The sequence below is a fragment of the Balaenoptera musculus genome, chromosome 10 (assembly GCF_009873245.2).
Source record: "Balaenoptera musculus isolate JJ_BM4_2016_0621 chromosome 10, mBalMus1.pri.v3, whole genome shotgun sequence".
Taxonomy (NCBI): domain Eukaryota; kingdom Metazoa; phylum Chordata; class Mammalia; order Artiodactyla; family Balaenopteridae; genus Balaenoptera; species Balaenoptera musculus.
In genome coordinates, this window is record NC_045794.1 from 104,489,442 (window position 1) to 104,625,191 (window position 135,750).

At 51.3% G+C, this 135,750-nt stretch overlaps 10 protein-coding genes, 1 non-coding gene and 1 pseudogene across 28 annotated transcripts; 4 read left to right on the forward strand and 8 right to left on the reverse strand.

Moving 5' to 3' along the window:
- Positions 1-2,383: 2,383 nt before the first annotated feature.
- Positions 2,384-7,308, reverse strand: LMF2 (lipase maturation factor 2). Of its 2 annotated transcripts, XM_036867231.1 has the most exons (14): positions 7,160-7,308; positions 6,288-6,541; positions 6,106-6,134; positions 5,750-5,964; positions 5,496-5,674; positions 4,891-5,023; positions 4,592-4,726; positions 4,418-4,523; positions 4,248-4,344; positions 3,983-4,165; positions 3,678-3,846; positions 3,377-3,488; positions 3,209-3,305; positions 2,384-3,128 (listed from the first exon to the last, which is right to left on the reverse strand). In XM_036867231.1, the coding sequence occupies exons 1-14, from the start codon at positions 7,251-7,253 to the stop codon at positions 2,838-2,840; spliced, it is 2,094 nt and encodes a 697-aa protein (XP_036723126.1). In that variant the 5' UTR covers positions 7,254-7,308; the 3' UTR covers positions 2,384-2,837. The 2 variants fall into 2 exon arrangements, with proteins under 2 accessions (XP_036723126.1, XP_036723127.1); XM_036867232.1 differs by lacking the exon at positions 3,209-3,305 and having other exon boundaries at positions 2,725-3,128.
- Positions 7,309-7,463: 155 nt separating this feature from the next.
- Positions 7,464-18,253, forward strand: NCAPH2 (non-SMC condensin II complex subunit H2). 7 transcript variants are annotated; one of them, XM_036866047.1, is made up of 20 exons: positions 7,465-7,692; positions 11,309-11,410; positions 13,743-13,798; positions 13,881-13,965; positions 14,041-14,109; positions 14,209-14,288; positions 14,370-14,503; positions 14,589-14,672; positions 15,120-15,250; positions 15,968-16,039; positions 16,241-16,307; positions 16,450-16,557; positions 16,657-16,710; positions 16,843-16,913; positions 16,993-17,086; positions 17,158-17,244; positions 17,342-17,397; positions 17,476-17,577; positions 17,672-17,821; positions 17,888-18,173. In XM_036866047.1, exons 1-20 carry the CDS (start codon positions 7,585-7,587, stop codon positions 18,026-18,028), a joined length of 1,851 nt encoding a protein of 616 aa, XP_036721942.1. In that variant the 5' UTR covers positions 7,465-7,584; the 3' UTR covers positions 18,029-18,173. The 7 variants fall into 7 exon arrangements, with proteins under 7 accessions (XP_036721938.1, XP_036721940.1, XP_036721945.1 ...); XM_036866048.1 differs by having other exon boundaries at positions 17,173-17,244; positions 17,888-18,172; XM_036866049.1 differs by having other exon boundaries at positions 17,176-17,244; positions 17,888-18,172.
- Positions 18,254-18,303: 50 nt separating this feature from the next.
- LOC118902101 (protein SCO2 homolog, mitochondrial) lies at positions 18,304-20,339 on the reverse strand. Of its 2 annotated transcripts, none has more exons than XM_036866055.1 (2): positions 19,928-20,339; positions 18,304-19,138 (listed from the first exon to the last, which is right to left on the reverse strand). In XM_036866055.1, exon 2 carries the CDS (start codon positions 19,124-19,126, stop codon positions 18,326-18,328), a length of 801 nt encoding a protein of 266 aa, XP_036721950.1. In that variant the 5' UTR covers positions 19,127-19,138; positions 19,928-20,339; the 3' UTR covers positions 18,304-18,325. The 2 variants fall into 2 exon arrangements, with proteins under 2 accessions (XP_036721950.1, XP_036721949.1); XM_036866054.1 differs by having other exon boundaries at positions 19,777-20,328.
- ODF3B (outer dense fiber of sperm tails 3B) lies at positions 19,882-25,746 on the reverse strand. 3 transcript variants are annotated; one of them, XM_036866053.1, is made up of 7 exons: positions 25,111-25,746; positions 24,820-25,023; positions 24,449-24,553; positions 24,242-24,363; positions 24,010-24,150; positions 21,131-23,867; positions 19,882-20,804 (listed from the first exon to the last, which is right to left on the reverse strand). In XM_036866053.1, exons 1-6 carry the CDS (start codon positions 25,217-25,219, stop codon positions 23,787-23,789), a joined length of 762 nt encoding a protein of 253 aa, XP_036721948.1. In that variant the 5' UTR covers positions 25,220-25,746; the 3' UTR covers positions 19,882-20,804; positions 21,131-23,786. The 3 variants fall into 3 exon arrangements, with proteins under 3 accessions (XP_036721948.1, XP_036721947.1, XP_036721946.1); XM_036866052.1 differs by having other exon boundaries at positions 23,986-24,150; XM_036866051.1 differs by lacking the exon at positions 19,882-20,804 and having other exon boundaries at positions 23,815-24,150; positions 24,820-25,746.
- A 13,161-nt stretch (positions 25,747-38,907) lies between these two features.
- On the forward strand, positions 38,908-42,567 carry KLHDC7B (kelch domain containing 7B). Its single transcript, XM_036867496.1, has one exon. The coding sequence runs from the start codon at positions 38,908-38,910 to the stop codon at positions 42,406-42,408; it is 3,501 nt and encodes a 1,166-aa protein (XP_036723391.1). The 3' UTR covers positions 42,409-42,567.
- A 1,041-nt stretch (positions 42,568-43,608) lies between these two features.
- On the reverse strand, positions 43,609-69,884 carry SYCE3 (synaptonemal complex central element protein 3). Of its 2 annotated transcripts, XM_036866375.1 has the most exons (4): positions 69,801-69,884; positions 68,426-68,539; positions 62,868-62,976; positions 43,609-43,872 (listed from the first exon to the last, which is right to left on the reverse strand). In XM_036866375.1, the coding sequence occupies exons 3-4, from the start codon at positions 62,974-62,976 to the stop codon at positions 43,715-43,717; spliced, it is 267 nt and encodes an 88-aa protein (XP_036722270.1). In that variant the 5' UTR covers positions 68,426-68,539; positions 69,801-69,884; the 3' UTR covers positions 43,609-43,714. The 2 variants fall into 2 exon arrangements, with proteins under 2 accessions (XP_036722270.1, XP_036722271.1); XM_036866376.1 differs by lacking the exon at positions 68,426-68,539 and having other exon boundaries at positions 69,801-69,879.
- On the forward strand, positions 58,499-58,605 carry LOC118902977. The gene has a single exon (XR_005021687.1). It is a non-coding gene; the product is annotated as a U6 spliceosomal RNA (small nuclear RNA).
- A 4,223-nt stretch (positions 69,885-74,107) lies between the features above and the next one.
- On the reverse strand, positions 74,108-82,759 carry CPT1B (carnitine palmitoyltransferase 1B). 2 transcript variants are annotated; one of them, XM_036866070.1, is made up of 19 exons: positions 82,274-82,759; positions 81,627-81,804; positions 81,133-81,272; positions 80,642-80,819; positions 80,327-80,428; positions 79,999-80,136; positions 79,821-79,898; positions 78,804-78,911; positions 78,644-78,728; positions 77,791-77,986; positions 77,315-77,500; positions 77,113-77,218; positions 76,889-77,005; positions 76,290-76,454; positions 76,077-76,211; positions 75,829-75,981; positions 75,172-75,285; positions 74,589-74,681; positions 74,108-74,450 (listed from the first exon to the last, which is right to left on the reverse strand). In XM_036866070.1, the coding sequence occupies exons 2-19, from the start codon at positions 81,765-81,767 to the stop codon at positions 74,367-74,369; spliced, it is 2,319 nt and encodes a 772-aa protein (XP_036721965.1). In that variant the 5' UTR covers positions 81,768-81,804; positions 82,274-82,759; the 3' UTR covers positions 74,108-74,366. The 2 variants fall into 2 exon arrangements, with proteins under 2 accessions (XP_036721965.1, XP_036721964.1); XM_036866069.1 differs by having other exon boundaries at positions 79,821-79,922.
- Positions 82,760-82,896: 137 nt separating this feature from the next.
- On the reverse strand, positions 82,897-86,473 carry CHKB (choline kinase beta). 3 transcript variants are annotated; one of them, XM_036866072.1, is made up of 11 exons: positions 85,999-86,473; positions 85,702-85,810; positions 85,315-85,428; positions 84,987-85,120; positions 84,620-84,715; positions 84,373-84,431; positions 84,204-84,285; positions 83,966-84,074; positions 83,719-83,822; positions 83,346-83,427; positions 82,897-83,202 (listed from the first exon to the last, which is right to left on the reverse strand). In XM_036866072.1, exons 1-11 carry the CDS (start codon positions 86,220-86,222, stop codon positions 83,128-83,130), a joined length of 1,188 nt encoding a protein of 395 aa, XP_036721967.1. In that variant the 5' UTR covers positions 86,223-86,473; the 3' UTR covers positions 82,897-83,127. The 3 variants fall into 3 exon arrangements, with proteins under 3 accessions (XP_036721967.1, XP_036721966.1, XP_036721968.1); XM_036866071.1 differs by having other exon boundaries at positions 85,225-85,428; positions 85,999-86,444; XM_036866073.1 differs by lacking the exon at positions 83,346-83,427 and having other exon boundaries at positions 85,225-85,428; positions 85,999-86,446.
- A 177-nt stretch (positions 86,474-86,650) lies between these two features.
- LOC118902835 lies at positions 86,651-108,692 on the reverse strand (annotated as a pseudogene).
- Positions 108,693-111,622: 2,930 nt separating this feature from the next.
- MAPK8IP2 (mitogen-activated protein kinase 8 interacting protein 2) lies at positions 111,623-122,191 on the forward strand. The gene is made up of 12 exons (XM_036867370.1): positions 111,623-111,765; positions 112,761-112,866; positions 114,203-114,523; positions 114,673-114,766; positions 114,860-116,062; positions 116,434-116,509; positions 116,639-116,811; positions 116,894-117,003; positions 117,632-117,736; positions 117,880-117,950; positions 120,928-121,026; positions 121,460-122,191. The coding sequence occupies exons 1-12, from the start codon at positions 111,701-111,703 to the stop codon at positions 121,530-121,532; spliced, it is 2,496 nt and encodes an 831-aa protein (XP_036723265.1). The 5' UTR covers positions 111,623-111,700; the 3' UTR covers positions 121,533-122,191.
- Positions 122,192-128,675: 6,484 nt separating this feature from the next.
- ARSA (arylsulfatase A) lies at positions 128,676-134,278 on the reverse strand. Of its 4 annotated transcripts, none has more exons than XM_036867404.1 (9): positions 134,077-134,231; positions 133,426-133,678; positions 132,969-133,209; positions 132,670-132,888; positions 132,417-132,586; positions 131,969-132,093; positions 131,749-131,876; positions 131,402-131,504; positions 128,676-130,617 (listed from the first exon to the last, which is right to left on the reverse strand). In XM_036867404.1, exons 2-9 carry the CDS (start codon positions 133,641-133,643, stop codon positions 130,553-130,555), a joined length of 1,269 nt encoding a protein of 422 aa, XP_036723299.1. In that variant the 5' UTR covers positions 133,644-133,678; positions 134,077-134,231; the 3' UTR covers positions 128,676-130,552. The 4 variants fall into 4 exon arrangements, with proteins under 4 accessions (XP_036723299.1, XP_036723298.1, XP_036723296.1 ...); XM_036867403.1 differs by having other exon boundaries at positions 128,677-131,309; positions 133,426-133,663; positions 134,077-134,278; XM_036867401.1 differs by lacking the exon at positions 128,676-130,617 and adding an exon at positions 130,863-131,309.
- Between the last annotated feature and the right edge of the window lie 1,472 nt (positions 134,279-135,750).

Genomic DNA, 135,750 nt, shown 5'->3' on the forward strand with positions numbered 1-135,750 from the left:
AGCCCGCATGCAGCAACGTGCAACCCAATGCAGCCAAAAATAAATAAATAAAATAAATTAAAAAACAAAACAAAAACAAACCACTTTGAGATACTATTTCTTACCCATGAGGATGGCTTTTATCAAAAACGGGAAAATAACAAGTGTTAGTGAGGATGTGAAGAAATGGAAACCCTGGTACACTGCTGGAGGGAATGTAAAATTTAAAAGATGCAGCTGCTGTGATAAAGTTTGGTGGCTCCTCAAAAAGTCTACCATAAAATTGCCATGTGATCCTGCAATCCTACTTCTAGGTATACATCCAAAAGAACTGAAAGCAGGGACTCAAACAGATACTTGTGCACCCACGTTCACAGCAACATTATTCACAACAGCCAAAATGTGAGAATTACCCAAATGTCTAGTGATGGATCAATGGACAAAATGTGGCATAAACATACAATGGAATATTATTCAGCCATAAAAAGGAATGAAGTTCTGACACAGGCTACTGCATGGATATACCTTGGAAATATTATGCTAAGTGAAAGAAGCCAGACATATAAGGGCACAAATTGTATGATTCTATTTACATGAAGTGTCCAGAATAGCTAACTCCATGAAGACAAAAAGTAGATTAGTGGTTGCTGAGGTCATGGGAAGGAGGGGTTGGAAGATGCCAGCTAGGCATAACAGGGTTTCTTCTTGAGATGATAAAAAGGTTTTAAAATTGACTATGGTGATTGATGCACAACTCTGTGAATCTACTGAAAGCCACTGAACTGTGTCCTTTAAGTGGGTGAGTTGTATGGCACGTGAATTACATCTCAAAGCTGTTGTGGAAAACAAAAACACCTCCCCCGCCCCGCTCCAAACGAGATTCATACACTGAGCTTAAAAGCCTAAGAAAAAGATCAGGTTTTTACATTTTAAATATATTACAGTTGTCTCTCTGTATCCAAGGGGGATTGGTTCCAGGAATCCCCCCAGACACCAAAATCCACGGATGCTCAAGTTCCCTTACATAAAATGGTGTAGTGTTTGCATAAACTAACACACATCCTCCATACACTCTAAATCGTCTCTAGATTACTTATAATACCTAACACAAGGGAAATGCTATGTAAATAGTTGTTGATTGTGCAGCCAATTCAAGTTTTGTTTTTTGGAACTTTCTGGAATTTTTTTCGATTATTTTCAACCCGAAGGTGGTTGAGTCCGTGGATGCAGAAGCTGAGGATACAGAGGGCCGACTGTACTTTTTTTTTTTCGTTTTCTTTGTTGTTTTCTATTCCGTTGATTTTTGCTCATTTTAAAAAATATTTATTTATTTATGGCTGTGTCGGGTCTTAGTTGCGGCAAGCGGGATCTTTTGTTGTGGCGTGCAGGCTCTCTAGTTGCGGCGTGCGGGCTTAGTTGCCCCGTGGCATGTGGGATCTTCGTGTCCGGACCACGGGTCGAACCCGAATCCCCTGCGTTGGAAGGCAGATTCTCAACCATCTTCTTCCCACCAGGGAAGTCCCTGGGCTGTTATGTACTGTCTTAAGCCAAAGGTCAACTTATAGATCATTTAACTGTGTCTAAGAGCATCCGAAGGCTCAGGTCACAGGTCCCCTTGAGCCACGTGTGACAGTGGGCACGGGCTGAGCGTGGAGCACTGTCTACTTGGGTCAGTTGGGGGGGGGCTCAGTGACTTGGGGGGAGGGGTTGGGCACACTGGGGGGCTCGCCAGGGGTCTGTGAGGTGAGAGCATGAGGGGTAGGGGCTGAGGACAGAGCCAGGCACAGGGGAGGCAGTGACTTCCTGATTGACAACCGATCTCCAAACCGAAACTTGGACAGCGCCTTCAACTCCTGCTCCCAGGAAGCGGTCAGAACACAGGTGGTCATACGTGTCCTCCCTCTTCCGGCCCTGGCCCAGGGCCTCTGCTCCTCCTTGCTCTCCCCACCCACGCCCCATTCCGCTGTCAGCGGCCTGACGAGTTCCCTCCCCCATCTCTCCTCCACCCCTGCCTAGGCAAGGGCCAGTGTGCTGACCCTTCAGTTCTGCCCTGAGATGAGGAAGCAGGAGCAGGAGAGTAGGAAGGGGCTGCGTTCTGGTGAATTCTCCGGCCCTCAGGATGGTTTCAGGCCCCACGTTCCAGCACCAACCTCGTAGCCTTGATGTGTAGAGCTGACAGGTCGGCCAGGCTGTGCTGCACTGAGGCTCAGGGCTTCAGGCAGCACCAGCTCAGACCCTTGCGTCCATTTTATAGACGAGAATGTTGAGGACTGCACAGCGAAGGCACCCAGGAAGACTGGTCAGCCATCAGCCGGACAGTATCTGGGCTGTGTCCACCGTCAAAGGCAGGGACGGCCCACTGCCCTCAGGCCTCCCCAGTGGGAAGGAAACGGCAGGCACACGATCAAGCATGAACTGCCTTTATTCGTTCACGGATCCGAATGACAGGACAGGCTGCTGTGGAGATGACCTCAGGGCCGTCTTTCCTCCTCTCCCACAGCAGGTCAGCCTCATCCCTTTCTGTGCAGGAGCTCGTGTCAGGGCATCAAGCTTGGACCCCTACGGTGGGAGCAAAAGGGAAGGACCTCCCACAGCCCTGATTACAATGTCCTGGGAAGGACCCTGGGCCAAGTCACACACGGGCCTCCTGGGCCATCCATCAGGCCAGAGAATGCCCTGGGACGGGACGTGGTTAGCGTGGGTAGACGAGTGGGCCCTCGAAGCAAAAGGGCAGCACCCCAACCTGCGTCTGCGTGGCAGCTGGCTAAGGCACGGTGGCTGGGCCACGTCCTGCTGCAGAAGGCCAGAGACAAGCCGGGACCCTGACCCTCTCCGGACGTGTGGCTGACAGAATGGGGTTACTTTTTCCGCCGAGGAGTCTGGGAACCGCTGCTTACGTCGGGGGCTGGGGAAGCTTGTTTGCTGGCAGCCACCAAGTCCTCCGGGGGGGCTGGCCTGTGCTTCTCCTCCGTGGCCCGAGGGGAGGACCGGGGGCCCAGAAGGGCCTGCATGACCCTAATGGCCACCACGGTCCCGAGGAGCCCCCAGAGCAGGGCAGGGGCCTCCAGGGGAGACAGCTGTTTCCGCATCCAGCGGAGCGCCTGAGCCAGGGTGCTGCTGGAGCTGCGGGGTCGGGGCGGGCTCTTGTCCTGGAGGGGGTCGGGGGGGCGTGGAGTAAGGCCTGGGCCCACCCCTGCCGCCCACCCCAGGCTGGCTGACGCCTTCCCACCTGAAGGCCAAACTGCCCGAGCAGCATGTCCAGCGTCGGGTCCCCCAAGGACACGGACGGGAAAAATTCCTCCACCCACTGGCGTCGCCACCACTGGCTGCAACGGCACGGGGCACTCAGGCGGCGCCAGCGCACAGGCCCCGCACCCCACCCGGCGCCCGGCCTTACCCCTGCTCCCCGGGCTTCGAGAACCGGTACTTGTAGCGCTGGGCCCGCACGTAAGTGGGCGGCTGCTTGTGGAAGGGGTACCTGGGCGCGTGGTTCTGGATGAGGCGGATCACTGCGAGGGGCGGGGAGCTAGCTCAGCACCCGGCAGCTCCCTCAGCCTGGGCCCTCCCCGCGGCCCCGCCCCCACAGCCCCCCCAACCCCGCCCCTGCCCGTGACACCTCCAGCAGCCCCGCCCCCGCAGGTCCCGCAGACCTCCCTATAGGCTCCGCCCCACGGCCCCGCCCCTCGGCCCAGCCTCACCAGGCTCTTTGCCCTGCAGCAGGCGGAGGACCAGGCTTGTGAACCAGGGACTGTGCGTGTGCGGGCCCAGGGCCGCGAACCACATCTGCCAATCGAGGCGCGGCTGGTGGGGCGCCACGATGGGGGGCGCCCGGCTCACGTTACCGGGCTTGTACATGAACTCGATTTCCTGCCAGGCAGAGTTAGGTTTAGCATTGCCAGCAGGACCTGGTTCCCGGCTCTTCCCCCCAACCCCACGCCTGTGGGCTCCCCAGCCCCGTGGAGCCCGCCACGCGCCCCAGACAGGGGCCCCAGGGAGCTCTCACCGTCCAGTGGTGCCCGTCATAGCTGCCCTCGAGCACCACCTCGGGCCGTCCACCCAGACCAGTCATCCGGCGGAAGAGGCCGTAGGAGTGGGCCAGCTGCAGGTGCTCCACGGTGCCAAACAGGCGGTGGGCCCCAGTCCAGAGGCGCCCATGGGTCGAGGGCTCCATGTAGGAGTATGGCACCTAGACACAGGTAGGCAGAGGCTCAGCAATGACCTTCCAGCCCTCTCCCGACCCCCTACCCCGGCCGCAAGGGACTACTCACCAGGCTGATCGTGAACAAAGCCACCGTGGCCATGCCAAAGACGGACAGCTGGACTGCAGCACAGAACTTCTGCAGCCACCCTCGCACTTGGGTCCACCTGGCGGGCAGGGGACCGAAATGCAGTCAGGCCTGCTCTGCACAGCCCTACCCCACCCCCTTTGACTATGTACCTCCAGAGGGCGGTCAGCAGTTCCCAGGCAAGGGAGGCAGCCCCCAGCCACATGGTGGGGAGGGTGACCATCTTCAGCCACTGGGAGAACTGGTGGAAGGTGAAGGCTGTGGAAGGAAGGGCGTGTGAGGAGGGGTGGCCCAGCCTCTGCCCTGAGCCCCCAGCTGGCACTCACTGGTTTTGGAGTGAACGCTGTGCTGTTCCCAATCCACTTCCAGGCCAAAGCAGTACACCACGCCAAAGGCCAGCAGCCCGTAGACGGCCAGTTCCAGCAGCAGGGCCAGCAGGGCCAGCAGGGCCTTGGGCCAGGCTGCAGGGCAAGACAGTCATGCGTCGGCTGGGAACAGGGCTGGAGGGTCTACGGCCAGGGCGCTGGGGTGGAGCTAGAGCAGGGTCACGTGGGGGGTGCTGGCAACACTCTGGCGGGCAGCGGGGGTGAGGACGGCTGTCTGTCCGGGACAGGCTGACACTCACAGGAGGGCGTCTTCTTGCGGCGGCTGTTGCCAGCCAGGTGTGCGTCATCCAGGAGGGCAGTGGTGAGCACCAGGGTGAGCAGGTTGAAGAAGTTATAATTGCCAGTGATGATAATCAGGACTTGCAGCAAGACCTGGCGAGGGTCTGGACTCAGCGCTTGCAGGGGCCGCCCCCTTCCTGCGCCCTTCAGAGCCCACTTCCAGGCCCCTCTGCACCATCCCTCCCCGCCCCACCTAGATCTCTCCTGCAGGCCCCTGTGCCCCCCTCATCACCGCATGCAGGCCTCTGTTTTCCCACTCCACCTGTCCTCCCCCTTGGCTCACACCTTCCACAGCTCCCCACCACCACCTGGAGAAAACCCAAGCTCGGCACGCCTCATGCGGCCCTTCCCCACCTGCCCCTGCTGACCCAAGATGGACATCCTCCAGCGAGGCTGCAGCCCTGCCCCACAGGCACACCTTCAACGTCAGGCTGACTCGCTCCTCTGCCCGTGAGGCCTTTCTGACTGCTGGCAGCAGACATCCCATCCCCAGTGGGACCCTCTGGGCAGTGCAGAGGAAGGCCACGTCCTGCCTGTCTTCCTGATGGCTAAGGACCCCACCCACCTGGGAGTAGAAGGCAGCCAAGCGCAGGCGGCGAACAGGAGCGAAGAACAGAGGGGGCACTGCAATCTCGATGAGGAAGGTGGCCACGACGCTGAGCTTGTGCAGCCAGACGGGCAGATGGTGAGCAAACCAGGAGGCGGGCGTGGGCAAGCACTGAGTCTCGAAGTGGTAGGTGAGGGCTGCAGGTGACAGGCGGATGGTCAGGGCTGGGCAGAGTCCCCCAAGACTGCCCCACGTCCAGGCAGAGACCTCACCGGTGAGCCCCCACCACGCGGGGCAACGGCTGGTCAGCTTGACCACACCCGAGGCAAACATGAGGCGAAACAGCAGCCAGCGCACGAGCCAGAAGGGGAGGTCTTCGTGGGGCAAGACCCCTGCCAGCCTGCCCTGGGCATGCTTGTGGCGCGGGGGCAGCCTCAGAGGGGCCACCAACAAGGCCAGGAAGCCAGTCTCCAGCAGCAGGGAATCCCTGTGGGGAGAAAAAATAGCACAAAGGGCCTCCTCCCCATCAAGGCTGCTCCCCTAAGGGGGTCCTCCCGGGAGAGACAAACACAGCCCACCCCATCCACCCACCCAGCCTCCTGCAGCCCCACACCCAAAAATCACTCACCACTGGAAATAAAGAAACACCTGGCCCACCTGCAGGGAGAAGGGCTGTCAGGGAACAGGGGGTGTGTGTCTGCAAAGGCAGACAAGGCAGAGGCAGGGGTGCGGTGGAGAGCGCATGGGCCTGGAGTGAGCTGGAGATAAGGGTCCCAGTGGTGCAGGGGGCAGCAGGCAGCCCTCACTTGCCTGGTAGGCAGACAGGTAGGCGGCCCACAGCAGCAGGTAGACAAGGAAGTGGCGCAGCTGGTGCAGCAGCAGGGCTCCCAGGGCCAGCAGGGTGCCCAGCAGGCTCAGCAGCTCCAGGCCCTGTGCTGTGTCCAACCCCAGTAGCGGCGTCTCCCACAGCAGCGTTGGGGTCTCCCACAGCTGCGGCCAGCGTCCCTTTCCCTGCGGCCGCAGCGTCCTCCGTGCAGGCAGGATGCCCTCAGGGCCGTACAGGCCTGTGAGAGGGCACGTCAGGGCCAGGCACTGGACACTGCCCTCCAAGGCTTGACTCCTCCCGCCAGTCAGGGCCTTCAGACCCGCCTCCCCAGGTCAAGCCCTGCAGACCCCCACCCCCACCCCCGCCAATCTAGGTCAGGACCTGCTGACTCTGCCCGTTCACAGGTCAAGTCCTGCAGACCCTCCAGACCCTCCCACCCAGGTCAGGCCCCAGGCCTACCCGACTCCCCCAGGTCAGGATCTTCCACCCGGCAGGGCCCTGTTCCCCCTTCCTCCACGCCAGAGCGTGTTCTCTTACCTGCCCACCAGGTCTGGGCCCACCCCCCTCAGGGCTCTGCCCCCCGCCCCAGGTCAGAACCCAGAACCCAGAACCCTACTGAAAAGGGACCCTTGCACGCCTTCCCACTGCCCACACCCCCGCGGCCCGCAGGACACAAACCGCAGCCCCCCTACCCCATGCATCAAGGCCTGGCCCTCACTCCCGCCCCAGACAGCGGAGTGTCGGGTGGGGAGATGAGGGGTCACAGGGCGCGGGTTGCGGGGGGTGGTCCCGGTCACAGGGCGCGGGTTGGGGGGGGTCCCGCCCTCGGCGCCCTCGGCGCCCTCGGCGCCCTCACCCGGGATCTGCGTGTAGAGGGAAGCGAAGGCGAACATGAAGACGGCGGCCACGCCCTGGAGAAAGAGCTGCCGCGGGAGCCGGGAGCCAGCCATATCCGCTACGCTGCTGCGGGCTGGACTGGATACCAGGGTCCTGTCCGCTCCGCCCCGCCCCTCCCCGCCGGCGGCAGCTGCAAGCCCCGCCCCGCCCCGCCCCACGCAGCCGCAGGCCCCGTCCCCACGCATGCCCCGCCTCCGGCGCGTCCTGAGACCCTTCCGGTGCGATTCCTCAGCTCTACGTCAGAGATGTGCGCGCGTCGCTGCGCGCTACGTATTTTCCTGGGCGGGAACAGTAAAATGGCGCCAGAACTAGCGGCGGGCTGAGCACACTGGGCCACTCGAAGCCGGCCCTGCGGTCCCCGGGCCGACCCGGCCCCTCCCGGACATGGAGGACGTGGAGGCGCGCTTCGCTCACCTCCTGCAGCCCATCCGCGACCTCACCAAGAACTGGGAGGTGGATGTGGCGGCCCAGCTGGGCGAATATCTTGAGGAGGTGAGGGCGGCCCCGGGGAGTGGCGCGGGGCAGGGGCTGCCGGGGGCCCCGCCGCCTCCTGCTGTGTGTCCGTCTGGCGCTCTGATCGCACTCGTCCTCAGGCTCGTTTCTTTTATCCCAGCCCCGTCTCTGCCCCTCGAAATCATCCTTTATTAGATTAGCCTGGAGTTGTCCTTACAGCTCCTGTAACTGCCCGTTAGTGAGCCTTGAAATCGATTTAGTGAGTGGCGACCAGCATTTTTCTCTAATAGAGTAGATTACGATTTGTGTGCATGTGTGGGTGTGTGAGAGGTCTGGATCACGATGTAAGAGGGATATCTGATGTTAGATTTTCAAACCAATTTCAAGCTACGGCCATGTTCCATCTCGTCAGCATTTAACCTTTTTCCCGTATTTGACAGCTGTGTCTAGACGTCGTTAAGGAGCTGTCCGGTCCGTTTCTGCACTTCACTTTCACTCCTCAACCCGCTTGGACTGCTCTTGCCTTGATCAATAATGATATCCCTCTTACCAAATCCAAGGGTCACCAGAAGTGTCATCTTATTCAACTCAGCAGCATTTGGTGGGTTGACCACGTCCTCTTTTTTGAAACAGGTTTTGGTGTTCTGATTTTCTTCCGATTTCGTTACCTACTTTTTCTCTCCTATCCAGTCTCAGTGTTGAGCTCCTCAGGGTGTGGCCTGAGCCATCTTTTTACGCATTTCCCCTAAGCCATTTAATTTATTTCCATGATTTTAAGTATCACTTGTATGAGAACAACTCCTAGGTTTATTTATTTATTCCCCCCTCCCTCGATTTATATTTCCATTCCAGGTCTTTTTTCGGAATCTATTTTGTGTATCCAGCTGCTCATCTTGACATTCCACTTAGATTTCACACAGGCAACTCAGGTTTAATATATTATAAAGGGGAGCTCTTTGTTTTCCTGCTCAAATCCCAGCCTTCCTGATCGTGGTATATGGCACTACTGTTCAACCAAGGTGAACGCTAAGAGCTATTGAAACCCCACACTCCACACCAGTTCACCCGTGAATTCTCCCATGCCACCAGAATTTCACTTCAGTTCATCTATTTTCCATTTTCTCTGATCCAGGCCACAATTTGGCTCCCATTCATGCTAAAACCTTCCTTCCTGGCCTCCCTACTGTTGCTTTTGGCCCCATCCAATTCATGCTCCGCCCAGCAGCAAGTGTGATGCTTAAAAATTAAAATCAGGCTGCAGCACTGCCCTGCCTGAAACCCCTCAGTGGCTTTCCATTGCTCCCAGAAGAAAATCCACATTTCCTTCTCTGAACCTGGCCCTGCCCACTGTCTTAGCCTTGTGACAGGCTCTTCTCCACCTGTTCTTTTGAACCTGTCAGTCAACAACACCCAAGTTCATTCTTCGCTGAGAGTCTTTATATTTTCTGCACTCAATGGCAAAAATTCTTTGCCTAGTTCTTTTTATGACTAATTCTTTCTCATCCTGTATCTCTCAGTTGAAATATCAGCTGATCACCATGTCTAAAATAGTTCTCTGTCATAGTACCTTCTGTATTTTAGAATGTTCATTGTAAGCTATTCTCTAACTTGTTTATGGTCTGTTTCCACCCTAGAATGTAAATTCTGTGAGGGCAGGGACTATGTTCATGCTCTCTCCCCTTTGCTTAATAGAATGCCTGACACATAGTAGGTGCAGAACAAATGTTTGTGAAATGGACACTTGATCTGGCAATTGACCTCTGCTTAGATATAGAGTCTCCTGAGAACATTCAGAGAGCTATGCTAGGTGGGGCTGCTGTGGATTCAGGCTTCCACATTGAGCAGGGTGCTTGTGGATGCCTGGTAAACCTACTTGCTTGGTCAGCTCCCCTCCTGCTTCATGTGTCTGCTTTTCCAAACCTTCTCTGCCCCCTGAAGTTCTGATTTCTCTGCCTCTAGTTTTGTCTTTCTCCTCCTTTCATTTTCCACATAGCTACCAGAACATTCTTTCTTTTTTTTTTTTTTTTTAAATTTTTTTTTTAAGTACATATTTTTTTAAAATTAATTAATTAATTATTTTATTTTTGGCTGTGTTGGGTCTTCGCTTCTGTGCGAGGGCTTTCTCTAGTTGTGGCAAGTGGGGGCCACCCCTCATCGTGGTGCGCGGGCCTCTCACTGTCGCGGCCTCTCTTGTTGCGGAGCACAGGCTCCAGACGCACAGGCTCAGTAGTTGTGGCTCACGGGCCCAGTCACTCCGCGGCATGTGGGATCCTCCCAGACCAGGGCTCGAACCTGTGTCCCCTGCACCGGCAGGCGGATTCTCAACCACTGCGCCACCAGGGAAGCCCCTCTTTTTTTTTTTTAAAACACATTTTATGTTGCTGTCCTCTTCACACACTTCCTCTGTCTTTCAGGAATTAGCAGAAGTGGTGCCATGGTGGCTCCTCTCAGACTCTCCCCCTTTGTTGTGCCACCGTAGTACCTAACATCTCGCCTTATTCCCCAGCACACCCTCTGCTTTGGACATGTTTGCGTAGTACTCATCTTCCTAAATCGTTGAAACCTGTGTCTGCTAACTGCCTTTGCGTGGGTGCCTTTGCTCTTCCTAAAATGCCGTTCCCTTCATCTGTCTGGGGAGCATCGGTCTGTCTTCAGGCGTAGCTCCATTGTCCCCCCTTGTTCATCAGACATGTATTGAACGCCGGTGCCGGGCGCTGAGCTGAAGGCTGGAATTGCCCTAGTGTGGCTCACAGTCTGCTGGGGGAGGAGAGACTCAGTGTGACAAGACCACCCTAACGGTGGCGAGGCCCGAGGCACGTCCTAGGGAGACTGCTGGAGAGGTCAGTCTGAGCGCACTGGGGCTGGACGTTCCAGGCAGATGGAGAGCAAAGGCAAAGGGCTTGAAAACCACGTGGAGGCTTCAGAGTACTGTTCCCTGAGGCGCCGGGTTGTGGGGAAGATCCTGAGTTAAGTATGGAGATAGAGTCTGGGGACTTTGGATGTCTTGGTGGACATACCTAGTGGGCAGCTATAAACACAGTTCTGCAGCTTAGGAGAGAGAGCTGGTCTAGGTGGGCTTGGGGACTGTTGGCATATGGTTGGTGGACACAGATTTAAGGGGTGGTAGGAATTGGGGCTCATGAGGGGCTGCGGGGTTGGTGGTTGCAGAGGAAGGAGGAGGATGTACTTGGAAGTGTTTCCTGACTTTCCTGCTCCAAGGATTGAGACCCCAGCGTTTTGTCTCTGTCTCCCCCACCCCTGAGGGTCCTCAGCCCTTCTCTCGGGGTGGGGGTCTTCCTGCTGGAGTCTGGCTGAGTTGGCCCCGACTAGGATGGGTGAGGTGTGAGCACCTCCGGAGAGGAGGTGGAGTGTAGCTCTGGCCGTTTGTGGATGATCCACTCTAGGGGCCTCCCTCTTCCAAAACACTAGGTCTCAGAGGTTACAGGAAGTAGCGAAAATCACAAAGACCTGTCTTTTGCCTCTAAAAAATTGCACAACCGGTGAGCCCTAAGCAGAGCCAGAGCTGTCGTTCTGAGGGGCTGCTTGTGGTGATGGGTACTTTGGACCAGTGGCACTGGGAGAAGCTGGGGTGGCGGGTGGGCTGCCGGCGAGAAGGGTGCATAGACTTCCCACTGCCCTGCGTTGTGTCTTGCAGCTGGACCAGATCTGCATTTCTTTTGACGAAGGCAAAACCACAATGAACTTCGCCGAGGCAGCTCTGCTGGTCCAGGGCTCCGCGTGCGTCTACAGTAAGAAGGTGGGCCCCTCCGGCTGCTGGTCTCGGTGTTGCAGTGTCTCGTGGGACCGAGGTCTGCTGTCCTGCTGGGGCAGGTGGCAGGCTCACCAGCGCCTCCCACCTCCTCCCCCAATTCCTCGCCACCTTTTAACACCGAAGAACAAACTTGGATTTGATAATTGCGGGGTTGGGACTTCCCTGGCGGTCCTGTGGTTAGGACTCCGCGCTTCCCCGGGGGGATGGGTTTGATTCCTGGTTGGGGAACTAAGATCCCACATGCCGTGCAATGTGGCCAAAAAAAAAAAAGAAGAAGAAAAAGAAAGAAAGACATTTTATTGTAAAGGGAAGGAAAGAGATTGGGCAAATACTAAATCGGTGGCTCTCAACCCAGGCTACACTCCAGTTAATCACCAGTGCCTCGCCCTAACCCAGACTGATTAAATCAAGATCCCCGGGTGGTGGGGCGGAGGGGCAGGCAGGTCGCAGGATTTTCTGAACTACCCTCTGACAACCAGGATTGAAAACCACGGAGCTGGGGTGGCCAGCCGGGTGGGGGGAGGGGAAAGGGGAGCTGGGAGAGGAAAATGGATGAAACAAAGAACCAGAAGAAAAAAAGAAAAGACGACTCATCTCAGGAGACTGCAGGGAGAAACACTGATGCAGAGAAGGTGGGCCCAACAGTTTGCAGAGTTCACACTGAAGGCCAGCCCCAATTTTCACAATGGAGCATATAAGTCAGCTACTGAGAATCAGCTACTGGATAGGAAATTTGGAGAGTGAGGTTTGGCGAAAGTTCAAAATATTTGCTGAGGGGAATGCAAAATAAAAGATTAATTGAAAGCATGGGTAGTCTAATGAAGATTAAATGCTGGAAATTCTTCTCCAGCAGCAGTAGCTGTCCCCTAGTGGAGGAGCATGGAAACGTGGACCACAGCACTGATCCCAAATTGGTGGTTTAGTGGGAGGGGGGAAAATAAAAAGTGCACTGGAGGTTAAGGGTTCAGAAGAAGTGTGTTGAGGAGCTCAGTAACGGGGTCCCAACCAGACAGAGGAGGGGGAGTAACCTACATGCAGGGTAACTGGCGCAGGGTACCGTGGACCTACCTCTGGGCACTGTAAGTTATTAAGATGGTCTGAGATTTCATTGGTTTTTGTCCTAGTTTGTCCAAATTGTCCTAATTTGATCCAATTAAATTGGATTCTTTTGCCCTGCATTTGTCCTAAGAAGGAATATCTGCAACTAACTTTGAAAGCACAAACCCTAAGGTGAACCGATAGACAAATATGTAGACGGGTAGATATGTGATAAAGCAGGTGTAGCAAAATGTTAGCACGAAGTCTGGAAGGTGTGAGGGGAGCGTTGGCTGTAGTCAGCGCCGTCCAGCCGGACCTTCCGAGCTGATGGGAACGTCCTGTGATCTGTGCTGTCCAATACGTGCGGCTCCTGAGCCCTTGAAATGTGGCAGGCGTGACTGAGGCATCTTGCGTTTTATTAACTTTTAATTACATTTAAATTGATAGCGCCACCTGTGGCTCACCGCTGCTGTATTAGATGGTGCAGCACTGGATTTCTACATCCCTGGTGCAAGTCCTGGACCCACTACTGACTGAGGTTACTTTGATTCTCTGAGTCTCAGTTTATCTCGTATACAATGAGAATAGTGATGGCACCTAATTCAGACAGAGTAAATGAGACGAAGCATGAAGCACAGTCCTGTGTATGTGACAAACACTAAGAAAGTTAACGTTTCTTATTCCTGGTGGGTGGGATCCACGCGATCAGGGGCCACCATCTGTTCTGCTCACCGCTGTCTTCTACCGGGCGCTGTCACCCCAGAGGAAATGGCCCAGGGGCAGCGTGTGTATGCACCCTCCTGCTGGGTGCTTTGTGGTGTCTGGAAGATCCCAACCCTCACCTTAACGGTGGGGCCCCACAGGTTGTGGCTGGAGCTGTGACGGGCTGGCAGAGACCCCCAGGTGCTCCTGCAGGTTGGGCCCTGGTTGGAGCAGCAGGGACGCGGGCTGCAGGCAGGCTGGTTGGTGTGCCAGCAGGGAAGGCAGACAGGGCTGCGTGGGGCACAGGGCGGGGTGCCACAGTGTGGAGGTGGCCACACGTGCTGCGGCATGGTGTAAGGGCGCAGGAGGAGGAGTGGGAGCTTCGGCTGTTAGGTAATTCTGGGGAAACATACTGGTTTGATTGGACAAGTATTTTTGGCAGCCACATTGGCAGGAATTGTGCTGGGGGTTTTGGAGAGGACATCTGGGCTTCTCCGTGTACTCGGACGACTAGTTCGAAAGGCTCTGGGGAGGGCCCCTCCTTTCTGCATCCTCACTGCCCGCTTCTGGTTGCCAGGTGGAATATCTCTACTCGCTGGTCTACCAGGCTCTTGATTTCATCTCTGGCAAGAAGTGAGTACTGGAGGTGGGGCCTGCATGCAGCTCGGGAGGCCCCATGGCCTCCTGTGATGCCCTTGCACTGATTCTCTCTCAGGCGGGCCAAGCAGCTCTCCTGTGAGCGGGAAGACGGGCCCATTGGGGATGCCGGCTCCAGGGCCCCCCAGGAAGTGGAGTATGAGGTGAGGTTTCCTGGGTGCCCGGCATTGCCCCCTGTGCTTGCCAGGCACCCTCCTGAGCTCTCCATTCCCCCGCAGTTCCTGTCGTTGGATGACCTCTCTGATTCCCGCGCTAACGTGGATCTGAGGAGTGACCAGGCCCCCAGTGTGAGTGCCCCTCTCCTGCGTTTAGCTGATGGGGGTGTTGGAAGGTGGTGTCATGCCACGTGGGTTCTCATGGTTCACCCACTCTTGGCCTCTGTTCAGGAGACCCTCATCGTCCCCCTCCTGCCCATGGCCCTGGTAGCCCCTGATGAGACGGAGAAGAATAGTAACCCCCTGTACAGGTGCGGGCCCGAGCCTGGTGGGTGGAGGGTGGGGTGTGCTGGGGAAGGGTCACTGTAGCACCTGTGTTTTTGCCAGCACAGCTGTCGGGGGGAGGTCCTGGCCAGCCGGAAGGATTTTAGGATGAATACGTGCACCCCCCACCCCAGAGGAGCCTTCATGTTGGAGCCGGTGGGCATGTCCCCCATGGGGGCACTGCTGCCGAGGAACCAGAAGGGTGAGGGCTCGGATGTTGGTGGGAAGGAAGGGGCCTTCTGCGGGGGAAGCGGGGCTGACCCCGTTCAATCCTCCGTCTTTCCCAGAGGCCGGGAGGGCTGAGGAGCAGCCAATGGAAGTCTCTGCGTGCAGGAGTCCCGTCCCGGCGCTCAGCATCTCCCAGGAGCCAGGTGAGGAGCGAGCGGCCAGGTGGAGCCGCAGGGTTGGGGGGGGGATGGGGCCCTGCACTCAGCCACCCCAGCCTGCCCACCGCTGTACAGCCTGTGGAGGGGTGAGGCGTGGGGAGCAGGCCTCTGTGCTGTCTTGGTTCAGTGACCACCCCCTGACCATTCTGGGGCTCTGAGGTTTGGGCCCACCCCCTCCTCTCTGGGCAGACAGAGGTGGCAGCATTTCAAGAGAAAAATTACTAAGAAATAAAATGAACCAAACAGAGCAGCAGTATGACGAGAGTGTAAAATGCCCTGCCGCATCCTCTGGTTCTAACAAACGGAGCTGAGAGAGGAATGGCCTCTCAGGTTCTCCTTGGGTCGGCCCCTCATCCCGGAGGGGCAGCCCCCCTTCTGCTGTCTGGTCTTCAGGCTCCTTGGGGCTGACTGGTCTCTTCCTTCCCTGCCCAGGCACCACTCCAGAAGGCCCAGTGCCCGGAGGTGGGGGTGAGGAAGAGGATACAGAGGGGGCAGCAGAGCCCCCCGAGGCCTCAGCCCCTGAGGTCCCGATGGAGCCGCAGGAGCCCAGGAGCCCAGAGCAGGTGGGACCCACCATCCGGCCTGCAAAGCTCTAGCCCTCAGCCCTGGCGGGGACAGTCTCGCTTACACAGGGAAGGCAGTCCCCTGGTCTCTGCCCCCTCTCTGGTCCTTGCACACCAGGGCAGTGGGTGCGTCCCCCAGCCAGCCCTAGACCTGGCCCTGCACCCTGCCCTTTTGGGCAGCAGCTTTCACGTCTCTCCCCTCTCCGAGCAGAGCAGCTGCTGCTCTCAGACAGGGGTGGCTGGTGCTCAAGGTTACTACCCAGAATGGCAGCTGGTCTCCAGAGCTGACTCTCCCAAGGCCAGGCTGGCACGAGTGGACAGGCGGCCTCCCTCATCCCCGAGGGTCAGCTCTATGATCCAGCCTAGAGCTAAGAAATCTTTTTTTATAAGAAAAAATCCTGACACATATAGGAAAAAATATTAACATTTGTCAGTTTTGCCTGGTAGATACATGGATATCACATCGTTCTATTATTTTTTCTCTGTTTTTTAAAGAAGAAAAAGTACCCCGTGACCACTAGTTTACTGATTTGTATGTTCTCCTAAAGTTTTTCCTAGAACTTTTGTTTTACTTTTTAGTCATTAAACTATTTGAACTTCCTGCCCCCAGAGAAGGTCCCTGCAGGATTCTTGGTGTCTGGCCCCAGAGCAGGGCTGCTGGGGTGCCTGGAGCCTTGGGTGGAGGAGGAGAGGGGAACCCTCGGCGTTTCTTTGCAGAGTGCGGCCCAGCCCAGGAGGTGTGCACTACGGGAGCGAAGGGAGGCCCTGGAGCCTGCGTCCCGGCTGAAGGTGAGGGGTGGTGGGGCCTGGACCCCCAGCAGGGAGGGTATGCTTGAGGCCCCTCTGCAGTGGCTGTCTTTTGAGCAATCTTCTTCCCCAGAACTGGACCTCTCTCCTGCAGCCCCAGGGCACCTCCCTCCCTATGTCTCTCGACTGGGGGGAGGGTGCATGTCCTCCACTCTCCTGTGTCTGCTTGTGCTCTGTGCTCAGGAGACCCCAGACCCCTGGCAGGGCCTGGACCCCTTCGACTCCCTGGACTCTAAGCCCTTCAGGAAAGGTAACTGGGGGAGGGGCACTGCCCCTGGGCGTCCGGGGTGGGGCTCACCTGGCTTGAGTGGAGGCTGGGGCTCCAGGGCCCGTGGGCACGGTGATCTGCCCTGGGCCATGGTTGTGCTCCGAGACCGTCTATTTGCCCCCAGGTAGGCCCTACTCCGTGCCCCCCTGTGTGGAGGAGGCTCCAGGACAGAAGCGTAAGAGGAAGGCTGCTGTCAAGCTGCAGGACTTCCACCAGTGGTACCTGGCTGCCTGTGCGTGGGCCTGGGGCCTGGGCCAGGGCCCGGGGGCCCGGGGGCCCGGCTGTGGCTGTGGGACTTGGCTTGGCGCCTGCTGACCCAGTCCTCTTGCAGATGCTGACCACGCTGACAGCAGGAGGCCCCGGCGAAAGGGCCCTTCCTTTGCAGGTGAGGCCGGGGCCTTGTGGGCTCTTCTGAGGGATGATGGCACCATGCTCTGCCACCTCCCCTCAGCCTGGGTGGACTCGGGTGGCCCTGGGCAGGATGAGGGAGCCCTTCTCACAAGGCTTTCGTGTGCAGACATGGAGGTGCTGTACTGGAGGCACGTGAGGGAGCAGCTGGAGACCCTCCGGAAGCTGCAGAGGAGGGAGGCAAGTACCGGCCACCACCTGGACCCCACTCGGCCCCTGGTGGGAGAGGCAGTGCCCCTCAGATGCTCTCTTTGCGCAGGCGGCCGAGCGGTGGCGGCCGAGGGCTCAGGAGGAACCGTGGCCTGCGGAGGAGGACCGGCTGGAGGACTCCCTGGAGGACCTGGGAGCGGCAGGTGGGCGCCTACGGGGGGCAGGCCGGGTCGGGGCTCAGCGCTGGCTGTGGGCTAACCTGCCTTCTACTCAGGTCCTCCCCTCCCAGCAGGTGACTTTCTAGAGCCCGAGGAGTACGCAGAGCCTGAGGGGGCCGAGCCTGGGGAAGACGCAGACCTGGGTAGGTCTGGGAGCGGGCTGCTGGCCAGGGGACCCTGAGGGGAGGAAGGAGAAGGTGAGGCTCACGGCCGCAGCACCTCACGGCTGCCCTTTTCCAGAAGCGGAAGCCATGCCGGCGTCCCTAAGCTACGAGGAGCTGGTCCGGAGGAACGTGGTAGGCCCAGGTCAGAGTGGGTGGGGGAGCCGGGCGGTGGGCCCCGCACAGAGGCGATAGCCCCTGCTCCTCCCCCAGGAGCTCTTCATCGCCACCTCGCAGAAGTTCGTCCAGGAGACAGAGCTGAGCCAGCGCATCAGGGACTGGGAGGACGTCATCCAGCCCCTGCTCCAGGAGCAGGTGAGGTGGGCCGGGCCAGGGCCTCTGGTGGAGGGCTGGAGCCTCCTGCTGCCTGCCTTGGGCCAGCCCCAGGACCTGCCCCTCCCCTTTGCAGGAGCAGCATGTGCCCTTTGACATCCACACTTACGGGGACCAGGTAGTCTCAAGGTTCAGCCAACTCAACCAGTGGTGTCCCTTTGCGGAGTTGGTGGCTGGCCAGCCTGCCTTTGAGGTGTGTCGTTCCATGCTGGCCTCCCTGCAGCTGGTGAGTGGGCCTGGGAGCCTGGGAGGGAAGCGGTCCCTGGTCTCTGCTGACCATCTGTCTCTACAGGCTAACGACTACACAGTGGAGATCACCCAGCAGCCTGGACTAGAGGCGGCGGTGGATACCATGTCCCTGAGACTGCTCACGTACCAGCGGGCCCACAAGCGCTTCCAGACCTATGCTGCCCCCTCCATGGTCCAGCCCTGAGTGGGGAGCACTGAGACCGGGGTTGGGCCCTGGAGCCCTGTCCCCCGCAGGTGCTGGGCATGCATCTGCTCACTCCACTCTGCTTCCTGGCTCGCCCAGCCCAATAAAGTGTTGCCATCCCGCCAATCCCTTTAAAAAACCTTTACAAAACTGTTCCGTGTGGAGGAAAGGGCTGTCCATCCTCTGCACCCCAGGAAGCAACCACGTCTCCAGCCCCTTTCCTGCCGTGGCCTCCAGGGGCTGCTGGTATAGATCTCAGGCACACACAGCTCCACCACATCCTTTTAATGACCCAGCTCAGTGCAAGACGCTGCGGAAGGCAGCCATGTGGCGCCGCACGCTGTCTGCGACCTGCTCGGCCGACCTGGCCCTGCCGTAGTAGTCTGTGAAGAGGCCGTCAGGGCTGAGCAGGTAGATGGCGATGGAATGGTCCACGATGTAATCCTGGTCCTCGTCCTTGGGGCCGGCGCTGTAGTACACGCGGTAGCTGCGGCTCACCTGGGCAACCTGCTCAGCAGAGCCGGTCAGGCCCAGCAGCCTGGGGTGGAAGTCCTGCACATAGCGGGCCATGGCCGCCACGTCATCCCGCTCGGGGTCCACGGTAATGAAGATGGGCTGCACGGGGGGCAGGGCAGGCTCCGCCTCCAGCTGCCGGACCACCTGCACCAGCTTCTCCAGTTCCTCAGGGCAGATGTCCGGGCAGTGAGTGAAGCCAAAGTACATCAGCACCCACTTGCCCCGGAAATCGGCTTTGCAGCGAGCCTGGCCCCGGTGATCCAGCAGGCTGAAGTCACCCTGGCCCACGGCAGCCTGGCGCAGGGCCTCTGTCCGTCGTCGCTGCTGCCGCTGCTCCTTCTCGGCCCTCATGGCCAGCCAGACCCCGCCCAGCCCAGCCCCAATCAAGGCTGTGATCAGCAACCTAGTTCGTAGCCCAGGGCCCTGGGGCTGGTCCTGCCTTCCCATCTCTGCAGGGCCCTGCCTTGATAGGAGCCGGTACCTCACGTGCTGGGCCTCTCCTCCTGGGGTCCTAGGGAGGGCTGGAGGCTTGAGCTGAAAGAGCCTGTGCCAAGCCTTGGGTGCCTGAGCCAGCAACAGCATGGCCTAACGCTCCTGGAAAAGAGCAAGGGTGTCAGGAGCCAGAAGGTGCCTCGGCCTCCCGGGTCATACCCCATCATTCTGGAGACGCTTGCTGCCACCTGAAGGACCAGCCCTACACAGGCTCTGCTATCAGCAGCTGCTCACCTGGGATCAGAACTGCTTCACCTCTGAAACCTCAAACTCCAGCTTAGGTGTCATCAAGCGTCCACCCCTGTCCCTCCTATCCTTTAGCCTGAGAGTCTCAGTCTATCGCATCCCACCCGGACCGTGCCCCCGGTCCTGTGCCTGCAGCTCTAACCAACCCAGCCCTCGCCTGCACCTGAGCGTCTGAGCTGACCAAGAGCATTCCAAGCGCATGCCTCGCCCGGATTCCTGAGCATATTTATCTGTTTGCAATAAACTCCCATTTCTTGAAAGGAGGTAGGTGAGTCTCTGGCTGCAACCTCCCCAAGACTGACTCCTCCGGCCCTTTTGCAGCCTCTCCCCTCTGAGGCCGCTTCAACCGTGGTGCTTTGGCCCCCAGCCCCGCGGAAATCCTGTGCCACCCGCACCGCAGCCTGCAGCGCCTCCCCCCCGCCACCCCGAGCCCCTCGCACGTAGAACCTTCCGGCCGGCAGTCACCCTGGAAGAGAAACAAGGTTTCCACTTGCCTCGAGCCCACTCTCTTCACAGCCGGGTACCCGACAGCAGCTCTGAGCTCGTGGCCCACGCCCTGCTGTTGCTTCGGTGTCCTCTGTGCCTTTCTCAGGGCCTTCTGGAGGTTTGCTAGGCGGAGGTCTTAGGACCCCGCCCCCGCCTCACCTGTTCAGCTGCTGCTGGGAGGACCCTCTGGAAGACTCCTAAACGTCCGGCCTCCGCCCCGTCCGACGGTTCCTGGGCTGGACGACCTTGGATACGTCCCTTACCCTGTTCACACCAGCTTCCTCCTTTACAAACTGTGTTCTAAGCGGTGCACGAGATGGACCTGCAAACGGAGGCAGCCTGCGAACGTTTCCAGGGCCCCTCTACGGGAGGCCCCTTTCCTCCGGTAGCCCCGTTCAGGGCGCCCTCCCGGAACGCGCCTCGCGGGTCGGTCTTCCAGGCCCCCGGCGCGCCGGGGTCGGTGCCAGGAGTCTGGGGACGCGACCTGGGAAGCTGCGGAAGCCATCCACCTCGCCCCACGCCAGCACGCATGCGTCAACGGCGCCGCGCTCGCGCAGACTGGCATGGAGCTGGCCGGCGCTGGGCCGTGCGCGTGCGCCGAAGGTGGCGGGTCCGCCAGAGGTCACGTGTTGGAGGCGGGGCTTCCCTGCGGTCCCGCCCCCCGCGGCGGCGGCTCCTTGTTCGGCGCTGTCCCTAGTTGCCGGGCCTAATCGCCCTCTCGCTTACGGCCCCGGCGCACCAGGCACCCGCATAGCTGCGCGCCTCTCGGGCTTCGTTGCTGCGTGTCGGCCTGCGCGCGCGGTGGGGCGGGGAGTGAGGAGCCGGGCTCAGGAGGGGAGGGGGGGGTCTCTGGGCGTAGGGCTGAGCCAGAGCGGGTGCCCCTTTCCCTGTCCCCTCACCGAGCCTGGTGATGGGTGACCGGGTCCGCAGGCCCGGTGGCCCCAGGCCGTCCAAGCACAGCAGCGCTTCCTCCACTCCAAGGCGTGGCCTACGGCGGGGTTGTCCCTGGCTGTCAGAGCGGCTGCCCCATGCCAACCTGCGGAGACACGGTTCAGTGTGGACCCTCCCCGCGTCTCGCGTGCAGTCAAACTCCAGCCCCTGATGCACCCTTGGTTGCCAGTTCCCCTGGAGTGAGGGGGCGGGGGAGACGTGAAGCGGCAGTGTGCCTGACTTCAGCGGTGGGGGTCAGGAAGACCTTGCACCGGGTCTGGGCGGGAGGGCCGTGAGGGTTTCCCCAGACCCGAGGCCAGGTCAGCCTTGCTCGGATAAGGTCACTGGGTGGGAGTTGAAGAAGTGGGGGGGGGGGAGGGACTGCCAGCGGTGAGGCCGATCCCGGCAGAGGCAGGGTGAGACAGGGCTCACCTTGAGGACCAAGGCTGCTGGAGTTATGAACGGGAGGTTGGGGCCACATAAGGAGATCCACGCCAACAGACATGCCATAGCCACATGGGGACCCCTACGGAGAGGCCACACAGGCTCCAGGCGCTCCGGGGCCTGTGCCTGGCTGGGGAGGACTGCGGCCTCTCTGAACTTCCTGCCTACCATCAGAGCAGACAGGCTGTCCACTGCCTTCTTACTGAGGATGAAGGCTGTGTGGGGGAGGCTAAGGTGATGGAGATCCTGCAGCTTCCTCTGAGATGCGGGGGATGCTGAGTCTCGGGTCAGTCATGAGGGGTCAGGGACCCTGAGCATGGAAGGTCAAGTCCCCTATGTGCTGGGATGACAGGTGCATCAGTCAGGCCACCTTCTTGAGTGGGTGGTCAGGCATCCTGTGATGTGGGACACTGACCCTGGGTTTGGGTCAGATCACCTGTGGTTGTGTGTGTTCATAGGTCAGGGGTCTTTAACATGCAGGAGGTGGACCCTGGAGTCTGGGGTCAGGTCACACGTGATGAGTGGCAGGCTGTCGACAGTGGCCGTCACATCTCTTGCTTCATGCAGGATTCCGTCTGCAGGAACAAGCTTCCTGCTCTGACCCACAATACAGCAGCCCACTTGCCCTGGCAGCCCTTGCATCTGGCCAACCTCCCCTGCATCAGGACTCCCAGTGACCCTCAGTGGCCTCTGATCAGTGATCGCATCACTGACCCTGACCAAGGACTCATCAGCAACCTTGACAAATGTCCAAAATAATGACCAGTGACGTGAACAATTCCGATAAGTCCTCACTAATGACCCATCAAAGATATGGATCAATGTCCTATGGCCCATTAATGATTGATCAGAGGCCCATCAGTTATTTTGACCAAGTCCATATTAATGACTCCAATCAAATTTCCGTTGATGATCTTGACCAAAGCCCAATGACCCAAGAATAACTGATCAGTATCCTCCCTAGTGATCCTTCAGAGATTCTGGCCAATGTTTCTATCAATAACCCAGATCAATGACCAATCAGTGGCCCGCCTATACATGCTCTGGGTGACAGTGAATCCATGAATAGACTCCAGTTTACCCAAGGTGCCCCCCCACGTGCCCCAGACCACGTCTGCTGACTATTGGTACATGCTAGGCAAGGATGCTGTTCACCTGCACAGTCACCTCCCCACCCCCACATTTTTCCTCACCTTCCTTGGTTAGGACTCAGCTGGAGTTAAGTATTTACTGAGCAGTGTAGTGGGTGTCCAGCTGGAGAGGGAATGGAAAATAAATTGTCCTGGTTTGGGATGGGGGGTGTCAGTGGGGGGAGGAGGCTGGTACCTATTGCTGGGGGTACAAGTCTGGGGGATGGACGGAGAGCAGTACACAGCTCTTCCCTTGGGAACCGAAGGGGAAGGGGCAGCTGGATGATTTGGTCCTGTTATTGGGGGCTGACGGGAAGGGAGATCTAAGTTCTGTCCTGGGGGTGAGAAGCCTGGGCCCTGCCTCTGGGGGCTCTGTCTGGGTCAGGCGTGAGGTTAGGAGCTGCCTGTGGCTGCTGGCCTTTTTGAGGTCAGAGGTTCTGGTCTGGAGAGGAGGTGTCTTCTAACCTTGCAAGCCACAGGCAGCCAGGGCAGGTGCCAGGACTCTGCCTCAGGGCATGTTTGTCCCCAAGCTATTGGCACCAGGCTTCTGGCCACTCCAGCTGCTGCCCAGACTTGGCCAGGGCCGCGGTCTCCTCCAGATTCATGCTTCGCCAGATGGCCAAGAGCATGGCCCCTAGGCACGGGTAAGGTGGTGTAGACAGCACAAAGGGGGCGTTCCCACAGCAATGGGTTATCCTCAGTGTCAGTGACAGTGGTGGGGCGCTGTGGCGTCCCTGGGGGCAGGCAGTCTCTGGGCCTGACCTCTGGGTCGGGGTCAGGGGCAGCCAGCCGTCCTCACGCACGGATGTGTGCGCCCTGCGCGTCCGGTCCAGCACAGCGCGCACGAAGCCTCTGATGTACCCTTGCTTCAGGCGGATCAGCCCCGGCAGCTGCTTGGGCTCTGGCTCCCGCCCCGGGAGAGATCAGCAGGTGCGACAGGGGTAGGTGGGGCCGCCACGACTCCGGGCTGCGACACATCTGGAACCTGTCGCCGCCCTGTGTCCGTGTCACTGAGGCCAAGTGCCCTTGTCCCGACCCTGTTCTCGCTTCTCTCCCATGTCCGCCCCTCAGTCCCGTGTCTGTGTCGCCCGTGTGCATGTCTCCGTGTCTGGCTCTCACGTCTCGGTCTCACAACTTGATCCGGGGCCGTACCTGTCCTGCACAGCGGCGCTCGCCGGTCCTCTTCGGATCCCAACCGGCTTCCGTCCCGTCTCGCGGGAGGCCACAGGGTGGGAACAGTGGGACTGCGCGCCTGGCCGGAGCCGCGGAGGGGCGGGGCCTCCCGACAGGCGGGGTTTTAGGCCAATCGCCGCCTCGGAGGGGCAGGACGACCCGGCTCACTTCTGTCCTGGCCAATCACGAGGGCCTGCGGGAGCTCGAGAAGTCCGGGACTTCGCGGGCCCACCCACCTGCCCGTTTTGCCCGCCCGCCTCGCCGCAAGCACAGAGAGGCCGACAGGCTGCTGGCTCCAGAGGTTTTAAGAAACATTCGTGGGGCCGCGCCCGCCCGGCTGGTCAGTCATCCACGTCGATCACCATCGGGGCCAGGTAGTCCGAGTGCCGGATCCCGAAGCTCCAGCCGCGAGGCTTCCGGTGCTGCGGACCCAGGAGACGTCGCTGGCCTGGCGCTGCCGGCCGGCGCAGGGCTCCCGGGTCCCAACCTCGCACCTCAGACCCTCGATCCCGACCCGGACCCCTTTACCCCGCCTCTGACCCTTGACGCAGAACTGCAGAGCACCTGGTCCACGTTGTAGGCTGCAGGCCCGGGATTCAGGCTGTTGCCTTGGGGGAGCGAAGTCCGCGCCAGCATGGAGAACTGGGGGGCCCGGGGCTTGTAGATCCCAGGGCTCACCACAGGGTAGGCGCAGGGCCCGGGGGTCTGCGGGAGGGCGGGAGGGGCGCTGTGTCCGGCTTCCAGGCCCGTCGACCGCTGACCCCTCGCCGCGCGGTGCGGGCAGCCCCTTCCCCACCTTACTGAGGTCCTCGCAGAAGCTGCCCACCGCGCTGCGGCCGTAGATGGAGTAAATCGGGGCCGAAACTTTACCGACGACGCGCGGGCCCAGGAGCGAGGGCACAGTGTAGGTCCCGGGGCCTGGGGGAGCCAGCGAGGGTGGGTCTTTGAGGACCGGCCGGTCTCCCCTCCGCAGCCAGTGCAGGGTGGGCCTTCCTGGGCTCACCTGGGGTCTGCGACTCCGCACGGAGGCCCCAGTTTCGGGGAGCGATGGTGTGCCGAGGCGCGCTGGGGTACGCCGCGTTCCCCGCTCGCTCCGGGAAGTACCTGCCTGCGGGGCGGACCGGGGTGTGGGCCGGAACTGCATTGGGGACCTGATGGGTGCCCGGGCTGGAGTCCAGGGATTAGGGGGAATTCGAGCCACGATTTGTCAAAGCCCGGTGAGGCTTGGAGCTCTTTTGAGATCCGGAGATGGGGGAACCGAATTTGGAGTGTTAGGGTGCCCGAGGGGGACTCGGGCTCAGTGGGGGGGGTTCCCGAGTGGGCGTCCCTGGAGGCGGCTCGGCGTTGGGGAGGCCGGGGTCCCAGGGTCCTGACCCGGTCCAGGAGTGAGGAAGGGCGCTGCGTGGCGCGGGCGGCCGAAGATGGAGTAGGCGGGGGCGCCGTCGCGGCCGCGCACGGTCATGCGAGCGGGCACCAGGTGACCTGGCCCGGGGCCGCGCGAAGTCTGCTGCGTGGGGAGGCGTGCGCCGAAGGTGAAGGCGGGGGCGCGGGGCCGCGACGGGTCGTGCAGGATGTAACCTGCGGGGCGCCCCAGCATCACCAGGGTTAGGGTTAGGGTTAGGGTTAGCCCCTGCCTGCCTCCCTCCCCCGGCCCGCCGCTGGTACCGGTGCTGGCTGGCAGCTTGTACTTGGGCCCCGGGCCACTGTAGAGCGCTGCGATGGGGCCGCGGGGCCGGTGCGGCCGCCACGGGCCGACCCAGACTTCCGAGCCCATGGTACGGTGGGAGCTCTTTCTGCCGGCAACACCTGCGGACACAAGGTGGCGGCCCCGGCCCCTCCACCCTGACTCGCGGGACCGCACTCCCTATCCCCTCCAGACGGGCCGGACTCCGGGGCGGGGCCCGCGCCTATCCCAAGTACCAGGGAAACAAACGGTAGCTTTTCCGGCTCCAGAGGGGCGCGGGGCAGGGACAGAGCTTCGAGGCCGTCTCTCGTCCCCCACCCCCATAATGAGTTCAGTGGAGGTGTATGTGCGCGCTCCAAGTTTGGACTCAACACTGCGGGAGAGGAATTCCCCGGGGTTCTGGAGAACTGGGATATTTTAGGGACATTGGGGGAGGATACCGGGGCGAGGGAGCGGCGTGGGGGACCTGGTGCCGGAGGGGGGCCCCCGAAGTTGATGCACTGACCTGCTCCTGTGTCTCCTGGCTGGGAAGGCAGGGTGGGGTGTCTGGATTCCTGCCCCTGCCCGGCCCAGCTCCCAGACCCCATTGTGTCCAGGTCGCGCCTCCAGGCAACCAGAAGGACCGTCCCACCTGGCTCCGCCCCTCCCCTCCCCCGCCTCTCCTCCTTGGAGTCCATGGCTATGGCAGGCGTCCTGCAGGCTGTGCCACAGACCAGAACTCTGCCCTCACCCTTCCCCAGGCTTCAGTACACCCATTCCAGAAATGGACAGATATGCAGACAAAAAACAAGTGCGAGGGCTTCCCTGGTGGCGCAGTGGTTGAGAATCTGCCTGCCAATGCAGGAGACACGGTTCGGGCCCTGGTCTAGGAAGATCCCACATGCCACGGAGCAACTAAGCCCGTGAGCCACTATTACTGATAAATAAATTAAAAAAAAAAAAAAAAAAAACAAGTGCGAGACAAGAGAAATCAAGCTTGATTTAATTGTTATGTGTAGGGAGAGAACTTTGCATCTATTTAAACCCATGGAATATTTGCAGAAAATAATCATGTACTGGGCCACAAAAAAGTCCATACAATTAGCAGATGTAAACTATTATATATAGGATGGATAGACAACAAGGTCCTACTGTATAGCACAGGGAACTACATTCAATATCCTGTGATAAACCATAATGGAAAAGAATATGAAAAAAAGTGTGTGTATAACTGAGTCACTGCTGCACAGCAGAGATTGACACAACATTGTAACTCAACTCTACTTCAATTAAAAAAAAAAGCCCATACGAGTTGAATAAAGAGATATAATAGGACACATGATTTGATCACAATTCAAAATAATTCTTAGCAAACAGTAAAATGTTTTTTTTGAATTTTTGAATTTTATTTATTTTTTTATACAGCAGGTTCTTATTAGTCATCCATTTTATACACATCAGTGTATACATGTCAATCCCAATCTCCCGATTCATCCCACCACCACCCCACCCCACGGACGCTTTCCCCCCTTGGTGTCCATACGTTTGTTCTCTACATCTGTGTCTCTATTTCTGCCCTGCAAACCTGTTCATCTGTACCATTTTTCTAGGTTCCACATATATGCGTTAATATACGATATTTGATTTTCTCTTTCTGATTTACTTCACTCTGTATGACAGTCTCTAGATTCATCCACGTCTCTACAAATGACCCAATTTCGTTCCTTTTTATGGCTGAGTAATATTCCATTGTATGTATGTACCACATCTTTATCCATTCGTCTGTCGATGAGCATTTAGGTTGCTTCCATGACCTGGCTATTGTAAATAGTGCTGCAGTGAACATTGGGGTGCATGTGTCTTTTTGAATTATGGTTTTCCCAGGGTACATGCCCAGTAGTGGGATTGCTGAGTCATATGGTAATTCTACTTTTAGTTTTTTAGGGAACCTCTATACTGCTCTCCATAGTGGCTGTACCAATTTACCTTCCCACCAACAGTGCAAGAGGGTTCCCTTTTCTCCACACCCTCTCCAGCATTTGTCATTTGTAGATTTTCTCATGATGCCCATTCTAACTGGTGTGAGGTGATACCTCATTGTAGTTTTGATTTGCATTTCTCTAATAATTAGTGATGTTGAGCAGCTTTTCATGTGCTTCTTGGCCATCTGTATGTCTTCTTTGGAGAAATGTCCATTTAGGTCTTCTGCGCATTTTTGGATTGGGTTTTTTTTTTTTTTTTAATATTGAGCTGCACGAGCTGTTTATATATTTTGGAGATTAATCCTTTGTCTGTTGATTTGTTTGCAAATATTTTCTCCCATTCTGAGGGTTGTCTTATCGTCTTGTTTATGGTTTCCTTTGCTGTGCAAAAGCTTTTAAGTTTCATTAGGTACCATTTGTTTATTTTTGTTTTTATTTCCATTACTCTAGGAGGTGGATCAAAAAAGATCTTGCTGTGATTTATGTCAAAGAGTGTTCTTCCTATATTCTCCTCTTAGAGTTTTATAGTGTCCAGTCTTACATTTAGGTCTCTAATCCATTTTGAGTTTATTTTTGTGTATGGTGTTAGGGAGTGTTCCAATTTCATTCTTTTACATGTAGCTGTCCAGTTTTCCCAGCACCATTTATTGAAGAAGCTGTCTTTTCTCCATTGTATGTTCTTGCCTCCTTTGTCGTAAATTAGGTGACCATGTGTGAGTGGGTTTATCTCTGGGCTTTCTATCCCACTATAGTACCACTGATCTATATTTCTGTTTTTGTGCCAGTACCATACTGTCTTGATTACTGTAGCTTTGTAGTATCGTCTGAAGTCAGGGAGTCTCATTCTTCCAGCTCCGCTTTTTTCCCTCAAGACTGCTTTGGCTGTTCGGGGTCTTTTGTGTCTCCATACAAATTTTAAGATTTTTTGTTCTAGTTCGGTAAAAAATGCCATTGGTAATGTGATAGGGATTGCATTGAATCTGTAGATTGCTTTGGATAGTGTAGTCATTTTCACAGTATTGATTCTTCCAATCCAAGAACATCATATATCTCTCCATCTGTTGGTATCATCTTTGATTTCTTTCATCAGTGTCTTATAGTTTTCTGCATACAGGTCTTTTACCTCCTCACGTAGGTTTATTCCTAGGTATTTTATTCTTTTCGTTGCAATGCTAAATGGGAGTGTTTCCTTAATTTCTCTTTCAGATTTTTCATCATTAGTATATAGGAATGCAAGAGATTTCTGTGCATTAATTTTGTATCCTGCAATTTTACCAAATTCATTGATTAGCTCTAGTAGTTTTCTGGTGGCATCTGTAGGATTCTCTATGTATAGTATTATGTCATCTGCAAACAGTGACAGTTTTGTTTCTTCTTTTCCAATTTGTATTCCTTTTATTTCTTTTTCTTCTCTGATTGCCGTGGCTAGGACTTCCAAGACTATGTTGAATAATAGTAGTGAGAGTGGACATCCTTGTCTCATTCCTGATCTTAGAGGAAATGCTTTCAGTTTTTCACCATTGAGAATGATGTTTGCTGTGGGTTTGTCGTATATGGCCTTTATTATGTTGAGGTAGGTTCCCTCTATGCCTACTTTCTGGAGAGTTTTTATCATAAATGGGTGTCGAATTTTGTCAAAAGTTTTTTCTGCATCAATTGAGATGATCATATGGTTTTTATTCTTCAATTTGTTAATATGGTGTATCACATTGATTGATTTGCATATATTGAAGAATCCTTGCATCCCTGGGATAAGTCCCACTTGATCGTGGTGGATGATCCTTTTAATGTGTTGTTGGATTCTGTTTGCTAGTATTTTGTTGAGGAGTTTTGCATCTATATTCATCAGTGATATTGGTCTGTAATTTTCGTTTTTTGTAGTGTCTTTGTCTGGTTTTGGTATCAGGGTGATGCTGGCCTCATAGAATTGGTTTTGGAGTGTTCCTTCCTCTGCAATTTTTTGGAAGAGTTTGAGAAGGATGGGTGTTAGCTCTTCTCTAAATGTTTGATAGAATTCACCTGTGAAGCCATCTGGTCCTGGACTTTCGTTTGTTGGAAGATTTTTAATCACAGTTTCAATTTCATTACTTGTGATTGGTCTGTTCATATTTTCTATTTCTTCCTGGTTCAGTCTTGAAAGGTTATACCTTTCTAAGAATTTGTCCATTTCTTCCAGGTTGTCCATTTTGGTGGCATAGAGTTGCTTGTAGTAGTCTCTTAGGATCCTTTGTATTTCTGCAGTGTCTGTTGTAACTTCTCCTTTGTCATTTCTAATTTTATTGATTTGAGTCCTCTCCCTCTTTTTCTTGATGAGTCTGACTAATGGTTTATCAGTTTTGTTTATCTTCTCACAAAACCAGCTTTTAGTTTTATTGATCTTTGCTATTGTTTTCTTTGTTTCTATTTCATTTATTTCCGCTCTGATCTTTATGATTTCTTTCCTTCTGCTAACTTTGGGTTTTGTTTGTTCTTCTTTTTCTAGTTCCTTTAAGTGTAATGTTAGATTGTTTATTTGAGATGTTTCTTGTTTCTTGAGGTAGGCTTGTATAGCTATAAACTTCCCTCTTAGAACTGCTTTTGCTGCATCCCATAGATTTTGGATCGTCGTGTTTTCATTGTCATTTGTCTCTAGGTATTTTTTGATTTCCTCTTTTATTTCTCCAGTGATCTCTTGGTTATTTAGTAACGTATTGTTTAGATTCCATGTGTTTGTGTTTTTTTATTTCTTTGTTTTTGTGTTTTTTACGTTTTTTCCCCTGTAATTCATTTCTAATCTCATAGCGTTGTGGTCAGAAAAGATGCTTGATATGATTTCAGTTTTCTTAAATTTACTGAGGCTTGATTTGTGACCCAAGATGTGATCTGTCCTGGAGAATGTTCCATGCACACTTGAGAAGAAAGTGTAATCTGCTGTTTTTGGATGGAATGTCCTATAAATATCAATTAAATCTATCTGGTCTATTGTGTCATTTAAAGCTTGTGTTTCCTTATTAATTTTCTGTTTGGATGATCTGTCCATTGGTGTAAGTGAGGTGTTAAAGTCCCCCACTATTATTGTGTTACTGTCGATTTCCTCTTTTATAGCTGTTAGCAGTTGCCTTATGTATTGAGGTGCTCCTATGTTGGGTGCATATATATTTATAATTGTTATATCTTCTTGGATTGATCCCTTGATCATTATGTAGTGTCCTTCCTTGTCTCTTGTAACATTCTTTATTTTAAAGTCTATTTTATCTGATATGAGTATTGCTACTCCAGCTTTCTTTTGATTACCATTTGCATGGAATATCTTTTTCCATCCCCTCACTTTCAGTCTGTATGTGTCCCTAGGTCTGAAGCGGGTCTCTTGTAGACAGCATATATATGGGTCTTGTTTTTGTATCCATTCAGCAAGCCTGTGTCTTTTGGTTGGAGCATTTAATCCATTCACGTTTAAGGTAATTATCGATATATATGTTCCTATTACCATTTTCTTAGTTGTTTTGGGTTTGTTTTTGTAGGTCCTTTTGTTCTCTTGTGTTTCCCACTTAGAGAAGTTCCTTTAGCATTTGTTGTAGAGCTGGTTTGGTGGTGCTGAATTCTCTTAGTTTTTGCTTGTCTGTAAAGCTTTTGATTTCTCCATCGAATCTGAATGAGATCCTTGCCGGGTAGAGTGATCTTGGTTGTAGGTTCTTCCCTTTCATCACTTTAAGTATATCATGCCACTCCCTTCTGGCTTGTAGAGTTTCTGCTGAGAAATCAGCTGTTAACCTTATGGGAGTTCCCTTGTATGTTATTTGTCGTTTTTCCCTTGCTGCTTTCAATAATTATTCTTTGCCTTTAATTTTTGCCAATTTGATTACTATGTGTCTCGGCGTGTTTCTCCTTGGGCTTATCCTGTATGGGACTCTCTGCGCTTCCTGGACTTTGGTGGCTATTTCCTTTCCCATGTTAGGGAAGTTTTCAACTAAAATCTCTTCAAATATTTTCTCGGGTCCTTTCTCTCTCTCTTCTCCTTCTGGGACCCCTATAATGCGAATGTTGTTGCATTTAATGTTGTCCCAGAGATATCTTAGGCTGTCTTCATTTCTTTTCATTCTTTTTTCTTTATTCTGTTCTGCAGCAGTGAATTCCACCATTCTGTCTTCCAGGTCACTTATCCGTTTTTCTGCCTCAGTTATTCTGCTATCGATTCCTTCTAGTGTATTTTTCATTTCAGTTATTGTATTGTTCATCTCTATTTGTTCTTTAATTCTTCTAGGTGTTTGCTAAACATTTCTTGCATCTTCTCGATCTTTGCCTCCATTCTTTTTCTGAGGTCCTGGATCATCTTCATTATCATTATTCTGAATTCTTTTTCTGGAAGGTTGCCTATCTCCACTTCATTTAGTTTTTTTTCTGGGTTTTTTTCTTGTTCCTTCATCTGGTACATAGCCCTCTGCCTTTACATCGTGTCTATCTTTCTGTGAATGTGGTTTTTGTTCCACAGGCTGCAGGATTGTAGTTCTTCTTGCTTCTGCTGTCTGCCCTCTGGTGGATGAGGCTATCTCTAAAATGTTTTTTTAAAAGGGTTAAATACTTAGAAATTAACAAATTCTCTTTTAAAACCAGCAACCAGTGAGGTAGAAGGAAAACAAAGGGTAGGGGCACTGTGAGGGCTGAGAGGGCATTTCAGGAAGCTGTTGGGTCTCTGTTTAATATTCTTAAGAAGCTGAGGAAAGCCAGTTTCTTGAGGCTAATGAAATGGGCTGCTGATGAAGAAAACAGCTAAACTCCCAAATAACAAGATGATGAGAAGACACAAGTGCAGCCTGCACACAGACATGCTAAAGTATACAACTATACTTCAATTTAAATTTTTTAAATAAATAAATTATTTTGTTTCCCTCCGAAAGATACCCCCAAGTGTAATTCCTGCATCATATGTTCTATTTTTCATTTCTCGAGGAACCTCCGTACTGTTTTCCATACTTGCTGTGCCAATTTACATTTCCACCAACAGTGCATGAGGGTTCCATTTTCTCCATATCCTCACCAACACTTGTTATTTCTTGTCTTTTTTTTTTTTTAACATCTTTATTGGAGTATAATTGCTTTACAATGGTGTGTTAGTTTCTGCTTTATAACTGTTGTCTTTTTGATAATAGTCATTCTGACAGGTGTGAGGTGATAGTGTGCTTTTGATTTGCATTTCCCTGATGATTAATGATGTTGAGTGTCTTTTCAGTTGCCTGTTGGCCATCGTATGTCTTTTTTTGGGAAAAATGTTTATTCAGTACTTTTGCACATTTTTTCCTTTTTCTTTTCTTTTCTTTTTTAATTTTTATTTTTCAATATTTATTTATTTATTTACTTTTGGCTGTGTTGGGTCTTCGTTTCTGTGCTAGGGCTTTCTCTAGTTGCGGCGAGTGGGGGCCACTCTTCATCGCGATGCGTGAGCCTCTCACTATCGCGGGCTCTCTTATTGCAGAACACAGGCTCCAGACGCGCAGGCTCAGTAGTTGTGGCTCATGGGCCTAGCTGCTCCGTGGCATGTGGGATCTTCCCAGACCAGGGCTCGAACCCGTGTCCCCTGCATTGGCAGGCAGATTCTCAACCACTGCGCCACCAGGGGAGCCCTAATTTTTATTTTTTTATTTAAAAAATAGTTATTTTTTGGCTGCGTCAGGTATTAGTTGCGGCACGCAGGATCTTTTGTTGCGGTGCATGGGCTCTTTGTTGTTGTCGTGGGCTTCTCTCTAGTTGTGGCACTCAGGCTTAGTTGCCCTGTGGCATGTGGGATCTTAGTTCCCCGATGCATTGCAAGGCAGATTCTTAACCACCGGACCACCAGGGAAGTCCTTTCTTTTCTTTTTTTTAAATGAAAGTATAGTTGATTTACAATATTATATTGTAATATAATACTGCTGTACTGCTGTACAGTTTCAGGTGTACAGCATAGTGGTTCAGTATTTTCCTGCGTATTTTTAAATCATGTTGTTTGGTTTTTTTTTTTTGATGTTGAGTTGTACTATATATGTATATTAAAAGATGTGTGTATATATATATATATATTTTTTTTTTTTTTTCTGACTACACTGTGTGGCATGTGGGATCTTAGTTCCCTGACCAGGGATCGAACCCACACCCCCTGCATTGGCAGCATGTAGTCTTAACCACTGGACCGCCAGGGAAGTCCCAAGTATAAACTAGTCTTCAGGGACTTCCCTGGTGGCGCAGTGGTTAAGAATCTGCCCACCAATGCAAGGGACACGGGTTCGAGCCCTGGCCCGGGAAGATCCCACATGCCGCAGAGCAACTAAACCCATGCACCACAACTACTGAGCTTGAGCTCTAGAGCTCGCAAGCCACAACTACTGAGCCCACGTGCCACAACTACTGAAGCCCGTGCGCCTAGAGCGCGTGCGCCGCAACAAGAGAAGCCACGACAATGAGAAGCACACCTGTGCGCTGCAACAAGAGAAGCCACGACAATGAGAAGCCCACCCAGCACAACAAAGAGTAGCCCCCGATTGCCGCAACTAGAGAAAGCCCACGTGCAGCAACAAAGACCCAACACAGCCAAAAATAAATAAATAAATTAATAAATTAAAAAAAAAATCTAGTCTTCAAATAGCTACTTAAAATTTTACATCATAGAGGTTATATATATATATTTTTAATGAGTTTATTTTATTTTATTTTTTATTTTGGGCTGCGTTGGGTCTTTGTTTCGGTGCGCGGGCTTCTCACTGTGGTGGCTTCTCTTGTTGCAGAGCACGGTCTCTAGAGCACAGGCTCAGTAGTTGTGGCGCATGGGCTTAGTTGCTCCTTGGCATATGGGATCTTCCCAGACCAGGGATCGACCCGTGTGCCTTGCATTGGCAGGTGGATTCTTAACCACTGCGCCACCAGGGAAGTCCTCATCGAGGTTATATTTGAACACTATTTCTGAGGCACCTCCGTAAACCCCAGTCGTTATTTAGGAGGACCCCATGCTCAGCACCCACCTCCAGTGGGCACTCTGAACCCACCATGCCCCCTCACCCCATTGCTCAGTTTGTCTAATTATTGTTCAGGATTTATCATTGGTGAAATTTTTTATAATATTTGGCAAGGAGGAAATTTAAGGTTTTTTTTTTTTCTTTTCCGACTTACTTTGTTCTTATTTGTCACAAATTTAAAAACAAATCCATGTGGTATGAGTTCTCCCTTCGACATTATAATCAGTGTCATGGGAAGAACACTCCTCCCTCTCTGCGCTCAATGCTTCTAAATAAAAAATAATTTTGTTTTCTCAACTGTTACTTCTTGATTACTTGTTTATTTATCAAATATTGGTTGTTGATGTTAACAATTAGCCTGTTGATTCTTAATGGGATTTCTCAGTTGTTGGTCATGAATCTAGACGTTGCTTCCCTCTTCAGGCGTCTTAGCTGAGAACCGACCCGTCTGGACTGGGCACTTGTGCCCAGAGACATCAAGGCCTTGGCTGATGCTGGTGTCCTACTGCCAGGACCGTCATATGCAGCCTTAGTTCTCGGCAGGCACACTCCTGAGGGCTGTTCTTGGGCTTGGACAGTCTTTGATTCATTTCTCATTTCTTGGAGAAACTAGACATGCCTAGTCCCTCTTGAGGAACCTACAAATGTATAATGTGATGAGCGCTCCCGGTCACCCTCGCTGGTGGGATCTTACATGGTGTCTTCAGAACATCGACAACTGGCCTGTGCTGCAGACTAGTGACAGTTTGGGGACTGTGTGTTAATATTTATCATTTTAGCCATTTGTAAGGGGACAATTCAGTGGCATTAAATACATTCACGATGCTGTATACCCATCACCACGATCTGTACCCAAAACTTTCATCATTGCCGAGATAAACTCTGTCCCTGTTGAACAATAACTCGCCTCCCCTCCCCCAGCCCTTAGCAACCTCTACTCTACTTTCTGTCTCTATGAATCTGACTACTCTGGGTGCCTCATATAAGTGAAATCATGCAGTATTTGTCCTTTTGTGTCTGTCTGGCTTATTTCACTGAGCGTAATGTTTGCAAGGTTCATTCACGCCGGAGTCTGTGTCAGGATTTCCTTCCTTTGATGGATGATCCAGTGTATATAGAGATCACAGTTTGTTTATCTATCTGTTGACGGACATTTGGGCTGTTTCTTCCTTTTGGCTGTTTTGAATTGTGCTGCTATGTATGTACATATACTTGTTTAAGTACCTGTTTTTAATTCTTTTAGGTCTATACCTAAAATTGCTGGATCATGTGGTAATTTCATGTTTAGCTTTTTTGCCAAATTGTTTTCCACAGTGGTTGAACAGTTTTACATTCCCACCAGCAATATATGAGAATTCTAGTTTTTACACATCCTCACCAATTCACTTATTTTCTACATTTTATTTTATTATTTTTTTCATTAAAAACACAATATATTTAAGTAATACATACTATATTCCAGATAAATGACCAGTTTAATTTCTAAAACCAGTATACCATTTAACAAGGAGAAACCCAAATTTTAGCTTTGCATTAATATAATATTTTGTAGTAAGTTTCATAAGCATTTAAAAATTTTGTTAGTTGTTTTCTTGCTGCTTTTATAGTTCTCTGTTCCTTTCTTTTTTTAAAAAAATAATTAATTAATTAATTTATTTTTGGCTGTGTTGGGTCTTCGTTGCTGCGCATGAGCTTTCTTTAGTTGCAGTGAGCGGGGGCTACTCTTCGTTGTGGTGCGCGGGCTTCTCATTGTCATGGCTTCTCTTGTTGCGGAGCACGGGCTCTAGGCGTGCGGGCTTCAGTAGTTGCGGCACACGGGCTCAGTAGTTGTGGCTCGCGGGCTCTAGAGCGCAGGCTCAGTAGTTGTGGCGCAGGGGCTTAGTTGCTCCGCGGCATGTGGGATCTTCCTGGACCAGGGCTCGAACCCGTGTCCCCTGCATTGGCAGGCGGATTCTCAACCACTGCGCCACCAGGGAAGCCCTTGTTTGTCTTTTTTAAATAACTTTTTCCTGCATAAATCTTTCCCCACCTCAGATGGATTCCTTAAAAGGTATCCCCTGTTGGGTATAACTATATAACTATTAAATCTGAGATTTATATTTTCTAAGCCTTAAACATCATTCTAGATTTATTTATACATATATAAAAATACATATATACTTTTAACATAAACATGATTATATAATATTATATTCTTTGTTTTATATCATTTCTGATTATGCAATCTTTTTGCCTTTAAAAAATTCCAGTAATAGAAAAACCCTACATTTAATGGAGTTTGCAGCTCTCTACCATCTTATTTATATTAGCTGTCCATTTGTATTTAGCTCTCCATGTGGAGTCATGTCTTCATCACACTAGGCTTTTCCTCCACCAAATGTTTCAGAAAGGCACCATGGGAGCTAGCGTAGTTGGGGCTTTGTGACCAGTTAGTGGGGGTCTTCCTGTGGGTGCTGCAGTGGATCAGCTCATGTGGACGGATTTCCCCACCTCCCGGGCCCCCAGCTCCATTGGTCATGGTTCCTGGCAAGCAGGTGACTGCCTCCATTCCTGTTTTGCTTGTGTTGTCTCTGAGGAAACAGGATCTCTGGGTCCATAGGCCCAAGTCCCTCTATTCCTTGGAGGGACTGGGACAGGGGTCCTGCCTCAGCAGGCAACTGGAAATGGAGCTCTGAGGAGGCTGCTACAGGTCAGACTTTCCCGGGACCCATATTTTTGATCTTTATTTTTACCTCGATGGGAATCTGTGATATTTATGCCATCATAGCACAACCAGAACAATTACTCATGTTTCACAATTTCTATGGGTGATCCTGTGTGCTTCTGAAGTTCTGTCACCTTTGCAGCAGTGCCACATTTTTACTCTCTATGGAAAGAGGGCAAAATTCCCACTATTTTGGGCGGTAACATGTCTCCAGTCACCTTCCCAGTAGGTAGCTTCTCCACGAAGGGCAGGGTTTGCCCTTGACAAAGTCAGGTGTTTCCTTTCCACAGAGGAGGGGACTAGACCCTTCCTTGGTCACCTGTGTGTCTCTAGGACCTGTCACGGTCCTCAGCACCTTGTGAAGTTGGTGTCCTAAGGTATCCCTAGTGGACACGTGTTCTCTGGCCGCAGCCTGGTGCTCAGACCGACGACAGGGGTCTTCAGGTACTGGGTGGAGATGCGTGGTGGACACCACATGGCCAATACAGAGGTGCAGATGATGGTGTCATCTCCATCCTCTCAAGGTTGTTGGACCCCAAACTTAACCAAGAGGCAGAGCCTGGGACCAGGACAGAGAATAAGGGCGGCATCCAGAAAGCCCGCCACCAGCTTGAGGTCCACCTTAAGGCAGGGCCCCCTTCCATCCTTCCTCTTACTGTCACATAATACGCTCGGGGAGGGGGGAGGCTGGGAGGGGACAGGTGGGTGAGATACCTGAGGCTCAGCAGAACCCAGGCTGGGTGCCAGGGACATGCCTTGGCCATCTCGCTGCCTGAGTCAGGGAGAGTCCTCTGTCCCTGAAGAAGGAACAAGTACATGTTGTGGGGGCCTGCCTTTGTCCCAGGAGCTCCAGGCTCTTTTTCATGTCTGGGTCCCACATGGCACCTGTCCTGAGACTTACTCCTCCGCTTCAGTGAGAAGCAGACGGAGGAGACAAGGCTTGTCCCCTGAGAAGCCAAGCGCTGCAGGGCACCTACACACAGGCCTGTGAGGGGCCTGAGTCCTGGCGAGGAGGGAGGGGGTGGATGAGGGAAGGCTGAGGCCCGAGATGAGGCACCAGAAGTCAGACTGATAGAGCCCCGGGGCCAGAGGAGGGTTTGTGAAGTCTCCCAGGGCTGAGCGGTGATGGGAGATGGAGCTGGCAGGGGCTCAGCGTTCTCCACGGCGGCGTGAGAGTGGCGTTTGGCAGTCAAGATGGCCCAGAGGGAGGCCCAAGGGCTCTAGAAGTTTGTGATAAACCAGGCCAATAAAGAGGCCAATAAACTTTTGGATTTTCTTTACTTTGTTCACCCTTTACTCACGATAGCTTAAAAATTCCTTTTGACAACCATCCCAGCTCTGCCGAACTCAGGGTACGGAGAGTCCAGAGGCTGCTGGAGGAGGGGAAGGGAGAGTCAGCCTCGGCGCCCCCCAGCACCTGTGTGTCCGGAAGGGAGAAGCGCCAGCCTCTGCTTCACACCTGTGCACCTTCCCGGCAGCCCATCTGTGTGCTGGGCAGTGCTTAGGGTCAGGACCCCCGCCCCCATGGCCCCCCTCCTCAGGGAGACCCCCCCCACCCTGGCCAAGAGTGGAATAGTCTTCTCCGGTTTCTGGTAATTTCATCAGGGCCTCATCGTGTTGCTGCAGCTACAGATAACATCTTCCTGTGGGTAACTCTTCCCCGCCAGAGCCCCCTGAGGCTGGCCCCGAGCTCAGAGGAGGGACGCGGGGGTGTGGGATGAGTTTCGGGGTGTGAGGGCCTCTTAGGCAGAAATGGGTCGGCTGGGATGCCAGAATAGTGCTGAGGAACGCTGCCATTTGCCATTGGAACCTATGGAAAAAGGGAAGGGGCAGGAGCTGGGCAGGGGCCTGGGGAGGTCCCTGAGCTCCTGGAGCTGCCGTGGGTTATGCTGTCTCCTGATACCTCCAGCCAGGCCCTCCTAACAACACCCAAGCCCGGGTGCAGACACAGAGGCCCACCCCTCCCAGGTTGGGCGGCGCACTGGCCCCGGCACAGGGCCACCTTAACTGGGCAGCCCTCTGGGCGGGGCACGTCACGGATGCCATCTGCGCGACACCAGGTGGCACCCAGGCCTGAAGCAGGACTGGTGTGTGCAGCACGTAGCTCCCAGCCTGCTGCCCAGCTCCTCACGCGGGGTCTCCGCCCAGACCATGACCCAGGGCGTCTTGGAGGCTGACGGCCCCGGCTGGGGCTGGGACGGGGATGGGGATGAAGACTGGGATGGCGCCGTGCTGACCCTGCTGGCGCTGGCTGTGGTGGCCGCCACGGCGCTAGCTTTGCACTGGTTTGGCTCTGGGCAGGACCAGGAGGCGGCAGGTCCAGCATCCACAGCCCCTCGACCTTCACAGGTGGGAGGACCTGGGCCAGCCCTGCCCCCGAAATCCAAGGTCAGTGGTGGTGTCGAGGGACACAGCTCAGGGCAGGGGAAGCCATACCCTCCAGGACGTGGCCAGGGGAGTCCAGCTGCAGCAGGGGCCCAGGATCAGGAGCCCCCGCGAGGTGGAGGTCTGGCTGCTACAGCTACACCTCCACTCAAGACACCTGGTGAGGTGGCCAGCGGAGGGGCCTTGGGACAGCAGCGTGGTAATGCCACTCCAGAAGCCCCCCGAGGAAAAGGAAGGGAGCCTCGCAGGCCAGGTGCTGCCCTCCTGGGTCAGAGCAAAGCAGAGGGGACGTCTGTCCCCCTCCTGATACACTTCACCCCCCGGAGTCCTGGCGGAGAAGTGGAGGTACAGGTAGAAGCAGGAGGCGTCCAAGCCAAGGCACCAGCTCACCAGGCCCTCGTCCACATGGTGGAACGGGACACCAGCCCCTGGCAGCAAGGTGTGGCGTCACCTGGCTCACTGGGGAGGGGCCCAGGCAGCCGCCGGTGGCAGGTGGACCGCAGCTCAGGAGAGAGAACCTGCCGCTCCCCAAGGCTGGACCCCCTGTCCCTGGGCACTGTCGTGAGTGTGTGGGATTCTGTGGGTGCAGCCAGCAGCCTCCCTGCGGGCTCCCAGGGGCTCCCTTTCCCCCAGGAGCTGCCCCCATCGTACACCCTGAAGACTAGGCCCCCGATGGATGTCTCAGAGAGGGGGCGTGGGAAGAGCAGCCCCCAACCAGCCCCAGTCCTAGCTCTGGACTCAGGAGCCAAAGCTACTGAGAGCAGGGAGGCTGGGACCCTGGCCCCCAGGGAGTCTCAGAGGTCCCCAGCCTCCATGGAAGGTTGGCCCTGGGTGAGGAGGGAGGTCCTTGTCACCGGGAGCTTCAGCCAGGCCCCAGGCTCCATGGGCCTATCACAAGAGGGGCCACAGGGGGGACACCCACACTTGTCCCAAGGGGAGGGGACCACAGAGGCCAGCACTGCGGGTGAGTCTGGGGCTAACGGCTCTGGAGACCACCCTTTCTTCAGTTCAGGGCCTGGAGGGACAAAGGAGCAAGGCGGCCACAGTGTTAGAGAAGGGAGAGGATCCCTACAAGGCCAGGTGGCTGGTGGCTCTGACAGAGGGAAGCGAGCTGCAGAGGTTCGCAGCTGCATGCCCTCCCTGAGCCCCTCCCTCACGTCCTCTCCACGCACCCCTAACCCCCTCCCACCCACAGCACGTCCCCATCCAGGTCTCTTACCTGTAGCCCCAACTCTTCTGACCTCCTCTCTGTCAGTCTCTTTGCCCCCCAGAGTTGGCCAGGGTCCTGCTGAGGATGAAAATCTCAAAGCAGTGCCATCCCCTGCCCCAGGCCCGTCCCCTGTCACAGCTGCAGCCCCTGGGCCTGCTAGTGGGTCAAGGCTTGCATCTCAGAAGCCCAGTGTGGTTCTCTGCAAGGGCAGTCAGGAGGGGCAGTTCTCAACTAGCTGGGGCAACCTTATTTCGATGGTTCTTAGGAGTCACCCCTTCCCCAGGGCAGAGAGGCCCCAAGGGAGAGTCCCAAGGGCAGCTCTGGAGAGCCCCAGAGATCCCAGCACTTCCACACCCTCTGAGAACAGAGAGTCTGGCTCTTCCCCTGAAGAGGCCGTCCCCAGCCATGAGGACAGGCGTGGCTCGGCTGGACTGGTCACAGGGGGCCTGGCTGAGGCTGGAGCTCCGCCACAGCAGAGCAGCACCGAGACCAACGAGGCTCCCACCGCAGGGCCGCCCTCAGGCCCAAGAGGGGAGAGAATTGAGGAGAAACCTCCAGACTCGCTGCCACCTGGAGCTGCAGAACCCAGGGCCCCCTCGTGGCCACCGGAGCAGACGCAGCCTGGCCCTGCACCCTCCCCAGTTACAAGGCGGGACTCACAGCCCGTCCCCCGGCCACGGAAACGCAGCTTGTGCGAAATATCCCAGAGCTCTGAGCGTGAGGCCAGCCCAGCGGCCCCAGGGCAGCGCCGAGGACAGGAGCCCGGGGAGGGGCCCAGCCCTGCAGGCAGCGGGCAGGTCCTCACTGAGAAGCAGAAGGAGGCCCGAAAACTCATGGTGTTTCTGCAGAGGCCGGGGGGCTGGGGGGTGGTGGAGGGGCCCCAGAAGCCCAGATCCTTGGCGGCAGCGGCTCTGCAGCGATGGCTGGACCTGGGTAGCTGCCTGGAGGCACTGGCCTTTGCGCAGCAGCACAGGGACCCCGGCCTGGCCCAGGAGACCTATGCCTGGATGAGTGACAATCTGCTACACGTGCTGGGAGACCCGAGCCTCTACCGGCAGCTGAGTGGGGCTGACCGGGAGCGCATCCTGAGCCTTCGGACCAGCCGGGGCCAGGCGGTGCTGGGGGTCCTCGTGCTGCCCAGCCTCTACCGGGTGAGCCGCTCGGGGCTCACAAGGGACCCTCGTGGGGTGGAGGCTCCCGCGGTGCGGCCCGCGCCCCCGCCTCCCCGCACGTACCTGCACGTGTTCCACCCCCGGGAGAACGCGTGGCGGCCCCTGACCCAGGTGCCCCAGGAGGCCCCGCTCCGGGGCTGCGGTCTCTGCACCCTGCACAACTACCTGTTCCTGGCGGGGGGCATCCGTGGATCCGGTGCCGAGGCCGTCTGCTCCAACGAGGTCTTCTGCTACAACCCTCTGACCAACATCTGGAGCCAGGTGCGGCCCATGCAGCAGGCGCGTGCCCAGCTCAAACTGGTGGCGCTGGACGGGCTGCTGTACGCCATCGGGGGCGAGTGTCTGTACAGCATGGAGCGCTATGACCCGCGCACAGACGCCTGGACCTCCCGTGCGCCCCTCCCTGCAGGCACCTTCCCCGTGGCTCACGAAGCTGTGGCCTGCCGGGGGGACATTTATGTTACCGGCGGCCACCTCTTCTACCGCCTGCTCAGGTACAGCCCCGCGAAGGACGCGTGGGACGAGTGCCCCTACAGTGCCAGCCACCGGCGGTCCAGCGACATTGTGGCTCTGGGGGGCTTCCTGTACCGCTTCGACCTGCTGCGGGGCGTGGGCGCCGCGGTGATGCGCTACAACACCGTGACAAGCTCCTGGAGTCGGGCCGCCTCCCTGCCCCTGCCCGACCCCGCCCCGCTCCGCTGCGCCGTGCTGGGCAACACCATTTACTGCCTCAACCACCAGGTCACAGCCACCTTCACGGTCTCCGAGGGAACCGCCCAGTTCCAGGCCAAGGAGCTACAGCCTTTTCCCCCGGGGGCCAAAGGGGTCCTCTGCCCATTCATCCTGACGCTGCCCACCGTGGACCCGCTGCAGACTGCTCTCTGAGTGGCTGCTGGAACACCAGGGACTTCAGCACTGCTCTCCGGGGAGACCCTGGGGCGGAGTCTGAGGGCAGGAGGGGCACAGGGAGGAGGCTGTGATCCAGAACTTTCTGCTGTTGTTCCCGGGACAACTTTCCTTTTCTGTTCTAATAAGCCTCCTGACTCCGCCTTCCACCCGCTCCCCTCCCCTAAGCCTCTCCCCTCAGAGCTCAGGCTCCCTGCACCCGGGAGCTGGTCGCTGGGTGTCCCTAGCCTGGTATCCTACCTCCCATCACACCCAAGCTGCTTCTTTCCTCTAGGACTTAATTCCCTCCCTGGTTACCCAGCGCCTCTGCTGGCTCACCCACCCTCCTCCAGACAGAGATCCTCTCTCACAGCGCCACCCCACTGCCTGGGAATTACCTGCCCGTGGGACCCCTGGGCTCCGAGAGCCTGACGTGTCCCTGGGGCTCCAGGCCAGGCAAGGAGCCCTCGAGGGGGTGGGAAGGGGGACCAGGGAGCAAACAAGTCCCCAGGAAAACATCCTTGCCTCTGGGACTTTCTACCTGTCCTGAGGCCTCTGGGAGCCTGGTTGGCTCTCCCCTGGAACAGCTCTGAAGCCCTCTTTTGTCTGACTGACCTCAAGGGCCTAGAACCCTTGCCTGTGAAAGCGCCCTGCTGGCTCTAGCCCCTGCCCAGACCCCAGCCCAGGCCGTGCAGGACCACTCAGCTCATACTCCTCTGCAGCCTGGTGGGGTCTCTCCTGCCGGCTCAGCCCCTCCAGAAGCCCGCCCCACTTCCCGCCAGCCCCCTTCCTAGGCGAGGCCTGGGTTTCGCCCTCGTTCTGCCCCTTATTAGCTGTGTGGATTGGAAGAGACATCTAACATTGCTTTTCTTGTCTGAAACGGGGCTGTGAGAACATAAGGACACACCCGAGAGTGCCCAGCCTGGTGCCCCAAATACACAACTGAATAACTAATGTTCCCCCTTACTCGCTTTGGAACTCACTGTAGGAAGGTAAATAAATCTGACGGAATACTGCTGCCTGTCCCACCCTCTGACCTGGTTTGTCCCCGTCTGGCTCCTTTTTTGTTTTTTTATTCTAAGTTCGGCACCACTGGCACTGAGTATGTCTACTTCATCGAGAGCCTCTGCATCTCGCCCTTCTCATGTGCTGTCCACAAGGTCTGATGTGCAGCTGAGTGGGACAGAAAGGGTCCTTAGGTTGTGCTTGGAAAGAAGTTTACTGAGAAACAAGCTCTGTGCACAGCCCTGCTCCGGGGTCGCTGCTACTCGGCCAAGCCCGCTCGGGCCGCGCGGGGCGGGCGGGCCTACTGCGCTCGCTTGGTCTCGTCGAGCAGCTCCTGCCAATTCTTCTCCATCTCCTCCTTGCAGCTGAGGAAGGCGCCCTCCAGCCGCCGCATGGACTCCGCCAGCGTGGGGTTGGTGCGCATCACCACCATGTCGTAGGCCATCCACGTGGCCTGCACTGCAACAACCAGACAGGCCCTGGTCAGGCCACAGGCGGCGGCTGCAGCGCTGGAGCCCCCCAGCGAGGGCTGGGCGCCTCCGCTCGTGCCCAGCATCCTGGGGACAGGACGTGCTGAGTCACCCGATTACTCAAAGGAGGGAAAGTGGGTCGGCCACGTGTTATAGGGCTCATAACAACCCTGTTAAAACTCCTCTCTACACAGCAGTAATGAACCTTCCCTAATCTCGCACAAGTCTTAACTTCTGGATACACCAGCCCACAACACTAAAAGGTTGGAGGCCAATCTGACATGAAATGTTAGGAAAAATGAGAGTAAACACAGGTCCTTACCTATCTGCAGTTCACAGCTAGTGGTTGCCGGGTGACCCCCAAGAAGTCATAACCCCGCCCAAGCTCACATACTCAGGTAGGGCTGACCACTCCCACTCCTCCAAGGCTAGAGCCTCAGGCCCTCTCATGCTCATTGGCCTGGGATGCCTGCCCACCTCCACCTCGGCACCTCTCTGCTTTCAGTAAGGCCAGTCCGGGGGCTCCTCCTTCTGGGAAGGTTTGCCGAGTTCCATGTTAGGTGTCCTTTGGTGCTCACCACTGCACTGACCACCTTTCTTGCTCTTTCCCTTTGAGAGCGACTTGAGGGCCGCATCCCCTGGGCCTATAGGTGAACATGTGCTTCCTGTACAAATCCAATGGTGTGTGCAGACGCCCCACCTCCACCCCTTCCCCCTGCAGCACCCGCCCCCCACTGGTGTGATTCTCCCCTTTAGAGCTACGAAGAACAGAGTTGTCTCTCTGTGCAGTAAATACATCTCCTTAGAACTTCTCCTGCCTGGGTTAAAAAATGCTGGATACTTTGGGAAACTATGTCCTTCAGGAAATCAACCAAAGAAGAGACAGGCAGGGAATTCCCTGGCAGTCCAGTGGTTAGGACTCCGCACTTTCACTGCTGAGGGCGTGGGTTAAATTCCTGGTCAGGGAACTAAGATCCCGCAAGCAGAATGAAAAAAAAAAAGAGAGATAGGCAGAATGATTAATAACAAATGCACATGTATGTCTACACACAACCGAGGTCAGCAGTGTGGCAGACTTGAAGTTTTATAGAAAGTGGCATCTGTTTGGTTAGGGAAAAATTGTTAGAAAAGATACATGCAGTACACCTCAACAGATAGAGGGCATATGATATATAGCTAGCACAGGGATTCTAGATCTTCTCGAAGTATGAGAGTCACTTGGGACACCTGTTACAATGTAGACCACTGGCCCCTCTCAGAATTCAAAGAAGGTTCTTGTGTATCAGGTTGGGAGTGGTGCCCAGGAACCTGCATCTTGACAAGCATCCTGGGTCATTCTGGGGCAGGAAGCCTGCAGACCACCATGTGAGGCCACCTGGGCAGCAGGGGGAGCATGGACTTGAAGGCAGGGCAGAGCCTGCTTCCCAGCTCTCCACTCACTGGCTGCGTGACCTGCAGTAAGTGATTTAAACTTACTAACCTCATCTCCTCTTATGTGAAGGACGGAAAATGTCCGGATCTCATGGCTTTGCTGTGAAGATTAAACCGATGATGTATGTGACCTGTCTCCAACATATTAGGTGCTCAAGAAAGGAAAAACTCTTACTATAAAATAAATAATTCAGGTATTCAGGACAAAGAACTAGGGTGGGTAAACAAAACAAAACAAACAGCTCACAGAAATGAATCTCATATAGTCCTACATAGCAGCTGAAATTCTAGTCCTGAGTTTCCTGAGGTCAAAGCAGAGAAGGAAACATGCTCGGTTATAAGATTCAGTGACCATAAAATAAAAACAAACCCATTGTTTAAGACACTTTTACCCTAAGAAAGAATTTCCTTATAGGTATATTTCATGAGAGGTGTGTAACATAGTGGAAAATGTCCTTGACAACATCCCTACTTTAAATACAAAGACATTCTTCTATGTCTACAGTTGTAGGCACCAGTAAAAGAAAGCTGGTGGCACAGTACCAAAGCACACTTCAGAAAAGGCAATTCAATGAGACACTAAAACACTATATCAAGTGCGTAGCTCTCTTATGATTTGATCCAAGGGGAAAAAAAAAAAAGAAAATATAGAATAGGAAGGACTCACAATCATCTGAAAATCCTTCGGAAATATATGTCACCTGAGTTTTTCATTCATTCAATGTTTATTGTGCACCTGCTCTGTGTCGGCGTTTTGCTAAGGCAGCCCTGATGATACAGCTGTCTACTACAGGATAGACACATCCCTGCCCTCGTGAGCCTCTATACTAGTTGCAGTGGGAGGAGACAGATAATAAACATATAAGACAATTACACATTGTGAAAGGAGCTGCGAAGCAACGTGTATTGTGACAGAGAAATGGGATAGGAAGAGTCTTATTTTAGACCAGGTAGTGAGGGCAGGCCTCCTCAGAGGGCTTTTGGTAAGGTCTATGCAGTAGCAAAGCCAAGGTCCTAATCTCTGGAGGGGCCTGAACGGCAGATATTCTGAGAGGCTAGTTAGGACTCGCCCCACAAACTCTGATAACCTGCTGGGTAGGGCCAGGTCCTCACACAGAAATTTAAAAAATGGTCAAGATGTGCACTAGATGCAGGGTTCAGTAAAGGATGAGGATAAAGTGTTCCAAAAATCTGTGTAGGAGAGGGAGGACTAACGAGGGATGTAGTGAGTAGATTTGTTCTGACAGTAGAAGAGGTAGAAGCAGAGAACAGGAATGACAAGGCTAGTTGAGCCAGGTGATAAAGGGATGAAGATAAGCCTGGAGTTTACAGCCCACAGGCTAATTCACATCACTGGCAAAACAGAAGAATCAACATTTTAAAATGTAAATGGTGAAGGTCTACCTCCTCAAATCTGAGGTCCCAAATGGTTTTACAGATGAGTTCCACCGAACTTTGGAAGAACAGTTAATTCTTATCTAACATAAGTGATTCCAGAAATTAGAAAAAGAGGGAAGACTGATAAGCTGACTGTATGGACTGGTGTTAACTTTTTTAAAATTTTATTTTATTATTATTATTTTTAAATTTTTTGGCTGCACCACGTGGCACGTGGGATCCTAGTTTCCCGACCAGGGGTCGAACCCACGCCCCCTGCACCGGAAGCTCGGAGTCTTAACCACTGAACTGCTAAGGAAGTCCCCTGGTGTAACTTTTTAAGAAATCATTTTATAGAAGTATTCCATTTACACTGTAGAAAATTTGAAAATAGAGATAAGCAAAAATAAAAACATAATTTTCCCTAAGCTGGTTTATTTTAAAACCAGACAAAGATTATATTAAAAAAATTATAGGTCTGTCTCACATGAAAATAGATGTAAAATCCTAATATAATATGATCTAACCAAACCTAACAATGTGTTAAAATAATATGTTATGATCAAGTAGAGTTTGTAAAAGAAATTCAAGGATAGTTGAGTATCAGAAAATCAATCAGCATAATTAACCACGTTAATAAAAGGGGGGAAATCATAGTAATATCTCAGTTAATGCAAAAAAAAGCAGTTAATAAAGTTTAATACTTATTTGTGATTTCAGAAAATCAAAACTAACAAATTAGGAATAGAAGGAGACACTTCAACCTAGTAAAGGTGATACACCAAAAACTTACAGCAAACATTATACTTAATGGAGAAACTGTGGATAAATTCCTTTGGGAATCAAACAAGGATGCCTCTAATAATGTTATGGGTATTGAAGATGTTGGTAAATGGAATTTAAACATTTAAAAGAAATAAGAGGTATAAGGTAAGAGATAAAACTATCAGTATTTGTAAATTATAAAAGTGTATATGAAAGAATAGAGGTCCAATAGTCAAGTCAATCTTAAAAAAAATAACAGCTAAAAGGGGGGAATATACCCTATTAGATATCAAGACATCCTATAAAGCCCTGTTTTATTTATTTATTTATTTATTTAGCCACACTGCGTGGCTTGTGGGATCTTAGTTCCCTGACCAGGGATTGAACCTGTGCCCTCAGCAGTGAAAGTGTGGAGTCCTAACCACTAGACCACCAGGGAATTCCCTAAAGCCCTTTTTTAAGAAAATAGTGTGGTACAGACAAACAGACCAATGAAAGAAAATAGTAAGCTCAGAGATAGACCTAAGTGTATATGGAATTTAGTATATGATGAAAGTAACACTAAAAAATCCTTCAGAAATATATGTCTCCTGAAAAAAGGAGAAAAAAGGACAGTATACTCCAGATGGATTAAAGACATAAATATGAAAGATAAAATAGCATTTATAGATCAAAATTTAGCAGAATACCTGTGATCTAGGGACTTCTTAAAAACCAAAAGGCAAAATATTGGTGAATTTCTTTTTATCAAAAATTTTTTTTCAACTAAGGACAACATGGACAAAATTTTCATACAAATGATAGAAGAAATTTACAGTCTTAAAACTGATAATGGGTTAATATCTAGAATATACAAGAAATTACTTCAAATCAATAAAAGAAATTCAGTAACAACAACAAGACCCTGGAAAATAACAAATGTTGGTGCGGATGTGGAGAAATTGGAACACATGTACATTGCTGGTGGGGTTGTAAAATGATGCACCATTGTGTAAAACAGTCTGACATTCTTCAGAAAGCTAAATATAGAATTACCATATGACCTAGCAATTCTACTCCTAGATAGTGTCCCAAACAATAAAGAATGGGCACTCAAACAAATACTTGCATACAAATGTTCATAGTGGCACTATTCACAGTAGTTAAATATCGGGACACAACCCAAATATCCATCAGTGGATGAATACATGGAATATTATTTAGCCATATAAAGGAATAAAGTACTCATAATATGCTACAATATGGGTGAAACTTGAAAATACTATGTTAGGTAAAAGAAGCCAGAAACAAAATGTCACATATTATATGATTCTCTTATATGAAATATCCAGAATAGGTAAATCCATAGAGACTGGAAACAGATTGGCGGTTGCCAGGGGTTGGGAATAGAGGTATGGGAGTGACTGCTTAACGGGTACAAAGTGTCTTTTTTGGGTGATGAAAATGTTGTGGAACTTGACAGAGTTGGTGGCTGCACAAAATTATGAATGTATTAAATGCCACTGAATGTATACTTTAAAATAGTTAATTTTATGTGAATTCACTTTGATAAAAATTTATTTAAATATAAGATGTAGATATTATAATTATCTTCATTTTTCAAAAGTGGAAACGGACAGAGAGGTTAAGCAGCTTGCCCAAGTCACACAGCTAACAAGCGGCACAGGCAGGAGTGTACCCAAGTCATCAAGCACCTGTGTCCATGTTTTTAGCTGCTTATGGTACACTGCTTCTTACATTCCCTAAGAAGAAACCCAAAAGACTAACAAGCATTTGAAGAGAATCTGGAATTCATTAGAGAAGTAAAAATTAAAACAATCAGATATCACTTTATACCTATTAGACTGGCAAAATTAGAAAGCTGGATAATATCAAGTGTCTGTGAGCTCGTGGGATCTAAGAACCCCCAGGCACTGCTGGTTGGAACAGAGTCTGACTCAGCCGTTCTGTGAGATCATCTGGTAACCCCTAAAATGATTACACAGGTCCTTGAGCATAGATGTGTGAAGATGTTCATTGTAGCATTGTTTTTGGTGATGAAGAGTTGTAGGCAATCTAGGTGTCCATCACTGGGAAGAATGGAGAAGCAAAAAGTAGTGGCTCACCATGGAATAAATACTATATTGCAGTTAAAAGTAATAGATAACATGTACACATGGCTACTCAAATAGGTCTTCATAACATAGTCTTGAGTTTAAAAAGTAAGATAAAAGCTGGAGATATAAAACAGAAAGTATGAATTTTACAGAAACACATAGAAAGGGATATACCAAAAAAAGGAATAAAAAAAAGAGCATAAATAAACAAATAAGTGAGGATTGTTATATGGGCCAGTGACGCTAACACGCTATGAACTGAGAAGCATGGTGTCAACCTTTCTGCCAGAGAACCATAAAGAGAAACAAACTAACAAATAAACCAGACTCATTAGGAAATAACAAATGGGGATCCACTATGGCAGACAGGCATGGAAGAGAACAAAGTCAATCACAGATATAGAAAACATACTATATTCTCTTCACTGTGCCAGGCAAGTGGGTACCAAGGGAAACAAGCACATTCCAAATACGATTTCACTGTCAGCACTGAACTAGGCAAGGGAGATGCCAGGAGGCTTAAGACACAAGCTTTCTCAAAATGCATAAAAAGTCAGGGAGTTAAGACACATCATTCAATTGAAAAAATATCTATCAAGCACCTAGTATGGGTCAGCACCTGTTTAAGTTCTGGGGACAGAGCAGTGAGAAAAAATGTCAAAAAGTCTTGCTCTCATGACCATTATATACTAAATAACAAGAAACTTACATAGTACCTATAGTAAACTTATACAGTGTGTTAGAAGGTAACAGGTACTAAGGAGAAAAATAAAGCAGTGAAGGAGGGTTGAGGATGCTAGGAAAAAAGGATCTGCAATTTCAAGAAGGGTGCTCGGGAAAGACTTCACTGAGGAAGTGACCTTTAAATTAACTTTTGATGAATAGAAGTTCTTAACATTAGTGTAGTTCAATTTCTCAATCTTTTATTCTGTATTTAGCACTTTTTGCCTTTTGTTTAGAAAATTCTACCCAACCTTCAAAGTCGCAAAGATATTCTCCCTTATTTTCTTCCCAAACTTTAAAATTTGTTTTTGATACTTAAGTTCTCATCACTCTGAAGCTACTGTGTGTTTGTGTGTGTGCAGGGACCCGTTTTAAATTTTTATTCTTATTCATAACCAATTTTTCTAGCTTACTTGTTAAATAGTCCCTTCTTTCCTCCACTGATCTTCCATGTTACCTGTGCTATGTATAAAACTTTGTGTGTTATCTGTTTCTGGGCTCTCCGTTGTACTCTGTTGCTCAACTTGTCTATGCCTAAGCCAATATGACACTGTCAATTATATAGTTTTATCATAAACTTTGCTAATTGTAGGGTGAATCCCCTGTCCTTGTCTTCCTCAGAAGTATCTTAGCTATTTTTGGCTCTTAAGTCTCCAATAAATGTTTTATTTATTTACTTTTAAATTAATTAATTTATTTTTGGCTGCGTTGCGTCTTCGTTGCTGTGCGCGGGCTCTCTCCAGCTGCCGCAAGTGGGGGCTACTCTTCATTGCGGTGCGCAGGTTTCTCATTGCGGTGGCTTCTCTTGTCACGGAGCACCGGCTCCAGGCGCGTGGGCCTCAGCAGTTGGGGCACATGGGCTCCAGAGCACAGGCTCAGTAGTTGTGGCACATGGGCTTAGTTGCTCCGTCACATGTGGGATCCCCCTGGACCGGGGCTCGAACCCGTGTCCCCTGCATTGGCAGGCAGACTCCCAACCACTGCAATACCAGGGAAGCCCAAGTCTCCAATAAATGTTTTAGAATCAACCTGTCAAGTTCCATGAAAAACCCTATTAGGATTTTTATTAGAACTACTTTGAAGCCTTGGATGGAATTTGGGGAGAATGAACACATTTATTATATTTTCTTTCTACTCATCAAGGTAGCTATAGCTCCATTTATTTTGGTCTTTAATATCTGTTAGTCAAGTTTTGTAACTTTCTGCATATAAGCCTTGCATATTTCTTGTTAAACTTCTTCCAAGGTAATTCATAGATGTACGTGTTTGTGTTACTGTTATTGTTGCCATTATAAATGTTGCCTTAAAAAAATATGTTCTAATTCTTTGCTGCAGGTATATAAAAATGCAATTAACTTTTGTACATTGATTTTATATTCAGCCACCTTGCTAAGCTTTATTATTTCCAATAATATGTGTTTTATGTTCTACATAATAAATTCAGTAATTAGCTCCACTTTGGCCCCAGTAGTCCCCACCTTCTGGTAGTCACACCCTTCTGTAGTTCTCTCATATTGTACCAGAGTTGATCCATGTGACCAACAGATTATGGCAGAAGTGATGGCATGTCATTTCCAAGATTAGATGATAAAAGACTGTATCTTCTGTCTTGGGTTCTCTCTCTATTATATATATAAATATTTCTCGGATCACTTGCTCTGAGGGAAGTTATTACATGGCCAGCCCTGTGGAGAGGCTACATAGAAAGCCTCCTGCCAACAGCTACGTGAGCTTGGAAGGAGACTCTCCAGCATCCAGTCAAGTATCCAGAGATTGAAGCCATGACCTAGAACTTGACTGCAAACTCATGAAAACCGCATCCAGAACCACGCAGCTAAGCCATTCTCAGATTCCTGACCCTAAGAAACTGTGATAATAAATGTTTCTTGTTTTAAGCTGCTAAGTTTGGGTTAATTTGTAATGCAGCAAATAGATAATACAGATTTTGGTACTGAGAGTATGGTGCTGCTGTAACAAAAACCTAAAATGTTAAGAGTAGCTTTGGAATGGGACAGTTGTTGGAAGCTAGAAAACCTGTAAAGATTTTGAGGAGAGCATTAATGAAAGTTTAAAGTGCCTCAAACTCACTGTTCGTAGGATTTTGGATTTTGAGGAGGCTGCATCTGACATCATCTATAGTCCTTGGAGATGTAAATATGTTGACTCTTGTTTCTGTGGACTTTCACTAACAGTGGCTTATCATCTCATGTATTTATTGGTTAGGTCATTGCTGAGCTAGCTCCCAATGTCCTCTACACTGCTATAGAATCTTTCTAAAACACTTATCTCTTCATGTCATTCCACTGCCTAACTTTCTTCAGTTATTCCCGTTGCCTGTAGGATGATTTCTTGGTGTGGCACACAAAATCTTTCATGATCTAACCCGAGATGATTCATTTAGATTTACTCTCTATCACTTCCACTTGTAGTGTATTCAACAGTAATTGAACCCTAAGTCCAACCAGCTTTCTTATACTTTTGTTCCTTGGCACAAACTGTTCTTTTTGTCTGAAAGCCTTCCCTACTTACCACCTGTCTATCTGGGGAACTCCTCACAATACTTCAGAGAAATGCTCCATACCTCCTCTTAAAAAATTCCACAATTTACTACACAGATTTCAGCCACTCATCCAAAATCTCATTGAAATTTTAATATCCTTTTATTATAGCAATTAGCATAGTATATTGCATTTATGTGTCTGTACATTTATTTCTCCATTAGATTATAAGCAACTTGAGCTCAGGGCTTGGCATAGGTGGTTATTTAGAAAGTGTTTGTTTGGACTTCCCTGGTGGTCCAGTGGGTAAGACTCCGTGCTCCCAGTGCAGGGGGCCAGGTTTGATCTCTGGTCGGGAAACTAGATCCCACATGCATGCTGCAACTAAGAGTCCGCATGCTGCAACTAAGACCTGGCGCAGCCTAAATAAATTAATTAATAAATATTTTTTAAAAATAGTGTTTGTTGAACGAATGACTGAATGAATGAATGGTGCTTTAACCCCTCAGTCTTTGAGCTCTGGGATTATATTTTTCCAGCTTTACTGAAGTATAATTGACAAATAAAAATTGTATATATTTAAGGTGTACAATGTGATGTTTTGATATTGTATGCATTGTGAAATGATTACCATCATCAAGCTAATTAACATTTCCATCACCTCACAGTTATGTGGGGTTTTTTTTTTTGGTATGGAGAGAACACTTAAGATCTACATTTGTAGTAAATTTCAAGTATACAATATCATATTAGCTGTAGTCATGATGCTGTACATTACATCTCCAGAATGCATTCTTCTTGCATAATTTCCTGGATATATACCCAGAAGGGGAATTGCTGATCATGTGGTAGTTCTATTTTTAATGTTTTGAGAAACCTCCATACTCTTTTCCATAACGGCTACACCAGTTTATATTGGTACATTATACCGTTTGCATTGGCTCTGTGATTATATTTTTGACAGTGTGTAGAATATCTCCACCTCTATATAAAACTGGCCCTTCCAACTCAGCATATCCATAACTGAACTCACTCTTCCCCACATCCTTCTAAACCTGCTATTCTTTCTGTATTCAGAAACTCTCATTTCTTCACTTTTCTCCTTTCCTCTTTCATTCAGCTAACTCATGTTCATATTTTAGTCTTAGCTGAGAAGTAATTTACTCGAGGAGGTCTTCCTTGGCTCCTTATATCAAATTAGGTTCCACTTTTAGCTACCCATAGCACCATGTAGATTATTCAGTCTTAACACTCATAGAAATCCATTGTAACTACTTGTTTAGTTATTTTTCCTCTTTACATGATCATCAGCTTCAGGAACAGGCACCCTACAATAGCACAGCTGAAGGACAGCACATTGTGGGAAGGGAAATAATCAGACCTTTTGGGGACTACTAGATGCTGGCTCTGAATGGACATTAATTCCTGGTGACCCAAAACATCGCTACCAGTGTAGTGATCTACCAGTCAGAAGAGGGGCTTATGGAGGTCAGGTTATCAATGGAGTTCTAGCTGAGGTCTGTCTCACAGTGGGCTTAGTGGGTTTCTGAATCCACTTTATGGTAACTTTCTCAGTTCCAGGATGCATAATTGAAATATATATACTCAGCAACTGGGAGAATCCCCACATTTGTTCCCTAATCCACAGAGTGAGGGCTCTTTGGTAGGAAAGACCAAGTGGAAACCACTAGAACTGCCTCTACCTATGAAAGTAGTAAACTAAAAGCAACACTGTATTCCTGGAGGGATTGCCGAGATTATTACCACCATTAAGGACTTGAAAGATGCAGGGGGTAGCTCCCCCACAGTCCCATTCAACTTGCCTGTTTGGCCTGTACAGAAGACAAATCTTAGAGAATGACAGTGGATTACTGTAAACTCAGTCAGGTGGTGACTCCAATTGCAGCTGCTGCTCCAGATGTGGTTTCGTTGCTTGAACAAATTAACACATCCCCTGGTACCTAGTGTGCAGCTATTGATCTGAAAAATGCTGTTTTCTCTATACCTCTTAGCAAACACCGCCAAAAGCGGTTTGGTGTCCACTGACAAGGCTAACAATACGTTTGCATTACCCTAGTTCAGGTATATCGACTCTCCAGCTCCTTAGTTGCCTTTCCCTTCCACAGGACATCAAGCTGTTCCATTATACTGATATTATGCTGATTGGACCTGGTGAGCAAAGGAAGCCAGACACAAGTGTATACACTGTGATTCCATTATATGAAACTCTAGGCAAGTATATCAGTTGTTGCCTGGTGCTGGGGAAGGAAGAGTGGGAATTGACTGGGGGAGGGGCAAAAGGAAACGCTTTGGAGTGATAGAAATAATTTATACTTTGACAGTAGTGTTAGTTATACTGGTGTATACATTTTGCAAAACTCAGTGAACATTACACTTAAAATGTTTATTTTATTATTTATTTATACCTAAATAAAGGTGACTTAAAAACAATAAAAAAAAGAACACTATTTATCAGTACTTATGGGTTGCAATGACATATCTAGAGATAAATGCACAGCTCCAAATGTTTTCATAACTTAAAAAGGAATAAAAATAAATGAATAAAGCATTCAACTCAAAGTTTTAATAAAACAATAATAAAATTTTAGGGAAGGCAGGATGAAAAAAGCCCAGAAATCCAATTAATTTAGAATGCAGAAAAACAAATGCATATTAAGATGCTTTCCCTGCCCATATGCCCTTCTCTGAGACTTTGTCTTCATCCACAGGTCCTACAGATGGGTTGAGCTTAAACTTCCATATTATCACCCATGTGGCCTAGCCTAGCCACTCATGAATGATGTACATACACTATTGCATACTTTGCAACATTTAAAAGCAATAGATTGGATGTATACATAGCATCTTGGAAAGAGCTGACACACATAATTCTGAATGAAAAAAAAATAGTATGAAAAATATATAATCATTTATAGAAATTTAACATAAATTTACCATTTATAGAAATTTCAAATAAATGTATAAAACAGCAATATACATTTCACAAGAACATACATACACAAAAAATACACATTAGAATTGTTGCCTACAGGTGGAGAGAGGAAAGGGAATGGAGCATGGGGACCAAAGGGGATAAATAAAAAAATTAAACTAGTAGTGCCCTGCATGGACCAATGATCATAATGTATCACAAACTGAGGAGTAGGATAAAATCAATTCTCTACATCTGAGGTTGAAAATAAAGAGACAAGAAAATTGTTATACAACAGCATAATCAGGGAATAGGGGGACAGTCTTGAGGCACCGACACAAAGTAAAATGGAAAATAACAAAGAAATAAAATGGATTACAGAGATGATGATGAAGATAAGACAAAAAGAGACAGACAATATGGATAACTGGAATTTCTGAAGAAATAAACCAAATAAATAGAATTAAAAGTATCCAAAGATACAATAAATGAAAAAGATCTTATAAAAATACTCAAATCGGGCTTCCCTAGTGGCTCAGTGGTTAAGAATCCGCTTGCCAATGCAGGGGACACTGGTTCGAGCCCTGGTCCGGGAAGATCCCACATGCAGCGGAGCAACTAAGCCCGTGTGCCACAACTACTGAGCCTGCGCTCTACAGCCTGCAAGTCACAACTACTGAGCCCGCGAGCCTAGAGCCCGTGCTCCACAACAAGAGAAGCCACCGCAATGAGAAACCTGCGCACCACAACGAAGAGTAGCCCCGCTCACTGCAACTAGAGAAAGCCCGCGCACAGCAACGAAGACCCAACGCAGCCAAAAGTAAATAAATAAAATAAATAAATAAAAAATACTCAAATCTACAGCTCTAGAGATCTAACATGTCCTAGGAAATATGTTAGAGGGTATTAACACCAATCTTATGCTGGTGAAGTACAGAACTCCAAGAATAAAGAAAGAATCTTACAGGCAGAAAAGTCACTTTTAAGAGGCAGAGTGTTTCACATATCTTCACAGTGCCACTAAATGCTGAAAACATATTTTTAAGTTATAAAGAAAATAATTATGTACCTAACCAAGTTACCATCCAGTTATAAACATAGATATATTCTTAAGCATTTATGAATTCAAGGAATACAATGTCCAAAGCTATAGTTACTAGGTTTAACTCTTTGAATTATTTGAATACAGAATGTGTGAGTCTCAACAACCTTAGGAATTATGATTACAGAATAGAGTGTAAACGTTGTAAATGTTATTGTTAATGTAAACATTATTTGTACTTGATAATATACAAATACGGGTAATAGTATAACGAAGGACAGTTATGCCTCAGTTTCTTTATTTGTAAATAGGGATAATAACAATCCCTATATCTCAAAAATTGTTGTGAGGATTAAATGAACAAATTCATATAGTGCTTAGTATAGGATCTAGCAATTAATAAGTAAGGCATAAATATTACTGATTAGTGTTATTAGATCCTGAATAAAGATAAAAGATACAACTGAAGAAATAACACTAATTTCCTTAATGTTTCCCCACAAACTTTCTTAATTTTAGTATAGTTTTTATGGTGAAGAAATACTTATTTTAAGTAAAGAATTTCTTCAGTTTCACTTCAATTTAAATTCTTAAGTAAAATTAAAGGTAGTACTCTTTATTTTAAAAGTAGCTTGTATAGTATGATTCCATTTTCATTAAAGTGTATCTGTCAAAAAAAGATTCCTCTATGCATCCCGTATTGGTCCATTATTCTGTTTTTGCATAGAGAGAGACTTGGAATCATGTTTGCCAGTGTTAAGAGTAGTTAATTCAGAGTGGCTGGATTTTGCTGATTTTAAACTTTTCTTGTAATTTTCTATTTTAATTGAATTTACTTTGGATTTTAAAAACAATGTACATGCAACATTTCTTTTAAAAATCATTGTTTATTTAATAATTATCAACTTATGAATTATTAATAATATTTATTAAATAATAAACATGATTATTCATTATAATCATCTAATAATAGTTATTTATTTTAAAATGCTAATAATGCTGTATAAAGCAGTAATCTAATAAATTAGAAAATACTGATGAAATGGATGAAGTGGAAGCATAAATTAAATACACAAACTATACAATCTGAAAGCATTAACCAAAGAAGAAATTGAAAAAGTTATCAGAAGTTATCTCTAGTAGTTTCACCATTAACTATTCAATAAAGAGTTGTTTCCAAATACTATATGTATAATTTCAGAATACAGAAAAAGATAGAAGACTCTAGAGGCTGAGTAGAACTGGATATTACTACAGTTTGACCAAGTGCCTTTGAACAAGTTATTTATTTATTTATTTATTTATTTTGGCTGTGTTGCACAGCCTGCGGGATCTTAGTTCCTTGACCAGGGATTGAACCCGGGCCCCGGCAGTGAAAGCGCTGAATCCTAACCACTGGACCGCCAGGGAATTCCCTGAACAAGTTATTTAAACTCTGTAAGCTCTGATTTCCTCCTCATATGTAAAGTGGAAATAATAATAGTGTCTCTCCCCCATAAACTTGTTAGGAAGAATAAATGAGATAATGTGTGTAAAGCATATGGTAAAGAGACCAATACATGGTAAACAATAAACATAAGCTATGAATAATAAAATTACTACTATTATTATTATTAGAATAATACAAAATATCCAACAATCTACTGCCTTCCTGTACACTCGTATTAATTATTTAGTAAATAAAATAGAAAAATACACCATTTATAATAGGAACGGAAACACAGAAGTAAATGTATTGAAATATTTGGAGAGTGCCCCCTTTGATGGCATATATACTAAAATTGGAATGACACGGAAAAGATTAGCACGGCCCCTGTGCAAGGATGACATGCAAATTTGTGAAGTATTTCACATTTTTATGTAATGAACAGCATGATGACTATAGTTAACCAGACTGCATTGTATATTTGAAAGTTACTAAGGGAATAGTATCTTTAAAGTTTTCATCATAAGGGAAAAAATAACTTGTAACCATGTGAGGTGGTGGATATTAACTAAATTTATTATGGTAATCATTTTGCAATATATACATATACCAAGTCATTATGTTATACAATCTAAACTTATACAATATTATGTATCAATTATATCTCAATAAAACTGGAAAAAATAAAATAAAATTGAAGGCAAAAAAAATCTGGAGAAAAATATTGCAAAACCCTTTGAGACATGTTAAAGAACACTGGAATAATTGGAGAGAAATACCACATTCCTACCTGAGAATGTTTAATGTTAAAAATATATCATTCTTTCTATATTAACGTATAGGTTTAACACAATTCCAAATAAAATATTAAATGAATCTATTATTTATCTGGAGAATAAACATGTGAGAAAAGGTAAAAAAAGAAAAAAGGAAAGAAAAAAGAATAATGAAGGGGAACTCACTGATGGATAATAATCAAACCAGTGTGATAAGCCATAAAACCTAACATATAACAGGTTAGCTCTCTCTGCTCTACTGTATGTAAAAACTTCACGAGTAATAAAGAAATCACTTCTAAACTAATAGGATAGTATGGGATGGATTTGGGGATGGGGGAAACCAAGTTAGAATCTCTCCTTCTACCTGAGAAATTTTACATTCTCAAGGCTCACCCCCATAAGGCACTCTACAGCCAAATTTGTACTGTATCCTAGGTCATGAGTTGACTTAAGTTCAAGAGAACAGAAAGAGAAACTTTAAGCCTTGGAGTCAAGATGATTTGGCTTTTTAATACTGCTTAAATTATGCATATATACTTAATAGTTTAAAATAAACACATATATTTATATAAATACATATAAATATGCACACTTACATTTATTTGCTGGTTGGTGCTTTTGATAGTTGATGACTGCTTATTTGGTGATTTTCCTTGCCCTGTGTGGTCACTGGAAAAATTGGGCAAGAGCCTTCCCAGGGGCAACAGAGGCCAAGAGCTTACGTGTTGGGCTTCACTTTAAATTTAACTTAAAGGGTAAGGGTGTGAGATTCATCATGGCCCAAAACCATGCTACTTCTGTCAACAATATTTGTCCTAACTTGACCTAGGGACACTATGACAAAATAGTTTTGCTGCTTACACCTCAGGTAGAAAAATATTTTATTGTTCTCAACCATTGGATTTAAGTCCGTGGGCCGAAGAATGTATTGTTTACTTAAGAAATTACAAAAGGTAAATTTTACAAAACATTTTAATACTATTTAACCCGTGGTTGCTTATATGTTGATAAAAACATATCTTTACCAGCTGATAAATTGCTAAAGAAAAATTCTGAAAGATGTATATTGCCCCCCAAATTAGACAACTGTGCAGAACATTTATATAAAAACAGAATAATAAAAAGAGGAAAATATGTGCAACTAAAATGAAGGAAAGAAGAAGCTAAAGGGGAAATAATGGACCTTCCATCAATTCAAGGAATGTGATGTGGAAAAGCACCAAGGGGAGGGGATGTGGAATCATGCACAACAGAAGCCTCATTCATGCCAAGTAGATGCAGGCTACATTTGTTTTATTTCTGTGAGAAAGGAAGTACACAAGCCTTCCAGGACGTGCAGATGCTTAAATACAATAGTTGAATCTATCAAACAATTTCAGGTTTACTTAGAAAACTTAAAAGACAAATTTTTAAAATTGTCAAAGCTAAGTCTTTTATGTGACTTGTTTCCGTATAAACACCTGTCAACCTTGTCTCTAAGGTGAGAGAGCATTTTTTCACAACACTATTACCTTAGTAATATAATCTTAGCAATATTAACTTCTATTATTACTTAATAAATTACTTAACTATTACCTTAATTACTGTTGGAATTATTTGCCAAAAAGAGAGACTCTAGTGAATCTAAATAAAAACGCAGTACACAGCCTGGTTCCTTTGGCACACCAGATAGTTTAGAATTAAACGTTTGAAAAAACAAACAGGGCTTCCCTGGTGGTGCAGTGGTTAAGAATCCGCCTGCCAATGCAGGGGACACGGGTTCGAGCCCTGGTCCGGGAAGATCCCACATACCGCGGAGCAACGAAGCATGTGCACCACAACTACTGAGCCTCTGCTCTGGAGCCCGCGAGCCACAACTACTGAGTCTGTGTGCCATAACTACCGAAGCCCACGCGCCTAGAGCCTGTGCTCCGCAGCAAGAGAAGCCACCGCGATGAGAAGCCCGCGCACTGCAACAAAGAGTAGCCCCCGCTCATCACAACTAGAAAAAGTCTGCGTGCAGCAAAGAAGACCCAACGCAGCCAAAAATAAATAAATAAATTTATAGAAAAAACAAACACAAAGTAGAAGAAAATATAAATGACTACTTCACTGATCTTGGATTAGGGAAAGATTTTCTAGGCATCACAGCAATGGGAATAAATCAGAAAGGAAAATATCGATACATTTTTACTACATATGACTTCTGTTTACCAAAGCTTCATATACAAAATTAAAGGAAAATAACAAGCTGGGAAAAATATTTACTACAATTTTTAACAAGTCTTAATACATAAAGAGCTCTTACAAATCAATAAGAGATGCTATCACAGAAATCTGTTATTCTCTTATTGTTCTCAGTGCCAAGCCTGAGGTAAGGCTAGCTCCTTTTTAGACTTTAGTTCTGCAAAACATTCCTAATTGGCCTTCCTGCCTCTAGTCTTCCCTCTCCGAACCATCTCTCACACTGCTACCAGAGGTATCTTTTCAAAAGGCAAGTGTCTTCCATGAAATCCCAAATGTCTCCCTATCACCTAAACAAGAAAGGTAAACCTCTTTAGCTTGGCACTGAAGACCCTTCTTCTCACCTTTTCAGCCTCTTCTTTCTTTGGCCTGCCTCCTTGTGAATCTCATGCACTAATATGACTTCTTGACTATGCCAGTCTTTCCCTCACGTGCACACAGCCTTGGTTATCTCCTCCTACCCACAGGCCCTACCCCATCTGTCCAATCCCTGCTCCTTCCCTAGTGCTCTGCTCTGTTCAAAGCCTCACTTGCTTCCCCAGGCAGTCAGCCTCTCCTTCTTCTCTGCTCCCTCCCTGGTACTTGGTATACACCATTATTAGCATTTCCCAGGTTATAATTTTAACATAAAGTTAAAATGTGCTTTAATTTTAATTTATATATTTAAATTATAATTAGTCATCTTGATGTCTGTTTCTGGCCCCTGCCCACTTCTTCTTATGAAGGAGCATCTCTATTCAACTTTGTATTCTAGAAAAGCACATAGTAGGTGCTTAGTAAATGCTGTTAAATAAGAGACTATTTAATTAGTTGAAGGAATTAAATAACTTATAGTGGAAAATGAATTATAGGAGCTTTTAGCAAGGTATATATAAGACTTTCAAGTACATGGGCACAAAATTGCAAACATTTCTAAGCAGAAATTTTCTGAAGACTGTTGTAATAAATGGAGATTATTTATAAACTAATAATGTCCTTAAAAATAATTTGTTTTCGTTTGAGTAGAGTATGCAGGCTTTCTAAAATTTGTTTTACATTATGATTTTCTCTAGCAAAACGCAGGCTCACACAATTATAAGAATTACACATTTCTGAACTAGTAAAGAACAAATTAAAGAATTATAATGGTATCACTACCACTGCTAGTTACCGCTTAGTGGAAACATGTTGAATAAAATAACAGACAAACATTTTTTTTCCAAAAATGGAGAAATTTGTTGAACTCTACTGCTGCTTCATTACACTGGCTGTACCTCCCATTTCAGCACCTCACCAGTCTTAGCACTATTACTCTGAACTCTTCTTATTTAAATGATTCACAGAAAGTATGTTCCAACTTTGTTCACAGGTGTTATATTAACATCATTTGTCATTTGCTGAGTATTTGAGCTTGGGTATGGTACTGTGTGCTCAGTTACAAAAGAAGAAGTCACTATTTCTGCCCTCAAAAAGATAACAGCCCATTTGCAGAAATAAGATGCAAACGCACATAAAATAATCAGAAAACGAGTCAAGGCAATATTCAGTGGTTAGTGTAAAATCTTGTGGTACAGTAGTTCTATGGTGTAGAAGTTGAAAAGTAGTCAGGGAAGACCTGGTTGAGAAGGCACTTGATTTGCGCTTAGAAGTGTAGGGAGGATTTGAGTTCTTGGAAAGAAGGGTGAAGGTACCCTGCCTGGGAAAACAGCCTACCTGAGATCTTTTCCATCTCTTCCAACAGCTTTTCCAAGTCTTTATTCAGGTCTGACAGCATTTTCAGCATGTTGTCATAGTGTCTTTCACCAGGGTCAGAATCAGCCATCTAGGCAGTGCACAGAAAGAAGATGCAGTGAGACAGACCAGTGTTTCAATTCTAGCTCCACTACTCACAGTTGGGTAGCCCAAGCCAGAAAACTTAGGTCATCTTTAGCTCCTTCTCTTATCTTCCTGACCTAAGGGGTCACTGAAACTCACCGATTTATTTGTTTATGGAATAAACATTAAATCATCTATGGGTCAGGAAGGGTCAGTGCTTGAGAGCCACCAGTGAACTGAATCCTGCCCTTGAGGAGATCATAGCCTGGCCCAGCTTTTTAAAGTCTCTCCTATCAGTGCCTTCCTCCCTCTCTCCAAGGTTGCTGCTTTAATTGAGGTCCATTCCATTACCCACCATTGATTACAGATTTACTGGGCATCTACTATGTGCCAGACATCTGCTATGGCTCTGGGGACACTGCAGTGTATCTGAGGATCCAAATAGACTGGATGCTGTCATGGAGCTTCCGTTCCAGGGAGAGAGACTGATAATAGCCAAGTTAACAGTTTCATAAAGATACCTTCAGTTTGTGGTCACTGCTACAAAGAAAATAAAAAGGATGGTGTAATAAAGATTTTTCATGGGGAGAAATGCTTTGGCTTGTAAAGTCCAAGAAGTCCTTTCTAATGAAGTGACATTTGAACTGCCATTTGAATGACAAAAAGGAGTTGTCATGTGAAGATCTAGGGGAAGAGTTCTAGACAGAGGGAATGGCTCAAGAAAAAGTGAGAGTGTCCTTGGTGTGTTTTAAGGAATAGAGATGGGGTTGAGGAGAAGAGTGGTAGGACATGAGATCAACTAAGTAGGCAAGAACTTTGGTTTTATTTTGAGAGTATGGAAAAGCCACTGGAGGTTGAAAGAGCAGGGGATTATGTGATTATGTTTTAAGGTGACAGCAGACTTCAGCTGCTGTTTGGAAAATGGACTGCTGCAGAAGGTTGAGAGGAGGAAAGAGTGGGAAGACCAATTAGGCAAGAGAGCACTGAAGTGGTCTAGAGATGACAGTGGCTTGGACTTCGGTGATAATATGAATAGTGAGAAGTGAAGTGTTCTGGTTATATTTTGGAAGATAAGCCAACAGAATTGGGTAGAGGACTTGTGTCAAGGTTTGCAGGGGCAAGTGATGGGAAGAGAGAAAGTGAAATGACTTCTAATTTTGGTGAGAACAACTTAATGGATGGTGGTGTTATTAACTGAAACGGGGAAGAGTAGGAGAGGAGCAGATTAGAAGGTAAACCAGGTGCTTTTCTTTTTTTTTTTTTTTTTTAGGCCGTGCCGCGTGGCATGTGGGATCTTAGTTCCCAGACTAGGGATCAAACCCGTGCCCCCTGCAGTGGAAGCTCGGAGTCTTAACCACTAGACCGCCAGGGAATTCCCAGGTGCTCTATTTTGAACATGTTACTACTATGAGATGCCTATTAGGCCTCCAATTGGAGATACAAATAGGCAGTTGAATACATGGGCCTGGAGTTCAGGAGATAGGTTGAAGCTAAAAATATAAAGTTTGGAACTAGTGGTACAGGCTCTCTTCATCTTTCACTTGGACTATTGTCATAGACTCCTAACTGGTCTCCCTGCTTGTAGCTTCCTCTTGTCCAATCTATTTTCCAGTTCACTCCCAGAGTGACCTTTCCTAACGTACAAAACTAACCATGTCACACTGTTTGAAATCCTTCAATAGCTCCTATTTCTTTCAGGATAAAATACAACCTCTTTACTATAGATATAAGATCCTTCATAATCTAGCTCCCGACTGCCCCTGTTCTCATCTAGTTCCAAGATGTGACCAAATAGCTGAAAGCCTTAAGAGATCCAAAATGTAATGAGATATTATTAAATATAATAATAATCTCTTGTAAATAGAGATTATTATTTACAAGAGATGTAATGAAAAGATATCCATGAAAATAACACAAAACTCTGGAAAGTTAAAATCTCTACAGTTTTCTTACAAAAGAGCTAAGGAAGTACAAAATGGAGTAAAATAATTCTGTCATGTGGGTGGTTACAAAAATCTACGTGAAGGCAAAGAAGTAGGTAATTACATACTTCATACCTAAGTTGTGTGGACTGCTTGCTCAATTCATTAAGTTATGAAGTTCCACTTATATTATTTTATCCATACATTCAACACTTATTTATTGAGTACTATTTTAGATCTGAAGATACAGCAGTGAACAAAACATTAAAATCCTTGGACAAGATTAATGAGTGAAATAAATATAAGGAGGGGATAAGTACTAAAGAAAAAAAGTCAACCGGAGGTGGAGGGTGGGAGAGGGTATGTACTGGGTAGTGGCTGTACTTCAGATAAGTGTGCAGGGAAGGCCTTGCTGAAGTGATTTTGACTAGAGAGCTGGAGGAAGTGAGAGAATGGTGAGCCATACAGTATGTTGGGAAAGTGCATCCCAGGCAGAGGAAATAGTAAGAACAAAGGCCCTGAGCTAGGAGTCTGCTGGATGAGCTGGAGGAAGAGCAATAAGGGCGGTATAGTTGGTGTAGAGAGAGTGAAGTGAAGAGTAGTAGAAAATAAGGTCAAAACTTGGTGGGTGAAATTGAGGTGGGCCTTAGAGACCACTGAAAAGACTTTGGCTTTTTCTTTGAGTGAGATGGGAGCCTGGAGGGTGATAATCTGATTTACATGTTAATAAATCACTAGATTGAAAATAGTGTATGTGGACATGGGTGGAGGCAGGGAGACTAGTTAGGAGGAGGTCACTGGAATAATGCAGGTGAGAGATAATAACAGCTCAGATCAGCATAGGACTGATGCAAGTAGGGTGAAGGAGGACCATTTAGGGTATATTTTGAGGGCAGGGCTGACAAGATTTGCTGATGAGTCAATGTGAAGTCAGGGACAACGCTAGGGTATTTGACTGGGCAACCAGAAATGGTGGTACAATTAACTGAGACGGAGGAAGACTGGAAGAAGATAGTTTGCATGGGAAAGAAATAACTCAGTTTTGAACATATTAAGATGCTTATGAGGCATCCAAGTGGGAATGTTGAGTAGGCGGCTGACTAAATGAATTCAGGGGAGAAGGTAGGCTAGAGATAGAAATTTGGGAGTCATCAGCATACAGGCGATATTTAAAGACATGAGAATGGGAGAGATCAAGGGAGAAAACACAGATGGAGAAGAGGCCCAACATCAAGACTGGGGAGATGCAAAGGAACCAGCCAAAGAGACTGAGGAAGAGGGGCCAGAGAGGTAGAAGGAGAACCAGGAGGGTCATGTTTTGGAAGTCAAGTGCAGACTGTTACAGAGTCAGTCACTGAACCCCAGCCAATGTCCTCTGATCATTATGAAGTCTCAGCAAGCTGAGAAGACAACTCTAAAAAGCACAAGACACTGGGAACTATATTCAATATTTTGTAATAACCGATAAGGAAAAGAATCTGAAAAACAATGTAAATATACAGACATAAAACTGAATCACTGTGCTGTACACCTGAAACTAACATGACATTGTAAATCAACTATACCTCAATTTAAAAATAAATAAATAAAATAAAAATTAAAAGTACAAGAGAAGGAAACTCTAAAAATCATATGGGTGAATAACTTATAATTCTGGGAAGGTAGGGAATTAAGATAGGAAATATTAAGAGCATAAAAACTAGAATTACAGGTTTCCCCACTATCCAAAAGTAGAGTGTTTGTATAAAACCTTTCATAAGCCAAAATGGCATAAGGCAAAGAAGCAATTACCTTAGGACACATCTTGCTAATGAACGCACAAAATAAACCAAAATAAAGCACAGATGCTCACAGACAAAGATCAAAGCTGTGGCAGCCTGATGCTGAGATGCAGAGTGTAGTTCCCCGGGAATGAGCTTGGCGGTGCTACTCTCAGTGCTGGGGTGCACACTACCTCTATACGGCTCGCTGCAAAACAAATGCTGGACGCTATTTTCATTTTTTACCCTTTTTTTTTATAAAAGCAAAAATCCTCTTCATATTTCTTTTGGTTAGTGAAACAGGTACTAATGTAGGTTTTTCATAAAAGTGGAGTGGTGTAAAGTGAACTTTCACAAAGCAGGGGATACCTGTACTATGACTATCTGGTATTGAGAATTTTTTTTTTTTTTTTTACAAATTTATTTATTTATTTGGCTGCGTTAGGTCTTCGTTGCTGCACGCGGGCTTTCTCTAGTTGCGGCGAGCAGGGGCTACTCTTCATTGTGATGCGCGGGCTTCTCATTGCGGTGGCTTCTCTTGTTGCGGAGCATGGGCTCTAGAGCGCAGGCTTCAGTAGTTGCGGCTCGCAGGCTCTAGAGCGCAGGCTCAGTAGTTGTGGTGCACAGGCTTAGTTGCTCTGCGGCATGTGGGATCTTCCCGGACGAGGGCTCGAACCCGTGTCCCCTGCATTGGCAGGTGGATTCTTAACCACTGCGCTACCAGGAAAGTCCTATCTGGTATTATATGCATTTGAATGTTTAAGAGAATTTGGTCTACCGGAGTAGCAGCTCAGCTTTGTCATTGGAGTTTAAAATGTGAAATTGATTATGGGTTGTAATTTTAAGTCACAGTCTTAGTAAGTTTATAGGAGTTCTAGGACATTTAAGAGAACTTGAGGTTTACAATATTTATACGTTTTACTTATGATTTTTATAAGAATTATACGGGGACTTCCCTGGTGGTGCAGTGGTTAAGAATCCGCCTGCCAACGCAGGGGACACAGGTTCGATCCCTCGTCTGGGAAGATCCCACATGCCACGGAGCAACTAAGCCCGTGTGCCACAATTACTGAGCCTGCGCTCTACAGCCGGGGAGCCACAACTCCTGAAGCCCGTGTGCTGCAACTACTGAAGCCCGCACGCCTAGAGCCCGTGCTCCGCAAGAGAAGCCCCCACTCGCCGCAACTAGAGAAAGTCCACGAGCAGCAATGAAGACCCAACGCAGCCAAAAAAACTTTTTTCTTAAATTAAAAAAAGAATTATATAAGAAGGTAGGAAGGTTTGTTATTAAGACAACTGAGGTACTTAAAGAAGTAGAATACATTAAGTTTATAATTAAAAGTTTAAGTTTGTAAATGGAACAAAAACATTGTTACTATTAAAAATATGCTAGACCTAGAATAAGATTAAAAGTTTAGAATAAGATAATCCTATTTAGGGACTTCCCTGGTGGCGCAGTGGTTAAGACTCCGCACTCCCAGTATACGGGGCCCGGGTTCCATCCCTGGTCAGGGAACTAGATCCCACATGCATGCCGCAACTAAGGAGCCGGCGAGCTGCAACTAAGAAGCCCACCTGCCACGGCTAAGACCTGCCACAACCAAATAAATAAATAAAATAAATATTAAAAAAAAAAAGAACTAATGGATCTCTAGACAAAATAGATAGGGCATACAGACTTAGACGAGGAGGGTAGAAAAAAACAGGAGATAGTGAGAAGGTGGTACAGAGTAAAAGTTTTTTGTTTTTTAAATTAACAAAGGCAGAGACTTGCCTGTCTTTGGTCTGTGTGGAAAGGATTAGCTGTACAGAAAAGGCTGCAGAATCAGGAGAAAGGGTTGCCGAGGGTGCAGGGGCTGGTCTCAGACAGGAGCACGGTCACCTTACCCTACGAAGGGAAGGGAAGGTAAAGAGGTACGGGTGGCGTCAGGTAGGTGAAGGTGCAGGTAAGTCCCTGTTCAAGCCTGAGGTCTCCAGCTTGCCTACGAACGGCAATGAAAAGGTCTTTTCCTAAGAACCGACGTTCGGCAGAGGTGCAGCCGGGAAGCAGTGGCAGTATGGCTGAGGCCACATGGCTGCACGGCATTCTCAGGACCCTGGGGTGGCACAGGGCACATGGACGGAGTGCAACTGGCCTGGGAACTGAAACGTGCCCGCGGCGGAGGCACAACGAAGGCGCGTGTAAGATGAGCGGTGGGCACAGATTGGAGGCCTAGAGGGACGTGGAGTTGAGGGGCGGGTCGGCTGGGGGATGGCGCACGAGACACCCAGAAGGATGGAGGCCGTGGCAAGGCACCCTTGGACCTCAGAGGAGGGGTGGGCCTGGAAAGCAGATCCAGGGAAGGGGTGTGAGCTGGAGCGCAGGAGGAAGACCACGGCGTTAAGGCCCATGGCATTCTCTCCTGGTGAGGCTGCCGAGGCTGACCGCAGGGTTAGGACGGAGAGCAGGCCTGGGCCAGCGCCAGAGCCACGGGAATGAGGGTAACGGCTGACTGTGGGGTGAGGTGGGCAAGGGAAAGCGGGAGCGGGAGGGTCGCCTTAGGGTGTGAGGTCTGAGGTGCTGGCGACGGAGGAATTCAGAGGCATGAGAAATGCAAGGGCCTGGGGCCCCCTCTGTGCTCTGAGGGCCTCGCTCGCCCAGTACGAAGAGCTGTCATGGAGACCGGGGTCCTTCCTGGGGTGAGAAATGTGAGAGGCTGAGAGGGGCACCCGGACCGGAGAGTCTGCGAGGCGTGCACGTGGTGTGAGCGGCACGGGAATAGAGTGTGTGTGACGCTTGGGGCGGTGGTCCTGCAGTTGAGCGGTGTGAGGGTCTGGGACCACGCCTGGGGTGCAGATGCGAGGGAACTCAACGTGTGTGATGTGAGTCCAGGTGGGCCGTGAGGCTGAGAGGTTCAGGTGTATGGCGTTCAGGAAGTGCGGTGGGAGGGGTCTGGAGGACGTGCGGGTGAGGGGCCGGGGGTGGGCCGGGGGTGCGGCGTGAGGAGAACGGCGTGACGAGACCGGGTCGAGGGCCGGGTGGGTGAGGAAGCGGTAGGCGCCCCACCGGTCTGGCGTGAGGCGGTGGGCACCGCCTGGGGACGCCGTGACTCGGGGGTCGGGGCGCCAAGGGAGGGTCCGGGACCCCCAGGCGGGCTGGCCTCGCTCACCTCCAGCTCGCCCGCGCTCGGGTTCCCCCTCGGCTGCCCTCCTCCTCCGCAGCCTGAGGCTTGAGGCGGCTCCTCAGAATGACGCCCCTCCCCTTTCCGTTACCAGACCCGCCCCCGGAGCTGGCCTCTGGCCCTCATTGGCTGGTCTCCTGGAGCGGAAGGGGCGGTGCTGCGAACACCTGACTACGCCCGCCTCAGGCTGGTCCCAAGTCCCGGCCTTGAGGTCTCATTGGCTGGTCGCCTGGAGCGGAAAGGGCGGTGTTGTCCCGGCTGGTCCCACGTGGTCCCGCCCTTGGGTCTCTCCGTCTCAGGTGGGCCGAGTGCTTGGATTGAAGAGTGGCTGAGGTTGAGGGATGGTAGAGCTGAGATGAGGGGGGACGCCCCCGTCTTTATGGGAGTGTTCTCCCCCTTGCACCTGGAGCGTAAATCCGTGCACGGCGGGGGTGGGGGTGGGGGTGGGGGTGGGGGTGGGCGGGGCGTCTGCTTGACCACTGTGTCTCGAGTATACTGGACAGCAAGTGCTAGTAACCATTGTTGAGTGAGTAGCTGAATGCTGAAGTATTTTGTCTCGCAGCTACCGTGGGTGGCCGACATTGTTGCAGCTGTCTCACAGAAGAGGACGCTGAGGCCCAAGGAGATGAGGCAGGGGCCCAGGTCCATGCACCTGGTAGGTGCGGGCCTTGGTTACAGCCGAGGTCTGCCAGGCGCTCTGGCCTCCAGGCAGTAAAGCACACATCACCAAGCAAGGCCAGGTGAGCGTGCTGCTCAACCCTTAGAGAGGCTGCACATAAAACTCTGGTCAAGAGGAGGCTAAAGAGATCACTCTGGCCTCTATAGGTCAGTCCGGGGAGCTCGGTCTTTATTTGGAGGGCGATGGGCACCTTAGAAGGTTGGTAAGCAGAGGAGGGGCACGGCGAAGCAGTCTCTCTTGCCGGAGGGAGAGTAGAAATGGGGCTGTTGCTGGGTTTTGGGTGAATGATGGTGGAGGTGGGGACAGGGAGGCAGTGGTCGTGGCGGAGGGACGTACACGGAGTCAGAAGCCATTTAGAAGGTCGCTTTGACAAAGCTTCGTAATGTGGGAAGGGAGGGAGAAAGAAGGAATGGCTGAGTCGCTGGAGGGTGACACCGCCGGCTGAGACGGGGAAGAGTGGCAGAGAAGCCAGTTTGGGAGGTTGTTAACTTCGGTTTTGAATACCTTGAACTCTTTGAGATTCCTGACAAACCTGGGACCCACTGCATTTTCTCTCAGGGATTCCGATCCTTAGCAAACTGATCGCAGAGTAGGAAACACAGCTGGAGCTGAGCCAGTTCTGGGCATGGAGCGCGGACTCGTCTCTCTCTTGAGGAGTCGGTTGTCTGGGCCACGTCCCCTCTCCAAGCCGCCAGCCTCCTTCCCCTTCTGAATCTGGTTCTCCAGCCGTTGCTTCCTACCTGTGAGCCACCTGCACACTTCCAATCATTCCACCATTTGCTTAGACTTTCTAGAGCTGATTTCTGTTATAGCACCCCAGAAAAACATGAATCAGGAATAATTCTGAGGGGTAATGAAGGCAGCTTCAGGGAAGAGTAGGAGTTTACCAGGCTGAGAAACAAAGGCACAGGATTCCAGGCAGGAGGTTCGGCAAAGGCAAGGGTGTGGATGTGCCTGCCTCCTTTAGGAATGGAGAGTGAAGCTGGGGCTCAGGGTTCTTGTGGGGGAGCGAAAGAGACTCAGAGAAGGTCAGTTGGTCTGGAATGTGAGGGCCCAGCAGGTGGAGGTGGGCGTCTGAAACACCCTGCAGAGCCCAGGCCAAGAAGGATGGGCCCTCAGGGAGTCCAGAGACATCTGTCTGGTCTGCCCATACCCTTGTGCATCCGAAACTGGCTAACTGTTCATGAAATATTTCCTTTATGTCTTGGGCACACAGCTAGACTACATTTCCCAGCCTCCCTTGCAGTATGAGTCCTGGCTGGTGGGATGTGGGTAGAAATGCTCTGTATCACTACCAGGCTGAGTCCATAAAAGCCCCCCATGAGTGAGCCCTCTCTCTCCTCCGTGTACTCGCGGGATGTTGATGTCCAAGGCAAATTGGGAGCTACCTGAGGAAGGTAGGACCTCTAACAGCCAAGTCTTTGAATAATGGTATGGAGCAGAGTCTTCCTCTCAGCCAAGTGAACAAGAATTAAACTTCTATTGGGTTAAGCCATTGAGATTTCAAGCTTTATCTGTTATGGCTACTAGCCTTAACTAATGCAGATCTGCACACCTCTGGGGTACTAACGCAGATTTGCATTTGGTGGGTGGTCACCAGAAGTTTATACCCTGGTTTGGCACTGTGTTTTCTTCTCTTATTTCAACCAAGAACAAATCAGATAAAAGAATTTTGACTGAATTTTAACATTAATTAAAAGCCAGCTTGTTGGAATCTCTGCTCACTGTTCTCCCAGGCCTGGGCGAGCTGATGTCTCCCAGAAGCCTACCAGATCCCAGACAGTTCCCCAGGGTAGGTCACGCAGGCACCAGAGAGGCAAAGGTCTGTGACGATACTTTTGGAAGCCCAGGAAAGCTCTGATACGGAATGTACCATTTTGTGAGCACAGATTTATTTTTATAAGCTTCTCACAGAGACTCAAAAGAGGTTAGAAGCCTCTGTCCTGGGAATCTTCTCATGTTCTCAGTGTTCTAACAACCTTCAAAGCTATTATCAGGAACCTAAATCTCCTTTCTTTCAATTTATATTTTCAAGAGTCTATGAGACATGTTCACAAATATTTCTTATAGGTATGTTAAACTCAACATTTAAAAATCTTATGTAATCACCCAGTCACCCAACTAGAAAACGTGGATTATCTTCGACGGCTCCCTAGCATCCTGAATCTCCATCCCTTAGTTTAAGTCCCGTCATTTCTCCCAACTCTGCCACCACCATGAGCAGTACCCTCTGCTAGGCCTTCTTGCTTCTATGCTGACTGCACCCTACTTTGTTCTAATATCATTCTGGTTAGCCAGAGTGATCCCATTAAAAATTTACAAGTTATGTCACCCTCTGCTCCAGCCCCGGCGGCTTCCCCCATCATTTGGAGAACCCAGAGCCTGGCCTCTGAGGCCCTCGCGGCGCCACCTCGCGGCGCCACCCCACCTCTCCCCTCCTGCTGCTCCCGACTCCACGCCAGCCACAGGCCCTCAGGTACTGTTCCTGCACCACGGCAGCTCCTCCCACCCCGAAGCATTGGCTGTTGCTGCCCCCTTGGCCAGGAATACCCCGCCCTCAGGTACATACATGGATTGCACCCTCATCTCCTGCTGGTCTGAGTCAAATGGCCCCACTCAGGAAGGCCTGCCTCTGCCACCCTGTCTGAAATTGCCATCCACTCCTCCATTGCTCCCTCCCCTTACTTTTCTTCTTAGCACTTACTGCCCTCTGACTTACTATGTCATTTGCTCATTCTTCTTGGTTATTGCCTGTCTCCCTTGCTAGACTCTAAGTCGCACAGGGAAGGATTGTTTTTGCCAGTTTTGTTCACTGCTGTATCCCAGAGCTTAGCACACTGTAGCACTTAGTAAGTATTTGCTAAATGGATTATTCAAGAGCCTGGATTCCCTGCCACAGGCTCCATCCCCTGATCCATGCTTGCCTCACTGAGTAGTGAATTCCCCGTGTGCAGGGGGTGCCTTGTTCACCACTGAATCCCCAGCACAGAGCCAAGTAGACAGTGGTTGCTCAATAAACACTGGTTAATAAGAGAAGGCCTGGGAGTGTATCTAATTCACGTCCGGTTCTCAGCGCCTAGCAGAGTAATGAGATGTAGACTCGTTTCGGCATGCAGCAATAGTAGTTGAGTACCTGCTTAGACTTTCCATAGTAACTTTTTGTTTACTCGTAGTAGTATTTTCATCCAAAAGCCGACCCAAGGGAAGGGGCATCTGTTGCTCCAGATTATCCTGTGCGCCCTCTCACAGACATGACCGCCTGGCACCCAGACCTCAGGCCTGGGACTGCAGCTCCTCCCTATGCCGAGGGCCTCTACAGAGCTGTGCTCCAGCCCAAGGGGGTGCAGAGGACATGTCCCTACACAGAGGACCCCACTCTCCAGAAGACAAACAGAAGTGGCCCCAGGGAACAGGTGGAGGTTCTGAAGCAAGAATTTATTCCAAGTGCGTATGTGGGTGTGGATGGCAGAGACCCACCTTTCAAAGCAGGTCAGAACCTCTTACAAATAGTCTCCAGCCCTAGACCTTCCCTTGCCACATCCCTGGCCTGAGGCCGGAGCAGGGGAAGGGCCTCCTAGTTCCCCCACCAAAAAACACAGGTACTTAAGGGCTAAAATAGAATTATACAGCCTTATTTTTATTAACATCTAGCAAGAAAAAAAAAAAAAAAAAAAAAGAAGATTCCCTTCCTGCTCCAGCCCTACCTCCACCACTTGAGCCCTCAGGAAGCAGCGCCTGCCCAGGGAGCACCTGCTTCCAGAGGTGCCCTTGGAGCCTGGGCACCTGTGCACGGCCACTGCTGTGCCTGCAAGCGGACCACAGGCCCCTTCCTCCACAATGTGGGGACAGAAGGGCAGCTGGCATTTCTCCAGCCCTCAGCTGTCAGCCTTGGGAACTTGGAAAAGATCAGCGATGTCCAGCAGAGCTTGGCGGATGTGGTTCCCAAAGCGCTGGGCATTCTGTGGGAGTCAAGAGCTCAGACCAACCTCCAGGTGAGCCCCCGCCCCTCTCTCCCCACAGGGAAGGATTCTTCCCCAGCCAGCCATGCCCTGGGGGGCGACCCCTCCTCAGGCTGAGTGGGAGCAGGAGACACTCACTGTCTCTGAGCTTGAGAACTTGCTGGAGACGTGGAAGAAGATGGTGTTCTCACCCGCGATCATGTAGGAAACCCCGTAGCCATCATTAGCTACCTGAGGGCAGCACAAGGGGTAAAGAAGAAGAGGTGAACTGAACCTTGAGGATCTGGAAGCCAAGCTGATGTTATCCTTGCTCTGCCCACAAGATTCACAGGAAGGGCCCATCCCCAGGAAACAGTATGAAAACAGAAGAGAAGACCCCACCTCAGGTTCCCTCCGGAGGCCCCCCTCACGTTGGCAGGGGGTCTCTAGCTCCCCGACAAACTAGCCCACGTGAGTGTCTCAGTGGGAGATTGGACTCTCCATAAGCCCACTTCAGAGGGTACAGAAGCCCCGGGCAGGGTCACTCCAGCAGTGGGTGTCAACACGGGTGGGGTCCCAGCCACCTTTCTTGCTGGGGTCGACAGGTACTGATCCTGTTTGCAGGCAGGGCAGGTCCAGGGCTGTGCCCCTGCCTCTGGTCTAACCTCCTCGAGGCCCTGCACTCTCCCCTGACAGCCCGGCCCCTGGCCCTTCCCACCTGTCCACCGTCAAGGGCACTTACAGGGCCAAAGCCACCGCCAGCGCCCAGGTGATTGGGGTACTGGTTTGGGTCAAACATGCGGATCTGGAACTGAGCAGTCTGGCTGGTGGAGAGGCGCCAGGGTTCTGAGAGCACCTGCAACAGGGAGGCGCGGCAGTCAGGGGCCATGTACACCCGCGGACAGGTGCGTGAGCCTGGCACTGTCCTGGCTAAGGATGCAGAAGGGACAGGACGCAGGACCTTCCTGATTGCTGGCCATGGTCCCCTAGGCTGTTCTCACCATCACAGCCTCTGCCCAAAACCCTCCATCAGGGGACCTGCCTGTCTGTCCCCTGGCTCCGCCCCCCCACCCCTCCTGCTGCCCCTCCCACACCCCACACCCCTGCCTCAGTGTCAGCATCCGGGCACTGGAGCTTCCCTCCACCTGGACGCCCCGATTCCCCGGAGCCTCTGCCCTTCTCTCACGAGCGCTGCCACCACCTGACACATCGTGCTTGTCCGTCCCTCCCCCCTCGCGCCAACAGCAACTCTACGAGGGGGAGGCTGTTGCTTGGCACCAGTCCACAGGCCTGGGTGGCTGTGGGGCGGGAACACCGGCCCCAGCCGTCCAGACAGAAGACAGGCCGAGACCCACCGGGAGAGGGCCTGAGCACAGAGGACACGCCCACCGACACTGACCTCGGCCAGGAAAGGGGACTTGACCCCCAGGTACTTGGAGACCACGTAAAGACAGAAGAGGTGCCTGTCAATCCCAGCCCCCGTCATGGCCAGGCGGTACATATTCTGGTGCTTCTCAGCAGCTTTCCGGAACAGATCTTGGAGGTCTGCTTTCTGGGGGCAGACATGGAGCAGTGAAGAGTAGCCCTGACCCTCGAGCAGGCAGGAGGCCGAGCGGGCACGTCAGCACGAGGCCGTGGGGGGCTCACCAGGTGGCGCCCCTGCGCCATGGCCCGAACGAAGGCTGTGGACTCGCAGGTGCAGGAGCGTACAGTCTCCGTCCGTCCCTCCCGGAACATCCTGGTCATCGAGGCTTCGTAGGTCAGGCAGAGCCTGCCTCTGTCCTAGGGAACACAGAGGGGTGAATCTTGCAGGTGTGCCCTGGTGCCACCCCCGCCTGCTCGGCGGCCTGGGGCTCCTACCCGGAAGTGTGCCAGCTGCAGGGCGATCTGCACGAAGGCGTCAGGGCTGGTCCGGCACTTCTTGATGAGGCCTTTGCCAAAGGGCAAGAACTGGAAGCAGTACAATTCCACGTCGTCAGCCAGCGCCTTGGCCACCTGGTAGGAGCTCTCGATGACTGCCTGGCACTGCCGAGACACGGAGGGGTCAGCTGGGGCAGGGCTCTCCAGGAGGACTCCAGGAGGACTCCAGGGTCACGTCCAGGAGGCCTGAGGGTGAGCAGCGGACGAAGGCAAGGCTGGGCAGGCCTCAGGATGCTTGACGTCCTCAGGAGGAGGAGACGCAAAGGACAAGCCAGGGGCGTCAGCACAGATGCCTGGCTGGGCTTTGTCGGGGAGGAAGGCACTGACAGGTGCTCCCCGGACACGAGCTCACACCTCATGACTTTCTCCAGCCCCGAGATGGTCCTGGGATCTCTATTCTCCCTGTAGCCAGTCTGGACCATGAGACACTCTGGACCCTTCCCCTGAGGGTGGGGCTGGGGCAGAGGGGAGGGCCACAGGGCATCTCAGACACTTGTCACTCTCGCACACCCACCCTTGCCCCTTCTCGGCCAGCACACCTGCTTAGGAATGTCCCACTGCAGCCGCTGAGGGGGGGCCAGCACAGGGTTGGGTTTGCCCAGACAGTGCCCAGTCTCTGTGTAGCCCAGGTCGAAGCTGTCGGTGCCCAGGACAAACTGCAGGGGCAAGGTCAGGCTGAGAGGCCATCCTTGCCCGGCTGCCCCTGTGCCCGCCCCGCCCCGCCCCGCCCCTGCCCTGCGGGACCTCTCCCAGGGCCTGCTACCTCCCAGAGGTGCCCTATGATAGGGGCGTCTGCCCACGCGTGTTCTGTGTTGAGGCCCAGCTGGCCATTCTTGAAAGCGATGAGAGTGAAGGACTTGTCGAACCACCTGCAGCGGGAGGAGATGGGGCAGCGGTGTGGGGGCAGGGGGAGGAGCCCGGGGGTGGGCAGGGTGGGCCGTGCAGTGGAGCTGGGGGTGCGGTACCTGTTGTAGCAGCTGCCGTGCAGCAGGGCCTTGCCGTAGAGGCTGAGGCTGGCCTCGTCTTCGGGGTCATAGCGGTGAGACTCCTCATCCAGAGCCACGAAGAAAGCAGCGCGCTCGATGGCATCCAGGGCAGCCTTGTTCTTGCCGGAGCCGAAGAAGGCCTGGCGTACCTGAGCCCACTCCGCTCTGAGGGCGCGAGGGCAGAGTGAGCGGGGGGGCCCCTGTGGGCGTGAGGGCACCTCCCAGGATCTGTGTCCCCCCCCTCCACACACCCCCATCTAGCCACCAGCAGGTAGAGGTCACAGCAGCTACCCTCCAGCCGTTACCACCAGCGCCCCTCACGGCCGCAGGTCCTGGTTTACGCAGAGGACGCTGGGGCCCACGCTCCTCCCTTGGTGAGGGCTCTGGCCGAGTTCCAGGGTGGCACACAGGACCCAAATCCTCTCCTCACGGCGCCTGAACCTGGGCCCGAATACCTTCCCCCTGCGGTGAGGGCCGCCAGTTTCTCCTCCCCAGGCTGGGGTGGGGAGGGGTCATCCAGGATCCTCTGGAACTGCATCTCCAGGTCCCGAGGCCTGAGCAGGCGGGAGCCCTCATAGAGCCACAACTTGAAGAAGCGGCCCTTGTGGTAGACAGCTACGTGCCTGCTGTCTGTGAGGTGCTGCAGCACATCTGGGGCAGAGGCCATAGGTGGGCTCAGGCGGGAAGGTAGGGAGCTCCTCCCTCCCCCCATGCCACTCAGGATGGCCCCCCAGCCTCACACCGGGTGACCGCATGGACCCTCCGCCTGGCCTCCCTGCCCCTTCCCTGGGCGGAATCTGCTGGCACCAAGCCAGGCCCCATGCCCTGAGCTTCCCTGTCTGTCATTTAATGCCAACCACAGTCCCATGAGGCATTTCACAGAAGAGGAAACCAAAGCTCTAGGAAATCCCACAGACTGTCCTGGCATCAGAAATGCGGGTGCTGCTTGGCGGCCCTGGGGGCCCTGGGCGAGCCCGCCCCTCCTCCCCTACAGGCTCCTTGAGCTGGGAGCTCCACTAGGCCTCCTGTTGCTCTTTGCGCGGGAGACTGCCTAACTGTGAGCCCCTGCAGGGGAGGGGCTCTGACCTGGGTCTCCCAGGGTCCCAGTACTAGCACCATGCCTGTAAACAGCAGGTGTCTAGTATTGGCCACAAACTGACTATTTTTCGCAGTTACGTGACCCTGAGACACTGGGGACGCTTGGTGACCAGCAGGCAGTAGGGCATCTGGCCATGGTGGGCCCACAGCTGGGAGGGAGCGGCCTCCGTCCTGTGGCCCCAGCGCGGGCGCCCGGCCGCGGCCTAGTACCTGTGTCCTTCCCCGGGATCCGAGTGGTGTTGAACATCCTCTCCATCTGGTAGGAGCACATGGGCACGATGCCCAGCACCATCACCTAGGAGGAAGGCCCAGCACGGCTCAGACGCAGGCCTCCTCTCCCGGTCATGCCCTCACCCCCAACACAACTCACAGGCTTGATCTCTTCACGGTCCAGTTTATGGCGATACTTGATCATGGCGTGGACAATGTTTCCCAGGCGGGCTGCCTGCACGTCTGCGTTCTTGACGAGCACTAAGTCCTACAGGGCGAGAGCAGAGCCTGCAAGGAGGCTGCGACAGGTGTGCACAGTGGCATCTCTCTGTCTGGGGTGTCTTGCCCCCTATCCCCAGTCCATCCTGCACACCCTCTGAGAACCGAGTACAAGAGGTGAAATGCATAACTGATCAGATAACCCCCTGCCCTGGCTTCGACCTGAGCTGCTTTTCCAAACCCATGGTATTTGTTGATGTTTTGTTTATTTTTCTTTGAGGAAGGGGTTCTGCCACTACAAAACAGCTTCAAACCTCTGGTCTAGACAAGTTGCATATAGGTTTCTGGAAAGACAGCTTTGTGGAGGAGGGGAATGCCAGCATGCTACTTGAAACGTGCTTTGGAAGTGGGAGAGCAAAGAGGTGCACAGGGCAGTGGCTGGGCAGCCTCTCCCAGCTGGCTGTGCACAGTCTTGTACTAGGAGCAGGAAAAGGGCCAGTCACGTGGGATAGGGACCGACAGTGACCCCCTGAGCTCTATGAGAAGCAGCTCTGGATCTGCTTAAGACACGCTTAAGGAAGTTCCCTGGTAATGGCGTCAGGATGGCTGGGAAGCTGTGGCTGGAAAGCCAGTGAGGGAACAAGGAAGGAAGTGAGAGAGCCTGAGCTGGGCAAGACACTGAGCCTGAGGGACTCTGGGAGTGACAGTATCAGGCTATGGGGTCTACCGGGCTCTCCACATCCTCAGTATCCCCGTTGCCTGTGAGCTGCTTCCTGACTATGCTTCCAGGATATGACCCCCCCGCATCTTCCCTCTCCTTCAGGCCTCACTTCAGAACCCCCACTTGCCTACAGAAACCACCACTAGGGCTCTGAACTGTCCTCCAGGTTCCTTGCCCTGAGGCCAGAGCCGGGGACAGAGCTGAGCACGCAGGAGCCCGTGTGGCTCTAGCCCTTACCATGACATAATAGTTGCTGTTCACCATGAGGGGCGTCCTGCCTTTAAGGTAGACGTACTCTTCCCACCAGTCGCTCACCTGTGGGTGGGTGGGAGGTTGGAGCTGGGGCGGAGGAGGGTGGGGTGTGAGCAGCCAGGACACAGGGTGGGTGAGGGTAAGCCCAGGAGGTAGAACTCACATAATTGGTTGCCCACCATGACTTGAGTACCAGGTACTTCTGCAGCCTGGGGGCAGTCTTCTCCTGGAATTCCTTGGCCAGCGTCTCCATTCGGTAATATTCCTTGTCATCCAGTAAGTGTTTCACGGATTCTAGGTACTGTCCAGCCAAGTTATTGCCCGTGTGAGGGCCAGTCAGCAAGAGCTGCCTATGTCCTGACCTTCTTCCAAGCCCAGCCCCATTGCTCCCTCTCAAGCTGACTCTTTGTAGGGGACAGTCCCTTATGTTTGGATAAGTCCTCTGAGTCCGGCCTGCCCTGCCCACTGGGATGTCTGACCCAAGCCCTCACCCGATAAATTGTGGCTGACACGCTGGGCACGGGCAACTTGGGCAGAGATGTCTGGAAGCTGTAGAGCATGGGCCGCCGGCCGGACAGAAGGCGGACACACATCTGGGGGTACAGAGTGGAGAATGTTGAGGGGGAAGCCGGGGGAAAGAATGGAAACTAGCAAACACTGGAGGGGCTGCCCCAGACCCTCAGAACCGGGACAAACCCCGCCAGGCACCAGTGACCCGCCTGACTGTCCCCTCCAGCTCAGAACCCAAAGTGAGGCCCTGGGGTCTCACACCCGATGCCTGGACCCCTCCACCAGCTTCTGCTCACAGCCCAGACTTTGGTGAAGTGGCTGGTCTGGCCGTGCATCTCAAACATCCAACCGTGGTAGGAAAGCAGCAGTTTCAGGGTTTGGCGGAAGAAGAGGATGCCCATCATCCAGACCCCCGTGGAGAAGATGGCCACGCTGAGAAGTGTCCGGGTCTGTGGGGTCCGGTAAGGGCCACATCTATCAGAGAAGGGGAGAGGACTGCAGGGGGGTCCACTCGAGACCAACCTCAGGGAGATTCTGACCCTGCAGTCCTGATGTATGTGAGCCATCTTGGGGGAGACACCAAAGGAGGAAAAACTCCCTGGACACACTCACATCTGAGCCTCTGAGTGCATCACACACGAAGTTACAGAAGTAGGGACTGAGATGGTGGTCGCCCCTGGGGAGGGCTGCCCCTATTACCTCCAATGGCTGTTGTCCTGTAACTGCCCAGCTCAGGAACCTTGGCCTTGGAGCCCACCCAGCCCTTTCTCATGGCCCCACTTCTTACCCCTCAGGAAGCCATCTCTGGATAAAACAGGTAAGCCCCATGGAGATGTCCACGTTGCAGTAGGAGGAACCCAGTGTTGTCATGACAACGACCAGCCAGCTGGTGGGGCTGCCAGGGTACACACCCCTGAGGATGCCATTCTGTGGGCAGAAACAGGCATGCTCACAGAGCAAGGACTGGGGTAAGCAGGCGCCTATGAAGTCTTTGCCTGTTTTCATTTCTCCTTCACGTCTGGTGGTCCCCGTCTCCACACTCCCACACCTGCAGCACCTGATTACTGTGTCCCACTGACACTTCCTGCACACCCATCTCCTCTCCACGCCTTGAGCACCCCTCTGGTTTCTGCACTGCTGGAGCCTGTCACTCCGTAGAGCTGCCAGCTGAGGTGGGGGTGGAGGACCTTGACAAAGGGCAGCAGCTGACACCTAGCCTCTGCCTCCCTGGAAGGCTCGATTCTGCACCTGCTGGAAGAGACCAGAACCACCTGCGCCCACCTTGATGCGAATCAGTCGTCTCTTCCAGGAGTTGATGCCAGACAGGTAGATGTGTTTCAGGGCCTCCCGACTGAGCCGGAAGTCGACCCCCTCTGGCGTCACCGTGAACTGGAAGGCCACAGCCTGGTGCGCTTCCGCCATCCTGTGGGTTGCTGGGCACCTGGGAGTTGCTGGGCACCTGGGAGGTGGCAGGAGGGTGTGCGGGCAGCTCTGCCGCCCGCGCCGAGGCCCCGCCCCCGGCCCGCCCCCCTCCCCTTCCGCCCTGGGTCGGCCACCCGCAGCGCCGCGCCCCCAGCCCGCCCCCCTCCCCATCCGCCCCGGTCGGCCACCCGCAGCGCCGAGGCCCCACCCCTGGCCCCCCAGCCTCGCCAACCGCCGCAGAACCTTCGCGCAATGGTGCGGGGATCGGGAGGGGGTCAGGGCCTTGAAAACGTCAGGAATCCCAGTGAAGGGCAGCCTCGGGGTGGGGGCTGGAGGGACCCCGGAAGCGGAGTCGGTCTGGTCTGGAGTGAGGCGGGGTCTGCGTACCCCCAGCACTGCCACGTGGGACCCTGGCACCAGCCTCTACCCCCCTCCCCCGCCCCCCTTGCCGGCTCAGAGCCCTGGGCCAGGCCGGCAGCCTAGAGCCACCCCCAAACTCCACTCACGGCTCGGGTGTGCTCCTGTCCGCTTGTGGGGACACTCTGGCCCGTGTCCCCACGTCCTTCAGGCCTGGCCACCTAAGTCCCGCCCTCACCGGGAACCTGACACCCACTCCCAAATTTGGGTTTAGAGAACAGTTGCGGGGGCAGCAACCAGAATCTCCCCGGCTCCGTGGCGGGAATCAGGAGTTGGAGGGGAGCCGGGTTTCTGCAAGCTGAAGATGGCTCAAAGGTCTGAGAGCCTGGGGTGCCCAACGGGTCTCACGTGAGGATGGTGGCATTAGAGCTAAAAATAGCCGAATGTAGGGAAAAGGTCACCAGTGTGTCAGCTGTGCCTCCTGTTCCCTGATCTCCAGTGCTCAGGGTTGGGCAGCCCCACCCCCGGGCCCTGTTTGTACCCCGTAACTCCCCACTGCCCGACCCACGTCCTCTGAGTATTTATCACTTCTAAGCTGGAGCTGGGGTGGGGGAGAGCAGAATGGACCCCTAACCACTCTCAAGCCCAGATCACCCAACAGCCACGCTTTTCAGGAGGGGAAACTGAGGCTCCTAGCAGTGGTCCCTTTGTCAATCTGTGTGCAATCCTTGGTCGGTACTTTCCGCCGCACCCAAGCAGGGTTAGGACGGTGTGAAGGAAGAAGCTAGTTTATTGTCTTAAGGTATACATCCCAGGGCTTCTGCCCACTTGCCTGCGGTGGGGACCTGCTCAAACTCGGGATGGGTGGGTGGGGGAGGTCAGCCTCCTTAACCCCAGTCTCACTCGGGCTCAGCCCAGTCCCCAGGGCCTCCCCTTTGTCCCTCCCTCCAAGGTCCTGCCCTGGAGGCTCCCAGAGAAATCCAAGGAGTTGGGAGGTGGAGAGTCAGGATGAGGGGTGGAAGCTGGTCAGCTGTCCCTTCTGCTGGAAGTAGAACTGGAACCGAGACTGGGCGTACTCCTAGGGAAGGAACCCCGCACACTGGTGAGAAGGCTTGGGACCAGCACCCCACAACCCCCAGTCTGCCCACAGATGGCCTAGAGGGTCTGAGGCCTCTGCTACTCCCCGCCCCCACACCTAACTCACCCAACCTGGTTACTTACCAAGTAACCAAATTCTATAGTGGACATGGATGCCTGGAGGATGGACCAGAGACCCCAAAAGAAATGAGATGCCAGAGCATACCTGAGGGGAGCAGGAAAAGGGGGGTTCAGAGCACATTTGGCACTGCCTGAACCCCCTCCCCCAGGCTGGTCAAGCCCCAAAGCTCTAACTTCTCCTCTATCGTCCTAACCCCGACCCTGTCCTGACTCTTCCCACTCTCAAACTGTTCTTCCCCCTCAGCCTCAGACCTCATGCTCGTTTCCTGCCCCCACTCTGCACTGACACCTAACCTGCAGCCCAGTGAGTCTACCTGCCACATTGCCCCTTGCCTCCGCACCCTGCTCTACCCCTGCCCCACACGTCTTTCCTCACCGATTAGCCTCTGCCAGCAAATCTGCTTCCAGTTTCCTCTGCTCCTCTCGGGAGATGGTCTCACCTTTCTTTACCTCCGCCAGGTAGTGGCGAATAAAATGGAGCTGAGATCAAAAGACAAGAGTCAGGAAATGGGGAGACTGGGGAGCGCTTCCCAGTTAACACCCTTGCTCGCCATTCCTTCCAGACTTCAATCTCCTTCTCCCTTCTAAGCCAGGTCCTGCTCCCCAGCTTCTGGCCCACATACCTGCTGTCCCCGGGTGGGGTAGTTTGCAGGCTGCGCTTTGTAGAAAGGCCACTCCTCATGAGTGTAATCGTAAACCCACTCACAAAAATGGTTCCCAATGTCAAAGCCCCTGAGGGAATAAGGTGGACACTCAATCCCCAAATACGCTGGGCAGCTGGGATGCAGAGAAGAAGGCCTGGTCTGCTTTTCCAGGGCACTGGGGGAACAGACCCATGGGAGGCCATCCTCTTATCCTCACCTGTAGTTATAACTGCTGTACTCAAAGTCGACCAGCATGAGGCCGTCAGCGTTTTCTGGCTCTGAGAGCAGTAAGATGTTCCCTGGAGGAATGTGGTGAGGCTCTGGTCACTCCAGGGTCCTCTGGCCCCCCTCACCTGAGGCTGGGAGACTCAGATGCCTTCTCCTACCTTCCTGGATGTCATTGTGGCAAAAGACCACTGGTGATGGGGTAGAGTCTAGCAACTTCCTGCAGGGGAACAGGGGCATGGGTCCTGAGCAGGAGTGACGAAAGGAGGGTCAGAGACACCTGCGTGGGCTAGGCCTTGACCCCAGCCTTCAGCAAATCCTGGGTAGGACCCCACTAGGTGCCTGGCACATCTCCTGTGCTCTTCTGTCCCCACCCCCCCACCCCCACCCCATCCTGCCTGCCCTCACCTGAGGCTGCCCATCTCGTCCTGCAAGCTGTACATCTCCAGCAGGTTCATCTGGGGGAGGCCAGTGGGGGGTAGGTCCTGGATCTGCTTTAAATACCTGAAGCCCAAAGGATAGGATATACTCACTCTGCTATCCCTCCCCTCTACCCCAGGCCAGGCTGTCCTACCCGTTCGGTCACTGAATGACTTGTCTGGCAATCATTTGGAAGCCTGTTGCGTGAGAAACCATGTTAGACAGTGGGACACTTGATCCACTCAACTGGAGAGCTGGACAGAGCACTAGATGCATTCAGTCACAGCCCAGCGTAGTAACTGCCAACATGAGGGTTCAGCCTATGCGCAGGAGGCCTGAGGAGGCCCCCACTCACCGCTCCATGGTCCCAAATAGCCAGCGGGGCTCCTTAGTGAAAGGCATCTCCATGCCATGGAACTGGGCCATCTTCGTGGCGATGGCTGCGGACAACACGGGCTCTCGAAGCTCATGCGTCTTCAGTGGCCGGCTCTGCACCCAGGAACCTATCAGGGTGGTGAAGGGGCTGGGGCAGGAGGGGGGAAGGGTGGGGCAATGGAGGTGGGGGAAGTCAGGGCCTGGGGAAAATTCCCTACCTGGGGTGAGGGATGTGAAGGCAGACATTGGGAAGGGGAATAGGGGCTGGGGAAGGAGATGCTTCGGGGAGGTCGGGGCCGGGCTCGTACTGGGATGTACTGTTCCAGCCGGCCCTCTGGAAAGACTCCGTAGAGCTGGGGCCCCAGTGACCGCTCTGCAAGGATGGCGAACATCACACTTTCAAGGACCAAGGAGTCCACTCCCTGAAGGAAAACAGACAGCGAAGGGAACACGGTCACAAGGGGCCAGAGGCAAAGTGGCGCTGACACACGCGAGGGTCTTCTTGCTCCTCCCACCACATCTGGGACTTCTTGTTCTATTGCCCGGGGGCTCCAGAGCGCAGGCATTAGTATCATAATGGTCAAAATACTTAGCTCCTAAGGCTCGGTGTCCTCAACTGCCTAGTGGGGACCATACCTCCTGCCACACTCGGGTGAGAGATCCTAAGGCCACTGCGGCCTTCACTCCCTCCTCACCTGCAGGATGGCCCCGTACAGCCGCAGCAGCACCTCCCGGGGCTCCTCGCCAACGCTGGGCAGGTGGTCAGGCAGCGAGCAGCGGAAGAGCAGGTTACTGAGGCCTCCGCTGCAGACCCACAGCAGGGCGCGCTCAGCCCGCCATCCGCTCCACCGGCCCGGCGTCCAGTCCCCGCGCCCCCCCGTCGCTCCCGGCCCTGCCCCGCCCCCGGCCCAGGAACGCTGAGTGTCCCGAGCGCCCGAGCCTGAGCCTGACCCCGGCCCGCGCACAGGAGGGGCTGACCCCTGACCTCCCACCTCACGGGGTCAACCCTCAGCTCCTCCGGCCGTACTCGGCGCCAGGCCCCGCCCAAGTACTCCCGGCACCACTGGTAGGCTCGGCGCTCGGCGTCTCGCGACCGCGCCGAGCTGCGCCTCCGGTTCGGGGCCGCGTCGGGGCACATAGCCTGCCGCAAGCTGTCCTTGGCCAGGCGGCCTCCAACAGCCCCGCCTCCGGCCACATCTGTCCCCTCGGCCGCCATGGCGGGGGCTTGGCCCGGCCAACGCCCCGCCGCGCACAGACCCTTCGGGCGCGCTCGGCTCCTTCCGGCTGCGCTCGGCTCCGCTTCCGGCGAGCCTGCGCTGCTCCGGTCGTACTCGGGTCTCCTTGGCTCTATTCGGCTCTTTGCGGCGCCGCTCGGCCGTCTCGGAGACCCTCGTCCGGGTGCTAGTTCCGAAGGCTGTGCCCCGCCCCTGCTCAGAGCGAAGACCAATGGCCTCTCTCTCTTGGCGGGGCCGCTCGAAAGACAGTGCTGTTTGGACCATAACCCGGAAGCAGGAAATGGCGCGGGCCAATCAGAAGCGTCCTGAGCGGTCGGGCCCACGGCGCAGTGGCGTGTCACGTGGGCGAACCACGTGGGCGGGTGGCGCGTACCGGGCTGAGAAGCCGGTCCAGCGCGTAAGGGCGGTGTCACCGGGAAAGTGCCCGTGAGGCGAGGTGGGCCTTCGTCAGGGTCTGGGAGCGGACAGGGCAGCGCGGGCAGCGGCGGCGGCAGCCCCTCACTGGACAGATTTGGCCCCCGGGGCAGTTGGGCAAGGAAGAGGGCCGTTGAATGAGTGTGGCGAGTCCTGAGTGTGGGGGAAAGGGAGAGAGTGTGGGGCACCTGGTAGGTGCCGAATAAACATTTGTGGATGCGTAACCTTAAAGCCCTCCGCACCGCTGAGACTCCCTTGTCAGTTGAAGCCCGCCGCTATTGTTACCCTGCTTGAAACCACTGTCTTCATGTCCTGCTCCACTGCCCCTCTTGCCTCCAGACCTAACATCAAGCCCAGGAGGAGAGGCTCACACCTTGCAGCAGGCACCTGGGGCTGCACCACGTCTCCTTGTCCCACCGCAGCAGTTTGAAATGCCTCCTTGCATTTCTTGTGCCCCATGCTGGAGTGGCGACCAGGAAGACTTGATCCACGGGGATCTGTGGCACTGTTGGACCATGGTGTTCTTTGGGGTGAAATAGATGGACAGCTGACCTGAGTGGTGTTTGATTTGAATAACGAGAAAGAAATCAAGAATTGGTGATCAGAAAGCGAATGTCAGTTACTGCAATGGGAAGTCATGATCCCTCGCTCTGTATTGAAATCTGAGACCTGGAGTCCACTGGTTGAAAGGGAGGCTTGGTCTCTTACAGAAAGGATCCTACAGTGCCACCATAAGTACATAAAAAAATATTCCTCTAACCCTTCCCCAAAGGGACCCAGCGCCTCCTGACAAAGTAACACATTTACTTTGGAAAAGAGACTATCCAGACCTTTCAAGGGCTGTTAGATAACAAGATCTGAGGTGACACGTGTGCCAGGGTACATGAAGCATCATGAGTCACTGGTTTGAGTAGAGGCTGTGGAAGTCAGATGATAAACAGAGTCCTGACCCAAGTCTTGAGGTCACTTCTCTGGTCCCAGTACATACCTGGGGTAATTATACCTAGCAGTGGGGTGAGCCTGTACATTGATCCCTGACCTGTGGAATAAGAGTCATGGTAGGAAGAGCGAAGTGGAAGCCTCTGGAACTCCCCACCCTCTCCAATGCTGCATTCCGTGTGGGATTGCAGAGATTGCTTACTCTCAAAGACATAAATCCCTACTACATCCCCTCCAATTCACCTGAATGGCCCCTGCAAAATCCAGATGGATTCAAGTAAATGATGGTGGACTACCACAAACTTAGCCAATTAGTATCCCTAATCACAGCAGCTGTGTCAGGTGAGGTATCTGTACTGGAACTGATTAATGCACCTCTGGCACCTGATAATGCAATTGATGTGGTGAACATTCCTTTCAATTTCCAGTAGTAAAGAGTAAGTTTCCAAAAGCAGTTCACTTTTATATGGGAAGGACAGCCAAGCATATACATTGTCTTACTTCAAGTCTGTTTTAAGTCATGCTTTCTGTCACAGTGTAATCGTTGAGACCTTGATCATCTGGACATTCTCCATAAAACTGATGAAATTATGCTAATTGGACACGGTGAGGAAGGAAGTGACAAGTGCTCTGTCCCTGGTAAGACAATGCATGTCAGAGGATGAGAGATAAACCCTCAGAAGTTCTGGAGCCTGTCATCAGTGAAGTTTCCAGGGGTGCAGTGTTGTAGGGCAAACCAGGCCATCACCTCTGAGATAAGGGCAAGTTACTGCATCTTGCATCCGTAACATGAAAAATGAGGCCTACCACTCCATGCACCTCTGGATTTTGGAGTCAGCATGTACCACACTTGGGAATACTGTTCTGACCCATTTATCGGGTGGCTTGGAAGACTGCTGGTTTTGAATGGGTCCCAGAGCAAAGGAGGCTCTGGTGAAGATCCACACTGGAGGATGGGTTCCCCTGTCTCTTAACAGAACCAATGGGTTATGGCTTATCTGTGGCAGGTAGGGACCCTGTGAGGCACCTTTGGTAGGCTCCAACAGGAGATTTGGAGTGCTCACCCCCAGGGTTCTGAAGCAAGACCACAGTGAAGAACTACTCACCAATTGAAAGCAGCGTCTGGCACACTATGGGGCCCAAGTAGAGACTGGGTGACTGATTATGGGGCATCAAATGATCATGTGACCAAATCTGCCTGTCCTAAACTAGATACTGGCAAATCCACCAGGCTCAGTAGCAATTCACTGCCCAATGAAAAAGGTTTGGACCCCAGTCTGTCCAGAGAGTACTGGTCATTTATAGGAGGAGGTGGCTGTGGCCCGCACATCTCCCACCTTGTTGTACCAGTGCTTCTTAGCAGGCAGGAAGAAAAATTTAGGTCTGGTTCACAGATGGGTCAGCTTGATGTGTTGATGTGAGCTGAAAATGAAGTACTGCTGCACTACCATCCCATTGCAGGTGGCTCTGAAGGACGGTAATGAAGAGAATTCTTCCAGAGACCAGAGCTTTGAGCAGTACACTTGGATATTCAGTTTGTAGGGAGGGAAGGGAGTGGACAGAATAGTGGCCTAAGGAAGGTGTGCACATAAACTTCTGGGTTGAGACAGATGTCTTGCTCGTTGGTCAGGGACCTGGAAAGAGCAAGAGGGGAATACTGGAGACAAGGAGGTCTGGGAAAGAAGATGGACCTATAGCACTGGCCACAAGTGTGTGTATCTTTGTGCCTCATGTTAATACCCACTGCAGAGGGGTCACTGGGTAACAAATTGGATGGATAGATGTCAGCCAGCTTCTGTCCTTGGCTACACTTGTGCTTGTAAGGGGAGGCCGTGAATGGAGTTGCCATGGTGGCAAGCTATGCCCACCAACACAGGCTCTTTCTTATCAAGGCTTATCTAATTATTACTGCCTATGAATTTCTGACCTGTTAGCAGTCTTAGTGCTGAGCTCCTGATATGGTACCATCCCTAGATGACTCAGTGACAGGTTCGTTACAGCAGATCCTTTCCACCCAGGAGAGAGACTGATTCATCTTTACTGGAATTGATACCTGTTCTGGATATGAGTTTGCCTTCCCTATCCACAAGGTCTTAGAGTAGCATTACTATCTAGCAGCTTAGAGAATGCTCGATTTACCAACACGGGATCATGTATAACATTACCTTGGACCAAGAAACTCATTTTACGGTGAAAAAGGTACAGCAGTGTATAGATTGCTGTGGGCTGTACCGCTTCTGTGATACCCTGTATTACCTACGAGCAGCCTAGAGCTCTGCTGGATTAGACCCCCTGGTTCCCAGGTAGGGAACACTTCCACAAGGGAGCGTCCACTGATTCCAGGGAAGGACGCCTCCACTGAACCAGAATCTGCAAACTCCACCAGGTCACTTTGAGCTCCTTGTGCTGGTGAACGTGCAGGCAAAGAAGGAGGGGATAATAGATCCCGATTGTTAGAGGTAGATAGGGTTGCTGCTACTTAATGGGGTGATCAGGAGCTGGTCTAGCATGGAGGACTCGCCTGGTTCTGGCTGGTTGCTTCCATGCCAAGTGATAAGAGCAGCCACAGCCTGCCAAGGGCTCAGACCCCGCAGGGATGGAGGTCTCGTAACCTGACCGGGAGAGCCATGTGGACCAGCTGAAATGCTGGCTGACAGTGAGGGAAACCTAGAATGGGCAGAGGAGAAGGGACATGACCAATATTAGTTACAGCCTCAGGAGCAGGTGTGGCAGTGGGGACTGTATTTGTTCTACTAACACTCTTATATTAAGGCTTTTGTAAAGGTTGTGACCTTCGAGACCTCACCTCAAAGAATCATGGCAGCGTGGACTTAATGTGGTGCCTGCGTAGACTGTGGGATACAAGAGCTGGTGTCTTGAATGATGCCCTCAGCACACCTTTAATTGCAGTGGGCTTACAGAGCTGCATCTCTGGCACCTGCTGTGTGTCTTTGAACTTCCTGCCCCAGGCCTTCCCCGACACCACAGGAGCCTACTTGGCCTGCTGACCGGCACAGCCTGGGTCTCTGGTGGGCACCCTCAGGGCCTGGAGACAGGAGTCAGTGGAGGAATGCTCGGACAATCCTAAGAGGTGTTCCGTACACTTCTCAGGAGGTCCTGCTGAAGTGAAGGCGTTGTTACCCAGATCGGTAACCTAAGGAGCACACGCCTATGTTTCGATTCTGCCTTTCCTGTCCCACTCTTTTCCTCCTTCATTTCTGTTTCATGGAATCACTTCCTGAACAAACCACTTATACCCAAGTCTCTGGGTTTGGAATCACTGTCACTGTGCTGAAATGATGGTGTTGCCAGGGCTGCACTTCCTCGGAGGTTCTAAGGGAGAATCCGTTCCTTGTCTTTTCTGGTGGCTGCAAGCATTCCTGAGAATGTGGCTGCATCACTGCAATCTCTGCTCCATGGCCAACACTGCTCCCACCTCTTCTGTCTGTGTAATCTCCCTCTAGATCTCTCTCTCTCTTTTTTTTTTAATAAATTTATTTATTTATGGCTGCGTTAGGTCTTCATTGCTGCGTGTGGGCTTTCTCTAGTTGCGATGAGCGGGGGCTACTCTTCGTTGCGGTGCGAGGGTTTCTCATTGCGGTGGCTTCTCTTGTTGTGGAGCACGGGCTCTAGGCACGCAGGCTTCAGTAGTTGTGGCATGTGGGCTCAGTAGTTGTGGCTTGTGGGCTCTAGAGCGCAAGCTCAGTAGTTGTGGCACATGGGCTTAGTTACTCTGCGGCATGTGGGATCTTCCCAGACCAGGGATCGAACCCGTGTCCCCTGCATTGGCAGGCGGATTCTTAACCACTGCGCCACCAGGGAAGCCCTCCCTCTAGCTCTCTTATAAACACACTGTGATCATATTCAGGGCCAACCTGGATAATCCAGGATAATCTCCTGATCTCAAAATCCTTAATTAAATCAAATCTGCAAAGATCCTTTTTCCAAATAAGGTAACATTTACAGGTTCCAAGCATTAGGATGTGACTCTCTCTTGGGGGATCATTTTCCTGTCCTGCCACAGTCACTACTTCTTTCCCTTACAGCTGTTGTCTCGTCATTCCATTTTGTCCTAGACCTTGAATATTGGAGATGAAAAGTTCTGAGTCCAGACTAATTTTTCTCCCTTGGACAGGATTTGATTTTTCTGACTGAACACTTGAAGAAGCATGGTATATGCATGAGGGAATGATTTATTTATTCATTTAAAATGATAATAAGCCCTCAACATGTTAACATAAATAATATCTTACAAAAATAGCTATTTTATAAAATAAAACTTTGATGAGAATAGTGACATTGTTTTTTACATTTTTGCAAGTTTCTTTAGTGTCTGCTTAGCTGGCGATGGCTGGTTCTTGTACCTGCTTCTGCAGTCAGTCTCTTCCATGTGTTGTTTTGGTTGAAACATGAAGAAAACCCAGCCTGACTTAGATTTGTAGTTGGAAGCAAACAATAGCTTTTTCAGATAATTGTGGATCTTCGCTGATACTACACCAAGAGTTGACAAGAGGTAGTTTCTTAGAGGTTAGTTGCAATTTGGAATTTGAAACCATGTCAATGAACTTTTTTTTCTTTTTAGAAAAAAATTTTTAATAAATTTATTATTTATTTATCTTTTTATTTTTGGCTGCATTGGGTCTTCATTTCTGCACACGGGCTTTCTCTAGTTGCAGCAAGTGGGTGCTACTCTTCGTTGCAGTGCGTGGGCTTCTCACTGAGGTGGCTTCTCTTGTTGTGGAGCACGGGCTCTAGGCACATGGGCTTCAGTAGTTGTGGTGCACGGGCTCAGCAGTTGTGGCACACAGGCTTAGTTGCTCTGTGGTATGTGGGATCTTCCCAGACCAGGGCTCGAACCCGTGTCCCCTGCATTGGCAGGTGGATTCTTAACCACTGTGCCACCAGGGATGTCCCCTTTTTCGTCTTCTGCTACATTAAAATCCATTGCTCTGTCTTGCATGCAGAATGGGTCTTTTAGTTATGCATAATTTTAAAACATCATGCATTCATTTGTCATTTGGAAAATACTGGTTCCCTGAGTTATATAGATCTTCCAAATTTTGACAGATTTTATTATATAATATTTTAAAAATCACACTTGTTAATGTCACCACCAATGTCATCAGAAAAATATTTAAATATTGAGAAACTTTAAGCTCATGATGATAGACACAGGTTTTCCAAAAATCTAATTTTTGCTTAAAAGCACAAATTTTATCATTGGCAACAAATACTATCAGTTGTTTTCCATGAAGTGACACACTCACTTTATTCATTTTTGAGAAAGTGTTTGCCAAACACCCAAGTTAGAATAACCATAGTTTGTCAATTTTCTTTCAAGTAAAAATAGTGTTTCGTGGAGGGATATCTGCAACATGGCAAATTGAGACCTTCCCTTTGTCTCTCCCCTTCAATCTACAACCAATAAAACATTCACAATGCTAAAAGGGTGCCTCTGCCCCATACACTAGGGTGCTGGAGAATTCCACACTTCCGTACATCTGAAGGTGGCTGAACTGGAGCCCATAGAGGAGGTGGAACTAGGGGAACCCCGGGTGGGGGGGGGTGCCTGCAGTCCTGGATTCCCACCTGCAGCCCCAGAGAACTTGGCAGTAGCAGGGGAGGTGACGCACGTGACTCCATCGCCCCAGCCACCGTGGCAGCCGTAGGCAACTGGCAGTGGTGGCCATGAGGCCTGGGATCCCATCCCTTCAGCTGCAGAGGGGCCCGTGACTCCCCCCACCCTGCAGTGACAGAGCCTGTGCACATGACATGACAGGGGTACCTGTGCAACACTGGCTACCCCCACCCAAACCCTCCCCCGGCAGTGGCAGAACCTGCGACCCAGGGGATCCCAGGCAAAATGGAGGAGCCCACTCTCCTGGTGCCCCAGGGACCAACGCTAGCAACACAGGCAGCAGCAAGAGACCAATGACTCCAGAGGTACAAGAAGTGATCATGAGGGCACAGGGCGACGCCCCTGCCAGAGGCAGTGGAGGGTGGAAAGTGCTGACTCTCAAATATAACAAGAGGCAACTCAGAATCAAGCAGAAAGCTGTTTGCTACCTCACATGCCCTGGCAGAGGAACAACTTATGAAGCACCATGAAGAACCGTGGTGACACTGCACCACAAAAAGAAAATGACAATTCTCCAGAAACCAAACTTAAAATCATGGAATACTGTGATCTAACTGATAGAGAATTCAAAATAGCTGTCATGAAGAAAATCAATGAGCTGCAAGAAAACTCATAAAGGCAGTTAAATGGGCTCAGGAAGAAAATTAATGAACAGAAGGAATACTTTACCAAAGAGATTGAAACTCTAAAAAAAAACCAAACAGAAATTCTGGAGCTGAAGAATTCAATAAATGAGATGAAGGATGCATTAGAAAGAATTGGAAATAGAGCAGACCATATGGAAGAGAGAAATAGCAAGAGCAAAAACAGAAATCTAGAAATGATACAAATATAAGAGGCAAGAGAAATGAAATAGTTTTAAAATGATGAAATTCTTTTTTTTGAGGCAAAGAATACAACTTTATTCGGAAAGCCAGCAGACCGAGATGGCAGACTAGTGTCTCAAAATAACCATCTTACTGGGGTCTGGACGCCAGTTTCTTTTACAGAATCAGAGAGGAAAGTAAAGTAACAAGGGCAAACATCTGGAATGGCCAGCCTTGGACGTGTTAATTTCTTCTTTCTTGCAGCCATTCACAGGTGGGTAGGGTTCCCTGAGGCAGGCCATTATGTATGATTATAATAACAAAAGCAATGAAAAGCAAAGGCTAAAGTCAAAGAAACGGATCCAACATGGAGTCAAAATTGGCTCTTCCCTGTTATGGATATACAAGTCCATGAAGTTAAGAGAACACCTAATTACCTCAATGCAAAAAGACCTTCTCCAAGACACATTATATTAAAATTGTCAAAAGTCAATAACAAAGAATTTTGAAGGTAGCTGGGGAAAAAAGGATGTTAACCTACATAGAACCCCCATTAATTTATCAGCAGATTTCTCAGAAGAAACTCTACAGGCCAGGAGAGATTGGAATGATATTCTCAAAGTACTGAAAGATATAAACTGTCACCCAAGAATACTTTATCCTGCAAAGTTATCATTCAAATATGAAGGGAAATAAAGGCTTTCCGAGACAAACAAAAGCTGAGGAAGTTCATTAATACTAGACGTAATGGTTAAACAACAAGTTTCCACTGTATAGGTCAGGGAACTATATTCAATATCCTGTAATAAACCATAGTGGAAAAGAATATGAAAAAGAGCGTACTGATATATATGTATAACTGAGTCACTTTGCTCTACAGCAGAAATTAACACAACATTGTATTCGACTATACTTCAATTAAAAACAAAAAAACAAAAAAACCCCCACTAGATCTGCCTTACAAGAAATGTTGAAAGGAGCTCTTTTACCAGAAACGAAAAGGCTAAAGTACACAAAACTTCAAGTAAGGTGATAAATAGACAGAATCAGAAAATTGCAACTCTTTATCAGAATAGGTTTTTAAACACTTTATTATAGCATAAATGTTAAAGGGGGGAAAAGAAGAAAAAAAACTATGGCTACTTCAATTTGGTAACAAACTCACAACATAAAAAGAGATAATTTGAGACAACAAAAACACAAAAGGGGAAGAGGAAAACTGACAGAACCCATGTAGGTAAATGAAGATAAGATGCTATCAGCAGAAAAAGGACCATTTTATCTCAGAAACATTTTGTGCAAACCTCATGATAACGACAAAACATATATTTTGTCGAGCAGAGACATGAAACAAAAAAGAGGAAACTGAGAAAAATGTAAGAGAAAACCACCAAACCAAAATGGCAGACAGAAACACAAGAAAGAAGAAACAATGGAGATGTAGAGCAACCAGAAAACAAGAAATAAAATGGCAATACTAAGTTCTCATCTATCAATAGTCACCCTAAATATAAATGGGTTGATGTCACCAATCAAAACACACAGAGTGGATTAAAGAATAAGACCCAACTAAAGCTTCCTCCAGGAGGCTCACCTCAGCTCTGAAGACACACACAGGCTCACAGTGAAGGAATGGAAGGTGATGCTCCAAGCAAATGGCAGCCAGAAGAAAGGGGGTGCAGCCATATTCATCTCAGGCAAAATAGACTTCAAGCCAAAAAGGGTAATAAGACACAAAAATGGATAGTATATGATGATGAAGAAGGCAAGTCATCAAGAAGACATAACATTATTAATATATATGCACCTAACATGGGAGCACCAAAATATTTAAAACAAACATTAACAGACCTAAAGGGAGAAATTAACAGTAACACAATGATGGTAGGAGATTTTAACACCCACTTACATCAACGGATAGTTCACCCATACAGAAAGTCAACAAGTATACACTGGCCTTGAATGAAACATCGGACCAGATGGATTTGATAGATTTGTACAGAACATTCCATCCAAATGCAGCAGAAAACACATTCTTCTCAAGTGCACATGGAACTTTCTCAAGAATAGACCATATGTTGAGACACAAAACAAGTCTCAATAAATTTAAGAAGATTGGAATCATATCAAGCAATTTTCCAATCCAACGGTATGAAACTAGAAATCAACTACAAGAAGAAAGCTGGGAAGATCACAAATATGTGGAGACTGACCAACGTGCTACTGAACAACATTGGGTCAATGAAAAAAATCAAAGCAGACATAAAAAAATACCTGAAGACAAATGAAAATAAAAATACAACATATCAAAATCTATAGGTAGTATAGTCATTTTTATAATATTGATTCTTCCAATCCAAGAACATGGTATATCTCTCCATCAGTTTGTGTCATCTTTGATTTCTTTCATCAGTGTTTTATAGTTTTCTGAGTACAGGTCTTTTGCCTGCTCAGGTAGGTTTATTCCTAGGTATTTTATTCTTTTTGTTGCAATGGTAAATGGGATTATTTCCTTAATTTCTCTTTCTGATCTTTCATTGTTAGTGTATAGGGATGCATGGTAGTGTATATATGTCAAACCTAATCTCCCAGTTCGTCCCACCCTCCCCTTCCCTCACTGTGTCCACATGCCTGCTCTCTATGTCTGTGTCTCTATTCCTTCCCTGGAAATAGATTCATCTGTACCATTTTTCTAGATTCCACATATATGCATTAATATATGATACTTGTTTTTCTCTTTCTGACTTACTTCACTCTATATGACAGAATCTAGGTCCATCCACATCTCTACAAATGATCCAATTTCATTCCTTTTTATGGCTGAGTAATATTCCATTGTATATAGGTACCACATCTTCTTTATACATTCATCTGTCATTGGACATTTAGGTTCTTTCCATGTCCCAGCTATTGTAAATAGTGCTGCAATGAACACTGAGGTACATGTGTCATTTCGAATTATGGTTTTCTCAGGGTATATGCCCAGTAGTGGGATTGCTGGGTCATATAGTAGTTCTATTTTTAGTGTTTTAAGGCACCTCCATACTATTCTCCACAGTGGTTGTATCAATTTACATTCCCACCAACAGTGCAAGAGGGTTCCCTTTTCTCCACACCCTCTCCAGCATTTGTTGTTTGAAGATTTTTTGATGATGCCCATTCTAACCAGTGTGAGGTGATACCTCATTGTAGTTTTGATTTGCATTTCTCTAATAATTAGTGATGTTGAGCATCTTTTCATGTGCCTGTTGGCCATCTGTATGTCTTCTTTGGAGAAATGTCTATTTAGGTCTTCTGCCCATTTTTTGATTGGGTTATTTGTTTTTTTGTTATTGAGCTGCATGAGCTGTTTGTATATTTTGGAGATTAATCCCTTGCCTGTTGCTTCGTTTGTACATATTTTTTCCCATTCTGAGGGTTGTCTTTTCGTCTTGTTTATGGTTTCCTTTGCTGTGCAAAAGTTTTTAAGTTTAACTAGGTCCCATTTGTTTGCCTTTACTTTTATTTTCATTACTCTAGGAGCTGGGTCGAAAAAGATCTTGTTGTGGTTAATGTCAAAGAATGTTTTTCCTAGGTTTTCCTCTAAGAGTTTTATAGTGTCTGTTCTTACATTTAGGTCTTTAATCCATTTGGGGTTTATTTTTGTGTATGGTGTTAGGGAGTGTTCTAATTTCATTCCTTTACATGTAGCTGTCCAGTTTTCCCAGCACCACTTATTGAAGAGTCTGTCTTTTCTCCATTGTATATCCTTTCCTCCTTTGTCACAGATTAGGTGACCATAGGTGCGTGGGTTTATCGCTGGGCTTTCTAGCCTGTACCATTGATCTATATTTCTGTTTTTGTGCCAGTACCATACTGTCTGGATTACTGTAGCTTTGTAGTATGGTCTGGAGTTGGGGAACCTGATTCCTCCAGCTCTGTTTTTCTTTCTCAAGATTGCTTTGGCTATTCAGGGTCTTTGACATATACACACTACCATGTGTAAAATAGATAGCTAGTGGGAACCTGCTGTATAGCACAGGGAGCTCAACTCAGTGCTCTGTGATGACCTAGATGGGTGGGATGGGGGGTGGGAGGGAGGTCCAAGAGGGAGGGGATATATGTATATATATAGCTGATTCACTTCATTGTAGAGCAGAAACTGACACATTGTAAAGCAGTTATACTCCAATAAAAATTTTTTTTAAAAAAATCTATGGGGTGGGACTTCCCTTGTGGTCCAGTGGTAAAGAGTCTGTCTTCCAATGCAGGGGACACGTGTTGATCCCTGGTCGGGGAACTAAGATCCCACATGCAGCAGGGCAACTAAGTCCATGTGCTGCAACTACTGAGCCCAGGCTCCTCAACTAGAAAGCCCATGTGCTGCAAACTACAGAGCCCACACGCTCTGAAGCCTGTGTGCCACAACTAGAGAGAAGAAACCCGCATGCCACAACTAGAGAGAAGCCTGAGTGCCGCAACGAAGAGCCCATACGCTGCAATGAAAATCCCATGTGTTGCATCTAAGACCTGACGCAGCCATAAATAAATAAATAAACAAAATAAATAAATAAATAAATAAATAAAATAAAGGAATTCTAAAAAAAATCTATGGGGTGTAGTAAAAACATAGTTTATAGCAGTATAGGTCTACCTCAAGACACAGAAAAATCTCAAATAAACAATCTAACTTTGCAGTTAAAGGAACTAGAAAAAGAAGAACAAACAAAACCCAAAGTCAGTAGAAGGAAGGAAATAATTAAGAGCAGAGCAGAAATAAATGAAGTAGAGACAAAAAGATAATAGAAAAGACCAGTGAAACTAAGAGGTGGCTCTTTGGAAAGATAAACAAAGTTGACAAAGATCTATCTAGGCTCACTAAGAAAAAAAGAGAGAAGACTCTGATAAATAAAATCAGAAACGAAAGAGGAGAACTAATGGATACCTCAGAAATACAAAAGATTATGAGAGAATATTATGAATAGCTATATGCCAACAAAGTAGACAACCTAGAAGAAATGGACAAATCATTGGAATCATACATCCTTCCAAGACTGAATCATGAAGAAATAGAAAATCTGAATAGGCTGATCACTACTGCAGAGATTTAAACAATAATCAAAAAGCTCCCCCAAAACAAAAGTCCAGGACCAGATAGCTTCAAAGGTAAATGCTACCAAACATTCAAAGAATATTTAATACCTATTCATCTCAAACTACTCCAAAAAACTGAAGAGGCAGGAATGCTTCCTAACTCATTTTATAAGGCCAACATCACCCTGATTCCAAAACCAGACAAAGACAACACAAAAAAAGAAAATTACAGGTCAATATCTCTGATGAACACAGATTAAAAAATCCTCAACAAAACACTAGAAAATCAATACAATAATACATTAAAAGGATCATACACCACTATAGAGTGGGACTTATCCCAGGGAGGGAAGGATGGTTCAATGTCCAGAAATCAATCAATATGATACACCACATTAACAAAATGAAGGATAAAGACCATATGATTATCTCAATAGGTGCAGAAAAAGCATTTGACAAGATTCAACACCCATTTATGATTAAAAAAAAAAACTCTCAATAAAGTGAGCATAGGGGCTTCCCTGGTGGCACAGTGGTTGAGAATCTGCCTGCCAATGCAGGGGACACGGGTTCGAGCCCTGGTCTGGGAAGATCCCACATGCCGTGGAGCAACTGGGCCCGTGAGCCGCAATTACTGACCCTGCGCACCTGGAGCCTCTGCTCCTCAACAAGAGAGGCCGCGGTAGTGAGAGGCCCACGCACCGCGATGAAGAGTGGCCCCCGCTTGCCACAACTATAGAAAACCCTCGCACAGAAACGAAGACCCAACACAGCCATAAATAAATAAATTTAAAAAAAAATTTTTTTAAATAAATGAATAAATAAAATGAGCATAGAAGGAATGTACCTTAACATAATAAAGACATATATGATGAACCCACAGCTAACATCATACTCAATGGTGAAAAACTGAAAGCATTACCTCTAAAATCAGAAACAAGACAAGGATGCCCACTCTCGCCACTCTTATTCAGCACAGTATTGGAAAACCTAGCCAGAGCAATTAGGCAAGAAAAAGAAATTAAAGGCATCCAAATTGGAAAGGAAGAAGTAAAACTGCCACTATTTGCAGATGACATGATTTTATATATAGACAACCCTAAAGACCCCACCAAAATATATTAGAAATAATAAACAAATAGGGAGGAACAAGATAAGCGTAGGGGATTAAGAGGTACAAACTACTATGTATAAAGTAAATAATCTACAAGTATCTATTGTACAGGGACTATAGCCAATATTTTATAATAACTATAAATAGAGTATAACCTTTAAAATCGTGAATCACTATGTTGTGCACCTGAAACTTATATAATATGTAAATCAATATACCTCAATAAAAAAGAAATCAAATAAAATGGGGAAAATATATATTTCAGTGAAAACATTTCTCTGAAGGTGCAAGGAGTTTTAACTTTAGCGTCCTGATAATAAAGTGGGATATTTTTTAATTTTCTAGAAAAAAAGAAATAATAAATACAGTAATCTTGTGGGGTACAAAATCAACATACAAAAATCTGTTGCATTTAGGGGATTCCCTGGAGGTCCAGTGGTTAGGACTCTGTGCTTTTACTGCCAAGGCCCAGGTTTGACCCCTGGTTGGGGAAGTAAGATCCCACAAGCTGCACAGCACTACCAAAAAAAAAAAAAACAAAAACAAAACCTATTGCATTTCTATATGCTAACAATAAGCTAACAGAAAGAGAAATTAAGAAAACAATTCCATTTCACTTATTTCTGTTTTTTCCTTCTAATTCATTGGTTCTTCTCCTCCCTTCCAGGCTTTTACATTTAGTTTATTTTTAAAAATATTTATTTATTTATTTGGCTGTGTCAGGTCTTAGTTGTGGCATGCTGTTCTCCATTGAGGCATGTGGGATCTTTCGTTGCAACATGTGGGCTTCTCTCTAGTTGTGGCATGTGGGTTTTTCTCTCTCTAGTTGTGGTGCATGGGCTCCAGGGCATATGGGCTCTGTAGTTTGTGGCACGCAGGCTCTCTCACTGAGGTACACAAGCTCAGTAGTTGTGGCGTGCAGGCTTAGTTGCCCCGCAGCATGTGGGATCTTAGTTCCCTGACCAGGGATTGAACCTGTGTCCCCTGCATTGGTAGGAGGATTCTTTACCACTGGACCACCAGGGAAGTCCCTAGTTTATTTTTGTTTTTATATTAAAATTCATTTCTTGAGACAGCCTATAGTTGGGTCTCACTTTTTTATACAGTCTAACAATCTCTGCATTGTAATTTAAGTGTTTAGAAGATTTCCATTTAATGTAATTATTGACTTTTTGGTTTTAAATCTACCATCTTGCTATTTGTTTTATATTTGTCCCATCTTACCTTTGTTTTATTTCTCTTCCTTTTTGCTTTCTTTTGTATTAAACAAACATGTTTCAGAATTCCATTTTATCTCCTCTCTTAGCTAACTAACTATATCTCTGTGATTTTTTTTTTTTTTTTGGCCACGCCACACGGCATGTGAGATCTTAGTTCCCCCACCAGGGATTGAATCCATGCCCCCTGCATTGGAAGCATGGAGTCTTAACTACTGGACCTCCAGGGAAGTCCCTCTATGATTATTTTTTTTTTTTGAGAGTTAATGATAGTACTCTTTTTTTTATTGACAATATAGTTGATATTGTTACAGGTGTACAATATAGTGATTCCCAATTTTTAAAGGTTACACTCCATTTATAGTTGTTACAAAATATTGGCTATATTTCCCGTGTTGTATATATCCTTTTTTTTTTTTTTGGCCGCACTGTGCAGCATGTGGGATCTCAGTTCCTGGACGAGGGATCGAACCCAAGCCCCATGCAATGGGAGTGCGGAGTCTTAACCACTGGATTGCTGGGGAAGTCCCTATCCGTGTAGCTTATTTTATACCTAATAGTTTATACCTCTTAATCTCCTACCTATATTGCCCCCCACTTCCCTTTCCCCACTGATAACCACTAGTTTGTTCTCTGTATCTGAGTCTGAGTGAGTCTGCTTCTTTTTTGTTATATTTACTAGTTTGTTGTATTTTTTAGATTCCACATATAAGTGACATCATACAGTATTTGTCTTTCTCTGTCTATTTCACTTGGCATAATACCCTCTAAGTCCACCCATGTTACTGCAAATGGCAAAATTTCTTTTTTTATGGCTGAGTAGTAGTCCATTCTTTTTTTTTTTTTTTAAATGGCTACATATACACACCACATCTTTATCCATTCATCTGTTGATGGACACTTAGGTTGCTTCCATATCTTGGCAATTGCAAATAATGCTGCTATGAACATTGAGGTGCATGTATCTTTTCGAATTAGTGTTTTTGTTTTTTTTCGAATATATACCCAGGAGTACAATGGCTGGGTCATATATGGCAGTTCTATTTTCAGTTTTTTAAGCAACCTTCATACTTTTTTCCACAGAGGCTGCAACAATTTATATTCCCACCAACAGTGTATGACGGTTCCCTTTTCTTCACATCCTCGCCAACATTTCTTATTTGTGTTCTTTTTGATGATATCCATTCTGACAGGTGTGAGGTGATATCTCATTGTGGTTTTGATTTGCATTTTCCTGATGACTAGCCTTTCTTAATGAGTAGGACACTGATGTTATGGACCAAAATTACTTGCAACTCCTTTCATTGCTAATTTGTGTAGTCTTAATATGAATGTTATCTTTTTGGAATTTTTGATGAAACATCTAAGAAAATAAATGGAGCAATCCAAAACTGAATCAAAAAATATTTATCCTGTCATATTAGAGCCTCTTTACTTTCCATTTCTTCAATGGGGCTCCAACTCTGTCCTCAAAAATCTGCCTAGTTTTCTATGAAATTGATTACCTTATTTACCAGATATAGAAAATACTACTAGATGAGATGTTGATGGTAAACCATAGCATGGACAAAAACCATTTATTAAAATGGTGACATTCTGAAAAATATTCTAAATTCCATCTTATTACCTGTGCTTTTTAATAATAAACCTGATACTGAAAGGGATTTTAAAAGCAAAAAAAAAAAAAAAAAATTGTATCCAAACAAGTTCAGATGCATTTAAGTTCTTATGCGTATCTAAGAAAAATTATGTAACTCAAGTACTACCTTCGTATCTTTTCTTTTCCTTTTTTTTTTTTTTTTTTTTTAACCTGGCATGAAGTTTTAAAAGCAATGACTGAATTTTGATTCCTATATATACTTCAAAACCTGCAAAGTCTGGACAAGTCCATGTTTGACGTCTTTCAAATAGCCTCTTATACTGGTTTCTCCAAGTGGATCCTCTACTTGTACTTCTTTATCACGATACTCCTTTAGTTTTGTCCAAAGATCCTTAAAGTCATTAGATACATCTGTAGAACTAGGGCTTCCACAACTGCTTCCCGAGACGTTCATCTTACTTAATATGCTCACACTTCTACTGCTTAATGTTTTCTGACCTTTTCTGTTACATTATACAGGTCTGAAGTTGTCTTTGGCCAGTTCAAATACGGCAAGATTGCCTCGAGATTCTCGAAATCCCCAGCAGGAACGCGAGCACGCTCCGGAGCGGGGAAGAGACGGCCGTTCGCTTTTCTGCTTGTTCCCTCACTAATCTGCCAAACTGCCAGCAACCAAGCCGCCCCCTCGGGGCAGCCCGCGCTTTCCAGCGCTGGGGGAGGGCCCGAGGGCCGCCGGCTCCCCCCTCTATGATTTTTAATGTGTATTCTCTTGAGTTTGTAGTATGCATTTTTAGATTATCATAGTTTACCCTCAAATAAAAATATACTATCTCACATATAAGAACCCTACAACAGTGTATTTCCTATTCTCCCTCCCACCCTTTGTGCTGTTGTTGTTGTATGTTTTACTTACACATATGTTTTAAACTCTACAGTACATTGCTGATTTTAAAAATGTATACAGTCAATTATATTTTAAAGAAATTCAAGCATGAAAAAAGTCTTTTAGGATTACCCTCAGTCCTCTTTATTCCTTTGTGTACACCCAAGTTCTCCTCACATGTGTTTCATTCATTCTAAATAACTTATTTTAATATTCCTTGTATTGCAGATATGCTAGTGAAAAATTATCTCAGATTTTGTATGTCTGTTGTTGTCTTTATTTCACCTTCATTTTTTGGAGGATGTTTTCACTGCATGTAGAATACTAGGTTGAAAATGTTTTCCTTTTAGTAATTTAAGGATGTCATTCCATTTATTATGGTTTACATTGTTTCTGATGAGAAATCAGCAAAAATTCTTATCTTTGTTTCCTGATATGCATGCGTCTTTTTTTCTGGCTGTTTTTAATACTTTCTTTTGATCATAAATTTTCAGCAACTAGATTATTATATGATTTGAAGTAGTTTATTTTGTGTTTTTCCTGCTTGGGATTTGTTGAGTATTTTGGACCTGTGGGTTTATAGTTTTCAAAACATTTGGAAAAATTTCAGCCATTATTTCTTTCAATACTTTTGTGTGTGTGCTTACCCTTTGTGCGTGTCTCCAATTATACAGTTGTTAGACTTCTTGATATTTTCCCAGAGATCAATGAGGCTTGTTAATTTTTTTTCAATGTTTTTTCTCTCTGTTTCAATTTGGATAGTTTCTATTACTCTGTTTTCATGTTCACTTATCTTTTCTTCCTCAGTGTCTAACCCACTGTTAACCTCATCTAGTAAAATTTTCATTTCGTATACTGAGTTTTCATCTCTCAAAATTCCATTTGATTCTTTTTTATGTCTTCCATTTCTTTGCTCACTGTGTTGATGTTTTCTATAAATCCATGAGTATATTTATAATAGTTGTTCTAAGTCCATGTCTATTAATTCCATGATTTCTGTCCTTTCTGATTCTGTTTTGACTGATTTTTTCCCTCCAGATTTTTCCTGGTTCACTGCAGGTCTGGGATTTTTGTTGCTGTTGCTGTCGCAGGACATAAGTGCTTGGATTTCATTATCCTCCTCTAAAGAGTATTGAAGTTGGTTTTGGAAGTCAGTTAAGTTTCTTGTGGATCAGCTTGATTCTTTTCAGGTTTGTTTTAAAACTTTGTTAGCATCAGTCTAAAGTGGTCTTTACTCTGGGGTTAGTCCAGCCCTACTGAATGTGACAGTGTTCAATATGTCTCACCACTTAGCTATTGGATCTTGACCTTCCCCCAGTCCTACATGAGCTCTGGGAATTTCTAGATTACAGTTTCCCAATAGCTTTTCTTTATCCAGCCTTATGGAATTTTATTCTACGTAAGCACAACTGAGTATTTACTAAAACTTAGGGGGATCCTACTGTAGATTTCTGGAACCCTTTCCCTGAATTGATCCTTTTTCTCTAGTACTTTTATCTGAAAATTCCAAATACATCAGCCTCCCCAAACTCTGACTTCTGTCTTCTAAACTCACCAAGACCACCACACTCTAATTGGACCCTCTTCCCTCCAGTGCAGTCTGGAAATGCCTCCATTTGGAGAACCAGGGAAAACCAGGGCAATCATAGGCTTTATGTAACTTGCTTCCTTTCTCTCAGGGATCACAGTCCTGTGCTGTCCTTTGTCCAATGTCTGAAAATAGTTGCTTCCAATATTTTGTTTACTTTTCTGGATTTTTCCCCCTTTGGCAGGTGGGCAAGTCCAATAGCTGTTATTCCATAATGGCTGGAAGCCATTTAAAAAGTCATAATTAATTGTTGAATGTTATAAAATTCACATTGACTACTGAAGCCCATGCACCTAGAGCCCATGCTCCACAACAAGAGAAGCCACCACAATGAGAAGCCCGCACACCACAACGAAGAGTAACCCCGACTCGCCGCAGCTAGAGGAAGCCTGTGCACAGCAACAAAGACCCAACACAGCCAAAAATAAAAATAAATAAATAAATAAATTTATTTTTTAAAAAAATCACATTGCATGAGATGATCATGCAATTTTTCTCTCTTTGTCCATGAATGTGTTGAATTACCATGGAAAATGAAAGTGGGATGTTGAGACATACTTGGATTTCTCTGTTAAACCCATGTGATCAGGATGCATTTACAAAAATAAACTGTTGAATTTCATTAGCTAATATTTTGTTGGGACTTTTGCACATGCTCGTAAGTGAAATAGACATATAATTCATTAATTTTCTTGAGCTATTCTTATCACGTTGTAGCTTCATAAAATGAATGGAGATGTAATATGGTGAGCTAGATTCCTACATAGAATTTCCTGCTGAAAATGATTAAAAATCCAGGATAAACTATTTCCTAAAGAAGTGTTTTCTAAGATCATTGATGATCTAGTAAGAAAACAGGGACTAAATAAGACAGGAGCCCAGAGGGACAAGTGGAGCACTGCACATTGCTTTTGATGAGGGCATTTGGCGAACCAAGAAAACTTGGATTTGGGATTTTATAGGTTATGCCATGTTGAATAGTGCCCCCCCATTCATATCCACTCAGAACCTCAGAATGTGACTTTATTTAGACATAGGGTATTTGCAGATGAAATTAGTTAAGATAAGGTCATACTGGATTAGGTTGGTGACACCAGTCACCTAATCCAATGACTGGTGTCCTTATAAGAAGAGGGAAATTTGGACACAGACAGAGAAACATAGGAGAGAAGGTCACGTGACATTGGAAGCACAGATTAAAGTGATGCATCCGCAAGCTGAGGAAAGCCAGCAACCACCAGAAGCTAGGAAAAGGCAAGAAAGAGCCCTTCCCTAGCGTCTTTGGAGAGAGCATGGCCTGCTCACTGTGCAGAGAACAGTCTGCTTGATTTTGAGCTTCTAGACTCCAGAACTGTGAGAGAATAAATTTCTGTTGTTTTAAGCCACCAAGTTAGCAGTATTTTTTTATGGCAGCCCTAGGAAATTAATATGTAATCTTTGAGATGTAGAGAACAGAGATAAAGCACAGAGCCCACCCAGGAGGAGACCCCTAATAAGAGACCAACCCTCTACAAAGCTTAGACATCAAAAGGTTAAACTCCCCGGGTAGGGATGAAGTAGAGATACACTCTGTCTTTCGAGGATTGTGAAGAAAATTGACAGGTTCGAATCTGGGGGCAAAGTGAAGTTGTGTGTGTGTGTGTGTGTGTGTGTATGTGTGTGAGAGAGAGACAGAGACAGAGACAGAGAGACAGAGAGAGAGATACAGAGGCAGAGACACAGAGATAGAGAAAGAGATGCTGAAAATTTAGAACAAGAAGCTGGTCCTCACATGGGTTGCAGCTCAAATTCATACAGTCGGGGTGGTCCAAGAAACCTCAGTGGGCATTAAATATAGAATGATCTCAGGTTTGTAATTCTATAGGTGCCTGGTAGAAGCAAACGGAGATTCTCTCTGCAGGTATTCACTTTCTTCTTAGGCCTCAGAGTTTTCGATAAATACAATGCCAAGGCTAACAAGCACCTCTAAGTTAAAAAAGGTAATTAAACAGAAAGATGAGAAATCATGGCAGCAAGCCAGCAGTAACCACAGATAGCACGTTTCAAATAATGAAATTATCAAACAGATTATAAAGTGCCTATGTTCAATATAGTAATAAAAGGCAAGTTTGAACATATGTGCAGAAACTAAAAAAACTATAATGAATAATCAAGTAGCTTGAGAAGAATTTCCAAGTGGAAATTCTAAAACAAAAGTTTTAATTTAGTAAAAATGTTAATTGAATTTTAATTTTAACTAAATTTAAAACTCAGTATACAGCTTTAAGAGCAGATTATAAACAGTTAAAGACAGAGTTAGTGAACTAAAAGATAAATGTGAATAAATTAACCTGAATATTGCCTGGAAAGACATAGAGATGGAAAACATGAAAGAAAGGTTAGGAAATATGGAGGCTCGAATGAGAAGTTCTATCCAGCATGAGTCTGTTTGAGTCCCAGAAGGAGGAGAGATGGAATGGAGTAGAGGCAATATTTGAAGAGATAATGGCTGTGAAATTTCTAAACTGATGAAAGAGAAATCATATAGTGAAGAAGCTCTGTGAACCTCAGCCAGAAAAAATAAATACACCACACCTAGATACACTGCATCGAAACATCAGAACACCAAAGTCAGGGAAAGAAGTCCTAAATGCAGCTGGAGAGGAAAGGGAAATTACCTTCAAGGAAGTGGCAGACAGAGAGGTGGCTTCTCATAGCAACAAGGGAATTCAGGGAAGACACTGGGTGATGATGGAAATGAACTACCTGACCTAGAATTCTATATCCAGTAAAAACATCTTTCAGGAGATAGGGCAAAATAAAGACATTTTTAGAAAAATAGAGTTTACCTCCCAAAGCTCTCAATAAGGAAAATTCTGAAGAATGTACTTCAGGCAAAAGGAGTCTTTTAAGACATTTATTTATTATTTTGAGGGAAGTTTTAACATTTTCATTTTATATACAAAGAGCTTGCATTGTTTCTGCATAGGGTAGATGTCCTCGATGACACATTCAAGGAAGTTCACTTAGTCCAGCTTCACTTATGAAGCCGATATCCTTCGCGTACTAGCAGAAACACTGGTGGCACATATTGAGGCCGTATTTCCAGATCAGACCAGGCTGGTTTGAGCAGATGTGGCAAGGGTGAGAACCTTGCCGAATTTTCTCCGATGGCTCCACTAGAGCTGCTGGTGACCCATCTTGCTTTCTTGGCTGCAACGAAGCAAAAAGCTAGACATTTAGATTTCAGAGATTGTTATTATTTCCTCATAACAATCCCTTTAAAAAAAAGCTTCAAGTCCGATTCATTGTCATAATAGTTTTCCTCATTGGTAGAAATCTGTTTCCCAAAAGGTATAACTATTTGTAAGCATTCTTTCTTAAACCAAAAGAAGGACATTTTAACTGTCCTTTCCTTTAAGGCATAACAGTACTGAAAACCCCATGGCTTTGTATCACTTATACGAACAGAGATGAGAATATACCATTTATTTTTAACACTAGATTATGCTTGTTTGCTGTTGGAAATGATCCAAAAGAGAAGAACTTGATGATTCCAGAAAGGAGTTTAATTTAAAGCAAGGAACTTGAGTTGGCAATGAGAAAAGTGGGAGGATCGGGCTTCCCTGGTGGCGCAGTGGTTAAGAATCCGCCTGCCAACGCAGGGGACACGTGTTCGAGCCCTGGTCTGGGAAGATTCCACGAGCTGCGGAGGCACAACTACTGAGTACACGCTCCTGTAGCCCGTGCTCTGCAACAAGAGAAGCCACCGCAATGAGAAGGCTGTGCACCGCAACTGAAGAGTAGCCTTCACTCGCCGCAACTAGAGAAAAGCCCGCGCACAGCAACGAAGACCAAATGCAGCCAAAAATAAATAAATAAAATAAACAAATTTATTTTTTAAAAAGTGAATGTTAAAAAAAAAAGTGGGAGGATCAATAGATTGGAGATCTGTGTTGGGTTTATAACATGGTCCCCCAGTTCTTTGACACTCGTCCCATTAAGAGGTGGGTCTATGACTGCTCTCTTGAATCTGGATGGGATCATGACTGCTTTGACCAATAGGAAGCCATATGACTTCCAAGGCTAAATCAGAAAAGGCCATGCAGCTGACCCCTGGCCCTCCTAGTACAGTCACTCTGGGAGAAGCTAGCCATTATGTAAGAAGTCCAACTACCCTGAGACTTCCATGCTGGAGAGGTCAGGTGTAGGTGCTGGTTGACAGCCCCAGCTGAGCTCACAGTCAACAGTCAGTACCAACTGTCAACCTTGCAAATGAGCCATCTTCGACATCTAGCCCAGCTTACCTCCAGCTGTAAACAAACTGCATGAGAAAGCCCAGACAAGAGCTTCCCATTGGAGTCCTTCCCAAATTTATGACCCCCAAACTGTAAGCAGAGTAAAGTGGTTGTCTTAATTCTCTAAATTTGGTGGTAATTTGCTACACAGCAATAGTACCTGGAATAAGTTTCTTTTTTTTTTTTCTCCCTTGGCCGTGCTGTGCAGCTGGTGGGATCTTAGTTCCCCCATCAGGGATCGAACTTGGGCCCTTGGCAGTGAGAGCATGGAACCCTAACCACTGGACCGCCAGGGAATTCCCTGGAATAAGTTTGTTATGGAGTCAAAGAGTTGTGAGTGTCATGGTAATACCATAAGAAAGAGAGAAAAATAGGAGGCAATCATCAGAGAATTGGAGGCTTAAAATCAAGATTCAAGAGGTGGTGAAGTTACTGGTTATGACAGTATTCCCAACAAGGTATGGCTCTTAAGCTTTTCTTTCTTTTAAAAATTATTTATTTATTTATTTTGGCTGCGCCTGGCCTTAGCTGCAGCACGCAGGATCTTTATTGCGGCATGTGAACTCTTTAGTTATGGCATGTGGGATCTAGTTCCCTGACCAGGTATCGAACCCCAGCCCCCTGCACTGGGTGCACAGAGTCTTACCCACTGGACCACCAGGGAAGTCCCTCTTAAGCTTTTCATTTTTCAGTTTTAGCTATTGGCATTTTTATTTTGTTTGTGATTTCAGTGCTATGTGAGTAGAGCAAAAGATAGAAGGTTTGCATTTATCTTTTTTCTAACCTATGAGAAAGTTGTCAGAAAGTATCCTCTGACTTTTTAGGATTCATCTGTCATGAGGACTGCTGACAGTGTGTTGATATTTCAGTTTTCCCATGTAAGTCCCGTCGATTTTGTGTTTTGTACTAGGTGTACCATTAGTGATCATAGACCATCAGACTTGATCAGAAGTCAAGGGTGTTGGATGGGTCACTTACGTGGATGTCCAAGTTAATCGGTGTGATGACAAGACTCGGGATAGAAAGGAAATCTGGGAAGTTTGGGTCACAGCTCTTTGTGAGTCCAGCCCGGATCAGCACTCCTTGGGCAGATGCCTCTGCCCAGCACTGACCGGCACCCGTCGGGGAAACAGCCCCTCCAGTCGCAGTCAGCACGTTTCAGGGGGAAATCTCCGTGGGCCCAATCAGCACCCTTGGTGGGACAGCTCCGACCAGCCCTGATCAGCACCCGGGCGTGGACAGCTCCTCCAGCCCTGATCAGCACCCGGGCGTGGACAGCTCCTCCAGCCCTGGTCCACGCGCAGCCCAGTATCAGTCTGAATCACTCAGAGCCAGGCTTGGGACCCCAGCCCTTCTGTTCTGATTCCCGGGGACGTCAGCGCAGCTCCTGGGGCTGCACCACCACTCCACCAGGCCCCGTCCCACCCCACACCCCAAAGTCAGTTAACCAGAGGTCTGCGGACCGACTTCCCCATAGCAAGTTCCTCATTTAAGCTCTCACCATACGAACTGATCCCCCATCCCCACTAATCCGCCTCTCGCCTGCCCCCACCCCGAAAAAACCAAACCGCAACCCGATTCTCCCCCAACCCGAGCCTCTTAGTCAAACCATCTTGTCTCCTCCAACCAGCTTCCCCGCCGTCCCCTTCGCCCTCCTCCCGGGTCCGCCCTCCTCCCCTCCCCCCGGATCCTCCCTCCTCCCAGGTCCTCCCCTCCTCCCCTCCCCCCCGGCTCGCGCTGCCGCGGTGTCCTGGCGTCGAGGTGTGCTGGCGGCGGGGTGTCGCAGGGCGTGTCACGAGGTGACTTGGGGCGGGCTGAGGGCGGGCGGGAGGGAGCGACGAAGGGCGTGCGGGGCTGTCGCTCCGGGCACCCCTCCCCCGCCGCAGTCGGCAGACCTTTCCCCGGAGAAGATGGCGGATCGGGCGGAGATGTTTTCTCTTTCCACCTTTCACTCGCTGTCGCCGCCAGGCTGCAGGTACGCACTTGGGCGCCCCGGGCCTCGGCAGGCCCTTCGCTTCTTACAGCACCCCCTCTGACCCAGTCCCCAGACTCCTCCGACCCGACCCTGCCACCCCACCCCCGTCGCCTTTGGGGGCCCAAGCCCCAGACCCCTCTCTGGTCCTGAGGCCCGTGGCTCCTCATCCCCACCCCTCGGTGCCGGGTCTCTCTATTTTTGCCCTCCCCTTATGCCCGTCCTCCAGCCCCAGTGACCGCCCCCAACCCCAAATTCCTGCTGAGATCCAGTGCTGCACCCAGCCTGAACAGCCGACCCCTCAAAGGTGGAGGTCCTCAGAGGTCGTGGGCGGAGCCTCTGAGGGGTAGGCTGCCTGGGCAGGATGCTGGGCACACGCTCTGTGCTTGGCAGTGTCCTTTTGGCCTTGTTGGGCCTCTGGTGGAAGCCCGGCCTGGTCTGTAGGGCTCTGGCAGGGAGAGAGTTGAAATCAAGCCTGGGGGCTGGGGGAAGGGACTAGGGTGGGGAGAGGGCTGGACCTCTGGGTGTAGGCCTGCCTTCCGCAGGAGTGGGGGCCAACTGGCCAGATTCTGCTCCCAGAACGGGCTTGACCCCTCCCCCTCCTCCTGCTGCTGCAGCCTCAGCTCCCCTCCCCCTTCTCTGCTCAGCCTGGCTCCCCTGAGGCGGAGCCTGTGACCCAGAGGGGCCTGGAGCTGAGGGTAGAGGGAGGAGAGGCTGCTGGCTGTTTGCGGAAGGAGGACTGGGAGGAGGGTTTGGGGGACAGGTGCCTCTTCTGGGCTGGTCATGGCTCAGATTGAGGGGGAAATCCATTGGAGAGCAGAGTTTGAGGTCCAAGATAATGGCAGGATGCAGGTCTGGGAGTTGGGGCCTCTGGAGATCACGGGGCCTAGGAGCTGGGGTGGGGGGTCTCCCTTGGCCCCTCCTTAGGGCCAGTTCCCAGCCAGGGAGTCCAGGGTTGGTGGCTCTCTCAGGAGCCCTGTCCTTGCTCTCCTCTCCAGGCCTCCACAGGACATAAGCCTGGAAGAATTTGATGATGAAGATCTGTCTGAGATCACCGATGACTGTGGTCTGGGCCTCAGCTACGACTCGGACCACTGCGAGAAGGTGGGGAAGGGGCTGCGGGCAGAGAACTCTCTCAAGGGAGAGTCTCGCTTAGGTTATGCTTAGCAGTCTCGTGGGCTTTTAGGGTGGGTCTAAGCTCAGCCTTGAAACAAGAAATCCTCTGATTGCCCCCTCTCCCTTGGCCTCTCGACCTGGGGCATTCCTTGATATCAGACCTCTCTTTTTCTAACAGAGGTCCACTGAGGACCTTCCCCATCAGTCCTCGCTTGACCCCCACCAGCGGGCTAGCTTGGGGGAGGGGAGATGTGTCTATGCTTTGGTGCCTCTGTGCTCAGCTCACTTCCCAGAGAGATCTAGCCCCTTCCAGCTGCCGTCTCCCCTCATCTCCTCCTCTGCCCTTTCCCCACCTCTCAAGCCTCCATCTGCCTGCCTCATGTCTCCACCCCTGAAGTCTCCCCCTGCCCACCTCCTCCCCATCTCTTTACGTTTTTGTTTTCATTCAAGAACATTTCTGAGCAACTCCCATGTGGCAAGTTCTGGGGGCTTCCAGGTGCCTGGGAAGAGAGCAGGACAGGTGTGGCTCTTGCCCTCAGGAGCTTATAACCTAGTAGGGGAGAAAGACATGTGAGAGGCAGTGGCTGCCTGAGTGTCAATGGCTGGATTCCCATGAGGGGACAGAAGGTGCAATGATGGGAACCCACCCAAGACTGAGGCCATCAGGGAGATTTTCCAGTGGGAATGGCGCACAACCATGCCCTGAGGGAGGGCTAGAAGGAGCTGGCAGATGGGGGAGGCAGGAGGGAATGGAGGAGAGGAATTGCTGGCAAGGGATTAGTGGGTCAAAGGTCCTGAGGCTGGTGAAGCCTGGTGCTGGCTGTCTGTGCTTCATGCATTCACTGGATATTTACTGAGCTTCTACTGTGGGCCGGTCCTGTTCTCAGTTGGGGGTGGGCTGTACCAGTGTCCAGTATGGACACGGCCCTGTCCTGGTGGGGCTTGCAGCTTGGTGGGGGAGACAGACCCCAAACTCTACAGTAACTATGAGTTGTGTTAAAATACTATGAAGGAAAAGTGCTGGTGTCAAATGTGACGGGGTTTGAGGGTGAGATGAGGCTGGCAGGTGGGTTGGGTCCACTTTGAGTATCTCTGTCACCCAGACTTAGGAGTTTGGGCTCTTACTTACCAAGAACTGTAGTGATCCTTATGTATCTTAAGTAGATTTTTTAAAAAGCTGCTCTGTTGGTGGAGAGCAGAGTGACCTGGAGGGAGGCTTCTGTCCCTTGACTTATAGCTTCCTGCTTTCCCCTTTCCTGGCACCTGGGACCCCAAGTCACTGTCCCACACTGGCCCAGCTCCACCCTGCCCTTCTTTCCTGCAGGACGGCCTTTCCCTGGGGCGTTCGGAGCAGCCGCACCCCATCTGCTCCTTCCAGGATGACTTCCAGGAGTTTGAGATGATCGATGACAATGAAGAGGAGGAGGAGGAGGAGGAGGAGGAGGAGGAGGAGGAGGAGGAGGAGGAGGAGGAGGAGGAGGAGGAGGAGGAGGAGGAGGAGGAAGAGGAGGAGGAGGGGGAGGAAGAAGGGGAGGGCAAGGAGGGAGGAGGCCCTGCTCGGGAGCCCCTGATCCCCTCCCCCTCCCTGGAGGAGCCCCACAAGCACCGGCCCACCACGCTCCACCTGACAACGCTGGGAGCCCAGGTGAGCGAGCACCCAGCCCCACAGCTAACCCTGGTTCCCAGCATCTGGGACTCTGGTCCCCGTGGCGGCCTGTCCCCCCACCTACCCCTGAGAGCTGGGGCCCCCCCTCAGCGCTGCTCTCCTACCCTCGCCCCTCCCCTCCCCCCCAGGACTCCCTGAACAACAATGGAGGGTTTGCTCCAGGGCCTCCAGCCTCCAGGCAGGAAACAGTGCTGTGCCCACCCGCCCAGGAGCCCCTCCGAGGTGAGCTGGGCGGTGGTGGGAGGGGGTACACCGGAGGCGAGGGAGGGAGGAGTGGGGGAGGTGGGCTGGCTGACCCAACCCCCTGCTCCGCAGAGCCGCCCGCCCCGCTCCCGCCCACGGACAGAAGCCCCTGCGGGGCGCAGTCAGCTGTGCACCCAGGTTGCGACTCCGAAGGAAACCAGCCCGCAGGGCCCCTGGCGCCAGGTGGGGCCTCGCCCTCCTCGGATCCGGGCATCGAGGCCGACCTGGGGAGCGGCTCCAGCGGAGGCCGCGGGGGTCGGCGCAGCAGCCAGGAGCTGTCGTCGCCGGGCTCCGACTCCGAGGACGCGGGCGGCGCGCGCCTGGGGCGCATGATTTCGTCCATCTCAGAGACAGAGCTGGAGCGGAGCAGCGACGACGGCGGCGGCAGCAGCAGCGGCCGCTCCTCGCACCTCACCAACTCCATCGAGGAGGCCTCGTCGCCGGCCTCGGAGCCCGAGCCCGAGCCGCCGAGCGAGCCCCCACGCCGCCCCGCCTTCCTGCCCGTGGGCCCCGACGACACCAACAGCGAGTACGAGTCGGGGTCCGAGTCTGAGCCGGACCTCAGCGAGGACGCCGACTCGCCCTGGCTGCTCAGCAACCTCGTGAGCCGCATGATCTCCGAGGGCTCCTCGCCCATCCGCTGCCCTGGCCAGTGCCTGTCTCCCGCGCCGCGTCCTGCCGGCGAGGGTGCGTCGCCCGCCGGCGAGGCCCCCGGGGCGGCGGCGGGGCCGGGCGTGGAGCTGGTGGACATGGAGACGCTGTGTGGGCCGCCGCCCCCCGAGCCCTCCGCCCCTCGGCCCGGCCCCGCGCAGCCCGGGCCCTGCCTCTTCCTCAGCAACCCCACGCGCGACACCATCACGCCCCTGTGGGCCGCTCCGGGCCGCCCGGCCCGCCCGGGCCGCGCCTGCTCCGCCGCCTGCTCGGAAGAGGACGACGAGGATGAAGAGGAGGAGGACGCAGCTGAGCCCAAGGCAGGGCCCCCCGGGGGCCGGGGCGCGGGCCCCGCGGCGCTGGACGCCTCGCTGGTGTACGACGCCGTCAAGTACACGCTGGTGGTGGACGAACACACGCAGCTGGAGCTGGTGAGCCTGCAGCGCGGCGCGGGCCTGGGTGCCGACAGCGAGGACAGCGGCGGCGAGGCCAGCGAGGAGGAGGCGGGAGCCGTGCTGCTGGGCCGTGAGCAGGGCCCCGGGGACGCCTCCCCGGGCAGCCCTGACCTCACCTTCTCCAGGAAGTTCCTCAATGTCTTTGTCAACAGCACCTCTCGATCCTCCAGTGAGTGGGAGGTGGGGAAAGGGGGTGGTCCTGGGGGGAGCAGGCTGGCTCCTTGGCCCCAGGGCCCATGCAGATCCCCGGAGTGCCCAGGGCAGCCTGAGGGTCTGCAGGTGGTCAGGACTGGGCATTGCCCTCTTACCCAGCACCGGGGCCTGGGGCTTCCCCCAGGCGCCCATAGGGTGGGGAGCTGCGTGGGGAAGGCTGCTCTGTCTCCATCCAGCCCCCGGTGAGCTACTTCTCCCTCCCTCCGTGACTGAGGACAGCCCACGCCAGACGGCTGAGGGGAGGGGAGGGGAGCTTGGCGGGGCCTTCAAGTACTGCTCTTCCTGCCCCTCCCCTGAGCCTTTGTCTCTCTTGTTTCTGTCTCTCAGGCACCGAGTCTTTCGGCCTTTTTTCCTGCCTGGTCAATGGGGAGGAGAGGGAGCAAACCCATCGGGCCGTGTTCAGGTACAGCCTCTCCCCCTCGCTGTTAGTGACCCTCCACCTGCGTCTACAGACACCACGGGACACTGGTGGACACAGCCCAGCCATTCCTGCCCCTGCCCCAGTGACCTCCTACTTCTGACCTGGCCTCAGGTTCATTCCCCGCCATCCCGACGAGCTTGAGCTGGATGTGGACGACCCGGTCCTGGTGGAGGCCGAGGAGGATGACTTCTGGTTCCGTGGCTTCAACATGCGCACGGGGGAGCGTGGCGTCTTCCCTGCCTTCTATGCCCACGTGGTGCCTGGCCCGGCCAAGGACCTGCTGGGTGAGGCCCCTTCCCCAAGGGGCGTCTTGTCACCCCAGACCCTCTCTTGCTCACCTGACCTAGGCCCCTTGTGATCTCCCAGGGAGCAAGCGGGGTCCCTGCTGGGTGGAGCGCTTTGACGTGCAGTTCCTGGGCTCCGTGGAGGTGCCCTGTCACCAGGGCAATGGCATCCTGTGTGCAGCCATGCAGAAGGTCAGTCTGGAGGTGGGGGCCCCTGAGCCCTGCAGGCTGGCACAGCCCTTGGAGGCCCCAGGCCTCCGCCCTCTTCCACAGAGGGTTCCAGGATGCTTGGGGGCCTCAGGGCCCGGGCCCCCCCAGCCCCGATTCAGAGGCCTGGCAGACAGGCCTCGGGCAGCGCTCGACAGCTGTTCCCCGTCACCTTCCCGCTGGCCCCTCCCTCGCTTCAGCCCATCGTATTCATGTCTGAAAATCAAGACCAGCTCTCACAGACCCTTCCCTGGAAGTCATTTGCTCACTCGTTATTCACTCAGTGGACACTCGGTGAGGGCCGGCCCGTCCGCTGGGCCTGCGGGCGAGCGGGAGAGCAGTAGGGCAGCGGCACGGCTCTGCGCCTGGGAGCCCGCATCCAGCTCACAAGACAGGCAGCGGGGAGGCCGGGGTTGGTGGGGCCGTAGTCCTGGGGAGGAACGGAAAGAAGACGGGGCAGGCCGTCCCCAGGCTGAGGAGCGGCCAAGGCCACACTCACATCTTCCCGAATCACTGCCCGGAGTCTTCAAACCTAATCGAAAATGTCCCACCAGGAGGGACAGATACCCTCATAGGCCCCTGAGACCCTTTTCTCCCCTAACTTCTTCTGCAGATCGCCACTGCCCGGAAACTGACCGTCCACCTGCGTCCTCCTGCCTCCTGTGACCTTGAGATTTCTCTTCGGGGGGTCAAGCTGAGTCTAAGTGGAGGACCCGAGGTGGGGTGTGGGGGCCTGAGGCACAGGGGACAGTGGGAGGGGTGAGGCAAAGGGGTCAGACTGAGGCGCGTCCAGCAGGGGTGGCAGGAGTGGCCCTGGGCTACTCTATCTAACTTGGCCCTCTTCTGCCACCTCTGCTCTAGTTCCAGCACTGCAGCCACTTCTTCCAGATGAAGAACATCTCGTTCTGCGGCTGCCACCCCCGCAACAGCTGGTACGAGACTCACCCATCCCATAGTGCCCTCAAACCCTGAGGGCTGCCCATTCACCATCCCACCCTCTCACCCACACCCACTTGGCTCCAGGAGTTGAGTCCCCACATGGCGCCCACTCTGTTCTGGGCCCAGGACACCTGGATCAGACAGGCCCCCATCTGGTCTGGGTGCGGAGACAGACACACAGACAAGCGAGTGCTCGAAGCAAGCACTCGTGGGGCTCTGGTGGACGTCTGCATGGGGCTCCAGTGAGCAGACCTGCAGGGAGGCGGGCGAATTCTCCTGGGACTTAGAGGGGCGACTGAAGACCACTCTACAAACCTTGAAAGGCAAGTGGGTGACAGGGTGGATCTTCTTGGCAGGGAGCCAGCTGAGCCAGGGCTGTGGGCAAGGGGCACTAGGGGCTCTTTGGGGGCAGCTGGGTAAGGCTGGAGGGACACTAAGAGCACCTGTGTCCTTCTGACTATGCCAAGGAGCTTATACTTAATCCCATTGGCGATGGGGTCATGGGGTGACACAGTCAGGTTGACGGGCTGGCTCTGGCTGCTGTGCAGAGTGGAAGGACCCAAGTGCTGCTGGCAGGAGACCAGGTGGCTGCTGAGGTTATCCAGGTGCTGAGACCTAGTGGCATTTAGGAGGTGGCCAGGCAGGACCTGAGTTGATTGGATGTAGAGGCTGACCTGGAGAGAGAATCAAGGGTGACCTGGGTGTTGAGCAGTTAGTAACCCACACACCAAGAGAAGAGGCATGGGGTGAATGGGCCTGACAGGCTGGCGATGCAGTATTCAGTCCAGAGGCAGTGAGGTTGAAGTGGCCGTTGCGACATGGTCTGGAATGTGGAAGGGAGACCTGGGGGGAGGTACGTTCGGAGCAGGTGGAAAACTTCGGCCGTGGGGCAAACAGGGTAGCCAGGCAGAGAGAGAAGAGACGGCAGTGAAAGGGGAGAGGCGCAACCAGCGGGTGGAGGGCTGCAGCCTTCCTGCCCAGCCGGCCTCCTGCGCACGGGATGCCGGTGCCCTAGACGAAGGGCTACAGCCTTCCTGCCCAGCCGGCCTCCTGCGCACGGGATGCCGGTGCCCTAGACGAAGGGCTACAGCCTTCCTGCCCAGCCGGACTCCTGCGCACGGGATGCCGGTGCCCTAGACGAAGGGCTACAGCCTTCCTGCCCAGCCGGACTCCTGCGCACGGGATGCCGGTGCCCTAGACGAAGGGCTACAGCCTTCCTGCCCAGCTGGACTCCTGCGCACGGGATGCCGGTGCCCTAGACGAAGCGACAGGAGGAGCTAGCCTGCGACGCACACGGAGCCGAGCAGAGGCTCAGAAGGGCCAGTGGTATTTGAGGAAGCAGGTCCTCAGGGGAGGCAGGATGTGGGAAGGCCACACTGCTGCTGGGGCTGAGGCTTGTGACAGATACTGAGGCCAGCGTGTGTGTCACCTGGACACTTGTGGTAAGAGTGAGGGGCGCTCTGTCTGCTGGCTGGGCGATGGTGTCCACGCTCAGCCAGGTCAGAGCCCAGTTTGGCTGCTTCTCCCTTGAGAGGGAGATGGTTTGATGGGATCACCGTTTAGATGCTGCTCTGAAGGGTGGAGGACTGGGGTAGAGGGCCAGGGCTCGGAACAGGCGGCGGGGCAGGCCTGGCACCATGAGGGCCAGTGGGCTGAGGGTGGCACACCCGAGAGAGGAAGGACAGCAGAGGGAAACTGTGGTGCCACAGGCTCAGGCGTCCAGGCCCGACGCTGACCCAGATGCAGCTCCGTGGCCAGGAGGGGACCGAGGAGGTGCTGTCCTGGCCCAGACTTTCCCGGCATATGTTACTCCAGAACTCAGCCCAGTCCCCACCGTGAGGGGGCACAAGGAGACAATGTCAGGCATCTCACTGTGAAGCGGGCTGGATTAGGCATGTGCTGGGCACACTGTGTCCGGATAAGGTAGGAGCATGTGGCGTGTGAGATCACAGGCGGCTGAGAGCACGCCTAGGGCGCCACAGACTGGCTGTGTGTCTGTGGGCAGACTGGCTGTGTTTCCGACCCCCTCTGTGCCTTAGTGCCCTCATCTAGAGACCTACCTCCCAGGGATGTTGTGAGGTTTATGGGAGTTAATAATATAAAGAGCTTGCTTAGGATGGTGCCTGGCACTCCCTATGAATGCGATCGACTGAACGTGGCATTTGAGACAAGGCTGGGACGTGTTCGTGGTCAACAAGAGCACGTTGTCCCAGCGATGATGCTGTCGTGTGGATTCCCATCTGGTGGAGCCACAAAACCCTAATCCCACCTGGTGTGGACTGGATTGGCCACAGTTGGGGGGTGGGTCTCAACCCTCCTGCTGCAGGATTCTGACAGTTCCTCCCTCTGGACAATAATTTTTATTAATGTCTTGATGAGAAGAAGGGCAGATTCAGGAAAGGCATACATGGAAGAGAGCTGGGGCGACAGAGCCAGGGTACAAGCTTCTTCAGGAAGACTGTTTTACACATCAGGGCCCATGTCAAGCCCCACATCAGGGCCCATGTCAAGCCCCACATCAGAGCCCGGAAAACAGCTGTGGGTTTGCAGGACCAGAGGTGGGACTGGGCAGGCTCAGGGTGTCAGGTGACATGACAAGGAAGAGTCAGCTGAGATGCGGTGCCCAGAAGACAGGGGGAGGCCTTGCTCTGTGGTCCAGGGGCAGGCTTTGGGTGGGGGGCCACAGAGGCAGGTGGCACTGTCTCGGGAGAAGGAAGATGCAGCGGGACACCCTTGTTGTGGACAGATCAGCATAGATCGCTAACTCCTCACAGATGCCCAGCGCTGTGCTTGGACGGGGACCCAGAAAGGGGCCTCGAATCTTGAAATCGTCTGACCCGCACATTCCCCAGCCCCACACGCCCTCCCTGAGCCCTCTCTGTTCCTGCCTCTTCTCCCCGATCCCTGGGGGCTGAGGGGTGGACCCGTGCCCTGACGTCCCCCGTGTGCTCACCGCTGCTCTCCTCGCAGCTATTTTGGCTTCATCACCAAACACCCGCTGCTGAGCCGTTTTGCCTGCCACGTTTTCGTCTCCCAGGAGTCGATGAGGCCCGTGGCCCAGAGTGTGGGGTGAGTGGGTCCGGAGGGTGGGTTGCAGGATTAGGGTTGGGCCAGTGTGGAGTGATGGCTGGGACCGGGGTGGGGATGCAGAACCGGTGCAGCGGTGCCCAGGGCGTGAGCAGGCTGGGAGGAGGGATGGAGATGAGGTTTGGGGAGACAGGGGAGGGGCAGGGAGGGAAGGCCAGATGACCGTGGTGGTGGTGGAGGGTTGGGAAGGTGGTGGGCAGAGCGCTTGGGGCAGGAGCGTGGAGGGGGGTCCTGCGCGTGGGAACGGCACGGGCACCCTGACCACAGGGGTGGGGGTGGGAAGGCAGCATTGAGGCCAGACCGTAAGGAAAAGGGCCCGGGCCCGGAGGGCTGAGCAGTGAAGCTGGGGGAGACACGGGCAGGCCCAGGCGGGCGGACCTGGGGAGCCTGGGGCTGAGGACGCTCTCTCCGCCAGCCGCGCCTTCCTGGAGTACTACCAGCGCCACCTGGAGTACGCCTGCCCCACAGAGGACATCTACCTGGAGTAGCCCCGCCGCGCTCCCGCTCCGGGAGCGGCTGGGGCTGGGGCGTCTCACGCGGCCTCCTCGGCTTTGGCAAGGACTGGACTGGGGGCACATGGGACCTGACATCCGGCGAGTCTCGGGCTGTGCTGGGAACTCTCCTCCTTGCTCCCCAGGGGCTGCTGAAGAGTGGAGCCTGTACCTTCGCTACCCCTGACCTGTTCTGTCTGTGTCGCCCTGGTCTGCCCTTGGCCTCCCTCCTCTCTCCTCCTGTGTGTCTCTGCTCCTCTGTGCCTGCACACTCTTGCCCTCTGCTCTTTACTTTGGGGTCAGCATTGGGAGGCGCGTGTGGAGGAAGCTCCCAGGTGACCCCTCTTGCTCTTCCCATGTGATTTATAAAGGAATTTTAATTTTTATAGTGAATATCAAGGGATCATCCCATCCTCACCATAGGGACAAAGAGAGGGGACGCCCCCCCATACTGCCCCACGAGGAGCTCAGGGGTAAGCAGGGAGGGGTTCCCCAGTAGGGCCCTGGGGGAGACTAGGAGTCGTGGTCACCCCGAGCCCCAGACGCTGCTAGGAGGAGGGGGCCCCGGCCCAGGCCCCGGCCACACCAGCATCCGCTACGCCGCTGCAAGCGCTGCCCGCAGTCCAGCACCTCAATAAACTCTCTGCTTGGTGTGACCTTGGCTATTTCTGGGGTGGGGGGGAGTAGATAAGGGGCCAGGGGCCCAGGCACTGTCCGTGGCAGTGGGGACCAAGACCCCAGGGTGATGGAATCAGGAGAAGTCTCACCCCTTCAGGGCTCTCTGAAACCACGCCGGTGTTGCTGTGCGGCGCGCGGGAGGTGCTCTCCAAATACGCTTGCTTGGTCAGCGAGGAAGCTGAGGCCAGAGCGGAAGGTCACGCGACGTGTGCCCTTTCCACCTGCACTGGAGCGCCGGGCTGGGAAGTGTGTGCGTGCTTATGAGTGTGCCCGCACGCTTGTGAGTGTGTATGTGAGACAGAGAGCAGGCGTCAATCTGCTTAGATCTTAAGATTAATGTTTTAAAAAGTCTCCACAGAAAGCCAGAAGAAAAGAGGTGACTGTCTGTCACATGCCCGAGGTGATTATAGATGGTACCTCCTGGAGAAAGGGCTTCCCCGGCCCCCTGGCCCCGGTGAGCCCCAGCTCTCGGGTGCTGAGGTCAGCATGGTGGTCAGTGCCTTTCTGAGGGTGGGCCTGCCCCCCGCCCTAACCACCTGAGCCCAGGATGAGAGCACACCAGGAAGACAGCAGGTGAAGATTGAGAAATGAGAGTGAGAAAGGCCAGTATAGACAAATTCACTACATGAAGGTTGAAGACTACTGTCTATAGAAATCACACACCTCTACTCAAATTAAGGGCAACCAGCAAACAGAGAACATAGTCATGGGTTAGGAATCAGTAAATGACCACCCTTCAGCCTTTGGGTAGCCCCGGTGCAGGCCAGGGCCCCCGACCCTGCAAGAAGACCGACCCAGCAGAACATCTACGAGAAAACTTTCCTACTAATTACAGTTGAACGAGGCAGAGAACCCCTGGACGCGCACCTCTGCCCCGAGCCTGGGGGCGTGGCTCTCAGGTCCCCGTGGCTGCACCCCCGCCCGCTGTTCCCTTCACTCAGTCAGGTGGGAGTTCGACCCCCCATCTCAGGGAAGGCTCCATTTGCCCGGCCCCCACTCTGCCCCTGTTGGGCTCAGTCCCTCCCTCCAACTCATCTCCTCACGTCTCTGTATCCATACCTTTCCCTTCCTGCGGTGGCCCTTTGGGACAGCAGCCAGACACGCTTGGGCGTCCTTCACCTGGAGCAGCTTCCGGTCTGTAGGGCCCTTCCCACACCTGCCCACCTGCCTTCCACCTCTGGTCTCCTTTCCTGCACCTGCCCGGGCACCTTCCTTCCCCTCCCCAGCTGTTCCTGCTCGGGGCTGGCTCACGGTCTGCTCCGGCTCAGCTGCGCTCCAGACCCCGCCCTGGCTCTGTCCTGGGTCCCCTCACTGGCTTCGTCTCTCCCGCGGCCTCGGTGCCTTCCCCGTGCCGAGGGCCCCCGAGTCCTGCCCCAGGCAGACCGCGTGGTTCAGCTCTGTGCTGCGCCTTAACTCGCCAACCCCAGCGCCCCCCAGGAGCGCTGCTTCTGCCAGTCACGGCCAGGCGCCTGGTGGAGTTCGGTAAACGCGGGACCCTAACCGGGGCCCTGAGGTGCAGAGACACGGAACTCCTGGTGGGAGCCACGGACGCTTGGAACTGACGTGAGCCTCTTCCCCACGTGCCCCATTCTGTATTCTGTGCTTTATGTCTCTTGCAGTTGCCTGAGCAGGAGGCCTGGAGGCACCCTAGACTGCCCCTGCTGTCGGCGTCACCCCCACCGCCCCAAGCCTGCCCCTTCGCCTCCCCGCCTCCGCCTGGATGTTTGTGCGTCAAGCAGCCTCCTCTAGGCTCCCACCTCCACCCGTGTCTGCAACCCACCAGCTCCTGCAACCAGACCCGGTTGTTTAAACAGAAACCTGAGCAGGCCACTCGCCCTCTTAACTCTGCTGTGGCTCCCTGTGCGACCTCAGCCTGCCCCGTCACTGCCCTTCTCCAGCCCCTCTTCCCTCCACCCCATTATTTCCACCCTTGACACTGAGCTTCCTGTGGGCCTGCACTGCCCTTCTCTGCATGCGGCTGGGTGACCTCCTATCCTCCTGGGCGCAGGGGGGCCCTGGGCAGAGGCTGCCAACTGTGAGTCTGCTAATGCCCCCGTCCTCCCAGAGCCTGGCACACGTGCTGGGGGCCCTCAGAGCCCTGAGTGGTGAGTGAGTAAGCCTCCAGTGCCAGGACTCTGCCTCCTGGAAATCCAGCCAAGGAGAGCATCCTAAATGAAAAGCTTTGTATTGTACATGTTCTTGTTTAAAATGTTGAAAACATAAAAAACAGTCTAAATATTGACCAGTAGGGTTAACTGAATTAAGGTATATATACCTAATTGGAATAGTGGGCTGGTACGAAAAAAGTGTGCTTACGAACATTTAGTAATAATACAGAAATATTTGTTATGCTACTAAGGAAAAATAAATATGCAGAATCTACACTAGAAACTACACTGAAAAAGACTGAAAGAAAACACAAAGACTGCAGTCATTGTCGCCGGAGGTGGGGCTGACAGTTTCTCTTCCTTTTTTCTCTGCAATGAACATGTCTTAATTGTTTCAAGCATTATATGTTGCTATTAGGGACCCCCGAATGCAAATAGAAACACCTACAGAAAACTAAAAATAAAAAAGTAAAGATAGGTTCATTAAATCCAAACATAGGGACTTCCCTGGTGGTCCAGTGGTAACGAATCCACCTTACAATGCAGGGGACGTGGGTTTGATCCCTGGTCAGGGCACTAAGATCCCACATGCCGCAGGGCAACTGAGCCCGCGCGCCACAACTACTGAGCTCGCGCTCCTCAACTAGGGAGTCTGCGTGCCACAAACCACAGAGCCCACGCGCCCTGGAGCCTGCACGCCACAACTAGAGGGAGGAAAACCCGCACGCCACAACTAGAGAGAAGCCTGCACACGACAACGAAAGAGCCCGCATGCCTCAGCGAAGATCCCGTGTGCCGCAACTAAGACCTGATGCAGCCAAAAATAAATAAAAATAAATAAATAATAAATTCATCTAAAAAAAGCACAAAAAAACCCCAAACATAAAAAGTTATTTTGGCCACGATGGAAATACCCATCTCATAGGATTCGGTGAGTTCAGCTGTCAGGCCAAGAGCAGGGCTCCAGTGAGTGTATCTTTTCAACTTAAAGAAGATTGCTAATATTTTGGTGTATTTTTTTTTCCGGTTTCCTTCCTATATATGAGTTTTATTTTATTTTGTTTGAGGCCGGAAAGAGATTGGGAGAGTCAAGGAATAATTTAGGGCAAAAAGATTAAGGCAAAGTAGCTAAGATCATTATAAAATAAAGAATGGTGGTCTCAGCTCAGATTCTAGTTATGAAACCGCTGACCAAGAGATTCATGATTTAAAATGTTTGAGTGGCAAGAAAAGGAGAAAAACATAATCGTAGATTCAAAAATATAATCAATAAGGTAAAAAAAAATACATGTACACCCTGGATTTTATATTCTGCATGTCAAGAGCACCCTACTTTCTGGATGTCACTGGGAATGTTTCAACAGTGGTTCGTGTGATAGGTGGGACGCAGAGCATTCAGCTCTGAGAGAAATGCCCAGGAAGACAGTCTAATAAATCACGGCATTTCTTGTGCCGCAGGAGGCCTGGAGGCTGGTGTGGCTTCTAGAAGGTGACATCGAGCACAGCAGGCTCCTTCCCTTGGTCCTGTGTCCTAAGTGTGTGGTCTTTGTCCTCATGACTGCCTGAGGGCTGCTGTATCTCTGGGCATTGTGCTCAGTCCCATGCAAGAGGACATACAAGGGCAGAGGGGCAGGCAGCTGGTTTTGTAAAAGCCCCACTGTGTGCTGTAGTGAGGAGAGGGCTCGAGTGACGTAGGGAGGGAGCAAAAGCCAGTGTAAGGCCCATCCTTAAGGCTGGGTGCCCTTCTGCGAAGGGCATAAAAGTTGCTTCTGCGAAGCATAAAAAAGTTGCTTCTGCGAAGCATAAAAGTTCTTCCCTGAACCATATACCCGAAGGATGGGAAGCAGGGACACTCGCCTGCTGGCTCCTGGCCCCCCCTGGTTGAGGACCACCCCAGGAGCGTTCACCCCTTGCCCTTTAGAGCACCTCGTTTGCGGGCTGAGAGCAGAGGGGAGAAGCAAGCCCTCTCGGGACTGCCTAGCCAGGTGCAGCAAAGGCCAGAGGACACGCCCAGGCTGCTGACCCTTTAAAGCTGAGCAACCATCCTGACGCTCCCAAAAGAAGCGCAGAGAGTAAAACCCACCCGGGGCCCCAGGTCCCCCCACCAGGGCGAGGGTGATGGGGAAGTAAACGGCACTCCCGAAGGGGGACTGTTAAGGAACTTTGTCTTGGTGCTGAGCAGAGCAACGGTACCAGGCCCCCCATCCCTGAGACACCCGCCCTGAGATGGCCTCACCTGGTCTGCAGGTGTGGCGGGATGTGTGGAGGTGTGAGGTGCGTGTGGGACGGCAGTTGATGCACAGCATAGCGTCTCTCCCCAAATGTGCCCCCCACACCTGGCTCATGTTTTACGGAATTAGCATAAACCCAGCATACAGGCCCTGTCCCACGTCCTGGGTGCTGTCCTGTGGCAGCACCCACATAATCCAAAGTCAGCTGCACCGAGTACCACGCCCTCTCAGCTTCGCAGGGAGGAGGATAGAACAATGTAGCCCTAAAAGCTGCCTCAGCCATCATCTGGGTTGATGACACAAGGACAACTTTATTTTTGTTTCTTCTTTGTACAGATTTGGAGCAGACAAGAGCGGCCGGCCCCTGGCATCTACCTGACGGGGAGGGGCCTGGCCCCCCACACCCACACTCTGCAGCCCGCAGACAGACCGGAGCCCTGTAGAGCAGGAGCCCCTGTGCCCCGCTGGGGCGTCCTGCATGAGGTCACCGGGCGAGGAGCCTGACGGCCCGGTGAGGTGTCTGCAGCCTTGCTCTCCTTGCTCTCCCCGCGGGGAGGTGGGTGGAGTCAGCAGCCTCAGCGCCGCCAGCCACCAGGACCTCGCCCCGTCCTTCCTCAGGGACCCCCCCGCCGCCCCCCCGTGAGGGACTGGACTGTCCTCACGGGAGGAAGTGTCTCAGGGCGGGTGATTTGTCAAGTCACGGGTGGCGAAGCAGAGGGAGAGGGTCATGCTGTTTAGTAGGGCACATGTCCCTGTGGCCACATGGCAGGGTGGGCACAGGTGGACCCCAGGGCTCTGCCCCAGTGTCTCCAGGAGGCAGTGGCCCATCCTCCACCGCAAGCACTCAGCACATTACACTGAACCTGTCTGTGGCAGCGCCGTCACCCTGGATGGCAGGGACCACGGCCCATTCCTGTCACCGCTGGCCCACATTTGCTGGGATGAGGAGGGTGGGTTAGTAATTGTTTTCTTCTGTGGCTGCAACCGACCTATAGACGCTGACTCTGGGTAACTTAGCCCAAAGGGAATTTATTGGGAGGGTGCTGGGGACTCCCGGGTGGAAAAGAAGGCACAAAAAGGGACCCTGCAGAGGGCCCCTGGGCAGCTCAGCCCGGGGTGTGGGGAGCTGCCGAGGAGGATGGAGGCCGTCATGCCTCTGCCCCCAGGGCTGCGCCCGCCTGAGGGGAGGTCTTCACACGAAGGAGCCAAGGAGCTGGGGGCACAAATAAACGCCCTCCTCCCTCTGTTACTGCCCTGCCTACACCAGGCCTGGGGTCCAGGAGCTGGCAGGACTCTCCAGACATCCCGCAGGCAGTGTCCAGCCGTGACGAGGGTCAGGGTCGAGTCCAACACCCACAGGTAAGATGCGGGGTTCACAGTCACGGTCACGGGGGCGGGAGGGGCGTGTCCGGGGTCTCTTCTTCCCTCCTGAGGGAAACCACAGCGCCCACAGCGCGGCGTTCTGTCCCTTCCAAACACACGAGCGCCTTCCAGAGGGTGCTGGGCGCCCTGGGGAAACCGCTCGGTGGGAGTGGACGGTCTTAGGCTCGCAGGAAAAGGGCTGCTTTTCAAATCAACAGCAGCAGAGGAGGGACAGCATTTGTGGCTGTGAGCGTGTGTATGAATACGCGTGAGCGTGTGCATGTCTGTGTCAAGTATGCAGGCCCGTCTGCGGGCGCATGTGCACGAACGTGGGAGAGCACGTGCGCATACCGGTGCCTCTACAAAGAGGGTGCATCGCACTAAAGCAGCTAAAATGATGAGAAACAAGCTTTTCTGCTCTCAAAGCATCACAGCAAGACCAAAAGTGGAGGGGGTGGGGGAGAACCTTGCGTTGAGAGGGTGGAGTGAACACCCGTCAGGTCTCAGCAGACGGGGAAGCAGCCCTAACTGGTTCAATCATTTCCTGCACCCCTGCCCCGCCCCGCAGTTGCACTTTTGTAGCACCAAGCACTCTCCCTTTGTGGTATTTACTACGGTTAAATTTTTTTCTTCCAGTTTTCTCGAGATACAGTTGACACAATCACGATTAATATTTTATTTCTATTGAAGTATAAAATATACATGGCATCATAAAGGGCACTCAAGCTACACACTCAAGTGTGTAGCTCGAGTGCATTATACGTATCTGTGCACCACGTTTCCACCCCCCCCTCCCCCCAGTCAAGACGGAGAACTTCTGTAGCACCTGACGGTTCCCGATCGTTGTTCCCAGGCAATACCCACACACCAAAACCTGGGAAGTTGAGTTTCTGTCACACTGAACTCCACTTGGTCTGAGTGCGCAGGGTTGATGTTCATCTCCTTCGCTAGACATTAAGCACCACAGGAGCAGGGGTGAGTGCCCTCTGTCGATTTGTGCCCCAGCCCCAAGCACAGCCCTGGGTGGTGAGTAAAGGTCCGTGGAACTAACACCGTGATGTTCACCACCCAGCTGGGCAACAGACCTGGGCAAGGCGCCTGCAGGCGATGCCCGGGTGCTGGCATTCATTTATTCCTGCTGGAGTGTTTGATCTTTGGATGTGATACGGAGATCGTGCACCTGCTTCCATTCCTCTGTCCTCATCCTGAAACCAGGGCACCTCCAGGTGACTGCAGGCCCCCTGGAAGAGAAGCTGCAGGCTGCAGGGGGTGGGCATGCCCAGACCACACATGCACGTGGGCCCTCCTTATGTCAGCGCCAGTGGCTGAAGGGGCCCCCAAGGAAACCACTGCCCTAAGGGGGCAGCTCCAAGATACAGCAGGATGTGGGGCATGGTTAGTGCAGCCTCCAAACCAGACGAGAAGTGATGGGAGAGTCACATGGAGAACACAGACGGGGCCTCAGCACACGGTATCTGACACCACAGGCTCACTCAGGAGGACCCCTGCACACATACACATGCCCTCTACATGTCCCGTTCACACGTCATTCCAGCAAGACTGCTTTCAGCTGCAAGTAATAGACAAGCCAGCAGCAGTGGCTTAAATAGGCTGGTTTATTTTCTTACATTGTGAGCTCTGGAGGTACATGGCTGGAGACACTCGTTTAGTGGCTGCACGATGTCTGGTCAGGGCCAGTGGTGCTGCAGCACCGTCCTCACCACCCCTGGAGGATGAGTGGTGCAGAAGACCCGGGGATTCCAGCAGACTGCCCCTGACGCTTCACTGACCAGGACCCTTGGTCACACGCCTCTCTTGGACCAATCACTGGATTGTGATTGGCTCAGACTGGCTACTACCTCCTGGGACTAGGAGAGCCTGTACCTCAGAGGTCACGGGGCCTCTGCCCACCAGTGAAAAAGTGAGGACCGTTAGTAGGAGGGGGATGGCTGTTTGGTCTACCATGAGGACAGGACACCCGCTCGGGGTCCTGAGCACCCAGACTGCACTCTTCTCACTCAACCAATGCTGAGGGAGCATGTGGGGTGTGACAGCCGCTCTAGGAGCACGTGGCCCTGAATCGGTACACACACAAGGGGACCCCAGGAGGGCTACATGCCACCACGCAGATGCCAGCGGGTGGGCAGGCAGGGGGCCCCTTCTGCAGAGAAGGTGCCAGACAGAGTCAAGGATGAGCATCTTGCCCTGATGATGGGCAACCCGGCCAGCTGCCAGGGCTGACGGACGAGGGCTGTGGGGTGGGGCACGGTGGGCCACTCCAAGGAGTCTGGGTTCTATTCTGAGCATGATGGGAAGCCTGCGGTTTTGAACACAAATGGAGCCAAACCTGCTTGTTTTTAAGAGATCACTTTGCCCGGTGGAGAATGGCTCCCCTAGGGGCAGAGGTGAAGCCAGGAGACTGGAAATGTGTGTGCAGGTAGGAAACGCAGAGTTTTGGAAGGGGCATTGGGGGCCGAGGGGAAGTCTCTGGAGCTGCTGACGTGCCTTCCTCAGAGCTGGCAGGGCTCCCCAGCCCACTTCACCACGTAGACTGCAACTCCTCACCCTCCTCCAGACAGGTTTCTAACAGCCAGGGCGGTCCAGTTCCTGTGCTTCTTCCCCGGGGAAAACCTGGCTCTTATGGGCACTCTGCGTCTTCGGGGTCTGCTGTCCGCCATGCCCTCGCCCCCTCCTCACCCCGTCCTGGCACATAAAAGCACCTAGTATTGCCCCTGTGAACAGGTGTGCCCACACTCACCACCACGCTTGTCTGCACTGACACAAGCAATCACCAGGGGGAGGGGGGCAGCTTCCGGAGCCAACCTCTCACTGGCCGGGTGACCTCAGACAAGTTGCTGGACCTCTCCACGCCTCAGGTTCCTCATTTGTAACGGGCAGAACAACACCTATCTCAGGGCTATCACAAGGATCATGTGAATTATCACACCTACAAGTGTCAGCTGGTGTTATTAGCATTCTCAGGTACAAACCACCTCTACACACCCACAGCACAGCAATGGACCATCACGTGCCTGGGTGGGGCGAGGGGCGTGGGGCTGGCCTCCGCCTATGCTCTCAGGGCTGGAGCTCAGGGCAGTGGCAGCAGGATGGCCTGGGGGTGCAGCTGGGCTGACAGCAGACCTGCAGGGCAGGGTCCTCGCCCCGGGCTATCTGGCTGGGGCTGAAGGTCACGGCAGCATCAAACTGGGCCTTGAGCAGCTGAAGTTGCTTCAGCGCCTGCAGCGCCTCTGGGGTGACCTCAGCCACACCCCCCAGAAGGTTGTAGTTCTCACCAGGGTCCTCAGACAGGTCAAAGAGCAGCGGGGGCTCATGGGCAGTCAGAGGACTAGAGGCATGGCAGGCAGGGTCCGCAGTGGTGTCGCTGTGGACAGAGCCTGGGGAGGGGGGCACATCTGTGCACAGGGCAAAGGGGGGTGTGGGCTCTGGGGTTACGAGGGGTGGGCAGGGCTGGGGGAGAGGAAGTTACCCTGGGTGAAGAAGTGTGCCTTGTACTTCCCGCTCCGCACAGCAAAGACCCCTCGGACCTCGTCTGGGTAGGCCGGGTAGAAGAAGAGGGTCTGCCGGGGGCTCTGGGGGCAAAGTCGGGGGTCTGCACATACCCAGAGCCTCAGCTCTGCGCTGGGCCCTGGATGTGCAGTGGCTCCCTGCCCACCTGAGAGCCCCAGGGGCGGCACCACTTGGGCGCTGCTCAGCAGAGGGTCTGCCTGGTCCCAGGGACTTCAGTTGCTGCCCATACGCACTCCCGGGGAGGGTAAGTTGTGGGGGGGCCGGGGGGGGTTGGGGGAGCTGGGGTCATGAGGTCACGGGCCCTACCTTGCCTGTGCCCAGCAGCAGGGGGCTGAGGTCAACGCCATCCAAGGTGACATTGGGCAGTGGGGCCCCTGCCAGGGCTGCCAGGGTGGGCAGCAGGTCCAGGGAGCTGGCTAGCTCGTGGGTCACACCTGCGGGTAGAGGGCTGTACAGTCACTCCATTTGTGGTCAGGGCTGGGGAGATGGGGCCAAGAGTCCAGGAGGAGAAGGCCTGAAGACTGACCAGGAGCAATGTGGCCTGGCCAGAAGGCCAAGGCAGGCTCTCGGACACCCCCCTCGAAAGTGGTTCCCTTTCCGCATCGCAGGAGGCCAGAGCAGCCGCCGTGGGACATCCGCATGGTCTCAGGTCTGGAACGCACGAGAGGTTATCTGCGATGAGGAGCCCAGGGCCTCTGGCCTGCCCCAGTGAGCCCAGCCCCAGACTTCTGAGTTACACGTTTTGCCCAGAAATGGCCAGCATGTGCCTGTCCGCTCCCTGTCCTACCAAGACAAGCACCTCCATGTACTCGTGGCCCCCAGCCTCCCACACACATGCACCTGGTGTCACCACATATGGCCAGCATCTCCCGAGACCCCCTTATCCCACTACGTCCTCGGCCAGCAGTCAAGATGGGAAGACCCCAGGACCCTGTGAGGGATCGACCAGCGTCCTCTGCCCCCTGCCAGAGTACCCGTTGTCTGCAGTGAAGAAGACCAGTGTCTCTCCGAGCAGCCCCAGGTCCCCCACAGCCGTCATCAGGGCCCCCACAGCCGCATCCAGCTCCATCAGGGAGTCCCCAAACGGCCCTCGGCCGGAGCGCCCCGAAAAGCTCTGCCCACTGAACTGGGGATAGTGGGTGTGCTGGGGATGGAGACTGGAGTTAGCAGCAGGTAGGGGTCACGGGCAGCCCTGGACTCGGGGGTGGGGGGGCCACGATCACTCACGTGGGAGGCGTAGTACAGGAAGAACGGGCGGCCCTGGCGCTGGGCATCAGCCATGAGGTCACGGGCGAAGGCCACGTATCGGGCCTCAAGTCCAGGAAGCCAAGGGGGCTGTGCCTCCACCGATAGGTTGGCCAACAGAGGGACAGGGACCAGGCCCTGGTCACAGCCGCCATCGCAGGGGGTGGCCGGCGGGAAGCAGGTCAGGTTCTGGCAAGGGCCCTGGGGGAGCAGCTCATTCAGAGGTCTGGGCTGTGGGCTGGGGCTGTAGGGTCAAGGGGAAGGACCCCTGTGGTTCCTACCTGGTCATGGGAGTATGGGATGCCCAGGAACCGATGGAAGCCATGGTGGGGGGGCAGAAAGGCCCCCTCAGGCCCCACCCCAAGGTGCCATTTGCCAGCTATCCCTGTGAGGTAGCCTCGGGCAGCCAGGACCTCAGCCAGGGTCACCTCCTCCAGGGGCAGGCCCCCTCGGGAGCTGGGCTCCAGAACGCCAGGGTACAGGCCCATCCGAACTGGGAGTCGGCCGGTCAGGAGGGCAGCCCTATAGGACAAGTCACAGAGTCCGTGAGACAGAGCAAAAGTGATTGAGATGAACACAAGGAGAAGGGGAGAGAGAGGACAAAAACAAAGAGACGTGAACTTCTCCATAGAGAGATGGAGACCCTCTTCCTCCCTCTGCAACCCAGAGTGAATCTGGGAGGAACTGGATGGGCAGGGGTGGGCATTTGGGGTGAGCGCTCCCAGTCTCCTTGCTCACCGGGAGGGTGTGCACAGAGACACAGGCACGTAGAAGTCCGTGAACCGCAGACCCCCTGCGGCCAGCTGGTCCAGATTGGGGGTGGTGGAACTGGGGTGTCCATAGGAGCCCAGGTCCCCATAGCCCAGGTCATCAGCAAAGATCAGCACAATGTTAGGTGGGCTGGTAGCAGCCAGGCCAGCGGCCAAGGCCAGAGTGAGGGCCCACAGAGCCACCATGGCACACGGCACAGACAGGCCTGTAACAGGAGACCCTTGGGAGAGAAGGCAAACTGGTTCCAGAAAGCTCTATCCCAAAACCCCAGACCCAAGGCACTGCCCTCCCCTGATACCCCAGACACAAGGCACTACCCTCCCCCGATACCCCAGACCCAGGCACTAACTTCTGATACCGCAGACCCAGGCACTAACCTCTCCTGAGACCTCAGACCTAGGCACTACCCTCCCCTGAGACCTCAGACCTAGGCACTACCTGAGACCCCAGACCCAAATACTCCCCCGACTGAGACAACTCCTTTCCTGAAGTCCCAGCGAACTCGGCACCCTGAGATCCTTGACCTCAACAGAACACAGGAGCCCGTAGCCTGGGATCTAACTCCCTGGAGACCCACAAGGGCCAGGACACCTTTAGATTCTTAGGCGGAGATCTCACCCTCTTCACGTAAAGGTCCCGGCCCAGGCTCGTGATCAGGGGCAGAAGTCCCAGGACACTGACCCGCGGGGGCCCGCGAAGCGGGACGAAGGCAGTTCACGGCCGAGGAGGGGCGAACGCGGAACAGTGGGCAGCAGTGCCCTCTGCTGGCGCTTCCGCCTGGCCCGGCCCCGCCCCCGGCCCGCCCTGCGACTCGCCCCCTGACCCCGTGACTTCCGCGCGGCGCGCCCAGGGCCGGGGCTCAGGGCCGGGCAGGGGGAACCAGGCCCGGCGGGTGTGGCGAGGCCTTCTCTGACCGGGGTTGGGGCGGGGTCGCGATCCGGCGGCGGGGGCCCGGCCCGGGCGGCCTGGGCGGGGGGTCGGCGCGGTCGTGCGCGCGCTCCGACCCGCTTTGCGCCCCGAGGCAGTTGGCGCCAGGTGCGGGGCGGCCGGGGAGGTGCTCGCAAGCGGGCTGCCGGCGTTCGCGCTCGGCGCGCGGTGTGTTGCTTAAGGGGCCTGAACCCGGAGAGTGTGGAACGAGCGAATCGAAACAAAAACCGTGGAGCCCGCGGGCTGCTGGCTTTTCCTTCAACACTCCTTTTGGTGTTTTTCTTGAAACAGGAGATCAAAATTTCTTCCCAACCCTTTCCCCTCCGTTCATGTGTGTGTCTGTTGTGTGTCAGGGTGTGTGTGTGTGTGATGTGTCTGTGTGTGTGATGTGCGGTGTGCGTGGTGGGGCGTGTGTGTGCTGTGTAGAGGGGCATCTGGGGTTTGCTCTGCGTCCGCGTTACGCCAATGGGAAGGGCCCATCGAAAGCGGAGATGACGGTCCTGGCTCCATCACTGCACAGCTTTGGACGAATGACTTCACCTTTTTGGTCCGCAGTTTGTTTAGCTGTTTCAAAGTAAGAGAACGCCCCAGGGGATGGTTAGGTGGGTATCTTAGTGCAGCTGAACACCCCACGTAACTCCCCCAGAGCGCCTCCCCACAGCAGCTCCCCTAGGACATTCGTCGCCTACCCCCAGCCCTCCCCAGGGCAGCTCTCAGGCTTCAGGGTCCCCCACAAGGTCGGACCTCAGGAAGAGCAGAATGCGGGCTGCTGGTTGGGGAGGGCTTCCCGTGGTTACTGACCCTGGAGCCAGTGGGAGAGTGGACAGGGCCCCTGAAAGGCCTCTGGTCACTGGGGTGGGGGCCGAGACACAGTTTCCACTGCAGCCCTGGTTGGGGAGCTGGTATTTTGCTGGTGAAAGACGAAAGCTCAAGACGAGAGGCAGCGTTGGGGAGAAAATTGGAAGGGTAGCGACTCCCAGAGACACGGCTGAGCTTGCGGCTGCTGCTGGCCTCGTGGGGAACGGAAGGGGCTCCGGTGAGCCACCCCCTTGGTGTCACATGCCAGTGTGGTTTCTGGGCCGGTGCGTGGGAGCAGTATGGGGTGGGTGGCCAGGACAGAAAGTTTTTCCGTGGCCCAGAAATCTTTGAACTTGTAATTGGAACTATCACAGCTGGTTGGCGCTGTGAATCGGAGTTTAAAAGGAATCAACCAAAAGCACTTTCTTCCTTCTCTGCTGCAAGCTGGGAACTACCCCAGGCAGCGGAGGACCTGCCCTTATTCTCTGGAAGAGCGGCCGATGGTTGTAATGTTATGCAAATGGCTGGCCCTTTCCCCTGCAGTCTCTGGAGGCTGTTCTGGTGTGT

Excerpts from the sequence above, each read along its gene's own strand:
- LMF2 (XM_036867231.1), bottom strand. The coding sequence starts at position 7,253 with ATGGCTGGCTCCCGGCTCCCGCGGCAGCTCTTTCTCCAGGGCGTGGCC. Across the intron at positions 3,306-3,376 it reads TCGAAGCCCGGGGAGCAGGG|CCAGTGGTGGCGACGCCAGT; the intron begins GTAAGGCCGGGC and ends GTGCCGTTGCAG. Across the intron at positions 3,129-3,208 it reads TCGGGCAGTTTGGCCTTCAG|GACAAGAGCCCGCCCCGACC; the intron begins GTGGGAAGGCGT and ends GACCCCCTCCAG.
- SYCE3 (XM_036866375.1), bottom strand. The coding sequence starts at position 62,976 with ATGGCTGATTCTGACCCTGGTGAAAGACACTATGACAACATGCTGAAA. Across the intron at positions 43,873-62,867 it reads AGAGATGGAAAAGATCTCAG|TGCAGGCCACGTGGATGGCC; the intron begins GTAGGCTGTTTT and ends TGGTTGTTGCAG.
- CPT1B (XM_036866069.1), bottom strand. The coding sequence starts at position 81,767 with ATGGCGGAAGCGCACCAGGCTGTGGCCTTCCAGTTCACGGTGACGCCA. Across the intron at positions 81,273-81,626 it reads GACGACTGATTCGCATCAAG|AATGGCATCCTCAGGGGTGT; the intron begins GTGGGCGCAGGT and ends TTCTGCCCACAG. Across the intron at positions 78,912-79,820 it reads ACAGCAACTATTATGTCATG|GACTTAGTGCTCGTCAAGAA; the intron begins GTAAGGGCTAGA and ends CTCGCCCTGTAG.
- MAPK8IP2 (XM_036867370.1), top strand. The coding sequence starts at position 111,701 with ATGGCGGATCGGGCGGAGATGTTTTCTCTTTCCACCTTTCACTCGCTG. Across the intron at positions 116,812-116,893 it reads CCCGGCCAAGGACCTGCTGG|GGAGCAAGCGGGGTCCCTGC; the intron begins GTGAGGCCCCTT and ends GTGATCTCCCAG. Across the intron at positions 117,951-120,927 it reads TGCCACCCCCGCAACAGCTG|CTATTTTGGCTTCATCACCA; the intron begins GTACGAGACTCA and ends CTCTCCTCGCAG.
- NCAPH2 (XM_036866043.1), top strand. The coding sequence starts at position 7,585 with ATGGAGGACGTGGAGGCGCGCTTCGCTCACCTCCTGCAGCCCATCCGC. Across the intron at positions 14,289-14,369 it reads AATAGTAACCCCCTGTACAG|CTGTCGGGGGGAGGTCCTGG; the intron begins GTGCGGGCCCGA and ends TTGCCAGCACAG. Across the intron at positions 17,245-17,341 it reads TGGGGAAGACGCAGACCTGG|AAGCGGAAGCCATGCCGGCG; the intron begins GTAGGTCTGGGA and ends GCCCTTTTCCAG.
- ODF3B (XM_036866051.1), bottom strand. The coding sequence starts at position 25,219 with ATGGGCTCGGAAGTCTGGGTCGGCCCGTGGCGGCCGCACCGGCCCCGC. Across the intron at positions 24,364-24,448 it reads TGCGGAGTCGCAGACCCCAG|GCCCCGGGACCTACACTGTG; the intron begins GTGAGCCCAGGA and ends TGGCTCCCCCAG. Across the intron at positions 24,151-24,241 it reads TCTGCGAGGACCTCAGTAAG|ACCCCCGGGCCCTGCGCCTA; the intron begins GTGGGGAAGGGG and ends GCCCTCCCGCAG.
- LOC118902101 (XM_036866055.1), bottom strand. The coding sequence starts at position 19,126 with ATGCTGTTGCTGGCTCAGGCACCCAAGGCTTGGCACAGGCTCTTTCAG.
- ARSA (XM_036867403.1), bottom strand. The coding sequence starts at position 133,643 with ATGGTGGCTCTGTGGGCCCTCACTCTGGCCTTGGCCGCTGGCCTGGCT. Across the intron at positions 132,889-132,968 it reads TCCCATACTCCCATGACCAG|GGCCCTTGCCAGAACCTGAC; the intron begins GTAGGAACCACA and ends CTGCTCCCCCAG. Across the intron at positions 131,877-131,968 it reads GCCAGGCCACATTGCTCCTG|GTGTGACCCACGAGCTAGCC; the intron begins GTCAGTCTTCAG and ends CTCTACCCGCAG.
- CHKB (XM_036866071.1), bottom strand. The coding sequence starts at position 86,222 with ATGGCGGCCGAGGGGACAGATGTGGCCGGAGGCGGGGCTGTTGGAGGC. Across the intron at positions 85,811-85,998 it reads CTGAGGGTTGACCCCGTGAG|CGGAGGCCTCAGTAACCTGC; the intron begins GTGGGAGGTCAG and ends GTGGGTCTGCAG. Across the intron at positions 83,203-83,345 it reads CTATAGAATTTGGTTACTTG|GAGTACGCCCAGTCTCGGTT; the intron begins GTAAGTAACCAG and ends TTCCTTCCCTAG.
- KLHDC7B (XM_036867496.1), top strand. The coding sequence starts at position 38,908 with ATGACCCAGGGCGTCTTGGAGGCTGACGGCCCCGGCTGGGGCTGGGAC.